Genomic DNA, 140,797 nt, shown 5'->3' on the forward strand with positions numbered 1-140,797 from the left:
GCTTGAATAAAATCACAACACACAACATCTACGCCTTGCAGAATCACAACCCATTATCCAGCTAAGCTGTTTCTTTCGGACAGTTGCAGCAATAAGTTCAATGCGTTTGTAACTAAAATACATATTTAAGTACCGCGCCGGCATGGCGCGTTTTTGTGCACGTGCTAAGAAAATTTGTACAAAGGCCGTTTTCATTCCTACACATTTCACCTATTGAGAACATTCGCCATAGCCTTCCTCCTATTTTCGCTCAATTTGATCTCGGTGGCATTTATAGTTCTTCCAGGGCAGCAGGCTAAATTGTGCGTTGTTCGAAAGACACACTCATAGCGCTCCCAATTACTTACATCTGGATATTAATACGAACGCATTATATGGATCATGAAGCGGGAAATGCGACGGCATCCCCGGAGATGGTACAAGTAGTCACGTGGTCACAGCTGATCAACGGGAGCCGCGCGCCACGGGGGCCGCCGGTTTCTATGAAGCACCACCTAATGGCGCTCACCTCCGCGCATCCGGGGCAGCGGCGGCGCCAGCCGTGCGGGGAACAGGAAAAAAAAGAACCAGAAAGCTCGCCTTAGCGCATAGCGTTCGCCGCAAGCGTTTCCTCGTAAAGATTATGGTTGCGTAAGCTGCAGTTGCCGGGACGCGGCAACTGTCTGGACAGTCTATACAGGGTGTCCCAAATATCATGCATATATATTTTAGAATATGCGAATGACACATAGCTGGACAGAAGCAAGGTAATGTTGTTTGCCGTTGCTTGGAGACACTGACATTATATTTTACATTCCGCCTAATGACATAATTAGTAATAATTAATCAACTTCTCAAATATTATGGTCAGTTGAAAAGTGTCAATTAGAAAGTTGTCGAGCAACATGAGCAACTCGCGATATAGTTTTCTGCTGCTCAATACGCGCTACATCAAAATGTTTTTTCGAGCCTGAAAGAAGCCCGCGAATACACGAAATATCTCGAGGCACTTTTGAATGCCGGCCGGTGTACCCATCTTTTGCAGATGATAGGCGACTTTAATGCAGTTGGCAATATTTCTTAATTTGTTGTGTAACTGATGAAGAGAAATGTTTTATATTTTATGATCAATATTAAAACAATGTTTGACTTGAGTTTAACGATGGAATAACGCGATGGAGACAGTGTTGTGATATGTACCAGTGCAGAGTGTTTAATAAAGAGCTTGACAAGGCACGTGGAATGGCCGGACTTTGAGTGCTCGAAGTCGTTTGTGTGCTTGCGGTCATCGCGCCGAACCCTATGAGCCGGGCACTGCAGCTGAGACCCTCTGTCACGCTTCCCCCTGTACACTCTACACCTCGCTAGCGTGTCCAGATCAGCGCGTCCAGGGAACGTGCGCAAAAAGTAAGCAAGAAAAAAGACAAGGGCGCACATATGGTGACCCACGTTATACTGCGCGCGGTTGTGAGGCTCGTTTATCGGACACAATAATTTGAGGCAGGAATGGCAGCGCTTAAACGCTTTTTAAAGACTTGCATTGGAAGCCGTCTTTATTTGTGAAAAAGAACAGATATCGTTGTTGTCAAGGTTGCTGTCAATCGCACCAGTTAATTCAGCGTTAGTGTTCGTGCTTAACCGTCTTGTACGTGCACGCGTTCTTCCGGATTTGTTCCTGCATTTTTTATTGCGCGCATGCGTGACAAGGCGACATTTACGTAAACATCTTTCCGCTCTCAAACAGTTGCAAGTAGTAGCATTTGTCGTTGTCTTCCCTTCTGGGATGCGTTGTCTTTGTGCTGCGCGAATTTTGCTCATCGCAAAACTCAGTCATAACGCTACGGAGCGCTGGCATAAGTAATTTATTTCAAAGGCCGCATTATCCCACATACTGTGAATGTCGCCTACACATGACCCATAACGTGGCCCTTACTTTCACAAAACCCCAACAAGGTTCCTCGTTTACTTAACCGAACATAGCGGGAAAAAGTACAACAAACATCGCATAACACATGAAAGCAGAGAAAAACAATGAATCGGGAAATAATTTCAGCGCTCGCAATCAGAGCAGGAACGCGAGTGATTCGTCACACTTACATGCCCCCCATTTTCATGAAAATTTAATTTGGCTTCTTGCGCAGTTGTAGAGTTGTTTTACGACTGTCAAAGATATTGCGGATAACAGCAGCATCGCACTCTGGAACGCTCGAATAAGTAATTATCTATGAAGCCTGTAATCAACCTTGGTATGAATAAACATTCATCATACGTCACTCACAACATGCTTTCTACTTCAACGGTAAATGAAGAACGTGTTTGGCGTGCCTAGCATAATTGCCCAAAGAGACCGGGCAGACACGTTCCGTCTAAGAGATAAAGAATTGGTAGAAAACGAGTATTCAGTAGTCATTTTCAAAGCATGTATTATTATACACACTTCAACCTTTCGGTACATGTCCCCCATGGAATGCCCCACATTCTTTGACTATAACATCGCTGCCATTTCTGGTTCTCTCAGTGCAGTGGTGATCGAATGTTTGTAAATATTTCATATAACGCTTCTAAGCAGGCCGGAAACAATCTTTACTTCGATCTTCTTTTAAAACGATTTACTTCGATGCAAACGATCCTCTTTACTTCATCCTGTATGAAGCTCTGTTCGATTGCTCTTAAGGCGTTGACAATTTTTTAAATTTCTTTTCTTTCAATACCTACATTCGCCCGTGGGCATTACAGTAGGGGGGACTACGAGCACAAAGATCGTTATGGGTGCTAAAATAACAAAATGCTGCATTACCTTTAATTCCCTCTAATACTTTAAAATTTGCCTAAAATTTGCAAAATGATCTAGTTTTTTTTTATTGCTATAGCAATTATATGGACACTCAAAAGAGGATTGCTGCCGTTGGCGTCGCCGTCGCCGTCGTCGCGAGGTTAATTCCGTATGGCATCAATGGCGATGAAATCGTCGCCGCGTGCCGGACGCTGTATGTGCGAGTGAAAGGGGGCGAGGGTGCGCGCTTTCAAGGGGAGCGAACGCACGGCGGAGAACAAACGCGCGTTCGACGCCGTGCTCCCTGAAGGGCTGCAGAATTCCTTTCTAGAATTCCTCCTTTACAATCACCATATATATATATATATATATATATATATATAGAGAGAGAGAGAGAGAGAGCAAACGCGACATATTCCGTCGCGCGAAAGGCCGTGTGGGGACGGGAGGGAGAGAGGGAGGGTAGGCGACGTTTAGCTGCGGCACCAAATGCGTATTTATATAAAAATCTGCTTTTGAGTGTCCATATAATTGCTATCGCAATAAAACGTTGCGAGACAAGAAGGTGGTAAAGACTTCCGACGCTGCTCGACGAGTTTCCCATTCTGATCTCGTCGAAAACCTCCGAGCCACCCTCAGAGGCCCTGGCAACAGTCACCAACGCCGCGCGCGTTCGGTGCGAACGCGGGCAAAACGGCGACGGCGTCGACAACAGTTCTGCGCGTTTCTGGTGCTGCTGCGTGTCCAAGTTTATACAGCTGATAAAACTACTATCCTTACTCCGTATAGCTCTCTGCTAAGTTGCTATCGCAATTGATGCTTCGCCTTTCGCTTGAAATTGCGCCATGTTTTTCATAAAATTAGCAAAGAAGCATATAACGTGTTGAGCACTTCTATTCGCACTAACAGCTTTGCTGTTATATACATATATGAACATCGGTGCATACAGCAGATGGCGTATACATACAGCACTGACTAGGCCTAAGGTAGGTGTAAACTGGTCGCGAAGCTTCCATAGAAGCTCACATGTACAGAAGACGGTGCGGTGTTGAAAAGTTGTCGCAGTTTCACCTGAAAGGTGAAGCATCAATTGCGATAGCAAATTTGTAGAGAGATATACGGAGTAATGATATTAGCTTTATCAGCTGTATAAACTTGGACATGCAGCAGCACCGGCAACGCGCCGAACTTTTGTCGACGCCGTCGGCATTTTGCCCGCGTTCGCTCAAAATGCGTGCGGCGTTGGTGACTGTTGCCGGAGCCTCTGATATAAATAGGCACTTGGTGCCGCAGCTAAACGTCGCCTCCCTTCCCTCCCCCTTCCCCCCCTCCCCCACGGCCTCTCGCGCATCGGAAGAAGGCGCGTTTGCTCTACATATATGGTGATTGTAAAGGAGGAAAGAGACGCCTACTTCTGCAGCCCTTAAGGAAGCACGGCGCAGAACGCGCGTTTGTTCTCCGCCGTGCGTTCACTCCCCGTGAAAGAGCGCGTCCCTCGCGCCCTTTCACTCGCACATACAGCGTTCGGCGGCGCGCGGCCACGATTTCATCTCCATTGACGTCATACGGAACCTCACGGCGACGGCGACGGCGACGGCGACGGCGACGCCGACGGCAGAAATCTGCTTTTGAGTGTCCATATAATTGCTATCGCAATAAAACGTTACCATCACTGTGTAGAGGAGACAACTTTTGTCAAGCAAAATAAAGAAAAAAGTATGAGGTCACCTCTGGAAGAGGAATGAACGTCGTTAGTTTATGCTCCTTGGCCCGAGCGCTCAAAGTGGATTGTTGTGAGACATTTTGACCGTTATGCGAAGTGCCATTTTTCTTTCCAAAGCTTGTACATCTCCCCAGCTTCTGCGTTACGGCATCTTTGAACCTCCTTCTGAACGTTCCTTAAGAATGTGAGGGAATAAGACGGGTATATTGACAGCTACAGAAAGGTTGCAGAAGCCAGTTCATTTTTATTCGCTAGAAATATACACCCAATATGCACACAACGAAATATTCATACCGAAATGGACTAACAGCATAGTATCATGTGTACAAAGCCAATATACAACAATCTATGCGAAACATATTCATATATTCTTGAAGCACTGATGATTACCTGCAACGTTGTGTAATCATTTCATCATTTCAACGCTTATCCGAAAAGACCGCATCGCACCATATTGTAATTTAGAAAGCATTTTAACCTACGAGTTTTGCTGACTTTAGTAAGCACTAAATGTGTGTGAGAGAGAATGAACAAACGCCACACAGCGTTTATTGGCGTAGCGCTTTGCTTTCATCATCATGGTTGTACACAGCGCTTCAAATTCCACCCCGTTCAGACGCACAACACCGACGCGTCTGCGTCACACCTTCGATTGCACACAAAAGCCTTGTGCTAGCATAGACTAAATTAGAGCTGAGCTGCATGCGATGCCTTGAGGAAATAAGTAAAAAAATAAAATTGATGTCCAAAACCACTGCGCTCAAGTGAACTGCACCATTCTGCCCAATGCAAAAATCACCGCGCAAGCACTCCGTACAGATGGTTAACCAGCCAAGCTGAAACGTGCGGCCCCGATGTTTATCACTGGGTTAATCCCACCGGTACATTAAAGTCTTTCACAATTATTGGTTATGTCTTTGTGTTTCTTAATGGGCTTACAAACGCGTTCGGCTGCGATGGAGAAAACGACGTCACTGACAGTATGCCCGCAGTCCTCCGTTGTCGCATTGCCGCTTGCGATTCTTCAGAATTAAATTGCTTCAAAATTAAGCCTGTGAGTGAGTAAGACAATGAATGGCTTATACCCCATTAAGCAATGGCTCATACCCCCGTAAACGAGATCTCCCCATTACGACGACAGAAAAGTGAAATTCTAGGCTAGAATGATGAGCGGCAACGGAGCCAGCTGTAAAAGAAGACGACAACGAACGCGGGAGCAGTGGTACAAACGGGTTCGCGCGGTTGCGCCGAGGGGCGCCAACGAGCCAGCTTTGGAAGAAGACAACGACGCTTGAGCCATTGCTGATAATAATAGCATCTGCGTACAGGCAACAGACGGACGAATCGGCGGACAGACGGACGAATCGGTGCAGCTTCGCTGTAAAAGTTTTACATGGGCGTGCACAAATCTGCGATTTGTAACGGCAGAAACACAAGTTGGTAAGATCCGATAAAGGTAAAGCAATACATCTTCAATTTAAAAAAACAATGTCGCAGTTTCACCCGAAAGGCGAAGCATCAATTGTGATAGCAACTTAGTAGAGAGCTATACGGAGTAAGGATAGTAGTGGCCGATCCGACGCTAACTGCCCACACGAGGCCACAGAAGTACATGTTATCTTCGTGCTTGTAGATTTAGACGTTGTTGTGGCTTTGTTTATTGCACTTCATATGCCATCATTGTGGTACATTTCCGAGCAATGTATAATTTTCGAAGTGCAGATGACGCGGCGAACACGCACAATGGCTACTAATAACAGCGGTTCTGCTTGGCGAGGTGGCCAAATCGAAACGCGCCAAGCGTCTCAAGGCACTGGCTTGCCGGTGATAAATTCACAAGGGCGTTTTGTGTCACGTGTCATGACGTTCGTCCGTGGCGTAATAGCTTCAACATCGGGCTTCTCTTCCTGAGTTCCTGTGTTCGAATTCTGCCGTCGGACGACATTAATAATGCTTTTTATTAATAGTATGATTATTTATTTGCAAATATTGTATGAAACTGTGCACTAGGCTATACTTCGTTCTATGGCTACACCGCGTTGGACCCTCCGCTGTGCTGTGACTATGTGACAACCGAAGCTCTCCCTGTCAGCGCTCGTTAGTGTCGCAATGCTTCACTTCACCGCTCCTAGATGGCTACTATCACATCCATTACATCCATTGCCGGAAATGAGTCGTGAAACACGAGATAAAACACTTTCGTGTTAAAAAAACGTACATCTTCATTTGCTTAGGACGCTCAAATCACCTGAAGTGAGTTGTTGCTTTTCTTTGGTGTATCTTGAATAAAACGTAACTTTTTTTTTTTGGTACGTTTTTCGTTTCGTTGTTTCTCGCCTCCCCACGCACCGCGCTTCAGTCGTTCTCTGCTCCATCATGTATATGCAATGGTTATTGGAGCGCCTTTAATACTAACATTCGCGACCGATATAACTCTGGCTTGGTTGGATTCTGAGCGCATGCAGTCGGTGGCGTAGGGACGTGGGTTCCATATACCAAAAATAACATGGCCCTTGTCGTCAGCGGGCGCAGACGCGCGCTTAGAGAGCGGAAGGGCATGAGGTGATGGAGCAAATAAGAAACACAAGTGTATGCGAACCCAAAGAATAGTATATGTAAAATTAGCAACAAGTTTGACTGACGACTCAGACAAAGACAGATGCTTTACGCCTTCGCATGAGAGGGCAAATTAGGGATAACAAGCGGCAAGCGCATCGCTACAAGATTACCTCCGAGGCATCTTTTTCACTGCAGACTTGAGTTGTCAATTACAATCTTTTAAGCAACGTTATTAGCCATTAGCTCCCAATTAGGAGCAAGGCCCGAGTTTGGGCTAGTTCAGGCCCGTGATTTATTGTAGCCCACTACAGCAAAACACACACACACACACACACACACACACACACACACACACACACACACACACGCGCACGCGCACGCACGCGCACGCGCACGCACACGCACACGCACGCACACGCACACGCACACGCACACGGAAAACCACAGGTAACCACTCGAGCTTTATTACATCGCCTATATGTGCAGTACACAATTTCCTGTAGAAAATGTTTGCGAATTTCGCGGAGCTATACTAAATTCTCTATTTGATTTTTTTTAACTGTATTGTATGAGAACGGGTTCTTCATTTATGTGCTTGAGACGATAGTGACGTCACCTCCTCTGAACTGTCATTTGGAGGGCTGTATGCCTCCATTCCTTCCCAATTCCAAGTGCAACATTTGCCTTCGGTAGCATTGTTGACAAGTACGCAGAAGAATTCTTCCTTACACGTGATATTTTTTGAAGGATTGCACTGGAAAAAACAAACATAAATAGAAGGTGTGGTTAGCCTACAGTCTATTCTTGTTTCGATGCCATTCGCTCATAAATATTTCGTATATATTTTCGGCTATTCTACAGCGTAATGGAATTTATTTATTCGTTCACTGCTTAATTGCACGTATTGAAAGGCTGCAGCACAGCTGATGTCTCGACGCCTCTGTTCGGCTGAGCGACGCGCTGAACGAAGATGACGCGCACAGTGATGATGATTATATACAGGTAAAGAAGATGAAGGATCACTGTTGTGCTCACACTAATTTCAGTTTACTGATTGAGTATTTATTAATTTCGATAATTCCAATTAAACTGATTGACATTTATTACCTTCTACCTTGATCGCCTTCCAAAAAGCACACTAATTCCCTATAACATAAAATAAAATACGGCTCTAACATCGGTTAGTTTCATTGCATAATTTCAACCCATCTGTTTAACCGCCGGCTTCTTGGCCAATCCCCCGTGGTGGGTATGCGCCACGGCATAGGAAGCAAGCAAGCAAGCAAGCAATTTCCCCCTCGCGTGGAAGCGACCAGCGTGGTCGCTGTTTATAGCGGTGCGGTGCGCCGTAGGAATGGTTTTAGGCGCGAAACGTGGACGATTTCTGTGCCATGGTAGCGGCCATCGGAAGACTTGACAGCGGGAGTGACGCGGTATAGTTCACTGACGAAGTTTGCTCGACAACAGTCAAGGGCCCAGAAAACGTCATTGAAACTTTTCACACAGGCCAGGAACTCGAGTTGGTGTCTACAATAATACCTCATCTCCGGGACTGAACAGAACGATGCGGTGAAATGCATCGCAGTGAGTCTTCCGGCCCTGTTGACTTGCTGCGGTGTTGAGGCGGGCGCGATGGCGACACGCAGCAAGGCGGGATATTAAGGGCCCATTCACACTTGCGACTAGGCGAGGTCGCGCGACCAAGTTCGTCGCAAGTAGTCGCAAATGGTCGCTTTTCTCGAAATGCGACCGTTTTGGGCCAGTCGCTCACTGCTCGATTTTGCAGTTGCGCGACCGCAGTCGCAGAACAGCTGAACCAATCAGATGCGAAGGAACAGGACGTCCGTATACGCTGACGCTTATTTTACGCGGCGATGACATTTCAAGCAGACGTGAACGACATATCGTGAGACATTTCGGTTTAGCGACTCGTCGGTCGCATTTGTCAGTGTGAACATCCTTCGTCTTGAGTAGCTTTTTGGTCGCCAGTCGCAATCGGTCGCGCGACCTCGCCTAGTCGCAAGTGTGAATGGGCCCTAACTTCTCACTCAGTGACGCCGACCAGTTCACGGGGACATAAAAAAAGGAGACGTCGAGGAGATAGGTCGTTTGGCACCCGTAAACAAGAAAGAACGCTGAGTAGCCAGTAGTGCACTGTGCAGCTGTATTGTCGGCAAAAGTCACGAATGGCAGTGTGGTATCCCTGTTGGTGTGGTCAGCGTTAATGTACATAGATATAATGTCAGAGAGAGTTCGATGAAAGCGCTCTGCGAGGCCATTAGTTAGAGGATGGTACCTGGTAGTCCTCTTATGGATGGTGTTAAATGTGCGAAGGACGTGCTCGAGTAGCTTAGACAGAAACGCCTTGCCACGGTCACTCAAAAGGACACGTGGCACTCCGTGTCGTAGAAAGATGGCGTCCAAGAAGAAAGTCGCAATGTCCTCCGCGGGTCCTGAAGGTAGCACAGCTGTTTCGGCGTATCGTAATCGAGTTAATCGTAATCGATCCTTAAATTCCGGGAAATGCTGGGGATCACTTGGTAGTGCTTATCCTAGCCCAAATACGTGGCCAATAACTTGCGATAGCCAATCAATAGTTGGTCGATACTCGATCAATAATCAAGAAACTCTGGAAAATGCTGAGGATGAATTGGTAATGCTTAACCTATACGTGGCCAATACCTTGCGATAGCCAATCCATAGCCAATCAATAGCTCAACAATAATCGACCAATAATCAATAAATTCCGAAAAATGCTGGGGATGACTTGGTAGGGCTTAGCCTAGCCAAAATACGTGGTCAATACCTTGTGACAGCCAATCAATAGCTAATCGATAATCGATCAATAATCAAGAAATTCCGGAAAATGCTGGGGATGACTTGGTAGTGCTTAGCCTAGCCCAAATACGTGGCCAATACCTTGCGATAGCCAATCAATAGCCAATCAATAAGTAATCGATAATTGATCAATAATCAATAAATCCCGGAAAATCATTAACCCGTAAGGCCAGCACCGGCTAGAAGCTGATCAGCTCCGCTGTTTCTTTAGCCTTGCGCCACTAGTGCAAGCTACGCAATTTTTATTTAATGCGACGGCATTACATTCCCCATTACGCGAAAATCCGGCTTTGTATAGTCGGCGGCGTGACCGAATGATGATGCCAAAAATGGCCTACGGCAAAAGAGTAAAACCACATCAAAAAGTACTCGAATTAAAGTCAAATTTCTCAAGGAGGTTGCTATAACTATCGCCTTTTACAAGAAAATTAGGTAATTTTCGGTCTGGGTGGGAATCGAACACGGGCCTCCGGAGTACGAGACAGGCGCGCTTCCCCGCCGCCACGGCAGCTCCACGGTTCTGGTTCACTAAATGTGCGGTGAATGAATGCGTTATTGCTCACGTCACGTCGCAGTCATCTTGCTGGCTAAACGTCTGGCCTAGTGCATGCGTCTTTGGGCACGTGACGGTGAAGCCAATGGGTAGGAGGTGACGCCAGGTCATAAGTGTATAAAATGAGTGTATAAAATAAAAAAGACATTAATGTTGAATTGAGTGACGCTGAGCGGTCCTTCGAGTTATGAACTCCTCGCGCGCAAGCAAGCGCGTTGAGACGCTTGACGCGTTTTGATTTAGCCTTACCGAGGCGTAGTTAAAGCGCCGGCGATAGCTTGCGCGGAAAAGGACGCGCAGAAAAAAACATAATTTCACCCAAGTGACTATAATGCTTTCGCATTCCCTGACTTAAGCAGTCCTAAGTGTTTCTGCCGTTTTTTTTTTTTTTTTTTTCAGTTTTGAGTCCGCTTTCGCTCTTCCCCAGAGCGAGGTAACCAACCTTCATGTGCACGTGGGGACCTCTTATGGGCTTATTTTCTGACAGCCCGTCAGATTACTATTGGTCCCTGGTCTGGAACAGAGCTGATCCGACTGCGAGCAGCTTTTCCTTGAGGCCTCTCCACACAGGACTTCGTGCGGCGACGTCCTAGTGGAAGTTTGGAGCTCAATGTTATTAGAAAAAAAGAGTGCTTTGAAAATGTTCCTCTCAGCCGGATTTTCCTGGCCGTAGTGTTTTGTTACGAGAACCCGCCGGCTGCGGCCACATTTCAATGGGGGCGGAATAAAAAAAAAAAAACACACACACACAATGTATTGATTTCCGACCTTTTTTGAAGATAGATGTCTCATACGCAGTCAAACAAAACTGTGTAAAAAGTCATGTTCGCTCGGGGCTGGGACGGGTTTTAGCCAGCGAGGTAGTCGCTTATATTGTTGACAAATTCGACAACTAAGAAAGCTGGCGCCTCTTCGCGCTGAGAGGCTGATTTCGGCTCACACTGATTTCGAACGAACTAAATTGGCCGTGAAATCTACCGTTTCTGTCATAAATGTTGTCTGTCGGTTTTATTGTAGATGGCTGCGACATTCATGTCCTTGTTTTTGTTGGCCTAACACGAAAATCAATACCATGCAATGCAAATATTCGTAATTTGGTTTTGTCAGGATACATGCGGCTGTCACGAAGGGTCGTATGTGCAGAGAGGCTCACCGCGAGGAGAGATTTCCTGGCAACAGTAAATAAACGTCCTTTTAAGGTGATGCAAGCGGCGGGTTAGGCATTAATAACTGAGCGCATTTAGTTCCTTTCCAACTCGTTCAAAAGCACAATTGCTGCGACGTGCTAACAGTCTCCGGCATTTTCTTCTGTTTTTTTCCCTCTGATGGAGAAAATGTATAAATAGAGTTCAGTGTGCTTGCCATCACACTCTTTATGAAGGCCGGACCTCGGTCGAAACGTCTAATTTACTTCTTTCAATTTATTAAATACTGGATCCGAAGAATTCCCCTCTGTAATGCATATGCGCTTGATGGTAATAAAATGAAATGAAATTATACTACTTCCTTCATATATATATATATATATATATATATATATGCATACAAGATGAAGGGTTTCGCGCCAGACCCGGAGGTATATTCAAAAAAAGAAAAAAAAGACGAACGTTTATGGCATATTTACTGACTGACGTTTCGGCCGGAGGACCGGCCTTCGTCGGTGTGATTCACTCCGACGAAGGCCGGTCCTCCGGCCAAAACGTCAGTCAGTAAATATGCCATAAACGTTCGTCTTTTTTTTTTCTCCTTTTTCGAATATATATATATATATATATATATATATATATATATATAGGGCATTTTGTATTCCTCAAACGCTTTTTTTTATTATCTCTGACAGATAGCGTTGTTCTACTTTTTCAAGTGCATTTATAGAACAGGCGGAAATTGTGTACGCCGAAAATTATCTTGTCCAACTGCATATTTCAATGTATTCACTGACAAATTAACACATTCATATTACGCAACATATGGCGAATATGAAATTGAAGCCCAGCCCCGTAGGGATGTCATGTTTTCTTAGCACACATCGTAAAGCTAGCCGCTCTTTCGAAATATCTGTCCTCGAAATATCGAGAATATGCTACAAAATGATACATCAGCCTTTCACCTACCATCCTCAAAATGGTGTGTTATCAAGAACACGAACACATTCTTCAGCTGATCTGGAAGAGGAATATCTTGAAAGTGGCGCTTGTCTAAATATTTTGGCGGAATAGACATGAATTCTCTACAGCTCGGCTTCAATATTGGCAACTGCAAGATGTATACTGAAATGAATAATTAGCCAGGTGATTATTATATATTTAAAATTAGCCACTTGGAAAGGGCGACTTATCATGGAAGTAATGTCCTTCTAAAACCAAATTTCGCACTGTGCAAAAACAATTTTCTTAAAATTTGAACCCAATCTAGAATCGTGAAAACCTCTATGGGGTATGGTGTTATTTCGATTAGTCGAAGTTCATTTTCAGGTGAAGATATTTGCTTAGTTTCAGTAAAAGAAGTGAATTCAGTATAGACTGAGCTGACTTACCGTCTCATTAGAACAATTGGCGTGAACGTCTGGCTGTTTAGTTGTGCTCGTGCTGGACGAGGAGTCTGGTTGGCCGAATACAATAAATCTGCATGATTTCAGAGGTGTATATATTCAATCAGTTATATAAACCAATAGTATGCTACAGCGACACTAGTTGATCATGCAGCTGAAATACTACCGCATAGACCTTGCCATTTATTGTATGAAACTTGTTGCGAACAGTCCTACGTTTCTCCGTATTCACGTCTAAGCGCCGAGTCGCATTTTAGTCATCAGTATCAGCCTATTTTTATGCCCACTGCAGGATAAAGGCCCCTCCCTGCGATCTCCAATTACTCTGCGCTAGCTGATTCCAATTTCCACCGGCAAAATTCGTAATTTCTTCACCGCACCTAGATTTCAGCCATCCTCGACTGCGCTTCCCTTCGCTTGGTACTTATTCTGTAACTCTAATGGTCTACCGGTAAAGCAACTCTAAAGGTCCATACCGGTATACCAACTGTCGGAGGCTAGAACAAATTCTCTACCCAGGTATTTATAATATCGTTACGCGGGGACTGAGCAAACTACGAAGTTGCTCGACATTGCGACAGAGACGGCAACATTTAAGGGATAGTTCCGCGGGTATCCCTTGAACCATCTCGCCTTTAAAATCTGGCCTAGCCTCAACTACTTTATATTGCATGCAAATGTATCTCTCATCTTCCTATCGTCTCTGTCAAACTTTATTGAAGGTGGTGGGAAAACACACTGAACTCTGCACCGGACGTCGATTCGGACGCCCCTCTACAATATGAAAATATACGGTGTCCGCATCAGCCCATGTCACTTGCGCAAAGAGTTTTCAAACCTGAGGACTCCTAGCACTTTGTGCGGTTCCGGTAGCACGAACTCCTTGGCCTGACTGGTAGATTGATGACGTGATGACGTGATGACCCACGCCATCGTGATGACCCACAACTGATGGGAACCTACCATGTCGTTAGGGATTGTGGTTACCTACATCAAAGCCATGTACTGCAACGGTATTGTTTCGCAAGCACGAAGATATGATCATGTGCTTAGAGCCACTTAAAAAAAAAATGTGCGCCATTCCACAGCAGCAGCTGGATGCAGCGAAGCAGTTTAGCACACGACATAGAGGCGACATAGAATTTAGATCAAAGGTCTGAGCAAATTTTATTTCTCTTGAGCGGCGGCGGCCGTCATCCCGAAGAAAGACACACGAACACACGCTTTTATTTATTTTTTTCTCAATTGTTGGACATTTCAATATCATTATTTCTCAAGTTGCGCCGCACTGTATGTTTATCGGTCTTCCCAGTGAACAATTTTCCGCTGCTTCTTTTTCTTATTCAAGTGCATTCAATGTTAGGTGCTAACACAAACATGACAATACGCCGTGCCTTTTTAACAGCGGAGCTGTTTAAGCTGACTGTCAGTTCGTGTGTCGCGAACAAAACCTCGCTGAGCGATGACGTCACCTGCGTTGCCTAGGAACATCTGTGCCAGCGGTGCATGGCTTCGCAAGACTCCGCGCCACTTCGCTAGGCCTTTGCCAAGCTCCGCCCACATGCCTAGACACTACGCGAAGCTGCATCTGCCTCCGCAAGTCGTGACGTCACCACGCCGCACCTGCGTCTCGCTCCGCCAAGCTCCGCCTACCTGCGTAGATATTGTGCGCCGCCGCGTCTGCTTCGTGAGTCCTGACGTCACCGCGCCGCACCTGCGCTTCGTTTCGCCAAGCTGAAACCGAGCAAAAGCGATTGAGCGCCCAGATACTTCAATGACCGAGTGTTCGTTGCTCCTTGGGCTTGCGCAAAACATGGCCGAGTATCGAAGCTTAACTACAGTGCCTTGAATATAAGTATATTCTAGGCACTGTAGCATAACCTCGCGAAAATTGGCCGAGCAAACTTAAGCTAGGTAGGATCGGCAGCTTCGCTGTTTGCCCAATCTTCGCACCACAAGTGTGAATGTGCCCCTAATTTTTTTAAGTGCGCAAGCATTTCTATAGTTACCCAACGAGAAAACTGTCCGTCCGTCCTTCGCGTAAGGCAATCTCTTTCAAGATAGAGCCAGCAGCCATGTTTTACCACTAAAGTTGCTCACATTTTGTCTTAAATGCTTTACAAAGTTATTCCTCGGAATTTTGAGAATGACAGCCCACAAACAAACGTTGTGAAACAAAACACCGGCAGCGCATGCCTTTTATGTTAAATCTTCTTAAACTAAATACTAAAAGTGCGAAACAAAAAAATTGACAGTCACTTTAGCATACGCCAAAGAGGGTGAAGGCGAAACGCTGCGCGCTCAAGAGACACTCATTAAATTACTTGGCATTCTCATTCAAATTCATTGTTACTTCTCATTACTTGTTTTTTCCGACCAAAGGCCGCGCGGTCGGGTGTCTAAATTGACGCTACCTTAATTAACCTCACTATAATTCACATGAAAGGTCGTGGGTTCGACTTCCACCAATGTCGTGAGTTCGAGCACCCTAATTAAATCTGTAATAATTAACTGTAATTACCTACGTCTTAAAGTCAAAGATGGCCGGGTGCGACTCCCACATAAGCTCGAGGGTTCGACTCCCACCGAAGGTCGTGGGTTCTAGTGGCTTAACTCGATCTTAATTAACATGGGGACGACGATGACCCGCACACCATCACAATTGTTGCGTGAGTGTTTTCATATAAGTAATATACGATGCTGGGTCGGTGCAGTAAATGAATTATTACACCGAGTCGTCATCGTGTACGATTTCGCTTCAACAACACGGTTTTCACTCAAGGACGTTGAAGGTCGATTGAATGATGAGCCATATAAGGCTTTCGGCTTAATAATAGCAGATCGGCCCACTCAAGCGGCCGCGTTTCTACCAGAAAGCGCACCTTCGTGCATAGCGTTCACCGCCAGCGTTTCCCGGTAAACATCACGGTTGCATAAGCTACAGTTGCCGGGAAGCGCTAGAAGCAGTCAAGGATTTTAGGGGCGAAGCTCCTTAGGGTGTGGGTCTGTCCCTCCTCTGTAGTAGTAGTCGTCGTAGTAGGTAGCCACGTCTACTTTTATGAGAAAAAAAAATTCCGAGAGTTGTGGCCGTAGCGGAATCGAACCAGGGACCCCTCGCTTCTGAACGCGTGGCGCTAACCACTACGCCACGAAGCGCACATGGACAGACGCACCTAGATGGCAATAAATACCCAACATTAACGAAAGACTGCGCGTTTCTAACGCGTTTGTGCTAGCGCGTTACGGCCCGTGCAAGAAGCTGGTGTAAAACGCTGTGGTCTCTCCGCCTTACCCCCGTATTCATAAACGCTGATGGCGTCGGCAAACGCGGTGCACGTTCCGGCATGTGTAAACGGCTGCGTAACACGCTGTGGCCTCTTCCCCTTAGAGTACTGCACGTTTCTAACGCGTTTGTGCTAGCGTCCCCTTAAGCGGGAGATGGTGCAATTATAATGAAGGGCGCTGTTATAAAATAGGAATGACGTCACATATGGCGCGTGTCATTGGTGGAAGTCAATCGTTCGATTTAGTGCGGCGAGACTGGGCGAATTACACGGAAGATTCACGGTTTACCGATGATTCCCTCCGGAGCTTCGCCCACTCATCATCATTCACCCCGTGGATATGCGGTGTTTTTTTGAATGCTATCGCGTTCCACTATTTTGGCCAGCTGTGGAGGAAGGCGACGATGAACGCGCGAGCAGTGGCACGAGCGCGAGGGGAAGTATGGGAACGCTGGTATGATCAGCGGCCTTGCATGGAGCCAGCTGTGGAAGACGACGACGACTAATGCGCGAGCAGTGGCACGAGCGCGTCTTTGTAACTAGGTGTCGTGTGCAGTCAGGCACGCACTAGGCACACCTTTAGTAAGCCAGAACTGGGGAGCAGCCGTGGCTTCGGATCGGAACATCATCAGCGCACCTGGCGCCGCCACCTGCACTAGTTTGCTTGGTTCATCAGTTCACGTTGCGCCTCCTTCCACAGCACTTCGTGCCGCCGCAGCTGTCGCATTTACCGTAATGGCACGAAGACGACCGCAGCCGCTGAGCAGTCCTAGGATTACCAGCAGTGTAGAGTGTGAGCACTCAACACCACGTGGTCACTACGAAATGCTTACGTGTCTTTCAGCTAACTCCCTGAGGAGATTCTACGTAGTTTCTTTTTGACGTGCTTCTTATCGTTTCCTTTCCATTTCAATGAACTTGCCAGTGTCTAGCATCAACAAGTTCATAGACCGAAACTTCATGACATTAGCCGGGCAGCGCGCTCGGGCGATCATCTCAGTGCGAGCTTGATGCTTGTCAACGAACGTCGCAGCCCCGACGCCATAGGAAGAAGTGCTCGCGGAAGTGCTTGCTGCACACCCGAGTCGTAGCTGATATCGCAGTTGCTTGCCGGTACTAAGTTCCGCGCAACTTCTTGTCGTGCGGGTACGCGTGAAGGCTGACACCAGGCTCGTTGACTACGTCCGTCCGCACTGCGGCACGGAGCCGTAGCCTACCATGTTGGACGCCTTCAAATGCAGCCACTACCTATTAAGGTGCTTTCAAGTGTTCTCAAGCAGACACCCGAAGCGAGAGAACCTCCCCACTTAATCAGAACCTGAGCGCAGGTGGGACTTTAAACTTTCGTTCTCAGCTCGCTTTGGCGCTTCCGAAGCAGCCGACGCTGCCGCTGTGTCCACGTGATCCCTCATACACGTCACGCCGACGGCGGCGCCAGATTTTCCAGTGGTAGAGCTCGCCCCCAATATCGGATGACTAAGGTCCCTGTCAGGGACCTTACGGACGACTGTTCACCGTGCCCCCTTGTGTGGGCGGCCGGCCGGGAGCAGCCAGCAAGTCACGCGCGCCGCGCGGTGCACTTCTTATTCATTGGGCAACAATCAGCAAGCGTCCATACATGGCTTCCCGCTACGATCGCAAAGATACGTACACAGATCGGCACACTGTGACCGGCCGTTTTAGGGGCGAAGCTCCATAGGGTCGATACTTGTCTCCCGTCGCGCCGTTGTAGCCACGCTAGTACTCGCCGCTCCCGCTAGAGGCGCAGCTGTGCTCTCGTTTGATTTGAATGGCGCCCACTAGTTAGCGCTTTCTCTTTCGCTGGTCGACACTCAATGCTCTTCGGTACTGCTACCCTGCTACTATGAACACCGAAGAAGACTCGTTTGCGGCGCTCGCTCCACTCACTCTTGGCGCGCTTCCTTTCTCTTTCGCCGGTCGACACTCAATGCGCTTCGATACTGCTACCCTGCTACTATGACCACCGAAGAATACAAGGCGGCGGCGGAGCGGAGGGCTCGCAAAGCGGCTGCAGCACGCGCTCGCCGTCAAGACCCTGCGGTAAGAGCTCGCGATGCGGAAGGGGCGCGGGCTCGTCGACAAGCGGACCCGGAGCTGAGGGCCCGCGAGGCCGAACTGACCTTGGACATGTATCTACTAAGGCGCCCGCGAACGCAGATCCACGCGCACACACGCACGTGCTACAAGCGCGGAAGGACAAAGTGCAGGTAGAGAGCCGCTGCACCAACGTCAACAACCTATACCTATACTGACCAACGCTAAGGGAGACCATCGCTTCCATCTCAAGCACAGCAACGAAGACAAGGGTATGCTCAGCGAGTTTCGACGCCTCGAGCACCACAGGTTGTCGACGCTTACGCAACGGTTGCTTCGAGCCTTGCGAGAAGACGTCAGCCACTCGACCGAGTTTACCCTCGTCCTACTCAACACCCGATCTCTCCGTGTCCATGCAAAAGACATCGAGAGAGATCCCATACTGACCGCGGCGGACGTACTCTGCTTCACGGAGACGTGGAACTCTGGAAACGTGTACATCAATGGATTCGTTCCAATCGTCTGCACCGAAGAAGCAGAGCGTCCAGCCGGCGGTGTTGGAATCTACGTCAAGCTGCCAGATACAGCGGAGGATCTCCACCTACCGCTCACCAACCCGAGCCGCAACGGGGAGCACGCCGCCGTGAAGCTCTCCAACGGGATCGTCGTCATGACTATGTACCTGGCACTAACCTGTCCAAGGGAAACATCGTCACGTACATCGAGAAGGCGATGCTGCAATATGAAAGTGAATACAAACACAGCCCCTTCGTGCTCACCGGAGACTTTAACGTGGACATCATGAACTACGACTGGCTAGTCCGACACATGATGTCCCGCTACGATCTCTGGTGCATTTCATATGAATACAAACGTCCCACCACCATCAGGAGAACTTGTATAGACATCGCCTTCTCGAACTTTATGCTACATCCAATTCACGATCCCCTGGCTTTGTACTTTACGGACCACAATGCCGTTATACTCAAAGGGAAACGTTCTCCTGAGCTTAACGTCATATATGTCAAAAACAGAATCGTGAGAACCCCCTCCTTGTGGTCCGTAGAGCTCTTGAACAAAATCATCATCTACCCCATGTGTAAATAATGAAACATTGTGTATATACTGTATCAATATGTAAATAACAAAACATTGTGTATATACTGTATATATAATCACACCACACCCCCGTGTTTCTGTGACACATCTTTGTATGATGATCGAGTGGGCAAAATCTACGGAGGATTCACGGTTTACCACATTACCTCCGGAGCTTCGCCAACTCATCGTCATTCACTTCGTGGATATAGCGGTCGCTTTTTTTTGTGTTGGTGGGCTCTCTTCTGCTTGTTCACTCGAAGAAAAAGGACAATGTAGGAGCCGCCGACATTGTAAGAGGTGCAGAACAAGCAGACTTTCCGCCTAATCACATATGATCGCTTATTGTACTATGGCGCAACAGCCGCGCACAATTTAGCTCTTTTTTTCCTAACACAAAGTACAAGGCGCTGCTGACAGTGGTCGCTGCTTTTTATCGATCCAGGGGCTTTATCTTGTCCTACACAGGCCACCAATTTGCGACATGCTATTGCGATCTGCCTGAGCGGAGGACGCTGCTTGGTATCCAATTTAGTTGTAATTGTCGTAATATCAGCCATGTGACCCACGGCGAAACCCTTCGTTATTCCTTGCCTCTTCGAACGTCGTCTTTCCTTTACAAGCGACCTGACAGCAGCCACTTCTCGCCTCCAAAGGACACTTGGTTTACCTAAACGGCGATACTACCATTACATTTTTGGAAAATGCATCGTGCAGAACTGCGGTCCGGGCAAAGCCATGCTTTTGTCTAGAGTCCACTGTCGACCCGACATTGCATGCGCCAGGCTAGTGGTCCTCTGGGGCGCCCATGGACTCTTGGAAATGGTGAGTTATAATACATCGAACAGTCTCTCACAGTCACCAAGGGGTCACCCATGTATAGCGCTCGCACTTAAACTGCCGCTCTGTCGTCCCATGTAAGATGGATCTGCAGAATGGACGAAATCAATCTTTTGGGCCGTGTTTGCATGGATGCGACCGTGGGGCATTGCATGGTCTCCGCTGTTTCTCAGCAGTTGCTTGCATCCTCCTTAGCGAAAAGCAGGTGTTCACGCCCCTTTAAATTTGTTCACTTGCGCCGCACCGTCTGTTCAGCGTCTATAGTTTACTTTTGCTCGCCACCTAGTCGTCTCTGCTATGGTCACAGGGCAGGGCCTCATGGCCTTCCTTCATTACCCGGAGTTTGGCGCGCTCAGCTTTCCGCCGAGTAAATTGGACCAGTCCTGGAGACGGTGTAAAGAAAACTGGGCTGATCTCGAAGACAGTTTAATCAAAACTGGGCCAATCTCGGGCCTCCGCGTCTTGCCTTTTTGCTGGGCAGGCATGTCATCGCTGTGCTGCAGAACGCGGTGTAGAACACGAACACTCAAATGCCGGTTAGCGCTCAGCCAAATAACTCAAAACGTCTACGATGAGAAAATAGTCGCAGTTTCGCCCGAGAGGCGCAGCATCGATTGTGGTAGCAAATTAGCAGAGAGCCATACTAAGTAAGCATAGTACTTTTATCCGCCGTATCAACTTGTAAACATTCCCTTGCTAGCTAAATTAACATGCAGGGCGTCAGAGCGATCGATCAGCAAACATGAACACATCACACTCGATGACAAGTCGCACCCGCCGCTTTTAGGAGGTCATTCACACTCTGCCACCTCCGCCCTAGCACATGTCTTCAGTGTGTGCAGTATTGATTTTATGCGATACGCACAGATACAAAAATTGAAGCAACTGCTTAAAACCTTACAGATAGTTCAAGGCCCTCCAAATCCTCATTCCTCCATTCTTCTTATTCTACCCAGGCACTACGATAGTGACATCCACAAAAACAGCGTATGATATGATTAGGCCAGTCACGATACTAGTGAGTCCACCAGGCACTACTTGAAGAATTATTCAGCTATGAACTGCATTCGGAATTCGACTGAATTTTTGAAGCTTTATTCTCTGCTCATTGTGAACATTATCAACGTCCTGCCAAATGCTTCTCATAGACCATCTGTTTTATATAAGGATGAAAACGCGACCTACAACCACGTACATTAGCCAACATTATTGGCAAAATTTATTGAGTATAGCTTTCCTTTTAGGTGCTAATGACCTAACTTCAAACCCCTCATTTTGGGACATATATGTATTAATTCTTACATATGAGGCATTTTGAACGGCGTTATCTTCTACAAATTACAATTCACAATCTGCTCTGTCGGAGAAGATATTCATTAGTACATGCGCAATTACAAGAAAGCAAACTTTAATAGTGATGCAAGCTGTACGAGCGAAATGGCAGTCTGGAAACTAAGTGCTAAATCAGGACAGAAAATATATTCTGGAAGATTTTTTTTCCGTCGGCTGTCTTTCACGAATATTTAATCACAGAATAAGATGAAAGCGACACTTACATGGTGTGCACGACAACGAGAGCAAAGATGGCCAGAGTGTTGTACGAATGCATCCTTCTCCGCAGCGGTGTGTCTGCAAGTGACGCTTGATGGGAGCTAGGTAGGGACCCGTTTTTATAGCCCATGACTGTCAACACGTTCAGACTCGACCACGTGATACTTATGTTTGGTTATTGCTGCTTCTACAGGTATATGTCAAACTTTGCGTTGCAGTCATACCTGCGCCGTCAAACCTGAGAATAAATTCAAAGTACTCATTTGATCCTTTGTTCAGCATCTTCTGATTTGTGTGGAAGTCATCGGCCTCTAACAGGGGCTACGAGGCACCTGCGAGACGGAATTCTCTTCCCTGACATTCTTTTTTTTCTCGTTTAGTATACCCAGTCATTCATTCAGCGCAGATCAGGCTTAGATGAAAAATGCAATAAAGTTAATGTTGCTTTTTAGTAACACCATGGTAAATCTTATTTATATTGACAGGGCAGCAGCATTTTTTACATTGCGAACAACACGGAGGATTTCCGCTTGAACTCGTCCTTTTGGGTGCAGTACTTCTTTCTCATCGTTCACTTAATGCCAACCGCCTAAAAGAAAAAAAAAAGAAAATTCTTTAAAAGGTAAAGCAAGGTTTGGCCGCATCTAATGAATATTATTTGGCTACTTCAAACGTACATATTATCACTACTTGCTCCCTGAACTGGCCAGCCTACACGGCGTGATATTATTTCACAGATTTCATTATGGTCCACATTTCCTTACTAGAACATTGTCTTGATTGAGCAAGGCAGACTCTACGAAAAGAATACGGACTCATTGCACGTCAGATGGCGACGTCCCCCATCCTCAGAAAAAGGCAGAAATCAGTTCACTTGTTTTTTGTTTTGCTTTTGCATGTTTGTTTTTCGGGCGGATCGATAAACCGCAGTCCTATTTTCTGCTGTATATGAGCAGGGGTTCTGCCCTATCTATTTTTATTTATTTCATTTCATTTTATTTTTCATTTGTTTATTTTAACGCATCACGAGCTACACTTTCAAGAAATGTTAGTGCAGTGCATTTTAATCTTCGCGGAGGTAAAAGTTTTTTGAGCAATATTCTAGGGTACGGGCAAAACACGCTAGGATGCCTCCACGAGCCCTAAGTGTAGAGAAGCTGTCTCAGCATCGAGTGATGTGATCAACAGCTGTCACAATCCAGCGATTGCCGTTGGCGGTCAGAAAAAGAGGTCGGTACAATTTATACCGACGACCTCAAAGGGAGAGGTAGGACAAAGAAGGGATTTAGGGCCCCCAGCGGGAGCAAATGTGGGGCTTTCTGCGGTGTTCACAAGGTGCGCAAGAGGCGATATACTTGGCCCCTATGGAGGAGAGGCCATGACAAGACAACCGGCTTCGGATCCTGTCGTAAGTCTTGTGATATCAAAGAATCACGGGGACCCATTCGTTGCCATCGGGGTGATAAATGTAGCGGCATAGAGCGCCGTTGTGCACCTTGAATTGGTCAAGTTCTCGACGCAGATGGGCGTTTGGGGGGAGGAGGAATCGCTGAGGTGGTCAAGAATAGTGTGACAGTATAGGTCTGCATGCTGGTGCGCATTAAGGGTGTGATGGTAGTCAGCGCCTTGCCAGTCCAGTGTTGGTATTTGTAAAGAGGATCAGGATGGCTCGCCAGACGGGCTTTTTCGGGTAAGCATTGGTCGACGATGCGAAATCGAAAGCGGCAGAGAGCACCAGTGTCTTGTTGCTTCTTTCTAGACCGAGTCGTACTCCTGTGACCGAGTCATCCAGCGCCCAAGGTGACCCGATAAGTTCTTCAGCGAGGAGGGCCATCATAACGCGGGATGGTTTGTAACGACCGTAGTGCAGCGGCCGTGTAAATACGGGCTGAATTTTTGCATGTACCAAACAACAGCAAGGCATTCCTGCTCAATAATGGTGTAATGATTCGCTGCTGAGGACAGGCAACCACTGGTATAGGCAATCACTCGCTCACGAGGAATACGGTCATGTTGTAATATAACAGCGCTATAGTACGAGGACCGCTAGCGTAAGTGTGGACGACGGTAGCTGCAGCCATGTCAAAATATCATAGTACCGGCTCAGACACGAACGCTCGCTTTAGATCCTGGAAAGCTGCAAATCCTTTTCACATTCTGGGCCACGAAAGTTGAGGACTGCGGCAATCTTCGGGTCCCGCCGTATCATTCATCTACTAACTAAGCGTCCCAGAACCCTAACGGTCTTGCACTCGAAATGTCGTTTTCTTGTGTTCAGCTGCAGTCCAGCATCGCCTTGACAGGTAAGCACTTCATCAAGGCACTCGGGAGGTGTGAATGCTGTAGAAAATACAACTATGACGTCAAATTAGCACAGGAGGTCTTGCATTTGAAACCAAGTAGGACACTGTCTATCATGCGCTCGAATGTGGCAGGCGCATTCCAGTGTAAGAAAGGCATCACGCTGAAATCGAAGATGCCACCCGAGGTGGCAAATGCGCTTTCTCTTTGTCATACTCGTGCATTGGTATTTGCCAGTTGCCAGATCGAAGATCATGACTGGAGAAATACTCAGTGCCCTGCAGCGAGTCCAACGCATCAATTCGTGGCCGGGGATAAACGTCGTTGGGTGTGATTTTGTTGAGGGCGCGGTAGTGGACGCAAAAGCGTACCGAGCAGTCCTTTTATTGCGATAGCAATTATATGGACACTTCAACCGGATTTCCGGCGTCGTCGTCGCCGTCGCCGTGAGGTTCCGTATAGATAAAATCTTCGCTGCGCGCCATATGCCCGAGCGGAAGCGTGCGGGGACGCGCGCTATCACGGAGAGCGAACGCACTCAATCTCCCACGCGCAAGCAAGGAAGCGGGAAGCCAGCGCCGGAGAGAGCGGGGGGGGGGGGGGGGAGGGCACTTCTACTCTGCCAATAACCGCGCTCGTCGCTCGCCCGCACGGTCTCTTATCTCTCCCACGCGCAAGCAAGGAAGCGGGAAGCCAGCGCCGGGAGGGAGCGGGGGGAGGGGGGGGGGGCGCTCTTCTACTCTGCCAACAACCGCGCTCGTCGCTCGCCCGCACCGTCTCTTATCTCCACACGGCTCTGACCTTTATGCACTGTGCATTCGCCGCTCAGTTTCTGTTGAAGCGATGGACCGCACGTACCTTCGCCTGCTGCAGCATATGCGCTTGCTGCCAGCGATTTGACAGTCGTTGTCTGCAGTCATTCAGCGTGATCTATTCATGTTTGTTTGTGCGCGCTCACACCATGCTTGTTCATTCAGTTAGTAATAGTCGGGCCACATTTTCCAACGCACTGCTACACATGTAATGCTGCCCGGATCGGCCGTGCAGCGCTACAGGTGTGTCCCTTCGCACGCGCTGCCCACGGGGAGCGCTTCTCATCAACACCACCGTTTCACACGCGCCTTCTCGTGGTCATCGAGTCTGCCTTCATGTCGGTCTACTTACGCCGCAGCACACCTGCTTACTTAATCAGCTCATGTTTACTACAATTCATATTGCTACCAAAGCCGCTCACCTTACTTAGTATGACATTGCTGTGTTGCTATCGCATTCATTGCTTCGCCCTTAGGGCGAAACTGTGACATTTTTTTTTCTGTACAAGAACCACTGGCGTTTATAAGAATTGCCCCACCTATTGTAGTCGCTGACTCGATTGTAGTGTTCGAGCCAGTCTTCGACGTCTTTACCGCGTAAGCCTGCAAACACTTGGGGGTCACACTGACAGCTGCTGGATGGAAGATGGCTGTGCAGAGATGGCGGCGTCAGTTGTACAGGGTGGGTCTTGACTGGACATTGCAGCCAACGGTGGGGTGACGCGACTACCCGAGCCGAGCTTCAGGAAGAAATGGTGAAAGGACTTGGCGAACGAGGAGCAACCTCCACCACTTCTCAGGAACTTTTTTATTCTCGAAGACTCCGAGCCATGACGATAAAGAAATCGTGGCTCGTGGTGATGATATGCACAGATGAGGAAGATGAGATGCCAATATTCTGCTCACAATGTATATATATATATATATATATATATATATATATATATATATATATATATATATATATATTGTGATGTGGAAGTACGGCACCGTGTCTAGGCTGTTTGGGCGAAGAGCGAGGTAGAGGAAGAGGAAGTTGGCAGATAATAGAACAGCTGGCCCAGGAACGGGTGCTGTCTCTGTGTCTCTCATTCAGTTACAATGGCGCAGCCGACCAACGATCCTCTGCTGGACGACCTGCAGTCGGACACCGTGTTGCGGAGCGGACGCACACTACCGCGTGCCGCTGCTTCTACTACTCTAGCTTCTGCAACCGAGCTCATTACCGCTCCTGTTCAAGCCAGTACGCTGTCTGCAACCGTCAACACAGCTCAGGTCAGCGACTCAACTGCCGTGGATATGGAAACTACCTCGGCGCCAAGGGACGCCGTACACGCTCCCTTGGGCTTTGCTTCCCGTACCGCGCCGCAAGCGACCTCAGCTTCGACGCCAGAGTTCATAACTCCTACCTCGAATGTGGTTTCCAGCGACCCCGCCGTATTCACACAGGCAATCGCTGCTATGACCAGGTACTTCGAAGACGCCAACATCTCCGTCGTCGCAGCGTTGGCACGTACCGCGCTGCCTCCGCCATCTCTCACAGAAATTCCGGAATTTCGAGGGTTTCCCGATAACCCGACACTCTGGCTGCAAAACATCAATTCCCGGGCCAGTCGGCACTCTTGGCCTGGCGACGTCAAAATGTCGATTGCTGAGAGTCGACTTCGCGATTCCGCCAAAGCATGGCATCGGTACGATGGCTGCAATCACCAAACTTGGGCCGAATGGAGTGCAGCTTTAGTGCTTGCCTTCAGCCCGCTCTCATCCACGTACGATGACCAGTTCATGCGCATGCGGTCGCGCCGACAAGCTCCCACTGAAGGCGTCACCAATTACGTCTACGATAAGCTCCGACTCCTCAACGACTGTGGCCTCACATGGCCGTCTCCAGCTGCGCGCCAATACGTGATTGACGGACTGTGCGACTCTACTCATGCTGCCATCCTGTCTTCTCAGTCTCCTGAGATCACATCCCTCGTTTTTGCTCACAAGGCAGCGGAACTGCAGCAGTGTACTCGACGCCGTCTCACTTTCGGCGTGCCACAGGCCGGACAGTCAGCACCCCTCTCATCGCGCCGGGGTTGCTTTTCTTGCGAACTTCTTGGACACCACGCCAAAGAATTCCGCCAATCACCGCAGTCCCTAATTCAGTACCAGGCCTACCCAACTCCACTGTTACCAGTACATGTCGAAGGAATAGGCGACTTGTCCGCACTCATTGATACCGGCGCCGAGCGGACGGCACTACACCAGCGTCATGCTCCCGACAACATTTCCCCGTGGACGCAGCCTCCAATCCACGGACTAGGAGGTAGTGTGATGCCAGTGGGCATGCTCGACGTTTATGTCCGGACAACAGCAGGGACGAAGTTTCTCCCGGCCATTCCCGTCTTCGAGGACCTGCCTACTGACATGATTCTCGGATCAGATTTTCTACTGTCCGACGACATTCAACTCTCCATCGATCGCGGCCATGTGGAGCTCCGGCCTGCGTTAACTGAGACTACTGCGATGCCCCTGCCAACGCCGAGAGGTGAGCCGCTTCGTTCGCTTACATTAAATTCGATACTGGCTCGCCATGAAGCGGTGTTCGCTGACACTACCGCCGATCTCCCGGGCACAAAGATGTTCCTCCATCGAATACCGACAGGGAACCATTCTCCGATATGCCTACCATTGAGAAGATACGCTGAGAAGAAGCGCTCCGTGATCGCAGATCAAGTACGCGAAATGCTCGCCGCAAGCACAAATTCGCCCGGTGGGTTATCACGCTTCAAGAATATGATTTCGACGTGCGTCATCGTGCCGGGATCTTGAATAACATCGCCGATGCCTTATCACGCAATCCCTTCGAACGTTTGGAACGAAACAGGCAAAATCACATCTTTTTTGCCCAAGTAGACTTGCCCAAAGCGCAACAAGAGGACAAAGACTTCGCGACAATTATTGCCTCCATAACTGACACAAAAACAAACTCGACGTTTGCAATACGCAATGGTGTATTGTACCGTCGTTGGTGGCAAAAGGACCGCTCGGAAGAAAGTTACCTCCTGGCCGTTCCGAAATGTTTTCGCACAGAGATACTGCGAGCCATTCATGACACCCCCGAAGGAGGGCACATTGGTCAACGAGCCACGCTCCGCAAGCTACAAGAACGCTTCTGGTGGCCGAAGATGCAAAGCAATGTACGCTCCTATGTTGCTAGCTGCGAAGCGTGTCAACAGTTTAAGCGACTGCCGGGGCGCCAGCCTGGACTGTTAATACCTGTGGAGATACCCGAAGACATCTTTAATACGGTTGGCATCGACTACATAGGGCCACTACCCACCTCCACTGCTGGAAACCGCTACATCATTGTAGCTGTGGACTATCTGTCCAAATACGTGGAAGTGACTGCCGTACCATCCCTGGCATCCACTCATTTAGTCGATTTTCTGCAACACAGGTTTGAATGGAGACATGGCTTGCCAAAGAAATTGATATCAGATCGTGCCACAACATTTCGCAGTCGGGAACTACGAAAGTACCTTTCCGCGGCGGGAGTGCAGCATCATTATACATCCGCGTTTCATCCCCAGGCAAACGGCCTGACTGAGCGAACAAACCAGAGCATTCAGGCAAGGCTCGCTCCATATACAAAAGTAGGGCGGACAGGAGAGGCCGATTGGGACGTCCACCTTCCGGCAGCTGTCTATGCGGTCAATACAGCGCTGCAGACCTCTACTGGTGTGACGCCGTATGAAATCGTATATGGGAAGCTGCCCCAGCTGAAAGCGGTCCTCAGGCTAGATGCTCCCGTTAGCGTCACACGCCCTGACAGTCGCACAGTCGCCTGCCAGAAGATCAGAGCTGCGGCGAAAGAAAAAGCCACACAACTGCAAGAAAAACAGAAGCGCTATTATGACCGCCGCCTTCGACCTGCCCCTGCGTACAACATCGGAGACGAGGTGTGGGTGCAAAGAGGTGGCAACTGTCCAGGCAAGAAGCTACTAGCAAAGTTTGAGGGGCCCTTCACCATCACCGAGCGCGTAGGAGAGAATACATGGCGCGTTAGCACCTCGGATCCAAGCTTTGGACTTGACCGGCGGAAAAGAAATAACTTCGCCGTGCACGTCTCGCGCCTCAAGAAAAGACTACGCCGACTGGACTGAACTGTCGTTTCTTTTTTGTTTGCCAGGTCCGCAGCGTGGCCGAGTGTGATGTGGAAGTACAGCATCGTGTCTAGGCTGTTTGGGCGAAGAGCGAGGTAGAGGAAGAGGAAGTTGGCAGATAATAGAACAGCTGGCCCAGGAACGGGTGCTGTCTCTGTGTCTCTCATTCAGTCACAATATATATATATTCAATGAGAAGAAAGGGAACCGAGGGGCTCGAGTTTTAATAATCCTACATAAAAAGCCAACAAACGAATACGCCAAGGACAACATTGGAGAAATAATTTCTGTTACTAATTGAATTCAAGAAATGATAGAATAATGTAAATGAAAGTGGATGAAAAAACAACTTGCCGCAGGTGGGGAACGATCCCACGTCATCGCATTACGCATATGATGGTAAGAGTATCGCACGCGTAATGCGAAGACGGGGGATCGTTCCCCACCTGCGGCAAGTTGTTTTTTCACCCACTTTCATTTACATTATTCTATGATTTCTTGAATTCAATTAGTAAGTACAAGTAATTTCCGCAATGTTGTTCTTGGTGTCTTTGTTGGCTTCGTATATATATATATATATATATATATATATATATATATATATATATATATATGCATCGCGGTTTACCCAACCCATGGGGAGAGGCGAAAAAATAATGGTAGTTCAGAGCTAAATGCGAGTGAAATGCGGCAGAGATTACGTCGAACTACTCGAGGTCCCGGATCCATGATTTAAACCACGTTGACCACATTGCTGGAAAGTGCTGTTCAGGAGCTCACTTGACACAAGTCCGCCCTCTTCGAGGAGTGGTGTGTAACTGACGGTGGGGTCTGGAGCAGACCACGATGCATATATATATATATATATATATATATATATATATATATATATGTGTGTGTGTGTGTGTGTGTGCATCGCGGTCTGCTCCAGACCCCACCGTCAGTTGCACACACACACACACACACACACACACACACACACACACTATATATATATATATATATATATATATATATATATATGCATCGCGGTCTGCTCCAGACCCCACCGTCAGTTACACACCACTCCTCGAAGAGGGCGGACTTCTGTCAAGTGAGCTCCTGAACAGCACTTTCCAGCAATGTGGTCAACGTGGTTTAACTCATGGATCCGGGACCTCGAGTAGTTCGACGTAATCTCTGCCGCATTTCACTCGCATTTAGCTCTGAACTACCATTATTTTTTCGCCTCTCCCCATGGGTTGGGTAGCTGTGATGTGTGGTGCGCGACGGTGATATTTGTGGTGTGCGACAAGGTGCGTTGCATTTCAAACAAGAAGCAGACGACAAGGAGAGTGCGTGCCGCTCTACCGCGCCGCGCCGAAAACGACGACGCCGAAGACCGTCCGGCGCGTGAACACGCGGCGCAAGAAGAGAAATCAAAAGAAAAAAAGCCAATCCAATCACAGAGGAACACGGAGCCTCGAGCAGCCAATGATAAATCGACGAATCGACCAGAGCAGCAGAAAAAGGAGCTGTGCTGGCAGTAAGGGGAGGAGTTCCAGAAGCGACACCAGGACAAGGTCGGCCACCGGATCGGGAGCTGAAGACGGCTGTCGGGTTCCGGACCCGAGCCACCAGGACTTCACCTGGCCGGAGCCTCCTGCCAACCCGTTCCTGGGAGTCGCCACTCTTCCTGATCGTAAACAGCTGCCCGAGGCCGGCAAGCGACTGTGCCCGTGGGCAGGACGAGAGCTGTCGGGCTACGGGCCCGAGCTCTACGACCAGCTGCCCGGCCAGGACGCCGCCGCCGTCAACTCGTGCTGCCGAGCCGCCTGTCTTCTCCCACCGAGCCAGCGCTGCCACGCTCTGGTAGCCTTTACGACGTTCCGACACGAGTTTTGGTGAGACCAACACCGCTCATCTCGTCGTCTCGTCTCCGCTACTCCGCGTCGAGATTATAGCACGCGCACATGCCCGCTTCCTGCCCGAACTTGCCCGATATCATTAAGCGTTCTAGCTACATGTTTTCATTTTATCTTTGTGTGTTTGGTTTATAGTTTTCTTTTCGTTCTAGTTTTAATTATTAAAGGTTTGTGTGTTTCTCAACAAACGGCTTTGTCCTCGATTGGGTTCTGGGAGGCTCCGCCTCAGAGAACCGCCAGAAAACATTAACACAAAAGAACCTGCTCATCACAGTAGCCAAGCGGGAACGTCTATGGTCAACCGCTCTGCCTTTCCCTCTTTCATTTTCTGTTATTTTCTCTATGATGTTGCGCTTTTTGTCGGTGGCCTCCCTCATCTCTCCTATACGAAGTACGAAGTGGAAGAAACCTAGCTGGGCTGGTTTTTTTTACAGTATTACAGCAGGTGGTCCCAGAGTTTTGAAAAAAACATCTGTCAGGGGGACATCCTATGATTGCATAAATAGGCTTATTATACAAAAACAGGTCACGTGAGCAATAATAATCATAATAATAATTAGGTAAGTTGATCATCTATAGCAGGTAATTCGATGCATACTTTAATTGCAATGCTAATTATAGAAAAACATGAAAAATGATCGATAGCGTGGGAACAAACAGAATAACAACAATTATTAACAAGTATAATCAATCCGACATAGGAGACCAAACTCGCATTATTATCAATAATGTCAATTTCCTATACAAAAACAAAAGGTATACAGCAACAAAACATTGATAATTAATTAGGAAAATCAGATGAGTCGTTTAATTCCTGAATGAAATATTTCTTGGTTCGTGCGGTGAATGTATAAACGTTGTGTGATGATTTTGTTTCGAGAGGTAACAAATTCCATATTGCTATGCCAGACAAGAGGGCTGTGAAAGAAGATTATTGCGCAGGGAAAACCGGGGGCTGCTGTTGTTAGTAAAGTGTTCAGGGTCGATACATTCAATGCTGATGTCATGTGCGAAGAGTTTATATGTAATTATGGATAGTTTCTGACGGAATAATTGTCGTAACGGGAGAATGTTAAGTTTAGGAAACAGTGACCTGCAGGACGACTCAAATGGGGTAAAAGTCATTAGTCTTATAGCTTAGTTCTGAAGTCGCTACAGACGTTCAATATGGGTGAAATGCGTATTGGCCCATGCCAATACGCAGTACGAAAGATGGCTATGAATATAAGCCAAATACAAAAGATCGTACGTCAGATGGAAAATAAGTTCTTGTATTGATGATAATGTGGATGCCAAATGCAATCTTTTTTCACAAGTGATCGGGTGTGTCCATAAAATTTTAGTTCACTATCTAAGATGACACCGAGAAACCGCGCTTCGTTTGAAATATGTATGACGTGATCATCAATGTTAACAGAAGGTGGGACGTCGATTGAAATTCGCAGGGAATGGAACACCATAAATGTTGTTTTAGTGGAATTAATGTGCAGATGATTATTATGGCACCATAAATAAATACTATTTACGTCGGTGTTAAGGTTAGACTGGAGTGTGGCAATTGTTTTACTGGATGTAAGGATGGTCGTGTCATCAGCGTAAAGTATGCACTTGGTCTTAGCAAGAATAGTGGGTAGGCCATTAATGAACATCAAAAATAAAAGTGGGCCTAAAATTGATCCCTGTGGGACACCTACTTTAATTAGCTTTGATGATGAGAGATGGCCGTTGACCTGTACTATTTGAGACCGGTTACTCAAGTAGTCTTTTTACGTTACTTTAAGTAACGTTAAGAGACAGGAAGACAGCGGTGTGGATCAGAGAACAAACGGGGATAAACGATATTCTAGTTGACATTAAGCGGAAGAAATGGAGCTGGGCAGGCCATGTAATGCGTAGGATGGATAACCGGTGGACCATTAGGGTTACAGAATGGATACCAAGAGAAGGGAAGCGCAGTCGAGGACGGCAGAAAACCAGGTGGGATGATGAAGTTAGGAAATTCGCAGGCGCAAGTTGGAATACGCTAGCGCAAGACAGGGGTGATTGGAGATCGCAGGGACAGGCCTTCGTCGACCCTTTAGTGGACATAAATATAGGTTGGTGATGATGATGATGACTCAAGTAGTCTTTAATAAAGTTTAATGGAGGACCAGATATACCAAATGATTCGAGTTTAACAAGCAGTATGCGATGGTTTATGGCGTCGAAGGCCCTCGTCAGATCAATGAATACACAGCCCACAATTAGACCTCTGTCAATTGCTTGCTTAATTTCTTCAGTTATTGAAATAAGTGCCAGTTCAGTTGAATATCCTTTTCGAAAACCGAATTGCTGAGGAAAGAAAAGGTTATATTTCATTACGTAGCGCATGAATCGAGTGGGGAATAGCTTTTCAATCACTTTACCAAAGAAAGGAAGGATAAAAACTGGCCTGTAATTGACTACTGAAGTCTGATCACCTTTCTTGAAAACAGGAACTATTCTACCAGCTTTAAGACAGCTTGGAAACACCCCTGCCAAGAAGTTTGTTAATGATTAGCGCCAAAATTGACGATATTTTATGCGAAATTAGTTTTACTTTACATGGATCAATATGGTCTATTCCAGCGTTTGTAGTCTTCAAAGATGTGATGACCTGGTGAACTTCATCTGCAGTCGTCAAATGCAGATAAAAGGAATGACTACTAGAGCACTGCACGGGCTCGGGCTTACCCGAAAGCCCGGGCCCGGCCCGGCCCGTGGGCTGGGCCGGGTCGCCTAGGGCATATTTTTACGGGCTCGGGCCGGGCTGGGCACGGCATGCGCTTTTTGACCCGGGCCCGGAATGGGCTCGGGTTTCTTGACGTGGGCTCGGGCCGGTCTCGGACTTTCTGGTGGTGAGCATGTAACGTGCAGCGAGTTATCCTCGCTTGTCTCGACTCTGAAAAAAAAACATGTCTTTTTCGGTCTCGAGCCGGGCTCAGGCACGGCACGGGCCTAAGGTAAAGGGGTGGTGGGCCGGGCCGGGCGGGTAACGTAGATCACTTCCGGGCCCGGGCCGGGTCCAGGTCTTGCCATAAAACTTTTGGTCGGGCTCGGGCGGGCAGCTCAACATAAAAACGGGCCCGAGCCGGGCCCGGGCTGAAAAAATCGGCTTGTGCAGTGTTCGAATGACTACACCTAGGTATATCACGTATATGCGTATCCGTAGATGCGCAGAAATGCTCACTGAATGCGTCAGCTATTCTGAGAGGATCAGTAAACATTTCGTCGCCTTGCTTTATTTTTATTGTGGTTTCTGAGCAATCATTTTTGTTCAGAAAATCTTTTATGATTTTCCAGCAGCGCGTCGTGTTGCTTGTGTTTTTTAGAATAAGATCCTGGTAATAATTGCGCTTAGCACGCCTTAATAAAGAAGATAACATTGTAGAATATAACTGAAAGCGTGATTTTAATGTAGAGTTAGAGGGCTGCGACTTTAATTTCTTATGGAGGTTATTCTTTGTAATAATGGACCGTAACAGTGAGCTACTAATCCATAGATTTCTGGGTGAGCGAAACCACTTGGTCACAGTAGTGTAAGTGGTGCAGTTTTCTATGCACATAGCTATTGTTTCCGAAAAAGACGCAAAAGCCTTTTCTGCGCAATCCTCCTTAATAACCGATGTCTAATCTACTGCACGAATTCCCTGCACAAATTTGACGGAATCAAATCACCACTTTGTCAATGTATTATTACTCTTGATATTTTAAAGCCTAAGGTGAAAAAATAGGATTATGGTCTGTAATACAATGATCTACCACTCCTGCAATGTTATCAGATGAAATGTTTGAGATAATATGATCTATTAGTGTACTGGAGCCCAGTCAATCATTCCTAGTTGGAGCTGAAATATGCGAAGAAAAGCCAAAGCTGTATAAACAGTGCATATACTCTAAACATGACGGAATATCATGATTTGCCATGTTAATGTTAATATCACCACATGTGAGAACGTTCTTAATTTCTATTACCAAATTATTAAGAATGTTGCTTAGTTGACTGCAAAATTCTGAATACGAAGATGAAGGTGGCCTATAAATGGAAGCCACGATAGTGTCACGACTGTTCATTCGTATAATACTGTATCTTACAATTTGTATCTAACCCCAAATTACAGTGATATAGGTGAGGAGAATCAAGGTGGCTCGTGGGTTTGAACTTACGACGCTCTTCGTGTAGCACTTTCGTCTTTTGCGTGTTTGTGAAACAGAGTGAAAAGAAAGGGGGTAACTCACCGTCACGAAATGAAACATTTGCAATAACCCTTCGTTCTATGGATGGACATGTGTCAAATGTCGATGGGGGCGAAATGCAAAATCACCCATTTCCCGTGCATTGGGGGCAGATTAAAGATACCCTGGTGGTCAAAATTAATCCATAGTCCCCTACTATGGCGTGCCTGATAATCAAATCGTGGTTTTCGCACGTAAAACCCCAGAATTCATTAATGGACAGTTGTCAAGGGCCCACGTACGACACTAGTTACCTTCAAGTCTGTATCAGCTTGCAAAGGCGGAACTCAGATGAAACGTTTTCAAGTGGATAGGCTTTTATTCAATCTAAATATGTTTTTATTAGATTTGTCCTCCCGACCACAGATAAAAGCTAACTAATAGGTATTTAAATTTTCTTTATTCTTGAGACTTCCTGTTAATGTCCGCGTTGCTGTCTTTCGCAACCTCGTAGATTAAAAGGTCAGTTGTGACTAATAAATTATTATATTAAAACATAAACACACACGCAACGAAACTCCTAGACTATTTCCTAGTATTTCATCAATGCAATGTAGCACGTCTATACGGTAATGATGTGAAGAACAAGGCAGTTCCCAAAGAAAGAATCACGAATCACGACTCATTATTAGGCCCGAGCTTGCGTTGGGAAGAAAACAACCTTCAAAGCGCAGCGACGGTTGCTCACAAAGCCGTCCTTCGTCAGAAACTGTCCTACAGATCGGGACATGGGTTCATCAGACTTGAATGCTCGTACATTGCAGCGCAATCGCGCATGCTCGAATGTGATCGAGAATGTACGCCAGTATTCTCTTCACGCGCACTATCGGATTAGATAACAATATTTCGCTATTTGAATTCGTGACAGCGTACTGGACATTTTAAATACATGCCGACGCGTCTTGAGCCAAGCGATAACTTTGGAACAGCAGTTAGACGGTAAGAAAGCTCACCCAAAAAAGAAAAATAATGTAGCGTTAATTGTTTTACATATTAGCTGAAACAGCGGACGTTGTAGAAGGCGCCGCCAAGACTACACAGCGCCGATGTCATACCAAAAATACAACAGCTAAACACTTTCTGATTACTGGTATTTATTAAATCGGTATTTCGTATGTAAATGTAGTCTGCAGTCCAGGGGCTAGATGGGCATTGTGCCGGAGCTCATATTTCACGTGACTGTACGTATTTCAGCATTTATTGTCACAATATCACCGTATTTTCGTCTTTAGGCCTTAACATTACACAGCCAAAATGTATTCCGCATAGCACTCATCCTAATACTTCGGTACTTTTCGTTCTAATGCGCAAATCTGCGCTGCTGCATCTGTTACAAAGTGCTCAAACATTTATGCAATGCTTTTCCCCAGGCAGCATTTTTTCATCCTAATGACGCCAGGAAACCGATCCTGATGCCACCAACGCTCAGAAATGTAATCGGGATTGCACAGAATGTCCTTGCACACCTTGTGTAATGTACCGTAGTGCTGAGGTGTTTGATGCAGGAAATTTCTTGTTTAATTTTAAAGGCAGAAGTGCACAGTTGGGGTCACGCGTTTATGAACTGCATTTGCGTGAAGAAAACGTGTCCAGTAATTATCGCTTGCTTTATAAGAAGCATATACAACAGCATGAATATTCCGGCGGCATTTGTTTAACGGCATCAAATTTTAAACAATAGAGGAATGTAAATCTTGCTGACCTTATTGTTGTCATTCCAGCGTTCAGATGGTGACGTCTGGACACGTACGTAGTCATTTGAGCAGTTGTGTGCGTAATTACAAATCTACTTCTATTAACTTTTCAAAAATTTGACCTTCGGTGGCTAAAACAAATGAGTAGTTTGGAGCCTCTCTATTTTCTAGCTGAGCGAAGAACGGTTTGATAAACGTGCTCCTGTAAAGGTCTAATTACACGCACGCTTGCCGGAGGGTCAAAGCTCGCGCCCGCGCGCCTTGCGTTTGAGGCGGCTTGTGAGGAATGCCGGTTTCATTGATTTCAACGCTTGGCGCCCACTTAGGTCATTGTTTCCACTTTGGCAGACATTGTTTCGTATTTTTGTGACGCAGCCAGAGCACCTTTATTTGTGCGAAGAAATCTGTGCTCGCGCCGTGCTTCGACGCGTACGATCTGCCCTGTGCCATCTGCGCATACGTGAGGAGCGTGCGCGCGAGCCTTCACGCATAGGCAAGCGTCCGTGTAGTTTGGCCTTAAGAGCTCTACGAACAAATATTATGCTCTCTGAAGGCGTCTATAAGGTCGACGTCACCGCACTAAGCCTTTCGTGATGTTCCCGTAGTCATCAATGTCATGGCTCCTCGAGCAGGTTCTTTGCGGCCAGCCCACATTTGTTTTTTAGTGACTTTGTTTTTCCTATATATGGCAAGCAGTTTTAAAGTTGTAATGTCAGTATAGTAGTGAACGTCTGCAGCCGAAAGCTTACTGGACCGCAGAAGCAATCCAAGACGCAAATAACCCGCCGTGGTGGTCTACTGGCTATGATGTTGCGCTGCTAAGCACAAGCTGGCGGGATCACATCCCTTCCATGGTTACCGCATTTCGGTGGGAGCCAAATTTAAAAAAAATCTCCCGTGTCTCGTGCATTGGGGGCACGTTAAAGATCTCCCGGTGGTCGAAATTTCCGGAGTCCCCCTCCCCTCTGTGGCGTGCATATCATGGTTCTGGCACATAAGACCCCGGAATTGAATTTTTTAAGATGCAATGATGGTGCAGATTTAGCGCGTTACTAGCACAAATACAGCGTGCTGCCGCCTAAGGAAGGGAGATAACGAAGGTGAACAGCTAGGCAGCTCCTCACGGAACCGTGCCGACAGGAAGGGTTCCATCGTGACGAAATCTGGGGCGGCGATCTCAAGCGTTCTTTCTTTTTTTCGCGTCCGTTTCACTTTTAGCAAGAGATAAAGCGTCAGTTGCAGTGCCATTTGTTGTTGTCTCCGAGATTTAAATGGATTTAAATAAGCACTATATCCCAGTCGTCCCCGAGAGTAGATGTAAGCAGGGAAATGCTCCCTCGCTCACGCACACACAAACACACACACACACACACACACACACACACACACACACACACACACACACACACACACACACACACACACCACACACACACACACACACACACACACACACACACACACACACACACACACACACACACACACACACACACACACCCGCAAAAACGCATGCACACTTGCGCACACCCACAACACACGGATAGGACACATTTTAGCCCACATGCACATTTGCACGTGCCCACGCATGCACACACGCATATAAATGTAATCGCGCATGCACACGTGTATGCTCACTACACAAACGCGCGTATGCTCGCACACGCATACATGCACTCGTGGGCACGCTTATTCAAATACAGAGACGCATACACGCGCGCACACGCAAATGCAAGTACTTGTCATGGCAGCTCTTTATGTCTAGCAAGAAATCTAGCCCCGATTGTATAACTTAGTGCATTTCCAATATGTCTTACAAAGAATTCTAGCCCAGATTGTATAACTTAGTGCATTTCCAATATGTCTTGCAAATACGTCTAAGCCCGATTGTATACCTTCGTGCATTACCAAATCTGCAGCAGGCTTTCGCCTTCTTGTGTTATAATAATTTACCACCTGCCGAACGTTTAATTATATAGACGTGTGGGATACACATTATAACATGACGTATTTTTTTTATTAATCTTTAGTTATTGTCGACTAGTGTGAGTTCATGTGTCAAAACGAGTAAGCGCACAGTAGAAACAAGATAGTAATTTACCTTATTATGTAAAGGTCAACGCGTTAATTCACTGATACCGCCACCACAATAATTGCACTAACGTTTCAAATTACTACCGCGGGAGCTCTGGCAAAACCAATGTAATGCAGAAGCCTGTTTGAATGCAAATAAGACAAAAACGGCTACGGACAGCATCATATTTGTTGTTCTGTCCTCTGAGGGTGGTCTCATACAGCAATCGCCGTTTCATTTAATTCGCCACTATACTCCAGACCTTGGAGAGAAAAGCCCGTCCCAGTTTCGCTGTGGCCATAGTAATTGCATGCACCGCACTCTGGACACTACTCTCCCTCGGTGCACTGAAACAAGCACAAAGAATAGCAAGCATTTCCTCAACCCGCCCTGAAGCAGGGCGGGCCCACTATAAAATAAAAGGTGGCGTGGTCACTCTATGCTCACCGGTACTTCTATACTGTGCAACCAGCAGTAGTTGGTTGCACTATTTACAAATTAGTTGCTACGAAACTGAAATATTCAGTGATTCTCATATGATTCGCGACGTTTTAATAAATATGGAGCTCTAGCACGGGTGCAACTTCGGTTTCGGTGTTCCAATACCGATACCATAATTACGGAACCGCTGATGTCATCAAAATGACACTTCTCGCATTTGAAAACACAAGCTCTAGCAATTGACGGAAACCTAATTTCAGTAAAACACGTCAACATGTTTTTGAAAAATTGTTCCAGACATTAGAGAGCTTTAGAACACTTTTGGGGCCCCAAAGAGCGTTGCAGCTGTTAGCGTTGGGGCATGCAGGAGTGAAAGTTTTAGAATAGGACTTTGTGTTTGCGAATATCTGATGATGATGATTTATTGGCATCCCCTCTGAAACGGGGCGGTGACAAATAGTGACCTAGCCTGCTTGATTTGATCAGCTATACTTTACATGTTCTTTATATATAATTTTTGTATACCTTTCGTTAATGTTTTTCTTTTTTTACAAGATCTACTTTGTACCGCTACCTATAACTTTACGAGATCGGGTCATATCAATATCTTTTCTGCTATTTTTTTCACGAAAACTCTAATCGTATCTTGCTTGTCTCTACGGCTGATCGGTTGATGTTTCCTTTCACTTTAAACCCGAACGCTTATGGAAGTTGTACGTAACCTACCGTTCTCGCTGGGTGAATCTCTTCGCATTCGATTAGGATGTGTTGAGTGGTCTCCTGATCTTTGCTGCAGCATACATCCTTATCTAGTTCCAAATATTTGATCCTGTATTTTTTGGTCCTTAGGCAACCTGAACATGCCTCAAATAGCAAGGCACTGCCCTCTGTGTTATCGTACAGATTTTCACTTCTAATTTCTTTCTTGTCATTTTTGTAAATCTCCATGGTGCTTTTGCTTTCCATTCTTTGCGTCAATTCACTGTCTCGATTTCTCTCACTTTCTTTATGATGATTCCTGGTTGTCTATTTGCAGTTTCGTTTATCCTCTACTTGGCTGCCAACTTTCTTGACCTCTTCCTCGATTCTGTGTCCATGCTTTTGAGGTACAGATACTTGTGCACTTTAGCCACCCATTTATTTTCATTCATGTTCCTGAGTCTTTCTTGAAAACTAATTTTGCTCTGTGCTACTCAGACTTCAATAGAGGCCCAACCCATGTCACCCTGCACAGCCTCATTTGTGGTTTCATCGTGGGCTCCCAAAGCCGACCGGCCTACTCATCTTTGGTTAACTTCCAACCCCGTCAAGATATCCGATTTTAAGCATAGAATTTTAAGCACCATTACTCCTTTCCAGATTCCATGCACTACCTCATACTTATTGTGGCCCCACAGTGCTCTGTGTTTCATTATTTCTGCATTCCGCATCCCCTTTATTTTCAGATTATCTTGATGAGTGTTTGAGTCTTTCCTTCGTTTATGTATTCACCGAGGAACTTTTATTGCTTGACTATGGGTATGATTTATTGTTCAATTGACACCACGTAATTCGTAAGTGTCTTGCGCTTGCAGCGCGACTGCGGTGTCAAAGAAAAACTATTTTAAATATTAAAACAATCTATACCATTTTATGACAAGAGCAATTGTGACTTTCGTGTTTTTTTTTAAGTTAATTTACAATGTACATGTTATTCTATTAGCAGCAAGCGATTTGTTGCGCTTAATATTGAGTAAATAACTTTACGCGTTTTCACGTTAACAGGTGGCGTATTTTTTGTGTATGCTGGTAATTTTATTTCACTCTTTGCTGATTCTTTTTTTACACTGTTTACAGATTCCTTTTTTCTGCATGTACATGTATATTATTTCACTCTACTGATGCCTCCTTTTCTTTACTTTTCATATAATTATTTCTTTTACATGTACATGGATTGTTACCTTGCACTGTTTGCTGCCAAAACTGCTTAAAATATTAGGGTCAGGAATTCCGTCGAGCTGCTATTTCAGCCGCTTTTAATTCCTGTCCTTGCGTCTTTTTCACTGTTTCTTTGTATTTGTTTTTGTGTAACCACTATCATTCTATGAATATTGTATCATTGTATTTTAACATATCACTGTGTGAAAAAGAATGCTCAATAAATGAAATGAAATGAAAAATGAAAGCTCATCCATGTTAGGCCTATGAGCCATGAAATCTACAATCGAATTCGGAATCAGCGGCGTCTAATGAATCAATCTTCATTACACACGTTAGTTAAGAGAAAGCGATAACCGCAGTCACTTCTCCTAGCTAACGAACTGCATGCGTTACCACGAATCGAGCCCAGTTGGGTGCTCGGTTAGAGCCGTCGCTCCGATGGGTGCCGCAATGTTGTTCACGCAAAGCTTTTGGGGCAGCTTTTGGGGCTCGCGCTAAATCAGTGAAATAGCGTGCCCGACGCAAAACTCAAACGCAGTCTGCGTCTCGCGCATGCGCAGTGGTTTCGACGCTATTTCTTTTGGGCCCGAAACGTTTGCGGCCCCTATTTTAAAACTCTCTATTAAAAAAAAACTACGCTAAATAGCTTCGCAACTCAATAGGTTGCCACCTCAGCAAGACACCATAATTTTCTAATTTGCAACTAATGCAAGCCTTCAAAGCGGCAAATTATTTATTTATGTAAGGTCATCGTTGCTGAAGTCCTCGTTGTAAAATAAAACACTGATGTTTTGCAGAAGCTTGATAGGCCTTCAAACCAGAGCTCCAAGGTCGCAATTTTGTCTGCTAAAATTTTGGTATCGCGCTCTTGGAAATGTTTTTAAAATAAACCATTCGGTTCGTCCGTCGCTGGATAGGGAGTCGCTGTGAGAAGCCTTTGGCTCGGTGGTGGACTACAATAGGCTAACGTAGTCAGTGATGACCATGATGCGAATAGCAGCAACCAATCACATTGTCTGCACGTGCTGTCTGGTTATTACAATGCACCAGCAGGCTTTTGTCTGCATTTATTTATTTCAATGTACTGCTGCCCCTTTTGTTCAATAGCTGCTGGAAACGTGAACGTAAGAAATGCCAAGCAATATGATGATAATTGCTTGAAACGGGGCGGTGACAAATAGTGACATAACCTGCTTGATTTGATCAGCTATTCTGTACATGACTGTGCCAAATAATAGAAACCACTAACACCTTTCAGGCTTGAAATTAGCAACAATATTTGTTCGTGCCGAACGGGCCGTGTCGAATAAATGTGTTCGCCAACGACGCGATACATTGCGTAACTTTGGCGACATTTTTGCTCTTCATCGTTTTTCGTTTGCTAGCGCAGGTGTATCTGTATATGACGATTTTGCCGACATTCTCCCTGTATATAAATTTATTACAAAATTTACTAGTATATCTTACCAGGAAGACAGTATTATATGTGTTCCACCTGTGATGCTCTCGCTCGGGACGTAGTTGATAGCTGAACTAATAGCGATCTTTCTAAACGTGAGCCACACTGTGTTACTATGTTACTAATTTTGAAGGTCCTCGACTGTCGAAATGTTTGGACCGTGAAGTGGTCCGCTGTGTCATCAGCATATAAAACCGTCCGATTTATTTTAGGTTCGGCAATTTCATTAAAATTTCTGTCGCAATAATCACTCACCTGCCCGGAATTTAATAACTTGAAAACAATGCCATTCCAACAAAATCCTTCGTTGGCAGTCTCACTATGCCCTAATGACGCAAACCGGCAACCACCACCAACTGCAAAACGCAATTAAAGAGTGCCTAGGCAAGCAACTCCACGGATGCTTTATGAAAATGAGAAAGTACGCAATAACATTCGCATCAATACCATCGCCATTCGTCACCAAAGGTGTTCGCCTTTTTTTCATACGTTGAAAAGCACAATATATTAAGACGATATAGCAGTCTACACGCATCACTATAGAGTGTGCCATGTCATTGATCAAATTAGTGCCCAAACTCAAAGGGTGATCAGTAATTTAAGAGAACGACTATGACGATGTAAACAATTATGCTTTACTTCTTTGCCTCGAACAACAAGCATGGTTTAACAAGAAAAGTATCTTGTCCATCAATAGCTATTCGCGGTTGCGTCGCGGTAAATCCGCTCTGTGAGACCGCGAGAGCGTGATTCTCAGCAGTGAACCAGCCTTCCATCTCAATGACTGTGCTTGGGAAGAAGCGATTGCTGGACACTCTGACGGATAATCCCTTCATATTCGGAACATTTATCGGTAATACCTACTGTGCAATATGGCGGTTTACACAAGGCTGTAATCCGTGGCTTCACTACAAGTGGAACTACACCTTCATCAGGGGTGAGGAGTGTAACGGAAGGGTTGGTGCAGTGATATTGCACTTTGAGACGGTGGATTGTTGCTTAAACCCAAGAAAACGCCCTCATTACTGGGCAGTGTTTAAATGTCGAGCCTTCGATATCATCATATCATCCTGCATACCATCTCGACGGTGGAGTGCGACTTTGCTGCCTGTGACGAACATAGAGAAAACATGTCTTGGAATCTACCCTTCTCTGAATGTCCCTGAAAGCATCTCACGCGTCAACAAAACAGAATGTCAGGACTTCATAGTACAGAGACACATACGCAGTCAGTCATATTCGACGGTTTCATCGTTGGTCACATTTGGCCGTTTCATTGTTAGTTGAACAAACCACCGTGTTCACTAAATGTGAATCTGGCCTTTCTTCGCTTCTCAATGGGAACAGAAATTGCGGAATTCATGCTCTGTCCAAGGGACGACACTGACAACAAATAGTCAATGCCTGATCCGTAATAAGCAGATGATTATAATAATAATGTTCATAATGATGAAAATAATATTAAAGCACGCTCCGTGCTAGAATATTTATGCATCGGGATATCAAACGGAGTCGCTAAGTCGGCGATGACAATTGTAAAGTGTATGCTTTCACTAAACCAAACACGTACAATCGCCCTGCCTTCAGTGTACCTGTGCGTGTGTGTGTGCGTGTGTGGGTGTGTTGTGTGTGGGTGTACTCATGTAACCCATCAATTCCTTTGCCCCGTTTTACACCGGGCTGTGCACCATTCTGCTGTACATCTTCGGTAGCTTGGAAATACCACAAATGTTTCGCCTCAAATGGCACGCAATGTGCGAAGGGTTCTCCTAGAGCGGCGACGCACTTATCAGGAAAGGGGTTCACTAACCAGACAAAGTGAGATTGTACTTGTATAAACGCTGATGACGTTACTAAAAATACACAGAGAAGACGAACGCTTGTTGAGTGTGTGTGTTTTCTGTCCATTTGTCTGTGTTTTATGCATACATCCTTCATATAAATATATGCGCTTCTTGTGTGTACGTCGTTCATCTTGTCATATTTGTGTAACGTTACCAGCCAAATTAACCGTCTGGTTACGACAGAAGCAGGTTTACTGGATTTCAGTCCAGAATAAGGAACGTGGTCCTGTAACAAGTTCGCAAATTGTTTTATTGCATGATGAGCTGTACATTCGACATATTTTAAAGGAGTGACCCGATAAATTTTGTAGGAGTTGTAAGAGAGCTCCCTAAAGCACATGATTTTATATAAACTGATTGACCGTGTCCAAAGAAGAGATATTTGCGACAATCGTCCACCTTCAACAAACACAACAGAATAGAATGTCGAGCTCAAGTGGCGAAAGAATTGCAACCTTGCGGATAATATTCTCGACATTGACAGTGTCGATACGTTCGCGTTGGGAAGACCATCCGAGTGCGAATGTAGATAGTCCAACAAATATGCGCTAAAGAATTTGGAATCCACCATGCCCTATTTAATATGTATAGCTCTTTGAAAATATGAAAATGTTAGCATGAACGCATTGTCGCTTGTTTGTTTTTTCTCTCTCTCTGTGGCCATTTGTGTGACAAGTACAGCTGTTCAAGGGCTAACAGGCAACCCGTGGCACTGCCCGGCATCCGAACGCCGTGTTCAAAGCGTTCGAGTGGCGCGGCACGTAGTTGCACACAAGTGCTGCCCGGGGGTCTCCGCAGGCTGATTGGCAGAAAGGTCTGAAGAACAAGCCGCTCTTGAACGCCATTGTAATGCTGCGGCTGAGCCTCCGTGTTGCACGGATGATGGTGGGCTGCAGTGAAGACTTCCTGCAGTGCCCACGGCGCGAACAACATGGCGTCGAGAGTGGGGTCGTCAACAGCGGAACGAGTGAACTGCATGACCTGCGCGTGTTGAATTGATATCCGATAAGCCCTGTGTAGTCAAAGATGAAAACAGAATCAGGGCGAGTTTAACAGCTGAACTTAAGACATACGACAAAGGGAGACAAGACAAGGACCATACCTTGTCTCCACAACACTCGAGACGAGGTACACAGGCAGACAGAAGATAAAAGGGGCGCATTAGAATGGATACTGTTTCTTTCTGCGTCCTTGGTTTCGCTTTTAAGCTTGCCTTAGCCATGAGCCGACTAACTCAGATAAATAATCTTTAACCTCCGCACTGGGCGCTATTAGGCTGAACATAGTGAAGATTGTTGCAGTGCGGCTGAATGCGGTCGATGGAAAGGTTGCAAAGGCGTTATGCACTAAGGACGTTGTTGCCGGGCGTACTTTTATTATGCGCTAGCACACGGGGCAAGGACGTAGCTCTTCTCCTGGGAAAGTATTACAACTTTAACAAAAAATACACAACAGCAAATCACGGGCGCTATAGGTTTGAGCAGTAACATTTCAAAAATTTTTTATAAATTATTGAGTTTTACGCGCCAAATCCTCCATCTAATTTGAGGCACACCGTAGTGAGGGACTTCAAAATATTTTTACCGCTTAGGGTTTTTTGAGGTACAGATAATCGGAAATATATTTGCATTTCGAGGTCATAAATATTCGGCAGCCGCGTCCGGGATAAAACTCACAACTTCGAGCTGAGCAGTGCAACTCCATGTAGACACAGGGCTACCACTGTGGGTGTCGAGTAATATTCGACCGCCACAGCTTTCCTTGGTTGGACGAGCATGCATGTGTCTCGTATTTTTAAGCGAAGCTTTATAGGCTCACATGTGTCGGCGGTGGTGGTGGCGGTGTCACCCAGAAAAGTGGGCCGGTCCTGGCGATTGTGCAGAAAGCGTCCAAGCTCAATGGCACATACCAGGGGCAAAAAGAGAGTGAGAAAGAGACAGAGAGAAAGAAAGAGAGAAAGAAGCAGAGAGAGAGAAAGAAAGATAGATCGATAAAGAGAGAGAAAGAAACAGTGAGAGAGAGAGAGAGAAAAAGAAACAGAGAAACAGATAAAGAGAGAGAAAGAGAGAGAAAAACAGAGATAGAGAAAGGAAGGAAGAGAGAAAGAAAGAGAGATAGAGAAATGAAGAGAAAGAAAGAGAGAAGGAAAGATAGATATAGAGAGAAAGAAAACGAAGACAGAGAAAGAGAGAAAGGAAGAAAGAGAGATAGACAGAGAAAGAAGGAGAGAGAGAGTAAGAGAGAACGAAAGAGAGAGAGAAACAAAGAAAGAAAATCATCATGAAGGTCAGATACGCACGGCAAGCTTCGCTTACCCCATTTTCTTGACAGGGGAAGGGCTGGCGATTTTTTTTTTCTTTTTTGTTTCGCAATTGTTTAGTTTGCGTTATCTTTTTCAACATTTCACTTGGTAGTTTGCACTTTGCCCTGCACGTTTTCTAAATCGTCTTGTTTTAGTACACACGTGAGTTCAATACTAGACGCCATAAATAACTTTTTTTTTGTAATTCTCAAATTCAAACAAGGAAACTACGAACAAACTTCAAACACTGTGCAAGAAATTGGCAGCTAGCATTTCCTTTAACAGCAGAGCTGTTTAAGTCGACTGTCAGTCCTTAACGCCTTACCAAAATATTGGCTGTACATCTGCTTGTTTCGCTGAAAATGACGTCGAAAGACGATAGTCTTCTGCCGCACCTGATACGTAAAACCCTCTCTTCTCTCCCCTCCCACCCCTAACGCTCGTCCCCTCCCCTCTCACTCCTCCCATGATGGATGCAATGGAGGTTTTGCTGAATTCAATTCAAATTTCCCGCTTTCGCCCTGCTCTCGCGCCATCTGTTGGGTCATTTTATTACTGTTGGCTTAAAGCCGGCTACAGAGCCGCGGCTCAAGTCGGCTTGTTTTTAACGCGTAGCGTCTCTTCGACACAATTTTGACGCGTTAATTTTACTAACGTAAAAACCAGTGAAAAAATGTTCCAGAAGCCAGGGGAATTCATATTCACACGTATAGCTTCACTGGCTTTACTCAACAATAAAACAATAACAAAGCATAGACGTTTCGCCACCTATATCAAAGTGCATGCAACAGTAATCGTGGTCCTTTGCCGGATGTTTACGGCAAGATATAAGTTGATGTACTCTTTCATGGGACGCCATTTGTGTACTGACGATGCCACCCGCATAGGTGGCGAAACGTCTATGCTTTGTTATTGTTTTATTGTTGAGTAAATCCAGTGAAGCTATACGTGTGAATATGAATTCCCCTGGCTTCTGGAACATTTTTTCACGTATCCGATATCGTTACGGATGTGCTCTACTTGGCCCCTTGAGGGAATACATCGGCTACGCGACGAAAATTGTCCGTCAGGACTGCCACCTGCGTTTCAACTACAAGTGCCTCAATAGCAACGTGGTTCCCAAAAGCATGCACTGCCGGCCACTGGTCGACACACCCTACGGACGCAAGCTCGCAAGAGACTTCAGCAGGGGTTCCTTAAAGGCCCGAATTCAGGAGAACAAGCAGCTAATCATCCAGGCAAGACGTAAAGTTCATGCATCCGAGGCATATCTCCGCATGAAACTACGCGCTGCCGACTTCAGTGAGGTTCTCGAAGCAAGAGCGAGGGCGGAAACTCTTGAACGAGAGAAATGCACGCATGCCCATGACAAGAAACTGTCCGTTTTGCTACCCAGTCTTCCGCAACGACACACATGAGGCCACCAGCATACAGAACCTGTCTCGGAAACAGCTGTCTCGGGACCATGTGAGTGTTCTTTCAAGAGGGATGAACTTTGCTGTAGCACCGCGGGTGATTCCAAGACGTGACATTATCGTAGAAACGGAGGAATGCTTCCGTCACATGAAAGATACTGCGGCTGTAGCCCTTGCTCGTAGCCGCATTGTGAACATATTGGCTAATTCCAGAACGCCTCGTTCGAATTTTACTAGTAGTGAACGTGCTGCACTTGAGGATCTGAGGTCCGACCCTTCTGTCGTGGTCCTGGAAGCCGATAAGGGTAAAGGCATTGTTGTCATGGACCGTAAGGACTATAAATGAAAAATGCAAGAAATTTTGGATGATCCTTTGCACTTTGAAAAGATGCAGCACGATCCTACTTTAAGTACTGAAAGACAATTAGTGGACTACTTGCGTAGGCTAAAAACGAAAGGAATGGTGGACCAGTCGTTATACCGCCGTCTCTTCTCGTCTGACGGGGCAACGCCGAGAGCGTACGGACTGCCAAAAGTTCACAAAGATGGCTGCCCCCTGAGACCTATTGTATCTTTTGTTGGATCTCCGACACACAACTTGTCAAAGTTCTTAGTGGAAATTTTAAATCCTCTTGCGGAGGGAAACACGTTCACGGTTAAGAATTCCAAAGAATTCGTTACCGCGATACGTCAGCAGCAGCTGGGTGACGCGGATGTTATGGCGTCTTTTGATGTCACGTCTTTATTCACCAATGTGCCTATAAAACTGGCTACCGATGTAATCGAGAAACGCCTACAAGATGATTGTACTTTGACAAGTCGAACTTCGCTGACTGTAGATGATATCATGATTTTACTGAGGTTTTGCTTAAAGCAAACATATTTCACTTTTGGCGGAACTGTCTACCACCAAATAGAAGGTGTCCCGATGGGCAGCCCTGTGTCGGTAATCGTGGCAGATCTTTTGATGGAACACGTGGAAACTTTATGTCTGTCCACCTTGCCCTTCCCTGTAAAAATGTACTGCCGTTATGTAGATGACACTTTCGTCATTGTAGAAAAGCACAATCTGCAGGCTATAGGCATGATGCACTCAAAGTGGTCATCCTTCCATTCAATTCACTTGTGAAATGGAAGATGGTGACACTTTGGCGTTTCTAGATGTGCTGGTGCGTCGGAACGAGGGCGGTTCATTGGCGACATCCGTATACCGCAAACCTTGCGACAGTGGCAATGAGCTGAGTTTTGACGAGCACCACCCTGCGGAGCACAAATATGCTGTTGCCCGTACACTTCTGTCACGTTGCGACGCGCTGTCGTCGACACAGACCCTGAGGAAGCATGAAGAAACTAATGTTGCCACTGTCCTGAATAAACGGAGCTACCCTCAGCGGTTTGTCCATGACACGCGCCGCCGCATGCAAAGACCTCGCGAGAGCAGGGCTAATAATGAAAATTCTGTTGTCTGCATCCCGTATGTATGCGGCGTGTCAGAAGCTGTGCGTAGGGCCTTGCGACCTCTGGGCGTTAGGACTGTGTTTAAACCCATGCGCACACTGGCTAACGTGTTCCCAAAACCAAAGGCACCCCACCCCCTCCGACGAACAAAGCGGAGTTGTGTACAAAGTTAACTGTACGGACTGTGAAGCATGCTACATCGGTGAGACCGGGCGACGACGTCATACTCGCATCAAGGAACACGCCAGGGACGTCACCAAAGCCACACATTCAACACGTGCCAAGACGGAATTAGTCGACCACTGCCTGACGAAAGGACACGTGTTCGATTTCGATAATGTGACGACGCTGGCACGGGAACAACGATGGGGGACAAGGAAATTCATCGAATCATGTTTCATCCGTCATAATCAAAATGCATGCAACAGTAATCGTGGTCCTTTGCCGGATGTTTACGGCAAGATATAAGTTGATGTACTCTTTCATGGGACGCCATTTGTGTACTGACGATGCCACCCGCATAGGTGGCGAAACGTCTATGCTTTGTTATTGTTTTATTGTTGAGTAAAGCCAGTGAAGCTATACGTGTGAATGTAAAAACCAGTCCAATGTGCAGTCTTAATTAAATTAACACTGCGCATCACGGTTATGTACATATATTTTGCCTCAAATAGGCCTGAGATTTCCTTTGCGCTGTGTATAATGTTGGCGTGTATGACACCGTGCCACCAGTGCTAGAAGCTTGGTTGGTTTTGGCCGGACGGTTGAATCGAGTGACATAGAGACAGACAGACGAAGTTTTTCGGGTTTAGGTAGCCCAAGAAATACAAAGGCAGTACGTCTTTAAAAACATCGCTGAGTAATGAGTCACCGGGGTTGCCTAGCAACCACCTCGCGGAACGGTGTGTGCTTCGCCTCCTCTCCGTGCCGTGCACGTGTTGCCTTGACATGGGACGTTAAGGAGAGGAAAGGAGAGCACGCGCGCGGTGCGCGCTTTGCTCGGGAGAGAGAAAGAGAAAATGAGAGGGAGAAAGAAATTGTAGCAGCACAAACGAAGCAACGCGGTGAGCTGCTGCCGGCACCGTTCGCGTTTCCCCGCGTTCGCGCGCGGTGTCCGTGACTACAGCAGGCGCCTCTGGTGGCGGCTCGGCAGGTTTCGACCAGCCACGCCCCGGAAAGTGTATAGGCGCAGCTTGGCCATGACGTCACCGGGGAGATAAAGCTCGGAGCCGCCGCGACGGCGGCAGAGCTCTCAAGGTCCATCTAAATAAGCCGCGAAGCTTGGAACGAAAAGCTTGCCAAAACCTATCGCCAGAGATATCGATTAGTGGTGCACGATTGAAGCGCGACTAAGTGAGGGGGGGACAAACACTTAAACTAGGAAGCCAATGTGAAAAAACAATCTTCGAAAATTTTTCATCAATATACTGTCAGACAATAAAATATTCCGTTTCCAATATGTTTGCTGTACTAAAACAACAAATGTTAATTTTTTTCTGTTTCAAAATTTCTTAGTTCGTTCTTGGTGACCCTACCAACCAATGATTCTGGGGCAAGACTTGGCAAGGCTGTGCAAACCAGCTATTATGTCGTGCGGAAGGGTATTACTCGCTTGAACGCAGCGGTTTCCTCCGATTTTTTTTCCCTTGCGTGTTGGTTCAAAGTGTGGCGTGCGCTTCACTTCGTTTTGCATGGCCTAGCGCAGGGCATTCTTTGGCGAAAGGTGAGAGTGCAGGTTTTTTGTTAGCGTGCAAGTTCACGGCTGCGGCATCGGACCCGCTGTGTCTCGTCGTCACGATAAATGCGAAACGCTCCGCGAAGAAACGTCGTGCTCTGTTCGTTCACTCTCTGTAACACGGGCTCTCAGCGTCCGACGGAAAGCAAAATTAGTAAGTCAAATGGTTTCTAAATGATAATATAGGGCAATGTTGTCTTGTCTGATAACTGTTGGATATGAATACAAGGTGTCGCACGGAATTGCGAATGATTCTCTGAAAAGGTTTTCCATATGTTGCTATACATTAGGACTGTGTGCTGGCCATAGTACTTTTCATCCATTGAAACAAGTTCTGTTTGGTCAAATTTATTGGTTGCATTATTCTAGATGAATAAAAGTTAAGTTGCTTTTGAAACCTCTGTGGCACTGTCATTTATTTCCTTCCCATTCGCTCGCCTTCCTAAGGAACCTACTGGAGCAGTTGCCGTCAATAACAGCCTAATTACGTTCACATGAAGACATACGCCACTTTTACACTTTAATGACACGCGGATGCTTCAATTGAAGCGACTCGCAAGCTCGCCTCAGCCTCAAAAGAAAGATAGCTGCTGGCGTAGCGGTCGAAATGCCGGACGCTGAAGAAATTCAAACATTCGCGCCAAGCAGCATACTATCTTGACGTCACTTCCATTTCCGTTTGTGACGTCACTTTTTTTTGCTTGCTGTTAGTTGTCCCCCGATACGTAGATGGCGATGGTTGCAACGAGCCGCCATTTTCTTGGCATGTAGGCTTCTGTGGAAGCTACGCTACAGTAGCTACGCTACCAGTTTACCTTGGAACTCTCGTTGACTCTGTGGCGAGTACATGTAGCCGTGACATGGGACCACCCATAGCCTCCTATATACGTTCTGTGCCCACGCAATCACTCCGGGAGCGCCGTTCAATCTCCTTGCCTGACCTCCTCTCAGGTCGCCCTTCAGGGGCGCTGCTACCCCAGAGTAGTTCGCTAGCCGCCGTGCATAGTTAAAGGCGCGAAAAATTGCGTATGCGCGTCTCCATTAGTATCAAATCGAGACAATATCCATTTGCCTCGCCTACCGACGTTTCGCTGGTTTGCTCAGAGATCACCTTTCTGCAGTAGTCCCCGGCTGGGAAAAAAAAAAAAAAAACTTGCCTTCTGCCTTCGATTGACGCAGTGAGCTGCGGCAGGTTATTGAAGGACTGTGACTGTGGTGAGACTGTCGGTGCCGCATTGAGGAGCGTCTAGCAGCAATGCAAATGAGAGCCTTCTGGCCGAAAAGAAGACATCGTGGTCACGAGTGAGTTGTGCTAATTTAAGTTATTTGATAGGGCGCTTTGCGAGTTGATACCCAGTGGTATGGCGTATTGCTGTGGACCTGGATGTACCTCGTACAGTAAAAGAAAGGTTCCGGGCATCTCATTCTATGAAATTCTGAGCGATGAAGAACGTGGCTCAAAGTTGGAATGCGTCAGATACTTGCTGAGAGAGGTGCACTTTCGATTTGTTCTGACTAGAAAGCTCTCGTCTGACACCATTGAATCTTTTTTTTTTTTTTGGGTGGTTGAGGAGGTCAGCTGGAAGCAATGATCACACAGACGCACGAGCAGTTTTGTGCGGAATAGAAAAGTCTCTGAAGACAGGCATCGCGTCAACATCGAAAAGCAGCAACGTGATGGACACGGAAGATATCACATGCTCTTCGCTACGCCGGCAACTACGCCAGAACCATCCGAAAAATTTCCCAAAGAGGGAATAGCAGCGCTGTCCAACCACATTACCCGGCGCAAAGAAACGCTTCGTTCGCCAGAATGTGCAGCACTAGCGATTGTTAGCGGATACCTGTTCAGAACTGTTATTGAGCGGGTGTCTTGCAAAGGAACGCCTCAGTTTGTTGACAAAGCCCAAGCCCTCGGCGCCGTCAGATTCTCTGATTAGGCTTCAAGACAGCAGTGGTCTGTTGTATCCGTCAGACGAACTCAAAGTTCAGCTGAACTCTTTGCACAAGCACTGAACTCTTTGCACAAGTAAGTAGTGCTCGCTAAGCGAAGACGTTTTAAGCAGCCGCTGAGGGTGACTGCCGTGAATGCTGCTCAAGTGCTGTGAGAGCGTGAACTATTGAAGTGTTCAGTGCCTGAGAATCACGAGAAACTGTTTGAGATCATGGTGACAAAGTTCTTCCACCCTCTATTCACTAATGTTGCGCTGAAGATAACAGACAAGGAAGACATCACAAAAGTTTTTTCGCAGAAGCCGCTGTCACGAAAGCTCCACAAACTTTAAATCTAAATGATGGCAATAAAAGTGTTTTTTGTGCAGTTATTAGAGCCGATATTTTTTTCCACATTGACATACAAACAATATGTAATAATAAGCAGAAGAAAAAATAAAGCTTCAGAGATGAGAGCTGTGGTTTTCCATTATTCGTTTTTTTTTTCGTTTTTTTGCGGCAGAAGCAATTCGCAGCGGTCTGTACGTGTCTGTCAGCGGTAAACGCCAGCAGATGTTGTAAAACAATAGAATCAGCACTGATAAAAAAAAATAACGTGACATATAGTTATGCTACAGCGCACGCCGCGGTAGAGCGTCCTTTATTTCTATTCTGGGGTAACACCGCCAACTGGTGGTAAGTGACGGAACTAGGCGCGAAGACCGGTTTCCTGCGTTGTCGGCACCGATAGGCAGGCATGCAGTATATAGGAGGCTATGGACGACCAAAGAAGATCCGGAAACCCGAAGAAGCCGCTCATCTTGAAGCGCGTCGCGCGGCCAAGCGACAATCTGCGCGTCGGCGGCGAGCCGATTCGGAATACCGTGCCTAGCAGCACTCAGCATTTCCGAGCAAAACTTAGCCAAGCCTAGTAAAACCTGCAAGAAGCTAGGTCGATCACCAGCTACGCTGTTTACTCCAGCCTTGCACCACTAGTGCAAGCTGCCCACGTTTCTTTTTTTTTTTTTTTTTTTCTTTTGGGGGAAATTGCTGACTACATTATTCCTTCTAGATTATATGAATGTTTCTTCTTTGTTGCCTCAGTGTAATTCGCCCTACAAATAACAAGGTCCCGACGAATATTATTTTTAAAAGTAATTTTATTTTATAGGCTACTGAAGAAAGCAGGAAGAAAGCGCTACAATTTATCACAGGGCATGCTTGCCCTTCCCGTAAGAGAAAAAAAAAAAAAAGACATGATGAGTGGACATTTCGCAGCAGTGACTCCTGCTGCAATTTAAAAATGAGAACTGCGCCAAATCTATGCAAATCCAAATTATTCAACAATATATGGACATAAAAAGAATACCTGAAAGCAGAAGATGAACGCAATAATTTGAAGAAAACAACCAAATACCAAATGGCGTTGTATTCAGCTGTCAACAAGCTATATCGATTGCTATTGACTTTTACGTTAAAGAAATATCACGAAAATTTGCTGCACTTCTTTCTGCCGGAGAAGCGTTTCCGCAGAGGAAAATTGCTAACCGCCGAGAACGTGGAGTTACTCACATGGCTGCGCACGCATGCAGCCCCGGAATTCAGACATTCGTTTCTTGAGGTCTGGGTCATGGGCCAAGAAGAAGTGCATCTGTAGGCGGCCAACAGCCAGAATCCTAGGGTCGAGTATTCGAGGCTCGGTTTATCCGCTTCTGTGTTCATCAGGTGCACTGCGAGGTAGCTTGACGGCACCGCCAGAACAATCTGGTCGTAACTCACGGTGCCACTCAGCTGCTGCTGGACTAGCACGGTGGCGACGCTGTCTCCGAACGGCTCGGTTTTCACCGCTAAAACCACGTTGCGCTGAAAGTCGTCACCGTAGACTGCTCGGGAGACGCCGGCTGGCGGATAGGCGGCAGCGCGGCGGCCCTTCTTTCCGGTTCGATCCAATGAAAAAGTAAAAAAAAAAATCGGTACAGACAGCTAAGAATGATTACGTGTGAGAAGGCGAAAGCATTATAGTCCCATTGGTGAAACCTTTAGTCAGCCGGGTGGCTTACGCGTGCCGTGTGCAATTGCGCGTGCCCTAGGCACAACTTTAGTCAGCCAGACCCGTGAAGCCGCCGTGGCGTCGGAGAAGTGTGCTCGTTTGGCATCCCGGAGGCCCGGGTTCGATTCCCACCCAGATCGAAATGCAACAAATCATTGTTGAATTTAATTGTTGCATTGTTGTAAAGTCATTAAGTTATTTTGTTTACATTAACATTCCTTACAATTTCAACGTCAGTCCGAGCATTTTTGCAACCACGCAATCCAAGCGGTTTATCTTTTCCTATAAATTTGCCCGTTTCATTCCTGCGTTCTTGGCCTAAAGGAAACTGGCATGTGACAATGTGCCGTGAGCATGAGCATGTGTGATCATGTGAGCATGTGCTAGTTCACGTCGGCAAGATCTATGTATAAATGTGGTTGTGGCCTAATGCTTAGATCATCTGGCTGCTGTACTAGACGACTGAGGTTCGATCCCTTGCACCATCGGCCATGCAGTTCATTTCATTTAAGTATTCGCATGTCGTCATGCTCAGGAAGTAAATCTGCACGGCTTTACCTCGCAGGTGTGTAAATACTGCTCGTCGTGGAAACGTTCACATGTAGAATGGGCATTGGGAATGTTTGTCTTAATTATTGAGCGTATTTAAATAAACCATATTGACACAAGCTCACTGGCATGATAAGTGATTTTTTTTTCTGTATTAAACGAGTGATCACCGCCTTTAAATATGAAGGCGCTGTTTAATGGGCTCCTTGCCTAAGTTACGTAACATTGTCACACGAGGATTTAGCAGTAGCGTCACTCAAACTACTATTTTGTTGGGAACTCCTTTAACAGCTGGCTTCAGGGTTCCTAACAAGGCGGCCCTAATTATTGCAGAAATTTTCACGTCTGACTCTGACGTATTGTGTCTTTTATGAGGTGGCAAAGAGGTTAATTCTCTCCTATTAAGCATGGGTGCTTAGCAGGTGGTCAGATTGTGCAACCTCACTCACACTTATTAAAATCAAATTTCCCCACCACGTGATTTCTAATGCAACATGACATCCAGCGAAATTATGCATGCATTGTTTAAAGTCACAGACCACAATTAGGTTTGGCGTTTGTCAAACGTTATATGGATTTACATCAACTCCCATCGACTCCCAAGTCGCACAGTTCTTACTTATGTAACAGAAAAATTATGCTCGTCCTTGGTGTTTGCCCCTCATGTGCATGCAAATGGCTGAAACCCGCTGATTCTTTGTCCTGAATTGGCAATTGGCCGCTTACTGAAAACAATATACTGCGACCTTGGCCAGATATCTAAATCAACTTGCAGAGTGTTTCGTAGCTTCCTGCATTCGATCACAGTAAGAAGCTTTACTCGCAGCTGTGAAACCTCCATCATAAAGAATATTTATTCATGACCTCACTCCATATATATGTACTTTTTTAAGGCGAGCGCTCTAATTGACACTGCACTCTTCAGCACATCTGCTGGTGGCGCTGTTGGCTAACCACAAACAGGTAGAAATGTGCGCTGAGATGCGTTCAATGGCCAATTGGTAGGAGTTTTTTGACCAAGTAGACATCGAGCTAGGTCCATGCAAAATGTTTTGTTTGAAATACGAATTTTCTCCATCCGACTGTACAGAATTCTCATCCATCTGACTGTATAACGAAGGTTCAAAGGAAACCCGTGCAGGCTTCCGCAGAAAGGATCTTCAATAAATCTTGTATCGCTATGGAAGCCTGCGCTCAGATCTGGGGCCGCAGGTGACGGTGAACCTGGTGAGCTTTGGTGAGTATCAATGTCAATTGTTCAAGGAAGATATGAAAGCGCTAAAGAGGTTATTACCTGCCGTCATGCAACTTTATGCGCACAGAAGATCTCCATATTTACAAATATGAACGTCAGAGTCATATGCAGCAAAACTTACTTGCGTCTCAGCTCTTTCCGTCACCTGAGGGCTAGTACTGGGATCAAGTATAAAATAACTATAAAATGTTCTTCACCGCTCCATCCATCACCACAAATGCAAACAGTTTCAAAAATGCGCTTATGGCGCGTACGACCTGTGCTACACGAGAGCAGAAACAAGTGGAAGTCGCTGCACTTTCAAACTACGAGAAAGAAGCACAACTATTCACGTAACATGACTTTCAAGGTATTTGAATAATATATTGATTCTTTCATTTGTTTATCTATACTTTACGAGTAGGAATACTAATGAAAAAAATCGCTGCATATCCACAAAGGGAATGATGATGAGTGGGCCAAGCACCGAGGGATCATTCGGGTAACCGTGAATCCCCCGTACATTGCCCACTCGAACATGCAAATGAGTGACAACACATGTGTACAGTTTATACAATGTTGTTTTATTGGTCGTATATGATATTGTGGTGAGGATCTGTGACGACGTCAAATGGGCGGTCGTGCAAGAGCGGAACTTGCAAAGGGCCCATACCATGGCTAAGCATTCTTTTTTAGTTACAGTATAGTTGGTCTCTGCTTTGGTGAGTGTACGGCTTGCATAAGCAACAACGTATTCAGGATTCCTGGGTTTTCGTTGTGCTAGGATGGCGCCGAAACTTATTCCGCTGGAGTCTGTGTGTACATCCGTCGGAGTAGCAGAATCAAAGTGACTCAGAATAGGAGGCGAAGCGAGAAGACGTCGTAAAGTAGTGAACGCCTCGTCGCAGGCTGGAGACCGTGAGGACAGGTCGCCGCAGCAACCAGAAGCTGTGTCAGAGGGCGTATTATATACGCGAAGTTGCGAATAAAATGTCGAAAGTACAAACATAAGGCGACGAAATTGCGAAGTTCATTGCGATTTGTCCGTCTGGGAAAGTCAGTAACGGCACGGAATTTCGCGGGATCAGGTTATTTACCATGCTTAGACACGACGTGGCCAAAAATGGTTAACTTTCGAGCGGCAAAGTGGCATTTCATGAGATTCAGTTGAAGACCAGCGTTGGTAAGACACGTCAGAACGCACCTGAGGCGGTGAAGATGCGTCTTAAAATCCGGATCGAATGAGACAATATGGTCACGCAGTAGTGACGGTGAAGAAAACAGACGCAAAACTATGAATGACGAAACGGACATTTTATTGGGTGATGTGAATACACGTGTCATTATCGTCGAGCTAACACACACGTTTGCCATTTCAAGCCACGCAAAACGTTGTCCATCATTCGCTCGAATGTTTCGGGGGCATTACATAGGCCGAAAGGCATCACGTTAAACTCATAAAGTCCATCAGGGGTAACAAATGCAGTTTTGGGCTTGTCAGCGGCGGCCATGGGAACCTGCCATTACTCTGAACGCAAGTCGAGTGAAGAGAAGAATTCAGACCCCTGTAAACAGTCAAGGGCATCATCTATTCTCGGTAGAGGGTACGTGTCTTTGCAGGTGATCTTATTTAGGCGGTGAAAGTCAACACAGAGCGGATAGAGTCATCCTTCTTCTTAACAAGAACGACCGGCGAGGCACACGGACTGTGAGAGGGCTGAACAATGTGGTGGCGAAGCATGTCGTCGACATGCTCTTGGTCCAAGTTAACTTGGTCCAAATCTTGGTCCAAGTTAACTGGGACACCCGGTATAAGTTTCCAATATGAGGCTTACATATTCATTTCTTGTGTACTTGAGTGCTAGGATTATTTCATTTATGTAGCATTACTCAATCTCATCGTATACTGCAATACAGTGGTGCTCACTTGTTACACTGATGTCCCCGTTTGAGTGTTCTGTACTATTTTCACTTGAGTGATGCTTTTTGGTTTTATGGTTCTTTTAATCCCACCATTAAATTATTTGATGTATCCTAAAGGCAATATTTTTGATTTCGACATGATCCCATGTTTAGTTTTTATCACAGGATTGTTTTTGGTGGTATACGGAATTATTCCTTTTTGTGGTCTTTTCAAGGTTCTAGATTATTGGTAACATTGCTTGGATACCATGCAATTCAATCTCGCACTTTTCAGTCTACTTCTTGCAGTTGCTGTGATATCAATTTCTAAACAACCGCTGTACGTTCTTCTGATATCATTTGATCTTTACTATGCTAAATGAGAAACTTTGTCACCCTCCATGTTCTTGCTGTTCATCATTGTATGTGTACTTACGAATTTTGTTTATGTATGTTCTAGAAATTGCTGTTCAGCTCCTAGTTCATTCGAAATTCTTTCTGCGAAATTTAGTGACTGTTGATGTACTTTTTGATTTACGTTGCATTTCTCATACGTTTTGCTCAAACCTTGCATAAGTGTTTTACTTCTTCAATAAAGTATTGCTTTGTCGTAATGTTTGCATTAAAGGCGCTCTAAGCCCAGAAGCCTTGGCCTGGCCGCTTGTCAATACGCGCCCATCTTTTCTTAGCGGGATGTCATTCGCATTTTCGTTGTAAACATCGTTGCTGCATACCAAAGGTTGATGCATACCAATATTTTCGTGGACATGCTTATTTTCATGTGACTTGGTAGATTATGTGTCGGCCTCTATAGGCAAAAGTCCTTGGCACTGCACCGGCAGCTCTGTTGCAATAGACACCGACGCTTCGACTCATCTGAAATCCATGAAAACGAGCTTCAAATTATCTTAAACCTTTCAAGACCACTTCCAGACCAGCTTTATGATGACGTCTTAAAAGCGTTTAGAAATAATGTATAAATAGCCCCGGCAAAGGGATTATTTATGTCTTTCCCAATCCTATGTCAAGACCAGCTTTTCCAATACGTTTTGAAGACCTGTTCTGCACCATCTCAGAAAAATAATTAAGACGGACATTAGCAGACATATACGACCTTTTAACAATGAAGTTGTCTTACTCGTGTCTTCTGTAACCCGATTTTATCCTCTCGGATAAACGCTATAAAAACGTTATGTATCTCTTTTGTGCTATCTGGGTACACGCCATGTAAAGGTTGCTAACAAGAAAATTAGAAAATTACCATTCATGCGGCTTTGACAAAATTACATTGATAGTGCATGCTGCGCACTTATAGCCAATTTAACACAAGTGAAATTTAATGGCAGTGGGCATTTAAGCAAGCATGCGCGATATATAAGCCGGAAAGAGGACAAGGGCGTAAATGTGTTGGCCCACGGTATACTGCATGCGGTTGTGAGGCTCGTTTCTCGAAGACTACCATTCTGTGCAGTAGCGGCAACGCTTCTTATAGACTTGTATTGGAAGTCGTCTCTATCGAAAATCCCCGCCTCCATTCCACCCTTTGAAAGCGGATGTACAGTGAACCTGTTGCCGACGTCACACAAGCGCCGTCACCACAAGGCATTGCACCGTCGACATCAATGTAGCGTCCACGACCTCGTTCGCGCCTTTTCCGTTGGTACTTCGACGCCGCGTTGCACGTTTGCTGCGTCCATAGACTTGCGCGTCACCCGCGTTATGTAGTGAACGTCACGGTAATTTCTTACCAGTCTTGCCCTGATGTCGATTATGGTCGCAGCACACTCAGCGTGACCGATGCAACGGACAGAGCGCCCACTCATCAAGGACCGTTACATTGTGTGCACACGTTCGTCCCGCGTGTACGAAGGTGTGCCGGAGTGCAGCCCATATATCTTCATTCTATAGTGGACCCTCCGCCTGGCGCAAGTGCGTTATTCAACTAATTCAATTTCTCAGAGTAAACTGCGTCACAAAATTTCTAAAGTATGAGAGAGAGAGAGAGCAAGGAGAGGAAAGGCAGGGAGGTCAACCAGAAGAGTATGGCTTACACACAACCTGCAGACATGATAGCATCGAATAGTCATTTGAACTTACGATACAACATAATTCTGTTACGCGGAAATTTAAAGTACACTAGCTCTAGAGACAAAAATCTTTCTTTGTCGACGCGACGGTGTACACGCATGGAGGCGAAAAACTTGTCGGGGTAGCCATATACCGCTACGCTGTAGAAGAACAGAGACCAATGTATAAGTGTGCATCAATCGCACTTAACCTGCAGAGTTTGACTTCTTGTGCAGCCGTGTTTGACTTGCACGTGTTCTTCTTGCGATGTATATTTTTTTTGCGCGCATGCGTGACAAGATTATACAAATCTGAAACCCTTCCCACTATTAAAAAATTCTGAGTAGCACTTGCATTTGCCTTCCCTTCCTATCGGCGTCGTCCTTTGTTGCACTAATTTTCCTCATCAGAAATGCAAGACCAACTAGCCCAACAATTATTTCCTGTTGCCGTAGCAAAATGACATCATGATTGGCTTTATGAATGAGCCATAAAGCAATACACCGTACCGAGTTTAAAGGCAGCATGGAAGCATTGATGATGCGCAGCATACCTGCGTTGATCTGATGCAAATTCGGTCGGCCCCACAGACTGTTAGGGATAACGATTGTCGAGAAAAAATTACGGGTTCGTAGGGTAAATTTGAAAAGGAACACGGTTTGTGGGCGAATTGTACACCTGCAAACTTGCACAAGCCTTAATAGTAGAGCTTTATTGAAGAATTAAAATTGTGTCGAAGTATCCTAATACTTACATGACAAGTATACTATTGGATACGACGTTTGCTAGTATCCTATACCTACATCAAATACTGATAAACTCGGTATCTTGTATCTGTATCAAGTTGCATTTGCAAAGTTTCTTTGCGCATCCGTGAAGTAAGCTAGCCGAAGAAATGTTCTCGCATTAAAAAAAATAGCAGTTGTTAGTTGTCACGTGTGCCGTATCTTTCGTTCCGTTTGCGCTGTTTCACATATGAATGTTAATCAGTTAACTCACCAAATTCTTGATTTCGCTATGCGAAACGTACTTTATTCAGGGCCCTGAACAGTCACAGGGTAATCACCGTAAAGCGCCTATTAGTTGCGAATTTGCAATGTCACAAATCTAGCCTTCTCCTAGATGTGTTGGTGGCACACCTCGGGATTGGTTCACTCCTTTACCGCGTCTAGCGTTCTTTCCAGTAATGACGTCTCACATTAGCACAGCGAAACCACTTCAAAAGGAACCGCGTATCACTTTTCGATGGTCTATCGGCCAGCTCGCGAGCCCTTTTTCCGCCAACGTTTCGCGCTTCAGGCTGCAGATAGCCATTTTCGTTTCATCGAAGTTGTCCAACATCACGGTAAAGGAGTCGCTTTCCTGTTCCTTCGTACACCTCGTATCTGCACGCTACTGTGTTTGCCAGCTCGTTTACAGGATCGACGATCTTCAAAGATTGAAAGTGCTCAATTTTCTCCCCTTCCTACGACGCAGCTATATAGTAGTCACCCATACGTCATGCACACCATGAGGTTGATTTTGCGATGGCAAAATAACTGGTCTTGAAACGTACGTGCGACAATAAAACAGAAGGGCGTGGCATTTATTCTGGCATAACGCACTCCGCTGATACTCCCGCTGTTGTAATATTACAGCGGTATCACTGAAACTCGTCGTAGGAGTAGCATTTGCCAGTAGTATTGTTTCCAACAAATGCACAGAAACAGCCTTCAGGACATTTTCCGTTTGGTTCCCGCGTGCACTGAAATCACAAACAACGTGAAAGGCAAATTATTCCTGGTTAAACAGGGAGCGAAAATAGAGAACGAGTGTACAAATTCAATGAGGCACCCCGAAATCAGCATCTTTCCGCCAGTAGATGCTGCACGGGTGCACAGTTTCAGGTTGCAAGTAGTGATCTTTATGCTACAGTTTGAAGTGTTCTGTATCTTTATATTCTTTCACCACAGACGGTGGAAGAGAACATTTTTCTTTCCACAACACCAAAACGACCACATCCCAAAATTTTACATGTTCGACTGGGCGCTGAAAAAATGCACCTGAGGGAGGAAAGCTGGTGATCGGTGCTACACAGGGAGGGTGTGAAGGCAGCTTCTTGTGACGTCACGCACGCAAGGACAACCTTCGTGCGAAAAGTTCAGTCACTTTAGCATACGGCAAAGAGGATGCAGGCGAAAGGCTGCGCGCTCACGAGAAATTCATTAAATTACTTGACATTATTATTCGAATACGTTTGTACTTCCTATTGTTTTCTCCCACCAAAGGTCGTGGGTTCGAGTACCTTAATTATCTGAATTAAGGCAGAGTTAATGAAGGTTGACGATCGTGTGGTTCGCGCTATGTCGGTTTTCAGCTGAGCCAGCTTGTTTAAACGCTTCGTCAAGTGCCCTATCACTGGAGAATACGCTTATTGCAATATTTGTACAGGATGTTTCGGGGGGAGGGTGGGGGGGGGGGGGGGGCGGACGATCACTTACAAAAATTCTTAAAAGTTGCCTGTGGCAGAACGCACAATTTTTGTTATGAGCTGGCTTACTCGAAGAGGCAGACATTACTTGCACAGGACATTGAAATGCATTATCATACAATTAACAAAAATGGACTAATTAGGTTTTTAACTAATTACCTAATGGCCCATATTGCAATTTACACATTGTAGCCGTGGAGTTCGCAAGGCGGATCCACTTGAAACGAATTTTCGGAATGACACCAGTTTCGAGATATTTATTCGCGAACTTTGCGGAGAAATGCATTGGCGTTCCAGTTAGTTTCTTAACAACACGTCGCTTCATGTAATTTTATCGTAATATTCTTGCGCGTTCACGAGAATAAATATTTTACTTTAGGCCTTCACTCAGAAGAGTTCCTTACCTGTTGCCCGCACTTAGCTGAAGATCCTGTGTTATCGCTTCTTTCAAGTGGGCTGAAAAACGCATTTGGTTTGCCCAAGCATATAAACCTAGGAATGGAAAAAAGAACAGTTATGATACCGCAAAAGCACTTACAGAAGCCTGAGCTGTATTTTGCGTTTGCGGTTTTAACCAACGAGATATTTACTAAAATCACGCTACAGATTGTATTCTCCGCCAGCACAATCTTTATTTCAATAAAGTTGTTTCTTTCTCCTCTCTCTCTCCTTAGAGAAGTTATGGAGAGGCACACTGTGGCGGAAGCTGGGAAACTACTATTGCAGCAAATCGATATCGTCGTTCTCTTCTCATGCGCAGTCTATATATTGCCACGCGTGTCACTTCATGACTTTGGCGAGTACTCGATTCCAGCGAAATGGCGCTGTTATTTGGCTGTCATTCTCTAACAAGACATGCTTTCTTTAACGGAACATTCGTGAACGTTTGGTTTCTTTCTTCTTCTTTCACCGTTTTCCCCGGCTCTTCAATAAACAAAAGAAAATACTTCAAATTTATTGGTGGTCCTTTCAACGGCGAGAAGGATCCATTATGATCAGATGGTACACGTCTCGACTTGTTAAATACGTTATGAAACCGACGCGAGTGGCACCATCTCCTCTGTAACAAGCGATAAAGGACGTACCATCGTTAATAGCTCGCGAACTCAAGCAGTGATTTGGCTCGACCATATTCGAACACGCTCGCCTTTTAGGAGCGAAGCTCCTTATAGCGGCACCCGTTCCGTCTCCGTCGTAGTAGTAGTAGTGTGTAACCAGTCTGAGAAAAATGAGAAAAAAAATTCCGAAGTTGTGTCCGTAGCGCGGAATCGAACAAGGGACCCCTCGCTTCCGAGCGCGCGGCGTTAGCCCACTACGCCACGAAGCGCACATAGACACACACCACGATGGCAATAAATACCCAACGTTAACGAAAGACCGCGTTTCTAGCGCGTTTCTAACGCGTTTGTGCTAGCGCGTTACGGCCCCTGTAAGAAGCTGGTGTAAGACGCTGTGGCCTCTCCGCCTTACCTTCAACGCGTTTCGAACGCGCTGCCCAAGGCGGTGGCAAGTCAAGTTCAAGTCGAGGAGCGTTTATGAATACGGGGGTATACTCTCTCAGCAGTCATGTGATAGCGTCGGCAAACGCGGTGCACGTTCCGGCATGTGTAAATGGCTGCGTAAGACGCTGTGGCCGCTCCCCCTTACTAGAGAGTACTGCACGTTTCTAACGCGTTTGTGCTAGCGTCCCCTTAAGCGGGAGATCCGATGATTCCCTCCGGAGCTTCGCCCACTCATCATCATTCACCCCGTGGATATGCTGTGTTTTTTTTTATTTCGTTCTTCATTGCTGATGATGATAGTTTCTTGATGCGAACCACAAATTACAGCTGGCTTAAACAGCTTCGCTGTTAATATACCTCAAGCTTGTGGCGAAATGTGTTAAGGTTATTATCAGAGGCGAAATCATCGGGAAGATCATTCCACATGCGGATGGCGTGTGGAAGTGCGGATGTGTTAAAAACGTTCGTATTGCCAAAGATGCACGTGAAGCTGAGGTGATTATGTAGCCTGCGTGACGTGAAAAGGGAGCGTTCAAGGTGTAACAAGGCTATTTTATTCCTGTAGACGTACTTGTGAAACAGGCATAGGAGAGACATTTGACGGCGAATTGCCAATGGTTTAAGGGAATGATCAAGTTTAAGTTGAGTCACACTTGAATGATTGTCATAGTTCCTTGAAATGTAACTGGCGGCTCTGTTCTGAACTGCTTCAAGCATGTTAATTTGATAATGGACGGAAGGGGACCAAACTGATGAGGCATACTCAAGTTGTGGGCGGACGAAAGTTAGATACGATAATTTGCGAACGTTTGAGGGGCACTGACGGAGGTTACGCCGTAAGTACCCTAAAGTTTTTGAGGCTTTCGCGCACGCAACAGTGATGTGTTCAAACCAGCAGAGGCCTGGTGTAAGGTAAACGCCAAGATATTTATAACATGATGCCCGCGAAAGCTTGTCTCCCTTTATGTGGTAGGAAAAAATGGAAACGTCACGCTTACGTCCGAACGAAATAATTTTACATTTGTTAGTATTTAGGGTCATGAGCCAGGTGCTTCACCAGATAGAGATAGTGTTCAGATCGTCTTGAAGGATCAGGTGCTAGTCGGGACTGTTTATTGCTATATATATATATATATATATATATATATTCGCTAACACTGACCCAATGGTCCAGTATGTTTACTAGCTTGGGCCACTCCGGTATGTGCTCGTGGCCGTGGTGCCGTCGTGGTTGTTTCATTGCCGTCTTTACGTCTTCGTCATCCATATATCGTCGTGCCGTCAGCATTACGCCTTTTACGCCGACACTGTGGCACAAGTTGTCTCACAGCTTGGGCCACTAGGTATGTGCTTATGGTCATGATGTCCTACTGTTCGTTTAATTCGTAATTAGGCTCTTACGAAATGAGTTGTCGGTTGACCCCCCCCCCCCATTAAATTTTCTTTGAATACCAGATGTTGTATAGTATGTTGTAGGTGTGCAGCTCACGTCTGGGGTTGTTATGTGCCTTGTTGTGTAGATATAAACAGGCCTTATGTGCGTGTTTTCAGACTCCTTTGTGCACGTTCATCCGTTTACAGAATTGCAAATGTTAGCACTATTTGATTGTAGCCCGTACACAAACATTCTTGCGCTTTTGTTTTGATTGCCCTGCGAAAAAAAATGTAGCAGGAGCCCTAATGGTGCCAAGGTTTCCTTTCCTTTCATAATAATAATAAAAAGTTGGCCCATACCGGAAGCAGTGTTTGTCGCTTATAGTCGAAGCGACGGAAGTGTCGAATTACCGCCACTCACTCTAAATAAATGCGCCTTCAGCAGTAAGGTGTGTCACTACTTTGTTTGAATGCTATTCGCATTACCTTAGACAGTCATCGTGGGCTGGATTCCGCCGGAGTTCCTTTATTGGGAATATTGCGCACATTCAAGACCTTCTTAAGACGTGAGAAATGCCATTCGATACGGTTTGTGTGCTACCATAAGTGTGATCACGGCGCTTTTGTTATAATTGTTTATGATGCCTAACAGAAAACCGAGAAATGCAGTGGCTGTGGCGTAGTGGTTAATAATCTCGGCTTCAAACTGCATGATTGCTAATTAAACCCCAGGTCTACCTGTTCAAACAAGCTTTTAAGGCCTTATATGTCTGATTAGTCAGTCGACCTTGAGCGAAAACGCGTCGGCGACACGAAAGATACAAAAAGGCTACAAACCCTCGGCATTTGGTGGGAGTCGAACCACGGCCATTTGTGGGAGTGGAACCCATCACCTTTGGCGTTAATGAAGGCGAAGCTATTTCAGGCACAGTTAATTACAGTAGAGTTAAGGCACGCGAACCCACGACCTTGGCGGGGGTTGAACCCACAACCTTTGGTCGGAATCGAACCCTACACCTTTGGTGATAGTGGAAGCCACCACTTTGGTGGTAATTAAGGCAAGGTTAATTCAGGCACAGGTAATTAGGCACAGGTATAGTTAAGTCACTGGAACCCACGCGACTCGAACCAACGACCGTTGGTGGGAGTCGAACCCGACTTTTGGTAGTGATTAAGGCGAAGTGAATTAATTCACAGGTAATTATTATAGAGATAATTAAGGCACTTGAACCCATGACCTTGGGTGGGAGTGGAACCCTCGACCTTTGGTATTAAGAGCGATGACTAAGCGAAGTACACTAAGCGAATAAAGGGGGATGACTAAGCGAATTAAGAGGGATGACTAAGCGACGTACACTACACGAATCGAGAGGGATGTGTACGTCAGGTGTGCGTATTTAATCCACCAGCTGTCGGGCTTTCGCCTTCAAGTTCCCTAAGGGATAACGTAAGAGAGCCTGTCAATTTTTTATCTGCCTCTGTGTGTCCAGGGGTGGAGTTTGTGGGCACCACAAGGCGTCACCGAGGACGTGCGAGTAAGGAACAAACACACTTGCAAAAGTCTTTATTGGGAATGTTACCCATTGAGGTACCAGACTGCAAATTTATTTCCGCGGTGGTATCTTTTTTTTAGAAGGTAACTTCCAGAAAAGCTTTAGCGCTTTGGAGGTTGATGGTATTAAATTTGCTGCCTAGACCTATAATTTCCATGCTTATCTCTGATATATTCTCAGGCCCGTGTTCTTGCGCACTTTAATTTGCATAGTGTTTTCACCATTGAGTGTTTTACAATGCAAACAAAACAATAGTACTTCCATGGAATAGCAAAAACGACTGCATTAATTCATTGCTGTCCTGAAATGGGACAGCTGCGCAACAGAGAACGCGCAGCTTATGTAATTCAGTGCATCTATTCCCAGAACACCCAAAGTTGTCTCTAGCACTGCAGCGAAAGATCTTGTGAAGCATTTCTAAATTGCTTAGACACCGCACTGACCCCAGCAATGCGGCGTAAATATCTGGCATGAACGACGGTCACCACCTTATTTACTAGTAAAACATTAGGCAGAAACCATCCTAGATGATTATCAAAATCATTGCGAAGCATTCCTCGCTTGCTCATGTCACAAACCCCGAACAAACTCACGTCCTCCCATAGAAACGCATGCGCGGGGACCGCCACATGGGCAGGCCTTGACACCCTGATGACGTATGATCGGAATAAGAGGTGATCGCAGACGCTACGCGCCGCACCAAATGCGCCTTTAACAAAGCGCTTGTGAAAAAAAAATGAGAGTGGCTTGGGTATTCTTACGTGATCAGAATGAGGAAGCATTATGACTTCCCTAATTACACTGAAGAGGATAGAAAACTTAGATTCGTTCCGAGTGCACTGTTATTTTTATTTACCATAAGTTCTCTAATTCGTTACGTTCATCATACGTGACATCATAGATGTGTCTTTCACAACTCTACCTTAATCCACCTTGCTATAACTTGTACCAACCTAATCTACCTTAACCTAATTTATTCCATTTTATTCCACCGTAATTTACATTATACCAGCTTGCTTTAATTTCTACCAACATTATTCCACCCATTTTCAGTTTAATCCACATTAATCCACCATGCCCTAATTTGCGCCAACCTTAATAATCCACCCTAATTTACCTTAATTCACTTAAATCTACCTTAGTTCTCCTTAATCCACCTTGCTCTGATTTGTGCCACATTTATTCCACTTTAATTCACCTTAACCCACTTTATTTCATCTTAATCCACTATATTTCACCTTCCTTCACTTTACTTCACCTTAATTCACTTTACTCCGCCTTAAGTCGCCTTACTCTAACTCGTTCCTTCACTCACCTTCATCATCATCATCAGCCTATATTTATGTCCACTGCAGGACGAAGACCTCTCCCTGTGATCTCCAATTACCCCTGTCTTGCGCTAACTGATTCCAAGTAGCGCCAGCAAATTTCCTAACTTCACCACCCCATCTAATTTTCTGCCGTCCTCGACTGCGCTTCCCTTCTCCTGGTATTCATTCTGTAGGTCTAATGGTCCACCTATTATCCACCCTACGCATTACATGGCCTGCCCAGCTCCATTTTTTCCGCTTAATGTCAACTAGAATATCGGCTATCCCCGTTTGTTCTCTGATCCACACCGCTCTCTTCCTGTCTCTTAACGTTAGGAGTAACATTTTTCGATCCATCGCTTGTTTCATAAAAGGATTGTTTCACACAAAGCGTATGTTTTCGTTTAGGTTCCGGTACAAGGGGAGGTATATTATGCATTCTTAAAAAATTTTCACCCCTTCGGGCTTATCTTGACCCACAACAATAATCGTCAATTGCCTCGCCCACCTGACCCGCCGCGGTTGCTCAGTGGCTATGGTGTTGGACTGCTGAGCACGAGGTCGCGGGATCGAATCCCGGCCACGGCGGCCGCATTTCGATGGGGGCGAAATGCGAAAACACCCGTGTACTTAGATTTACGTGCACGTTAAAGAACCCCAGGGGGTCCAAATTTCCGGAGTCCCCCACTACGGCGTGCCTCATAATCAGAACTGGTTTTGGCACGTAAAACCCCATAATTTTTTTGCCTCGCCCACCTTTCCTTCTTATAACGCTGCGAGCGTGGTACTTTGAGGTGCCGAACGCGTTACGCGCGTTATGAGCGTGACATTGCATTCTCAACAGGAAAGCAGAGAGCGCAGAGTTTTCAAGAAAGGAAACGCAAGCGAGGCATCGTTGTGGGACCAGATAAGGCCCAAAGGGTAGAAACTTTTTTATTGCGTAAGCATTTCTACGCGTACCCAAAGAGAGAAACCGTCCGTCCGTCCGTCCATCCGTCCGACCCGTCACACAATCGCTTTCAAGATATAGTGCCCGCAGCAGCGAGCCGATTCATCTCCTTGCTGCCTCTCGCTTCAACGCGAGCTACGCGGAGAGCACACGAAACTGTCAGCACTCGCCGCCCTGAGCCCTTTTCGTAGATCGCTTTCAAGATTTGGGCCCACGAGTCTCTCTTCAATGTGGATTCAGCAGCGAGAACACCGTGCAAACGAGGCCGTTAGCAGTCGGCGCTCTCTTGTCACCGTCGCAGATCGTATTCCAGATACGGCCCTCGCGGCCGCGCCAGATGCAGCCGCCGCCCGAGTGCGGTTGATCACGGTTCATAATGGTTCGACTCGGATGGATAAAGCGCTAAAGAAAGATAACGGCCTATAATGATCGGAACGTCATCGGCGCACCTGGCACTGCGACGGCTGCCGCCTCCAGTTTAGTTTGCTGCGTCATCAATTCACCTTGCGCCCGTTGGCAGAACTTTGTGTGACCGCAGCGCTGTCGCTTGTACTAGTCGCATCAAGTTTCATAACATTGATAATGACACCGGGCTCCTTGGAGATGAGCAAGTGCCGCAAGGCTTTCGCACAGTTAGACAATTACCAGAGGGGTTCCTGCTAAAAGTTTTAGAGCGACGCTCTTAGGCACCCGTTCCTGTGGTGAGCGTCGGCGTAGGCGTCCTACCTCGTGACCGAGCGAACGAGCACAGCGAAAGATGAGAGCGACTGCGGAGCGCACCGGGGGATGAAAAAAGCGGGAATAGCGAAGCGAGTGCCAGGAGGAGGGTGCAGCGGAACCATGAGGTGGAAAGCGGAAGAGGGTATGGCGAAAGCGTGAGAAGTAAAGCGTAGTGCCGCCCATGACTGGCTTTGCGGCGACGATGGCTACGAGATGGTGCCAGAGTAACGCGCGTCGTCTGTATGGAAACAAAGCGCCGCATGAGCAGCTGCTTTGAATCAAGCCCAGATGTCATCCACGTGCTCCCTCTCATGATCTCCCGATTAGCGAGGCCTTCGCGCCACACTTCGCTCCATTTGCAACGTGCCGCCCGTGACAGATTGTCCGCACCAGCCAATATATCGCGAAATGAAAACACGTATAAAGCTGCGCTCCAATTTTGCATTACGGAGTATCGTAGTCGTTGGTAAATGTTTTAAACAATGTATTAAGGTGCAGGATCTGTGTAGTATTACTGCCAACACTGTGCAGGTTGTATTTTGCACGAATAGCCATGGCGTCTCACATACTCCCTGGCAGGCACCCACTTCGATCTAAATTCACGATGGTTGCTTGCTCTCCACCACGACGCGAAGAAATAAAAAGCGAAATCAGCCATCGCTTCGTCTCATCTCACGGTGAGGGCATGTCACTTTCATCATTGTTATTGAGGTCAGCTGTTTGTTTGAAGCGGTTAGGCCTACGCCGACGATGCCGAGTTGTAAAAATGGTTTGATTTTAACTTAGCATACGGCGCCACCACCTTAGCGCTAGTGATGCGTTAACGATTCGGTGCATTTTAAATCCTAATTGTGAACTGCATCATTGGCTTACTACTCTGCTCTTGTACGGTACGCGATGACGGTGACGAGCACACGCCAACCAGGCGCCAAGCAGACGACGTGGTTAAGGTGAGCATATCCAGAAGGGCGTATGCCCCTATTTTAGGGTAAGCAAACCTTAAGGAACTACTGAGAAAGAGTATACTGCAAGTCGAACGAAGCTCCAGCATTCAAGTAAACGCTGCTTCTAGGGTTAAAGCACAGAAACATTTGTCTCTGCGATGTATCACCGACGCCGGCGTCCGGCTGCGTGTTCGCGCTGACGGTATTGTCATTCAGCCGTTTCTCGGCCCCAACGTAGGCTGTAGGCTGTGTTTCGCTCTAAAAAAAGTTCCCTTGAGTGAAATATACTCTCTTATAATCAACGTTTAGCACAGCCAAGGCTCCGTGGTATGGGAATGTAGGTGCTTGCGTTAGGTAAATTTAATTCGCATGTTTCCTCGTACGCTATATTTGCATAGTGTTGCGCAACGATCCACGCTGCGGACCCTTCGGATACTATACTGCCATTGGCAGAATGCGATAAAACACGGACGAAACAGTCGGATGTGTTCGCCTTCCCCATTGGCGGGGACGCCGGTACCTTCCACGCAACTTCATGGAGCTTCTGATGTGGAATAGTTGAGTGCCGGGTGTTCCTTTTTATCCAGCTGCCATGGTAATATCTAAAACACCCTCCTTCATCTTGGCTACGACAACGCCTTTTCTTCCAACAAAACTCCAACCGTATACCTGGCGCAAGCACACTAGTTTTGAACCGTTTGCAAAATATCAAAATATCACCGCTAGCTATTGTAAACATCACATGCAAGCAATGTACCAATCACAGGCGCGAATGCAGTAGAATAGAGAGTGTAAGCGCGAGAGTGAGGAGGACGGCGCACAGAACAAGTGTCGATAAGGGACGCGCGCTTTCATTCGCACATACAGCGTACGGCGCGCGGGGACAATTTTAGCGCCATTGGGCTTTATACGTAACCTCGTGTGACGGCGAAGATGACGACGACGGTATAAATTCTCTTGGAGTGTCTATATAATTTATATCGCAATAAATCCATATCTTATGCAAGTTCTACAGCCTACATTGTCACTAGATATTGGATGGAAGGTTGTACAAGGAAGGTTGCACAATATATATATATATATATATATATATATAGTAGCGCTGAATTCACTAGTGTCTCTTTTCATGGTGTTCACTTGGCAGAGCTCGGAGCAGCGCAACGTCGACGGTCAGAGCAGTCACAGCTTCCACGCATGAGAGCCTTTGTTGAGCGAGAGCGCTCGACCCACTCGCGTTTAGAGACGGTAGCACATGTATATAGTATATATACTATAGTATTTATACTATATATATATATATATATATATATATATATATATCGCGGCAAAGAAGTAACAATTAGTAGGTGGGTTTCGGGATCAGTGAACTAGAGCATTGCACGGGCTCGGGCTTACCCGAAAGCCCGGGCCCAGCCCGGCCCGTGGGCCGGGCCGCGCCGGGTAGGGCAGTTTTTTCATCGGCTCGGGCCGGGCTCGGGCACGGCGTGTACTTTTTGACCCGGGCCGGGCTAGGGCTTTTTGGTGGTGTGCATGTAACGTGCAGCGAGTTATTCTCGGGCGTCTCAACTCTGAAAAATATGTATTTTTCGGTCTCGGGCCGGGTTCGGGCCAGTTTCGAGCCGTGCTGGGGCCGGGCTCGGGCCAAAGGTAAAGGGGTGGCGGGCCGGGCCGGGCGGGTAACGTAGAGTATTTCCGGGTCCGGGCCGGTCTCGCCATGAAAGTTTTGATGAGGCTCGGCCGCCCAACGTAAAAACGGGCCCGGGCCGGGTTCGGGCTCAAAAAATCGGCCCGTGCGTTGCTCTACAGTGAACATTCCTGCCTTATCACGCTCCGATAATTTTATTGGCAATATAAAATTGGCCGCAGCTCTATAAATTTATAGCAAACGACAAGCAAAGTACGACTGCGAATACCTCTGACGTTGTAGAATAACCACCAACGGAAACAAGCTCTAGATGTGTTTATACGTGCTACACAGGGTACACAGCAAAGAATGCCGTCCATAGCGAATACCAACATGCCTCTTTCTCCGGAAGACGCATAGGAAACTACATGACATCCTGCGATTGCACGGTCTCATGTCCAATGACATCCTGCGATTGCAGGATGTCATGTCATGGCTGGGTGGACCAATGTTTTGAAACGTTTAATGTAGCCTTGCAACTAAAAAATCAGCTGCAAATTGAGGTATAAAAATTTTGCACCAAAGGTATAACGAAATTGGAGGGACAAGCTGCCGATAAAGACGATGTACCAACAATGACGGCATCATGACTGTGGTATGAGGACAAATGCACGACGACGACTGTAGGATGACAATGCCGTGACGACGATGACACTACAACGATTGAATGACGACCGCATGTATACGATTGGATGGAGAATATAGAATGACCTCTATGGAACGACGCTAGGCATTATGACGACGAAAGCATGGCAACGTAGGATAACAATTCTGAAAGGGTCACAGCGGTATGACGACTACAGCGTGACCATGACGGTATGACGACGATAACGTAATGACGGCGCTATAGTGACAGTGGCCTGACTGCGACTTATAAGGACGGCATTATGATGATGTTGTGACAGCGGATACACGACATCAGCTGTATGACGAAGACGACGTCACAACGGCAGCATAATCGAATTGAATGACAGGAACACGATTGCGATGGAAGAAAAAAAAAAGGAAATGGCGCGGATGAAAATACGAATATGGTATTACGACGATGGTATAGGACGACGACGCGATGCCGATTCAGATATCATGGCGATAGCATTACAACCACTTAATCATTGCTGCATGACGGCTGTATGATGACGACGCTACGGGGACTACGGGATGATGAGACGGCAATATGACGATGAATGCATGGCAATGACTGTATGACGACGATGGCAGGACAACTGCTCTATGATCACGATTTAATGGCGACATCGTGAACATTCATTTGAATTTGTTTGCCAGAAAGATACAAAAATGGTGAAAATACATGAGAATCATCTGGATCCTTAGCACCAAGCTATATATATTGGTGCTAATAGCAATTTGCAATATCGGAGCCATGCATAAATAATAACAGAGATAAATATGTACACAATAGCAATTTCAACAGTTCATTTTTGAGTGTGTGTGTTTATGCAGGTAGCAGACATGTTGTATAGTAATCATATTTCAACATTATAGCAATTATATTTCAACATTATTACAGTTCTTTGTAATGATGTTTGAGCTAAACATAGAAGTATTTACTTTGTTTTACTTGAACAGGAAGACTGTTCCACAAAGTGCAACCAATGCTATGTAGAGCCGCCTTTTGCATTACACATTTTTTACAAGTATCGGCAAGAACTTGCCGTCTTCGTAGCCTCGTTTTGAAAACCGGGAGGAAATAAATGATGAACAGTCAATTGACCAATTGTTAGTTCTACAAGTATAAACCGTAATTGTAGTTTTGTAGTTTATAAGCAGGTTAAGCGGCATGATTCCATGTTTGTTAAAGAGTGGCGGTGTAGGGGCTGCATAATTTCACACAAAACGAATTGCTCCCTTCTGCCACACTACCAGTGGCTTTAAATATGAATCATACGTATGGCCCCATAACTCTATACCATTTGATAACCGACCATGAGAACGAGCAAAAATGATCGTTCTCAAACTCGGTTCATCGAAAAGCTGGCGACATTTAAATATCACAGAGCAAACACTGCTGAACTTTTTACATAACGACTCGATATGCATTTTCCTGCTTAAATTATGGTCTATAACAACACCTAGAAATGTTATACTATATACACGTTCAACGGGCTCTCCCTCTACCTGAAAGACACATGAGTCGAAGGCTGTCGCTTTGTGCAAAGAATGACTTGCCATATATTTTGTCTTTTTTTTACGTTTAGTAGCAGCTTATTCGCGTGAAAACAATCACTAATAAGCTTAATGTCTTCGTTAGCCATACGGAAAGCTTCGGTCCTTTGGTAGACACATGCGCGCAAATGAGAGCAGTGCCATCCGCGTACTTGACAGTGCTCAAATTGCGCAAGATCAACAGCGGATCGCTCACGTATAATACCAATAATATGGGTCTCAACAATGATCCTCGGGAGGTTCCGGTTGTGACCTCAGAAAAATCTGATTCAACATAAAGAAATCGTACCCTTTTTTGCCTATTGGTAAGATATCTTCTGAAAAAAATTCTAGGCAAGCAACACAGAAGCCGTAACGTTCTAGTTATGGTGGGGTCATGACCACAGGGAAGCTTTAAAATAGTTTTAGAGCGAAGATGTATACGACTAGGCTGAAACACTCGTGGTCCATATCGAAGCATTACATATCGAAACAAAATCACATTAACTGTTTACTAATCAAAGGTGCATGCGGTAACTGCGCCAACTCCCATTTCCCTGGAGGAAGGAAGGAAGGAAGTAAGGAAGCAAGGAAGGAAGGAAGGGAGGGAGGAAGGAAGGAAGGAAGGAAGGGAGGAAGGAAGGAAGGAAGGAAGGAAGGAAGGAAGGAAGGGAGGAAGGGAGGGAGGGAGGGAGGGAGGGAGGGGAGGGAGGGAGGGAAGGAAGGAAGGAAGGAAGGAAGGAAGGGAGGGAGAAAGGAAGGAAGGAAGTAAGGAAGCAAGGAAGGAAGGAAGGGAGGGAGGGAGGAAGGAAGTAAGGGAGGGAGGGAGGGAGGGAGGGAGGAAGGAAGGAAGGAAGGAAGGAAGGAAGGAAGGGAGGGAGGGAAGGAAGGAAGGAAGGAATCACGTGTGGCTCATACTGGGGCCGCACATTTCAGCTTCGCTTGTTTACCATCTGTGTGACTTGCATGGGTGGTTAATTTTTCGTAATTGTAGAGGGAAAGGGTGGCGCAAACAGTCTAGATGAACAGATACAAGGTGGCTGAAGTAAACTAGGAATGACAATTGCATTACCAGATCTTCCTTTATCCACCATGAAAAATCAGTGGATATGGCTCTGCGCTGAAAAAAAAAAATGGGGACGAGGTTTCCGTCTCGATCTCGGCGGCCTCATTCCGATCGCGCCGGAGGAGCGCGCGTTCACGTCGTATTGCATGAATGTTTAGAAATCCCAGGCGCTCAAAAATGAGCCCCCCCCCCCCCCCGCCCCCTCACGTTGTTTACAAAATTTTGTTACTAACCTTTACATAAACTTTTAAAGCAGCATTATTGTTTTGGTTATACCCCTAAAGCTTTCAGAGGAAACCGACTAGTGGAAATTAGGCGTCTAGTTGATTTTTGTTGCAGTAGTTCAATTTCCTCCTCTCCTATTTTATTGGTCAAGAAATTTACCACGAGACAACTTCAACTTTGAATAAACTGGTCATTCTAAATAAATTTTGCCGGCAAGAGCAAGAGTTGCCGAAAAGTGTGGAATTATTCTCGTAAATAGTCACTGCGCGTTATAATAAGAGAAAGCGGAAAGAACGGGCAGTGTTGTCTGGAGGGTTTGCCAAGGTAAACAGTTCAGTCGGGTAAATGTGCGCCGAGCTCGACCGCGCATTGAACTTTGGAAGACACGAAGATCGCCTACGAACACAAGGAAAAGGTAACATGTGAAATATGAATACTATAAAAAACAATGAAATGTAGTGACGCGTCTGCTAGCCACCCCTCAATTGTTTTTGTGCGTTCCCGAAGTGGCGCTTTGGAAGGTGATTTGACATTGTGTGAAATATGGTTCCAAGTTATGCTATCAGATTAAAATTCTTAGCTTCTGATCTGTTGTCGCAGGCTTTATGTGCAGACGCTTGGATTGCCGGAGTGGAGTAGTGGATTTTATAAGCTGTTGTTTCCACGTAATAAGCATTGTTGGTAGCCAGCACCTGTACTAGCTGTGTTCTTTTGCTTGTCCACGTCGCAAGAGGTGCAGTTGAAGATGGATCATTCAGTCTATTTGTCGTCTTAACCACTTAGGCAAGAAAGTGCGCGCACAGTTTGTTTAAGACACAGATCTATAGCTACTTCGATTTTAATGTTCTCGACACTGCACTGGAACTTAAATTGAAGCTTAACACTAATTGACAATGTTTCTTGTTCTGGGCTAGCGAACGTTTGCAACGTCAAAAGACGAGGGTCCACAAGACTACGACAATTATTTGATTTGTAAACATATACAGAGGAAAGAGTAAGCGAGAGGCAAGGCTGGCAACTGCCACCAGAAGGGGCACAACGCCTTCCTGACTACGACAAACACAGGCGCTAGCAAGAAACTGCTATATTACTGTTAATTGTTATAATATTTTCATTATTTGAAACGACATCGTCACAATTTACGTAGAATATTTTTTTCGTGGTTTCACTACTGAAGCAAGGTGTGAGTAAGGGCTAATTGGTATTTAATTACGATGTGCACAGTGCGGATGACTACTGTGTCAAAATCTCCAAAATCTGACCGAAATGTTTACTAAAATCAAACACATTCCTCATTAATTATTAACCTATGAAAACAGTCGAAGCAAACTTTTCATGCCTTCCAGAAAGTCATGCTTTCTTGAACACTCCAGTATACGACAGAGCACACACGATCGCATTGCTCAGAGGTCACGACTGACGTCTGTAGGCATCGATACGGAGGTTTCATTGCCACGTTTAGGCAGCCTACGAAGCAGACACGCGCATACCTTTATAAAGGACATCCAAACAGTGGTTGAGCTTGTACTTTGCCGATACATATACGCGTATATGTTTCAAAGGGAAGAAATATTACATATCGAAGCAAAATCACATTAACTGTTTACTAATCAAAGGTGCATGCGGTAACTGCGCCAACTGCGGCAATCACGTGAAAGTGACAACAGAATGTTAATGCAGCATGCGATACTTGCCACTCATAAATTGTAAAGCACGAGTAAATGATAACAAATGGAAACCACTCTATAGCCCATAAGTTATGACGCTCGCTTTCTCGCCGGGGGTTCGCGGGTTCGAATCCCGCCTCGGCACGAAAGTTTATTTTCTTTACTGCCTTGCGAGTTTCCTGATACGCACCACAAATTATGGCTGGCTTAAGCAGCTTCGCTGTTAAAATGCATTGTGGATGTCAACAACCTAACAATTTGTTATCCGTATTATAGTATTAGACAAATCTCAGAAGCTGGTCAGATGACGCCTCAGACACTGATAGTAAATTGCTTTTTTTAACATGCGCAATTCATGCTTTTGGTGTAAACGTGTATGTATATATGTTGCACTATTTTCCAGTAAAGTTGTAAATTCAATACTGTAGTTGTGCCTCTTGCCTGTATGGTTCGTATGGGCTCATTACAATAGTCGTTTTCATTGGCGATTGTGCATGGCACTGCCGCCGCCGACATCCATAGCAGCTATCCCCGGGGTTGAAAAAACATACCAAGCTCCCACGGGGATCGAGCCTAGGGCCGCTGCGCGGGAGTCAGCTACTCACCACTGAGCCACGCCAGCGCGTGCTAGCACGCTGCTGAAAAATGCCCTGCAAAGGCACCCTAGCGCGCAAGGAGACCCGCGATGTGACATGCGTACCACGTATGTCAGAGTTGCATATTATTACACCAGGTGACACGCTATGTAGCAGATGCACAGGTAGCGGTACAAGGTAGTTAGAGAAGGTTTGAGGAAGAAAAGCTGAAGGAGACGTATACACACAAGGACGCTAGAAAAATATATATTATATATCTTATTAAATCAAGCTGGGTAGGTGACGGTGTCACCGCCGCGTTTCAAAGGGGATGCGAATACATCATCATCAACTTCATGAACATCGTGGCGTGCCACTTGTCTTTCGAAGTTAAATTCGCGCCGCGTAGCGTCTATAGGTACTTCCCTTGCATTGCAGTTTGATGTTATAACACCACGTGGCATGCAACGTAGCAGTTGCATAGGTAGCGGTAAAAGGTAGATAGACAAGTCTTGAGGAAGAAAAAAAAAGATTATAGGGATGTATGAATACTACTGTAATGTATGGCATGCATGGTATACATGGCATGTATGGCATACCTGAATAATTCAAGCAGGCTATAGGTGACTGCCACCATTCTGTTTAAAAGTAATGCGAGTGAATCTTCATCATCATTACCATCATGTAGTGCCATTGGTCACTCGATGTGACATTCGAGCCGCGTAGCATCGGTACGTACAAACTTTGAATTGCAGTTGCGTAATATTCCACCGGGTGTCCCGTCATGTAGCATTTCTACATAGCCGTTGCATGCTGTAGGTAGCTGGACCTGGTAAACTCCAGCAGGCTAGGCGACTATTAGTCCCCCCCCCCCCCCTATTCGAAGGAGATGCCAATAAACCATCATCATCACCATCATCCGCATCATCGTACCATGCCGGGGGTCGAGGGGTGTTACATGGGCGCCACGTAGTCTGGATACCTGTGTTTACTCTACGAACCACTGCTGAAGAAGTTAACCGTAAGAGCTACGCCCGCGGCTGCAACCAGGCAACGTCGGGCTCAGTAGACCACTATGCCTAGAGCAGCACAAGCCGCAGCTTACATCGACGCCGAGCGGACAGTTGAGATCGTTCTCGTGAAAGTGGGGCGAAGAGACTTCGCCGCGAAGACGCTGTAGTGCCTGGTGCCGGAAATGGAGCTCCTATAGAGCCGCTCCTCGATCTTATGTTGTGGCCTGTGCTGCATGTGCCGCGCAGACCTGTGATTTTCGTCTTAACAGTCAGGAAAACATACTGGCTCTCATCATGAGGCGGCACAGGCTGAATGACGTAGGTAAGTTCGCGACGAATAAACACAACTATATATACGTATACTTGCTGCCATTGCTGTAGGCTAAGGACATGATTGATTCGTAGCCGTATAGCCGGACTGGGTGTGATAGTTTCGGTTCACATATTGCAATGAATGGAAAACGGTTAGAGTATGCATATTGACCAAAATTAGGCATCGGGGATCTAAGCTCTCTCCCATTTCACTGGATGATCGATGCTTCTCTGACCTCTCTGAGGAACGATTGGTGAATGTCAACCATGAGTCTACTCGAGAGTAGCTATATGACTGGCCTCAGCGCGCATAACACTTGCAGGCCACTTGTAGCGGTTCGACGTGGGATACTTTTCTGTTGTTAATGCTAATTCAATGCATTGACGTGGGTGCAATGGGTGCCTAGCCTTTAAAATAGGCGGCTATACGAGGGTGCGTTCCTACAACGTGACTAAGAAGCCCATAATGCATTTGTAGACATCGCAGGTTGTGAGAATGCGTTAATAATTTAGCGCTAACACAGAGCAACATTTAGATGTCGATCCACAAGGTTTTTCTCTGTTCTCTGCATTTCATATATCTCGAATGCAGAAGCTAGAAGCAGTTTCTTTTTTCTTGCAAGAGGCATGTAAAAATATTTTCGAAATAGCTAAAATGTTTTTATCTGCATAGTAAGATCACTTCAGTCAGGAAAAAAAGAGAGATAGGTTTCTGGAAACTCTTGTGATATGCATCAGTGCACGCAAATCGATTCATATAAGAAATGCATTGTTGTACTTTTGTAACGCCTCTCCAAGCCAAACATAAGCACGAAAAGAGTGTCAGAAAACATAGCTACCTCAACTCAATGAAATTCGCAACTTCCCTCAAGTATATTCATTGCCACCAGGGATTCATCCAAATACTATCGTGCCATACCTGATTTTCTTTGACGTATAGTTGTGGCAGTGGGTGGTCATACATTAAGCGCATTCACCTCCTAAAGCGCGAATATCACACCTTTACCTAGGCGCAAAGTACACCTAGTCAAAGGTATAAAACGGCATACTTGGCACGCCGCAAACATACGCCTCACTGCAACGAAAGATGATTTTTGAGGAATCGCTTCGTACAAGAATATGCGATGGGCATTTATTGCAGTGTGGATACTTCACGCAACGTAAGTAGCATTTATATGTCGGAAAATGTTTGCTACCTGTCTATTACGCACAAGTGATGTTTTACAACCCTGCTAGATTTCTGCTTCCGCATTCTTTGGCTTTGCGGAGCCAGTATTTTTGCGTAGAAAGCCTACCGCCGCTGTATATCCAATGACCCACCCCTGCGCGACCACCGCCTACGTCTGTTCTGTTTACACAGACGTAGACATGCAGAAGTAATGACATCTCTTCGAAAATATCACGCCGCTCAGGCTGGAAAATTTCGAGAGCAGGTAATGATAGTATTTGCAAGTTTGAAGCAGTCAAAACAATATTCATTAAGCGCTGCTAACCCTTGCTTTACCATTTAATGACTTCCTTTGTTTTAGGCTATTGGCACTTCTTAATATTGATGAGACAGAAGCACTGAACTCAAAAGGACAAGTTCAAGCATCCGTGTTGTTCGAAAAAAAATTTGATTCACTTTAGGTATAAATAAGTTTACTATGTTCTTAGTACAAAGCAACATTCAGATTATTACCTTCTTCGTTTAAGCTTTATCTGCGCGGAATAATACAGTACTGGTAGAAAACGAGAAGACATAAAAACTTCGCTGAAGAAAAAAATGACGTCTCGCAGATGTTTTGTAGGACATTCTTAAAACAGACGTCTATCACACAAATAAGAAGACGTCGAACAAAGGATCGACTATCAACTTTGAACCTCTGCCCACGTTGAACCGGTGCCGGTATGACTGCAATGCAGAGTTCGACATTCACCTGTAGTAGCAGCAAAAACCAAACATACGTATGACGTTGTTGGGACTCAAAGTGCTGCCAGCCATGGGCTATAAGAAAGGGCCCCGAACTAGATCCCATCAAGCTTCCCTGACAGACCCACCGCTGCAGAAAAAGATGCATTCGTGCAAGGCTCTGACCATATTTGCTCTCGTTGTACTGCACACCGCGTAAGTGACATTTTTTATCCTATTCTCCGTATAAACGTTTCTGAATTTCGATAGACGCAAGGACGTCTTCCTAGATATTTCACGTCTTCCGATATAGCACATAGTTTCCAGTCTGCGGTTCCACTTACTACACGGTTAAAGTTTGTTCTGTTGTAATTGCGCAAGTACTGATGCATGTATTTGCCGACTGAGCAGACTGTGAATTGCAATATGTACAAGACGGCGTCGTTGCAAAGGTCCGATGTTTCGGCAAAATGAGCTTATGCATACAAATTAGGTGTTTGAATTTTGATTATTAGCGCTAAAAAAGGAAAGATATACTCCATGCATTTTGCCAAGAATGTTAGCTAGTGTAGGCAGTTGTAGGTTAACTCTACATCATTATTAAATGCTACATCTATGAGAACCTTTCGCAGGCCGTCGAGAAAGTACACAATCATCTGAGAGCAAAGTTATAAAAATTCAATTTGAATTCTGAATGCAGTTTCAGCTGATGAACTTTCAAGTACTGTTTGGTGGACTTACTAGTATTTTGACTTGGCCTAATCACAACATACGCTGTTCGTTGTGGATTTCACTACTATATTGCCTGAGTGGAACAATCTAAGTACACTTAGGACAATAACATCCGGTGTGGGCAGCAGTCTGTTTACCAGCCTATGTTTAACCAATCTTATTGGCAAAGAAATAAATAAAAAGAAGCACTAAATAGGCAGGGGCTTCAAGATCTTACCAGACACACTGCAATGGCGGAGCGATAATTTGCGCATGCCTTTCACGACTATGTTTAAGGTTTAAAGCAGTTGTTTCAATTTGTCTGTCTGTGGCGACAACATAAAGTCACCGCTGCACACACCAAAGACATGTATACGGGGGCGGATGCAGCAAACTGCGAATTAGCTCCTAAAAGCTGGTGCTGTCAAACTTCGAACACTCCGTTGCGTGACTTTGTGATCATCAACCAAGTAAGGCAGCCTTTCGTAAGGCGTTTTGCGCATGTATGTATCCCAGGATGAAAATTATGTGGATTAAAGGTACTTAGTGCTCAGAAGTCCAATTTTCTCTATCCCTTCGCATGTAAGGCTAAATTGAAGATTGTAATTGAAACTTGGCATTGGGAAAATTGCAGTGAATTCTTCAGTTTCATGTTGCCAATCTGAGTTCCCAACAAATATGGCTTTTTTTGCAGAGGCTCAAGTCTATATGTATTTGATGGCTGGCGCACCTACCAAGGGCCCCCATTGAGTGGTTAGACGAACTAAACCTTTTGAGTAATCGTAGCCCAGAGACACGCACTCATGCATACAACAAACGATGTTGGTGGCTAAAGAGAAGCTCCCGAAAGTTATCTTTAGTAGTCCCTGCATGTTAAGAGCATTTATTCCTACTTTGTGACAACTCATCAGCCCTAAACGCCAATCGAGTTTTTGTAGGCTACATGAGGGCGACAGACTTGAGTGCCCGGCTTTAGAAACGCTGCACCTTCCTTAGTGCATTTGAAAGTGTGATCAAGACGCGTGGCATCTCTTTCTTTAACTCCATCATACCCCTCCTCGTCTGTAGAGGAGCAAACTGGACTAATTCTAGTTAACCTCAGTGCCTTTACTTCCTCGCTTCTCTCTATCCCTCTCTCCATTGCTACTTGACATGCGGCAATAACTTCCTTGGGAAACAAGTCCGCAACACTGAACCATTTCACGTACCGGTTCGGGGCAGTGAAAATTATCTTGGCCTTACTGTGCCACACATCTTTGAGGGAGCATTCATCGTGGCTACTTGAGCTTCCCCGCATGCTGCTGGTTCCCAGCCCTATGTGCAAGAGAGGTGAAAGACCCAGCACTAATGACTCGTAAGTTTCTTCCTCTACATGAAGCGGACACAGCTCACCAACCTTCAACACCTTATTATTTGATAACCCGAAGGAATGCGATAGGGTGATGTCACCGCGTGCCCCATCTTGTTCTGCGCGGTGATGTATCGGCAAGCCTGCTTCGGCAAGGACATTTAAGGCCAGACCGGCCCATTGTTAGATGAGAGAGTCACCACCAGTCAGCCAGTCTGTCTGGTGCGGTCTTACCGCTACCTGTACGCTAGTTTCTGCTATGCTGGGCTCTCAGTGCATTTAATTTATTTTGTTTATGCTGCTCGTAATATATGACAGTCTTCTAAGAAGCTGTTTCACGTATAAAGCTTTTTGTTTTCTCTTCGCTTGCTCCGAGAGTCCGTTACGCGTTCTCCAGCCCGAAGTCACAGCAGACTACGGCGGTGACACACTGCACGGTGCTATTGACTTGTCCGCATGCATGAACTTGCTCATGTTTTGTCAAGAATTGTAAAAAGATGGCAGATCCCACGCCCTGGGGTAAGCGACCTTAAGCGAAACAGAGTGCGGGGAGCCTACCAAGTAACGAAACGACCTTGAGAGCACCGAGGCGTAGGCGGCTGTTTCATGACCCACATGACACACATGTGGTGATACTCACGTCATGACCTATCATTTATGTTCGCCATACACTCTTGTCAAACTATGCCAGTTTTGGTACCTACCAAGTTAACGAAACCACCATGAAAGCACAAGGCGTAGGCAGCTGTTTCATGACCTGCATGACAGGCATGTCGCGACATTGATGTTATGACCTATTATTTATGTTCGTCATAACTCTTCGCATACTATGCCAGTTTTGGTACATACCAAATTAACGAAACGACCATGAGAGCGCCAAGACGTAGGCGGCTAGATAGATAGATAGATAGATAGATAGATAGATAGATAGATAGATAGATAGATAGATAGATAGATAGATAGATAGATAGATAGATAGATAGATAGATAGATAGATAGATAGATAGATAGATAGATAGATAGATAGATAGATAGATAGATAGATAGATAGATAGATAGATAGATAGATAGATAGATAGATAGATAGATAGATAGATACTCTGAAAGTGGCAAATGTTTGCGAAGAAATGCTTCGCATTCAAAAATAGGCTCCCTTGCCCATGACAGCACTAGGAATTTATAGGGGCGTTCGAATAGCGTAATTTTGTTAGTGCATTGAATACCAACATTCGCGGAAAACGACCAAAGATCTATCATAAAAAAGTAAAATGAAACGTTTCGCGACGTCTGTTCATCCACAAAAGGATTGTATACATATTTGATACATGCACACCAGATATGTTAAATTACAATCACATCTAGTGAAAGGTGACATTAAAGGTAATGAAAAGAGGAAGGGCACACCCCAGATGCATTTTGTAGAGTGTAGTACTCGAGGAAATAGAAAAGGGACAATACTACAGCACCGCACATAGTATATAAAGAATCTTGATATATTTAGGTGGGTAAAATAACTAATGGCTTTGTATAAATCGCGACAGTCGAATCCACAGGCTGCCTGAGATGATACAAGATTATCCAATGGCTGGTAACTATTGTACGCCTCAGTGACCTCCTGCATGTGCTAGCTCAGGAACTCGACCATCTGCGCAACAAGTGTGGTCCTGCCTGAACCAGAATTATTCAGACGAGTCGCCATTTCATCAGTCTTTCTCGCTGCAAACTGCGAGAACTGTTGTTTTCTCTTTTAGTGCTCGATTGAAACCATAAGGATTAACCTCGAAAATGCCGCACACATCCGGGCTTTGAGATGCCGGAAACGCGAACTGGCTGGTCGGACAGTTCCATGCTTGACACTTTTTTTATTTCTTGTACCCACATTTGAAGAACAATACGTGCCGCTTGATTAAGTTTTGCGCGTAGCCACTATCGTTGAGATTTTAGCGATGCTTTTTTTTTTCAAGAACCACAGACCTGAAAGCACCCGAAACACCTTGATATGAATAAGTGATTACAATTCTCTACAATTTCTTCTAGTTTGCGAATTGATTGCGCAGATGCAGGGAAATACTCATGTATATATCAAAGACAGAGTTCATTAGTAAGAATGTCTTTACACCCTAGTGCGTTTAGCTTCCTTGCCTGGACAGCAGTATAGACAAATCAGTAACTTTTGGTTGGCTTCATGTATTTACTTCATGACTAGTGGAGAGCGAACAGTGGCGTTTTATCTGCGGTGTCAGTTAGTGGGCACATTTACAGTGCACGACACAACTGCTACAACTCTACTTTGCTACTCTGCAGCAACGAAAGAAGCTAGCACTTGACACCTCGCTCAGTAATCTGCATTTTTTAAATAAAGCAAGACAGCAACTTGATGTTTTTGAACGATTAACAAGGGTAATTTCTACTAAATACCGCCACGTTCTGTCTTACGCGACCACAAGTGGCGAAGAGTCTTGCGCCGGCTAAGGGCAGGCAAATAAAAATCACAAATCATACACATTGTGCCCTGGGAAAGATTTGAAAAATCGATGAGCGTTGTAATGTGTTCGAAGACATCAAACATACATTGAAAAATGAATCGCAACAAAGGCACATTTACCGTTGCTGCCGCGCACTTAGATGGTGATGGCTTGCATGGTAACGACCACAGGGCTATTGTACAAGAAGTCATTCTGTTGAACCCTTTGTTTGCCTATTTTCAAATTTCAACAATACTGTCATCTTCAGTGTCCGTGTATCCTGGCCTATGTGTTTTACGGTTTCAGCAGCGTAATGGTAGCACGCTGATCTATGACGACCGAATTGGGAGCTTCAACCGAAATGGTGATTCTGCGGAGCACCAGAAACAATGTTTCGGCCGCGGGAAAAAACTGACATGGCCGAGTTCAAAACTGCAAGCGTCTCCTTCTAGGTCTATCCCCATTCAAGCACATCTCGCAACTAGTGAGGCTTAACAATCTGCTTGTGGGGCGTACCGACTACAGAACTAAATATTTCGAAGAATAGTTTATATATTAAGCGCCCATATAGGTTATTGAGTGCGTTAACCTTTTTGTGCCGAACCGGTAATCCTTATTATTTTTTAGGTTAAGGTTCGGTTCGGGTTCAATTCGACACCCTGGTTTCGACACACTCAAGTAGCCAGACTTCTGAGCGCATAGTGCGAGTCTACTTGACCAGACACATAACAATCGTTTGGAAGTTTATTTCTTTGGCAGGCGTGGCATCGCTTGATCTAACGCAAATATACGTAAAAAGTGAATGCGCATAAAAGTCACAGCTGCATTTCTCGTAAGAATGGAATCAGCAGTATTTCGAGGAAAATACGTACCATATTTTAGAAACACGGTAACGAAATTGCGTTATTGCAAAAAATAATAGCTTTGAGAATCAACTAATATAAACACAAATCTCGATAGAGAAAGCATGAGGGCTACAGCTTATGCTAACATTGAAAAAGAAAGCTTATCCCTAAATTGCATACTGCATGTGATTAAAATATGAAGCTGTAAGTATTAAAATATGACAAAATTCCCATCTCCTCCTCTACATACACTGCTATTAAATACTCTCCCTTATTAGCATAATAAACGTCCACACATTTAGGACAGCAGATAAAAACAGGTTGCTTAATTTTGTCTACGTGTGTATGACGTGGGAAATTCGTTCAGCACTTTTGTTCTTGTGTGAGTGTGACTTGTTCCACAGAAAAACGTCTAACCAATCGCGTGAGAAAGGGTGACTGGCATCGCACCTACATATTTCTTAGCACACCATACTTCGCAATTAATGCAACATTATACGGAGCCGCACAAAGCTAAGGTACCTGTAATGTTGGCTAACAAGCAAAGCTTCCGGTATACGTGCTTTTTAAAAGCTGAACCCAGCAATTATGGTTGTAAAATGAATGTATTGGGCAATCGGATAAAGAGCAGTATGATACAAGTTCCAGCTTTGAGATCGGTACTGAAATGCAGAATCTGTAGAAATAAATATGCCGTGAAGAACAAGCCGCCTCATCATCAGATCCGGTATAGAGAGCAATTCCCACTGACACCGAAAGTGAACGGATAATGCACTTTTTGTTTCTGCCTTTTCGCTAGAGTGTCAGTTTAAATGTAATTACCATGACAATTGATGCAGGTAGTGGGTGAACTACCGCAATGCTGCTTGTAACTACGAAGCCAGACTGTCCTATCCTCGCAAGATCACGCGGCTCAGGATCGTTCTACCCCGTGGCATGCAACACATAATTGGTTCCGCCATCGCAAATATCTGAAATAGACCTTCGCTATTCTTACTACCACTGCTGGTGTCGTTGACATGGGAGTCTTATTCTTCGTTAGGGCCGCTGACTTAAATACAAAGCGAGAGTCTCGGTGGCGCCCAAGCGACTTCCTCTTATTTCAGGTGGCCCGCAATGACAGCCTTGCATTTTACGTCACCACGATCCGTCCATGGGCTCATCCTACAACAGCAAACAATTTCTGTCAGCCCATGGACGGAAATATTACATTCACATGGAATGCTTGTTTCTGAGCCTGTTTCGAGATGCACTGGACCGGAAAACATCCTAGTCTCAAAGCTCAATTTCCGCTTTCCAAGCTGCATTGCGCAAGCGCTTCTACTGTGTTTTTGTCCTTGCTTGTACGGCAGCCGTTTCAAAGTACTACGGGCCACGATGTCTTGAGCTTGCTGTCTTCGCTGAATGACCCTTCAGGCACTTGCATGGTAGGCTCGTAAACTCCAGCAGTACATTATGGTTGTATACAGCTCTGGATGTAGTTCCATAGTAGTGCCCCTTAACGCTCCTAGATTACGTATGACGTCAAAAAGCCTCGATGATGTTACCTCTTTTATTTGACTGCTTAACGCCGCCAGCATGTAGCCTGAACAAAGGTACTGGCTTGCATATTTCATGCAGTCGTTAGCCGGTCCGCTTAAGGCTTCGGTGTCTAGGAAGCTCCGTTGCCAAGGGCTCTGTTTTGATTTATGACCAATACCTCTATCACCAGTATTGTGTTCGTCGATGACTACAAATCGCTGCTAATGATACCGAGATGTCTTCCAACGGGAGTCTGTGCACCATTGTCCTCTCCGACGCAGCGTGGACGAAGTGATATATTGAAATTTTCTACAAGGCTTAGCTTACTATAACATTAGCGGATATATGCAGGTTTCTCGTGAGGTACCTGTGTTTCTATATAATGTTAGTTTTGTAATGAAGAAGAGCACACGGACAAGGCCAGCCAGATCGGACTGTTCAATGCCGGCAGTGCAACCAGTAGGCCAGCCGGATCGCCAGTGCTTAGCACGAGTGGGAGCCGTTCGTGCAACCAGTTGTTCCTGCTCTGCGCACCTGCCTTTTCGATTACGAACAGACGCTACCATCTGAACTGTTCAGTACACCCCTTTACAATTTGATAAACAGGGACAAAATGTTACAGAAAGGCTGGTCGGCGTCTTGAGTGACAGGCTGCCTTTGCCAAAGATAGGCCGATCTATGGAAGCGTTGGCCAACCAGCCTGACGGAGTTTGTCCCTGTTTGTAGAACTTCTACTACATAGTCCGTTTCCATTTGTCGGCCACCCTTTCGACTTTAGATTTTCTGCGCTTCTATGTGGTGTACCAATCCCGCAAGCCTCTTTTGCATGCCTCCATCACTCCATTCCTGCGGCTGCCTTGCGTACTCCGCTCTTTTAATCGGGTTGGAGGGGGACTTTATGGTCCAGCTCTACGTGCTAGCACTCTATACCGCTGGGTTGTAGTTTACATTGATCACCTCCCACGATATGTCGGAACAACAGCGATACTCGCCACAGCTGCACCGCACAACGGTTCACTGTGTCACGCCCCTAGTCCTCCGTTGCGGGGCCCCTAACTTCATTGCTTGAGCTTCGTCATCTTGTCTGCTGTTGAGTGAATAGTCACCATTTACTTAAACTTCATTGGCTTTAGGATATTTGAACTTCGCCACGTACTATCTGCAGGTATTGTACAACATACGAGCTGTCTTGGCCAAACGCTCATCTATATTACCTCTGATCATTCCAATGAACACTGCCCTCCATGCGTTACATTTGCTCAGAAAATTTCCACGCATGCTCCTACATCATTCGCTCTTTTTTTTTTGCGCACGCCCATGAAATATCCCGCACCATAGATGTTTTCGTACTTGCTGCTCAGATTTTTTTCTGATTGCGTACCCACTTCTTAAGCCGCCTAAAAGGCTAAAAGTGCGACCAGCTCTTTCGGTTGCCTGCGGCCACGAGCCAGCAAAAACTTCGTGCAGACTGTCATCCTGTAAAAGTTTACTCCTCGCTTCTTGGTATCATGAGTCGTTTCACCTCACATATCTTTAAACAACCTCACAACTAGTAGTGGTAATTTCCTGACGTTTATCGAACTTCTGTTTATCTTTAGATCTCCACTCTCCCGGCAGCGTGAGCACCCATGTTGGCCATCTCTCAAACTGCAGCACAAATCCAGCTTATTACCATCTCCCTATGTTGCTTGGGTGCTTTGTCATTTTCTGTCAAAAAGTTAAACAAGACAGCTTCCGAAGCTGAAAACTTCAACAAGTACGCTACTGAGGCAACAGTCACCATGTACTTAAAGTTCATTGGCTTTAGGATATTTGAATTTCGCCGCTTACTACGTGCAGTTATTGTACAACATACGAGGTGCTACCCAAATGTTCCGGGAATTTGAAAAGCATGGTAAAACTGAGTGTGGTACACATTGCCGCCTCTAGATGTAGCCAGTAGTATGCCTCGTGTATCAGTGTGCTGAACAACTTGCATCTAAGAAGAAGTGTTGTTTTGTGAAGTTTTGTTTTGCAACGCAATGTTTCACTGATTTGGCGCATTCCTTAGCAACCAATTAATGTGTCAGACTTCAAGGGGGCAAAGGATTTGCATCAAGTTTTGTTTTATTGCGATAGCAATTATATGGACACTCCAAAGCAGATTTCTGCCGTCGGCGTCACCGTCGCCGTCGCCGTCGCCGTGAGGTTCCGTATGACGTCAATGGAGATGAAATCGTCGCCGCCCGCCGCGGAACGCTGTATGTGCGAGTGAAAGGGCGCGAAGGACGCGCGCTTTCACGGGGAGTGAACCCACGGCGGAGAACAAACGCGCGTTCTGCGCCGTGCTCCCTTAAGGGCTGCAGAAGTAGGCGTCTCTTTCCTCCTTTACAATCACCATATATGTAGAGCAAACGCGCCTTCTTCCGACGCGCGAAAGGCCTTGGGGGGAGGGGGGGGGGGAGGAGAGGTAGGGAAGGGAGGCGACGTTTAGCTGCGGCACCAAGTGCCTATTTATATCAGAGGCTCCGGCAACAGTCACCAACGCCGCACGCATTTTGTGCGAACGCGGGCAAAACGCCGACGGCGTCGACAACAGTTCTGCGTGTTGCCGGTGCTGCTGCATGTCCAAGCTTATACAGCTGATAAAGCTACTATCATTATTCCGTATAGCTCTCTACAAATTTGCTATCGCAATTGATGCTTCGCCGTTCAGGTGAAACTGCGACAACTTTTGAAACTTGGCAAAACTGCGGCAGGAACGCATGGTACGGTAGAGGAGGCTTTTGGAGTCGGCGCCACGAGCCGAAGTAGGACATTTTTATGGCATAAACGCTTCAAAGAGGGTGGAATGTGCGTTGATGAGGGTGAACGTTCTGGACGCTCGTCAATGAGCACAACCCCGGATATGATAGCGGACGGTTGTTAGGCTGTCGTTGGAAATCGCAGGCTAACTATAAAGGATGTCTGCGACATTGTAGGACAATCGTACGGCACAGTTCAGCGAATTTTGTCGGATGTTTTGAACATGAGGCGCATTTCTGCAAAATTCGTGCCAAGACTGCTCAGTGCACCGTGTTTCTCTCTGCAGGGAACTGAAGCAACAAGCCAGATACAATCCCAAATTCCTCTCCAGTGTAATAACCGGGGATGATGAGGCATGGGTTTATGGCTACGATCGATCTTGGAACCAAACAGCCGTCGTCGCAATGGAAGTCGCCAAATTCCCCGCGCCCGAAAAAGGGACGTCAAGTTCATGGCAATGTGAAGTCCATGCTCACTGTTTTTCTTTTTTTTTTTACCTACATAGAATTGTCCACAAGGAATTCGTACCTCTTGGACAAACCGTGAATACGAGCTTTATCATGATATTTTGAAGCAATTAAGCGACATAATTCGTCGCAAACGTCCGGAGAAGTGGAAGAACAACTGGATTCTTCATCACGACAACACGCCCGCTCTCATATCACTCATTTTTCGACAGTTCCTGACTTCCAAACACATGCAGTACACACCCTACTCACCTGACATCGCCCCTTGTGAACTTTTTTTGTTCCCAAAGTTGAAGTTGAGGCTAAAAGGACGTCGGTTTCACACTGTTGAAGAGATTCTGTCATAATCGAATGCGGTCCTCAACACACTGTCGCCTGGAGAGCTCCACGAACGCATGAAATCGTGGCAGAAACTCGAGGATCTGTGTATACATGCTCAAGGAGACTACTTTGAAGGAGACAGTACTGAGTAGGCGTTATGATGAACACTTTCTTTTGTACGACTGAATTCCTGGAACATTTGGGTAGCACCTCGTAGATATATGCTTTCGCACCACCGTGAAAGAAGATTGTTCTGAGACAGACAGATTTCCCTCATGTTGCCTACATCTAGAGGGTTTAATTTTAGAAGTATGAAAAAGAATTGGGAAGTATAGATACATTATATTGTCACCTAAATATAAAACCATTAAAAAAACGTGGGCAGCTTGCACTAGTGGTGAAAGGCTGCAGTAAACAGCGGAGCTGGTGATCGACCTAGCTTCTTCCAGGTTTTACCAGCCTTGGCTAAGTTTTGCTAGGAAATGATCAATGCTGCTAGGCACGGTATTCCGAATCGGCTCGCCGCCGACGCACAGATTCTCGCTTGGCTGCGCGATGCGCTTCAAGATGAACAGCGCCTTCTTCGGGTGTCCGCATCTTCTTTGGTCGTCCCATGTCAAGACTACATGTACTCGCCACAGAGTCAACGAGAATTCCGCCGCCGTCGCGGCGGCTCCGAGCTTTATCTTTTCGGTTACGTACGTCACGGCCAAGCTGCGCCTCCACACTTGCCGTGGCGCGGCTGGTCAAAATATGCAGAATCGTCACCAGAGGTGCCTGCTGCCTTCACCGACACCGCGCGCGTTCGGCGCGAGCACGGGGAAACGAGGAAGCGCAAACGGCATCGGCAGCAGCTCTACGCGTTGCCTCAATGGGGCTGCTACAACTTATTTCTCTCTCTCGCTCTCATTTTCTCTTTCTCTCTCCCAAGAATAGCACGCTGCGCACGCATGCTCTCTTTTAATCTCCTTAACGTCCCATGTCAAGGCAACAGCACCTAGACAAGAGGTGTTGGTCAAGGCAACATGTGCACGGCACGGAAAGGAGGCGAAGCACACGCCGCTCCGTGAGGTGGTTGCTAGGCAACGCACGTTGATGTCATCGTTCAGCCAGATTTTTTGTACACGCTGCACGGACTGACGGTCGGCTTAAACAGCGCCGCTGTTAAAATTCAGCAGAGACACTTAAGACCGCTTACGTGTGGGAATGCAAAAGCATTATAATAGCTTAGGTGAAATGTTTACGATTGATGTTTTCGACATGCATTAAAGTTCTTCCTTCTGAATCGGTGTGTGTGTTTGCGTTTACGCTGGCCACAGGCCAGAAACATTCAGACCATTTTGCTGCAGAACGATGAATTTTTGGGGGGTTCCCTTGCTTGTCGTCTGAGGCGTGCTTCCGTGGGCGACCATGTTTCACAGCTGCCGCTGAGGTAGACGCTTCGGAGTGCATCCCAGTAAACACAGCACCGATGAAATCTGAAGAGCTAGTGACGTGCGGGAGGCAGCGACGTGACGTGTGCAAAGAAGCACGCACTAGGCACACCTCATTTTATACAGTCATGATTCGGCGCCGAGAGTGAGAGAGCAAACATTTATTTGTACCATCGAGGTCGTTGCATTTGAGGTCGAGTGGGTGGTGTCCTCATTCCAGGACTCCACTGACCAAGGCTGCTCGACGAACGAGCTGGACGAGCGCTTCTTGCCCGCCAGGGTATCGCAGGTCAGCTGTACCTCCCACCGCTGAAATGACGTGCTAGGCATCTTTAAGTGCTGAGGTTTGCCCCCGCACCCCCACGAGATGTGAAAGAGTGTAGGGCGTGTGTCGCCGCACCAGGGGCAGATGCCGCGATATGTTAGTGGGTACATTTTGCTGTATCTGTGTAGGTTTGGGAATCTATTAGCCTGGATAAGTCTGAGAGCTACTGTCTCTTCAGTGCTAAGCTTTGTGTGAGTGAATCGCATCACTACACCAATGAAATCTGAAGAGCAAGTGACACGTGGGAAGCAGTAACGGAGAAAGTGACGGAGGCACTGACGTGACACGTGCAATGACGCACGCACTTGTCGTAACTTTAATCAACCGAAACCATGGAGCCACTGTTGCGTTAGGGAAGTGTGCTCGTCTGGCACGCCGGAGGCCCGGGTTTGATTCCTACCTAGACTGAAATGTGCCAAATTCTCTTTTCTATTCCATTAATTGACTTTGCTTACAGAAACCGGCTTGGAAAATTTGACGTCAATCCGAGCATTTTTTACGTGCTTTTACTTCTCGCTCCGTCGGCCATTTTCGTACCATCTTTCGGTCAGGTCGCCGACAACAACGCCGGATTTTCGCGTAATGGGGCATACATTGTTTTCGCATTAATGAAGGACGCAGGCAGTGGTAGTCTTCAACATATTTAAAAACGCTGCTTTAGGCAATCAAATTGTGGTTCTTAACGACTGCCATTTCACTACCGAAAAAAATTATTCTGTAATGCGTAATCGCATTTTTTTTTCTAGGATGATATGCTTCTGCGAGCCAAATCTTAGTTCTGGCGTCAGTGGAATAAGTGACGTTACTACGCCTTCACATAAATGCGGTCAAAACGTGAGTAACTGTTTTCAAAAATCTAGTCAGCTTGTTACCTGGACTGAGTGTTTTGGACACTCTCACATGTTGTCAAATTCGCCATCTCGTCATCTCTGATTGGCTCACAGGGAAGGTAAACCTTCGCTGATGGGCCCAAAAGGCCAAGGGACGCGGAATTTGGTGGTATTAACAACAGCACCGCAACTATAGCAGCTGTGGGAGCATTGTGACCGCTCTTGAAGTTCGTTAGACTGTCCATGTTCTGCAAGGCGTTTAAGGAATGCTGTAACTGAAATGCGATAGATGACATCGAAAAGTACACGCTTTCAGACTGCTGATAGTGATAACGAGGCAACTGATGGTGACGATTAATGATAGCCGGTCTAATGTAGGTTGGATGCAATAATGTTTTGCAAAATAGAACGAATCGTCATTTCTTTTTCTCTTGACATACAGAACTGGTGAGGGAAAGAAACAAGGGCGTTTCATTTATCAATTGATGAAGAATGAAAATCGCGGTTTTTGGGTGACAATCAAGAGCATTGCATTCTTCCTAGTCTTTTTACATACAAAGCATAGGTCAGATATGCGCAGCTAGGGATTGGGAAGCATATAAGTAAAATATGAAACACCGCTGTTCGAAATACTGGCATTAAGTGTAGCACCGGCTTAAAGGGGTCCCATTGTAGTTTGCATCGAACTCCACAAAATATTCTTAAACCAGGAACAAAGAGGCTGAAGAAAAGCAGCAAACGCAATAAAATTGAGTGTACCCCCCGAAAGTGTGGGAATCGTTGTTAGGCGAAGTTCTTTTTTATGTTTGCTCAACAATAGAGCTCTGATCACGCAAGCATGACAAAAAATAAATTTAAAATGTTCTTTAAACGCCATACGCAGCCTTCGTAATTTGTTCTGGGTCTACCCAGCCACCGCCGAGCAGCGCAGGTCAGCGCTGGAGGGACTTATTGTCGACTTTAATGAGGAGTGGATTGCTCCGCTAAACAACAATGCCACAATAATGGTGCATGGGTTCCTGTGGTACGCCCAGGAGGCCAGGGCTCTCCGTTATATCGGAGCATATTTTTCTGCTGGATCCCCACTGCCACCCTTCTTCCTTTCCCTAACCAACTCGTTTTCCCCCCGTTAAGCCGCCAGCCATTATTTTTGAAAAAGATAAGGAATTAATTATTTTATTCATTAATTCGCTAATTCCTACAAAAGTTATGCCTTATTTCAATGGTTTCATGAAGGTAAGGCGTATATGTGTAAATGCGACATAAATGTACTATACACCAATTCCATATAATACACGTGTCTCTTGGCCCCTTTGCACGGCAGGTCACTACCATCGCTCACAAGACACAGTTGCGTTACGTTACGCATTATAAGAAATGTCAGCTTTCGCAGTCTTCGAGGCCAACTGATCTAGCGCGATTTCACACGATTGTATGGCCGTTGTGTCCCTGCAGGAAGTAATGCGGCGAATGAAATCGTGCCTTCTATATACTCGAGACTGATCTTGTCCTTCGTGCTGTCATGGCGCTATGGTTACAAACGGCGTATGTCTCGTGAAATGCTGGGTGTAACGAGAATTAATAAACCTCTGCACGCCTCTGGTGAACACACGGGCAATCGCTTTACCAGTTCTAGGCGTGGACAGTGATTATGACTTAGGGTTAGAGGAGACGGGACGCTGACGGGTGATTATTCCATGAATCATAAGGTCAGCAACCACCAGTTTCAGATTTTCGTAGGCTTTGAGTTAAATTTCCAAATAAGAACAATGGCCTCGTCATGTCATGCCTGTTGAGTTGAAGCGAGGGATCACGGCCCAGGTAAGCGTATTGAAAGGAGCGCAGGGTGAAGAAACCTTTATTTGCTTTAGCATTGCCGACAATCCTATGTAGAGGGCGTTTACGGCGACGTTCACGTCCACACGCTTCACTTGCGCAACGCATGCGTCAATCGAACCGTCTTGGAGGTTGTACTCGTTATTTGCGTCAGGTAGTAGCGACGACTTCACCGGGCTGACTGCGAGCTGCGTGACAGTGTCGTTTACCCAGACGACTCAATACCTGCGCATACGACACGTGTAGTGTTTTAATGCGTACTATGTAGTGGGTATAATAGGCATGTGCTTGCTCGGCAAGCCATCGACCTCAAAGGGGAGAGAAGGGGCAAAGAGAGCTTTGGAATCTGCAACATAGCCGCACTACATGATGTCTTCCCCATGGTTTAGTGAGAAAGAGAGACCATGTAGTATTTCCCTTGCTTTTCGGCGTATCGCGCCATAGTTGAGACATGGCTTAAAACAGTACTGCAAATGGTCGCTGTCGATAACTTGCACCTGTGGTTAATCGCATAGATTTCGCTAAATAATACTGCTAAAGTTGACAGCGTGTATGTATTGGCTGATACATAAGATAGATTAGTTTATTCGTGATACAATATAGTTCGTAGGAGGTTGCTTGCTTCCGGCTATCTGGAATAATTTCAATAACGATTGAAAAACATGTAAAGTATAGGATGCCAAGCCAAAATATGCGTGTTGAAATTTTTGACCACTTAAAATATCTGTTGTAAATCTGCAGCTGGAAAAAAAGAAGGGCTACTATAAGCGAGTGAACCAGTATGGTTATTTCACGCTTCCAGTAGGCAAGTAGCATTGTTCAAGGACTTTGCGACCGGCTTAGTGACTCACTTACCGTGTCAATGTGAGAACATCGATGCATGTGTTGATGATGCATTTGTGCGCTCACTGTTTTTATCAACGGCAAGTGTAACTTTCTTGCTTTGGTTTCAGTGCACAACAGGTGACACTGGCGATAAATGCCCAGGAGACTGCAAATGCTTTTTTTACGGCCACAACACAACTGGATCTTGCGTGGATATAAGTGGCATTACTGATTTGCCAGATGGCGAAATGCCTAACTCACAAGATATAGAGGACGCAGCACCAATTAGCAGATCATAATAAATTGCTTTCTGGGATTCTCATACCGGTTTCAAGGGATGATCCCAGCAGTCAGCTTCCCGCTCCTTGTGAACAGACATTTCCAGCATTTTATGGGCAGGACTGATGTAGAAATGTGCCTTGGAGAAGTAAGTCTGCAAGTGAATATTTGACGAGTATTTAGCTGCAGATTAAGGAAACGATACATTATTTAGGCACGTCAATGGTCCCGCAAGTTGGAAGCCCAGTACTCCTCCTGTTCACTTTCCCTGTTTGCGCTTACTTTTCCCAAGTTTCTGTTTTATTTCTAATTGCGTACAAATTTGCTAGGCAATAAACTCTGCTGAACCTCACTAGCAATAGCATCTCTGCCCGTGCTGAGGCATATCACTGGGAGATATTCTCTACTCATTGTTGCTACAATACTTTTACACAGGCGGTATATAAGCTAAAAACTATGTGTCCCATAATGTGAAATTCAATGATACTTTGAAAGCGTAAAGTGAAAGTGAAAGAGCAATGAACCACTCAGTGATACAATGGACAACGCATTCGGGAAGACCCCTTTTATTGTCGTGGGAGAAGGTTTTATTGTAGTGGGAGAAGATTTTATTGATGAAATTGTAGAGTGTCCACCTCATATGCGGCAAGTCCTTGGTTCGATTCCTGGTGCAGCCGGAAGCCCATCAGTTTTTCATATCGGCAGATATGTACAATAAACGGGTGCTCGGTTGCTTATACGGCTTCTGATCTCGAAAGAGGGTCCTATAAAGATTTGCTAAGATCTCTGTGCGCCAATTCTCCCACCAAACTATTAGTGAAATAGACGAGCATCCGCAGCTGCGGTCTGAGGCAAGCGAGTGCTCTACGGTTACCGACCGGTAAAAAAACGCCGCAGTTTCGCCCGAAAGGCGAAGCATAGATTGCGATAGCAAATTAGTAGACGGCTCTACGAACTAAGGATAGTAGTTTTATCGGCCGTATAAACATGGAACTATTCAATACTAACTAAGTTAACATGCATGGTGTCAGCGCGCACAACCAAACATGAACACGTCCTACTCGTTGACCGCGAACACTCGCTCTCAAAACGCTGGCGTTAGGAAACGCGGCAGCGGCAGCGAGAAAAGTGACATTCGTGTTGTTTATCGCTTCAACGCAAACTCAGCGACGAGAACACCGCACGCGCAAAGGTATGAGGCGCCTCTAAATCGTTTTGAAGAGAAGGCACGTGCGGCCGCGCAGAGTACGCAGTTGGTGCCGGAGTAGAACGCCGCCCCCCCCCCCCCTTTCCCTTCTTCCGGCTTCCCTCCCTGCGCGCGCGAAATTGACCCGCGATCGCCGGTTCCCTATGCCCGTGGTCGCATAATACGCAGTTGCTGGCAGAGAACAACGCCCCCCTCCCTCCCTTCCTCCGCAGCACGTTTCCTGTCAGCTTCCCTCTCTTGCGCACGCCAGAGTGAGCCGCGATCGTCGGCTCCCCTCACGTGCTTTCACTTGCACATACAGCATACGGCGCGCGGCGACGGTGTTATCGCCTATGGACTATATACAGAACATTATGGTGAACGCGACGACAACGGCAAAAATGCGCTTAGTGTTCGTATAATTTCTATCGCAATACAAGGCACAACAACGCTCCGGGCCCGGTGCTTGACAACTATGGGAGTTTTAGACGCTTGGAAGTATACCCACTTGATGAAAAGTTGGCGATGTTGAACCGCCAGACTCCTTCTTTGACCCTGCAGCCTAGAGGTATAGCATGAACCCCGTATGCGGGAAGTACTGGGTTCGAACTCCGGTGCCACTGGAAATGTGCCACTTTTTCTAGTGGGTAGATGTGTTCTCCGGCCTGGTGCTCGGCTTTCTGTCAGGGTTTTCACATCTCTAAAGGGAGGCCCTACAGAGTCTGGGATGCCCTTGTCCAACCATATATGGCTATGTAGCAGAGCATCTAGTGGGCATTTAGTGGGGCTGCCACCGGGCGCCTACCGCTAAAATAGGCACAATCACGCACTCGGTCAGGTGCTCAGCCAGTACGGTGCTAAGCCAGTACTCCATTTTAAAAGCAAATACTGTTACAGTTGATGCAGGTAGTGGGTAAACTGCCACAATGCTGCATGTAACTACGAAGCCAGACTGTCCATCCTGGCAGGACAACGCGGCTCAGAATTCCTTTCCCCCGTGGCCCACGACACGTAATCTGTTCACCAATCGCAAAGATCTACCACAGACATTCGCTATTCTTACTACCGGGGCTGGAGTCGTTGACGTGCGATTCTTATACTCTTCGCTACAGCCGCTAACTTTAATACGCAGCTAGAGCTTCGATGGCACCCATGCGACTTCCTTTTATTTCAGGTGGCCCACGATAATCCCTGTGCACTTTAGCTCTCCACGATCCGTCCTCCGGCTCGTCCTAGAGCAAAAAAAAAAAGAAAAATTTCAGTCAATGGACGCAAATATTACGTTCGCACGAAGTAATGGTTTCTGAGCTTGTTTTGGGATTTCTGGGAGTTCGACTTTCCCCGGAATACATTGGACCGAAAAACATCGCTGTCTCAAAGCTCAATTTCTGTTATCCATGCTGCTTTGCGCAAGCGCTTCTGCTGTGCTTTTTTTTTTTTTTTTGCCCTTGCTTGTACGGCAGCCGTTTCAACCTACTATGGACCCTAATGCCATGTGCTGGCTGCCTTTACCGAACGACCCTTCAGGTCGTCTTGTATGGTACACTCCTCACGTCTAGCAGTATGGTATTACCGTCATATTAACTTGTAGCCTAAGCAAAGTTAAAGCTACTGGCGTGCATCTTGTATGTAGTCGTCCGTCAGTCCGTTTAAGGCTTCGGTATCGCGGAGGCTCCTTTGCAGCTTCGAAGGGCCACCGCGATGGCCATTTCTTCTGCTTCGTGAGTCATTTACTTGGACTCAAGAACAGCCATTAGAACTTTCTCGGCGGCCCTCGTCTCTAGGAAAGCAGCTACGGTTGCCAACAAAATCCTTTTCCAAGAAACGGGAGGAGACATCCTCACGCCCCCACACATCATATGGTTCCCGGCCCACATGGGCAACATTTCCGGACCTCCTGAGTGTAATCCGAAGGAGCGGGCTCACCAACTGGAGCGAGAACTCACATTCCGCGTCTGCGGTCCGTCCCCTCACTTCAAACCAGCCTGGAGGGATCCAGACAACAAAGACCCGCTTGTATCATACCACGAAATCGCTTCAAATCATAGGTTAGCGCGAAGAATTTTTCCTCCTCCTCACCAAAACCTCAAAAAAGCACAGGCCATCCCTTACAGACAAGGACATACATCACACCAACAACACTAAGCAGGATGAATCCTGACCTTCCTACTGAATGCCCACACTGCAGCCACGAATACAACAACTTCGAACACATGCTCTGGCTGTGCCTTGCCAACGCGGGTACGGGCTTTCCTGACCAGTCCTCCTGGGACTCAGCGCTCAGAAGCACAGAGCTCACCGCTCAGCTCAAGGCCGTCCAGAGGGTCCGGGCCGTCGCCGAAGGACTCTGTGTACCGGTCCCCGACCTGGGTGGAGCCACCGGATTGATTAGCGGGGCCTCCGGCCCCGCTTTAATTCTTTCTTCTCAAGACCTCAATAAAGCTCGTACTCACTTACTCACTCGGTATCGCGGAAGCTGCGTTTCCGAGCGCTCCATTTTGCTTTATGACCAATACCTCTATCACGGTAATTACAACGTCGACGGGCATTAATGGCTCCTGGTAATACCTGGACGTCTTTGAAAAGACGTCTGTGCGTCGTTGTGCGTTACCCCGCATCGTGGACGAAGTGGTATCTTAAAACCTTTGACAATGTTTAGCTTACTATAACATTAGTTTAAATATGCAGGTTTTTCTTGAAGTACATGTGCTTTTATATAATGTAAGCTGGATAAACAGGGACAGAATGTTACAGACAGGCTGGTCAGTGTCTTGAGTGACAGGCTGCCTTTGACAAAGATAGGTCGATCTATCGAAAGGTTGGCCACCCAGCTTGAGGGCGTTGGTCCCTGTTTGTACAACTTCCATTGTACAGTGCGTTTCCATTTTTCGGCCTCCATCTTGGCTCTAAATTTTCTGCGCTTCTGTGCTGTGCACTAACCCCATAAGCCTGTTTTGCATGTCTCTACCACTCCATTGCTGTGGCTGTCGTGGCCAGTCGGCACTTATTACCTGGTTGGAAGTGGCCTTTACTGGCCCACTCTACGTGCGAGCATTCCCAACCACTGTGTTTTAGTTTGCATTGATCACTTCTCACGATATGCCGAAACAACAGCGGTACCAATCGCAGCAGCACCGCACAACTGTACACTGTGTTACACCGCCTCCTACTACGTTCATGGCCCATAATTACTCCTCAGTGTTTGAGCTTCTTCGACTTGTCTGGTGTCGTAGAGCTTCTTCGATTAGAATGCGAGATTTAGCATCACGACTACACAGCACGCAGGCCAGTGACATGACTCATGAGGTCAAAGGAAGTCTTGGCAACACGCGCATCTATATTGCTTCTGATAATTTCAATGAACACTGCTGCCAGCATAAGATCGTGTCAGAAAACATCTACGCAGGCTTCTACGTGATTATCTCCCCTTTTTTGACGCACGACCAAGAAACATCCCGCATGATAGATGCTTTCCTACATGCTGCTCAGATTTTTGATTGCGAAGCACTTCTCAAGCCGCCTAACATGCCGTAAAAAAGTGCGACCAGCTCTTTCTGTTGCCTACGACCACAGGTTAATTGTGCCATCAAAAACGTCATGCAGACTCTCATCCTCAAAAGGTTTACTTCGCACTCCTTGGCACGATGAGTGGTTCCACCTCGTATATCTTAACCAGCTTCACAGCTACTAGGTTAGGATAGGAATAAACTTTATTTGTCCAGCGGTTAAGGCTGTTGGTGCCCGGGGCTAGGCTGCCAGGGGTCCATCGCCAGAGAAAAATCTACTAGGTGTACTTTCAAGTCGTTTACCTAACTTCTGTTTGCCTTCCGATCTCTACTCTCCCGGAAGCGTGAGTACACATGTAGGCAGTCTCTCAAGCTGCAGTATAAGTGCATCATCTTAAGATCTCCATACGTTGCCAGCGTGCTTTCGCCTTCTATATGGAAAAGTGAAACGAGACATATACGCCGAAGAAAAATCTGCATCGCTATCTGTACACCAAACTGTTAGTTCCTGCTGCCTACAAAATTAGGCTCAGGCTTGCGTTTACTCCCTTATTTTCCTGCTATCATGCAGAAAGAACGCCCCCAATTTCCTTTTTTTTTTGTGATGTCGTTTGAAAATCACACAGTAAACGAAGGCATCTGAGCAGAAAAATTAAACGCTGAGGAAGCTGCTCTTAACTAAACGCCTTCCATTGTTGCAAGGGGAAAGATACAAGGAGGTACTTCTGGAGTTTGCAGTACTAAAATACAAATTTTGTGTAATAAAATCACTGGTGTATGAGGGTTTTAATTTTAGATGAATTAAATAGAATTGTGAAGAATGAATCTGTAATGAAGAAGAAGAGCACAAAGACAAGGCCAGCCAGATCGTCTGTTCAATGCCTGCAGTGCAACCAGTGGGCCAGCCGGATCGCCAGTGCTTAGCGCGAGTGTGAGCCGTTCGGGCAACCAGCTATTCCTGCTCTGCGTCACCCGCCTTCTCGGTTACGAACAGACGCTACCATCTGGATTGTTCAGTACGCCCTTTTACAAATCCATTTGTGACTCTAGACTGTGACGTAGGATGGGACGTTGACACTATGCAACACTAGAACGCCTTCGCAGACTGGGTGACAGTGCCCACAGAAACAGTTGTTTTGTGTGTGTGTGTGTGTGTGTGTGTGTGTGTGTGTGTGTGTGTGTGTGTGTGTGTGTGTGTGTGTGTGTGTGTGTGTGTGTGTGTGTGTGTGTGTGTGTGTGTGTGTGTGTGTGTGTGTGTGTGTGTGTGTGTGTGTGTGTGTGTGTGTGTGTGTGTGTGTGTGTGTGTGTGTGTGTGTGTGTGTGTGTGTGTGTGTGTGTGTGTGTGTGTGTGTGTGTGTGTGTGTGTGTGTGTGTGTGTGTGTGTGTGTGTGTGTGTGTGTGTGTGTGTGTGTGTGTGTGTGTGTGTGTGTGTGTGTGTGTGTGTGTGTGTGTGTGTGTGTGTGTGTGTGTGTGTGTGTGTGTGTGTGTGTGTGTGTGTGTGTGTGTGTGTGTGTGTGTGTGTGTGTGTGTGTGTGTGTGTGTGTGTGTGTGTGTGTGTGTGTGTGTGTGTGTGTGTGTGTGTGTGTGTGTGTGGTGTGTGTGTGTGTGTGTGTGTGTGTGTGTGTGTGTGTGTGTGTGTGTGTGTGTGTGTGTGTGTGTGTGTGTGTGTGTGTGTGTGTGTGTGTGTGTGTGTGTGTGTGTGTGTGTGTGTGTGTGTGTGTGTGTGTGTGTGTGTGTGTGTGTGTGTGTGTGTGTGTGTGTGTGTGTGTGTGTGTGTGTGTGTGTGTGTGTGTGTGTGTGTGTGTGTGTGTGTGTGTGTGTGTGTGTGTGTGTGTGTGTGTGTGTGTGTGTGTGTGTGTGTGTGTGTGTGTGTGTGTGTGTGTGTGTGTGTGTGTGTGTGTGTGTGTGTGTGTGTGTGTGTGTGTGTGTGTGTGTGTGTGTGTGTGTGTGTGTGTGTGTGTGTGTGTGTGTGTGTGTGGTGTGTGTGTGTGTGTGTGTGTGTGTGTGTGTGTGTGTGTGTGTGTGTGTGGTGTGTGTGTGTGTGTGTGTGTGTGTGGTGTGTGTGTGTGTGTGTGTGTGTGTGTGTGTGTGTGTGTGTGTGTGTGTGTGTGTGTGTGTGTGGTGTGTGTGTGTGTGTGTGTGTGTGTGTGTGTGTGTGGTGTGTGTGTGTGTGTGTGTGTGTGTGTGTGTGTGTGTGTGTGTGTGTGTGTGTGTGTGTGTGTGATTTTCTGTAGCCCTCCTGGATAATCTCTGGTTAACCTCCCTGTCTTTCCATTACCTTTTCTCTCTCTCTCTACAAATGTATCAATTCTTAGCTGAAATATAACAACCTTTCAACAAATGGCATGCCGCCTGTGGTATCCTTTCATTTATTTAAGAACAAACACTGCTTTAGGAAAGCAATTGGTTTGACGCGATAACGTTACGGTTATTGTAACCAGCTTGGCGCACTACTACAAAGAATCCTCGTTGTAACTCTCATTGACGCAGGAAACACTTCGTTATAAGCAGTATTTTCTTCAAGGTAGAGAGTCCTTAGAACAGCCATTGCAAGGCGAGAAGTGCACGGCAATTGCATGTGAGCTCACTTCAAGTCAAGCCACGCTCATTTCTAGTGACCTGACAGTATTGTATTTGGACCTTGAAAAGACACAATAAAGTGCTCCACATTTTAATTATAACTGTTAAAAGAAATAATTTTAGTTGCTAGTAGTCCCCCCTTAGGTTTCTTCGTGAACAACATTAAGTTTTTTTCCCCATTTTGTTTCCAAGCAAGCAAAGCTCACATTTTTTACATAGAGGATATTCATAAAGTTATTCTGTCACAGTGTGTTGTTCCTTTTTGCCCTCATCTGCATTTGTGCTAACTTGAGTCCAGTGCCATTTCACTTTGAATAAAGTAAACAGCCATGATCTGTAGTCTTATACAGCGTGGGCGCACTGCGAGTCAATGTGAAAGCATGCGCAGATAGTGGACCGCAGGCTGCGCGGTATGACGAGTACCCATTTGTGGCCGTCAGTTGCGTAGTAGCGTTGGTGCAGAAGGTCGTCGCAAATTATAAAGTGAACAGCTTGGCGGCGGAGTAAGGAGGTCCGCTATCCAGGGGTCGTGGCGCTGCTCTGAAGCAATTATGTCGATGTTCAGAGGCTAGACGACGCGTGTTAGTGTTGACAGGCAACTAAGGTCGGCAGGCAGACGAGACCGGGACACAGGATCAGCATCCGAGTGCTTGAGACCAGATCCGTAGACGACGTTGATGTCGAAGTCTTGAAGTCGAAGAGCCCATCGGGCAAGGCGGCCACATTGGTCTTTCAAATTTCATAACCAACAAAGGGCGTTATGATCCGTGACGACGTCAAATAGGCGGTCGTACAAGTAAGGTCAGAACTTGCTAAGGGCCCATACGATGGCTAAGCATTCTTTTTTAGTCACAGTATAGTTGGCCTCTGCTTTGGTGAGTGCGGCTAGCATAAGCAACAACGTATTCAGGATGTCTGGGTTTTTGTTGTGCTAGGACGGCGCCGAGACTTATTCCGCTGTAGTCTGTGTGTACATCCGTCGGAGTTTCCGAATCGAAGTGACGCAGAATAGGAGGCGAAGCGAGAAGACGTCATAAAGTAGTGAACGCCTCGTCGCAGGCTTGAGACCGTGAGGACAGGTCGCCGGAGTACCCAGAAGCTGTGTCAGAGGGCGTATTACAGACGCGAAGTTGCGAATAAAACGTCGAAAGTACGAACATAAGGCGACGAAACTGCGAAGTCACTGAGATTTGTCGGTCTGGGAAAGTCAGTAACTCCACGTAATTTCGGGGGATCAGGTTTTTTACCGTGCTTAGACACGACGTGGCCAAAAATGGTTAACTTTCGAGCAGCAAAGTGGAATTTCTTGAGATTCACTTGGTGACCAGCGTTTGTAAGGCACGTTAAGAACGCACCTGAGGTGGTGAAGATGCGTCTTGAAATCCGGATCGAATACGACGATATGGTGACGTAGTAGTGACGGTAAAGAAAGCAGTCGCAAAACTGTGAATGACGAAACGGACTTTTATTGGGTGATGTGAATAGACGTGTCAATATCGTCGAGGTAGCCATTTCAAGCCACACAAAACGGTGAACATCATTCGCTCGAACGTTGCGGGGGCGTTGCAGAGGCCGAAAGCGCCACGTAAAACTCATAAAGTTCATCAGGGGTACCAAATGCTGTTTTGGGCTTGTCTGCGTCGGCCATGGGTACCTGCCTTGAGCGCCAGTCGAGTGAAGAGAAAATTCAGACCACAGTAAACAGTAAAGGGCATCATCTATTCTCGGTAGAGGGTAACGTCTTTGCGGGTGAACTTATTTAGGCGGCGAAAGTGAACACAGAAGCGGATAGAGTCATCCTTAATTCTTCTTAACAAGAACGACCGGAGAGGCACACAGACTGTGAGAGGGCTGAACAGTGTGGTGGCGAAGCATGTCGTCGACATGCTCTTCGTCCAAGTTAACTTGGTCCAAATCTTGGTCCGAGTTAACTGGGACACCGGGTATAAGTTTCCAATATGATGCGTACAAATTTATTTCTTGTGTACTTCAGTGCTAGGATTATTTTATTTATGTAGCATTACTCAATCTCATCGTATACTGCATTACAGTGGTGCTCACTTGTTACACTGACTTCCCCATTTGAGTGTTGTGTACTATTTTCATTGGAGTGGTGCTTTTTGGTTTTATGGTTCTTTTTAATCCCACCAATAAATTATTTGACGTATCCTAAAGGCAATATTTTTGATTTCGACATGTTCCCATTGTTTAGTTTTTATCACAGGATTGTTTTTTGGTGGTATACGGAATTATTCATCTTTGTGTTCTTTTCAATGTTCTAGATTATTGGTAACATTGCTTGGATACCATGCGATTCAATCGCATTTTTCAGTCTACTTCTTGCAGTTGCTGTGATATCAATTTCTAAACAACCGTATTACGTTCATCTGATAGCATTTGACCGTTACTGTGCTAAATAAGAAACTTCATCACACTCCATGTTCTTGCTGTTCATCATTGTATGTGTGCTTACGAATTTTGTTTATGTATTTTCTAGAAATTGCTGGTCAGCTCCTAGCTCATTAGAAATTGATTCGGCGAAATTTAGTCATTGTTGATGTACTTTTTTCGATTTACGTTGCATTTCTGATACATTTTGCTCAAACGTTGCATAAATGTTACTTCAATAAAGTGTTGCTTTGTCGTAATGTTCTCATTAAGTGCGCTCTAAGCCCAGAAGCCTTGGCATGGCCGCTTGTCAATACACGCCCATCTTTTCTTAGCGGGATTTCATTCCCATTTTGGTTGTAAACATCGTAGCTGCATACCGAAGGCGGTATACTGGATTCAATTTCGTGGACATGTTCATTTTCATGTGACTTGGTAGATGATGCGTCGGCCTCTATAGGCAAAAATGCTTGGCACTGCACCGGGAGCTCTGTTGCACTAGACACCGACGCTTCGACTCATCTCTAATCCGTGAAAACGAGCTTCAAATTATCTTAAATCTTTCAAGACCACTTCTAGACCAGCTTCATGATAACGTCTTAAAAGCGTTTAGAAATTATATATAAATAGCCCCGGCAAAGGGATTATTTATGTCTTTCCCAATCCCATTTCAAGACCAGCTTTTCAAATACGTTTTCAAGACCTTTTGTACACTACCTCAGAAAAATAATTAAGCCGGACATTATCAGACATATGCGACCTTTTAACAAGGAATTTGTCTTACTCATGTCTTCAGTAAACCGATATTATCCTCTCGAATAAACGCTATAAAAACGTTATTTATCTCTTTTGTGCTATCTGGGTACACGCCATGTAAAGGTTGCTAACAAGAAAATTAGAAAATTACCATTCCTACGGCGTTGCCAAAATTACATTAATAGTGTATGCTGCGCATTTGCAGCCAATTTAACACAACTGAAATTTAATGGTAGTGGGCATTTAAGCAAGCATGCGCAATATATAAGCAAGAAAGAGGACAAGGGCGTAAATGTGTTGGCCCACGGTATATTGCATGCGGTTGGGAGGCTCGTTTCTCGAAGACTACCATTCTGGGCAGTAGCGGCAACGCTTCTTGTAGACTTGTATTGGAAGCAGTCTCTGCCTAAAATTCCCGCCTCCATTCCACCCTGTGAAAGTGGACGTAGAGCGGATCTGTTGCCGACGTTACACAAGCGCCGTCGCCGCAAGATGTCGCACCGTCGAGATCAATGTAGCGTCCACGACCTCGTTCGCGCCTTTTCCGTTGGTGCTTCGACGCCGCGTTGCACGTTCGCGCCGTCCATACACTTGCGCGTAACCCTCGTTATGAAGTGAACATCACGGTAATTTTTCACCAGTTTCGCCCTGATGTCGATTATGGTCGCACCACACTCAGTGCAACCGATGCAACGGACAGAACACCCACTCATCAAGGACAGTTACATTGTGTGCACACGTTCGTCCCGAGCGCACGCAGGTGTGTCGGAGTGCAGCACATATCTTCATTCTAGTGGACCCTCCGCCTGGCGGAAGTGCGCTATTCAGCCAATGCAATTTCTCAATGTAAACTGCGTCACAAAATTTCTAAAGTACGGCTTACACACATACAACCTGCAGACATGATAGCATCGGATATTGATTTGAACGTACGAGACGACATAATTCTGTTACGTGGAAATTTGAAGTCACACTAGCTCTAGAGACGAAAATTTTTCTTTGTCGACGCGACGGTGTACACGCATGGACGCAGAAAATTTGCCGGGGTAGCCATATACAGCTTCGCTGTAGAAGAACAGAGACCAATGCATAAGTGTGCCATCAATCGCACTTAACTCAGAGTTTGACTTCTTGTGCAGCCGTCTTTGACTTGCACGTGTTCTTCTTGCGATGTGAATTTTTCTTGTGCGCATGCGTGACAAGATGATATAAGTGTGAAGCCCTTCCCACAATGAAAAAATTGTGAGTAGCGCTTGCATTTGTCTTCCCTTCCTGTCGGCGTCGTCTTTTTGTTGCGCTAATTTTCCTCATCAGCAATGCAAGATCCAACTAGCCCAACAATCAATTCCTCTTCCCTTAGCAAAATGACATGGTGATTGGCTTTATGAGTGAACCATAAAGCAATTCACCGTCCCGAGTTTAAAGGCAGCATGGAAGCATTGATGATGCACAGGATACCTGCGTTGATCTGATGCAAGTTCGGTCGGTCCCACAGACTGTTAGGGATAACGATTGTCGAGAAAAAAATTACGGGTTCGTAGGGTAAATTTGAAAGGAACGAGGTTTGCGGGCAAATTGTACACCTGCAAATTTTCACAAGCCCCTAATAGTAGAGTTTTATTGAAGAATTAAAAATGTGTCGAAGTATCCTAATACACACACAAGTATTGTATTTGATACCATTAGTTTGCTAGTATCTTATACCTTCATCAAATACTGATAAACTCGGTATCTTGTATCGGTATCACGCTACTTTGCAAAGTATCTTTGACCAGCCGTGAAGTAAGCTAGCCGAAGAAATGCGCTCGCATTTAAAAAAAATATCAGTTGTCAGTCGTCACGTGTGCCGTATCTTTCGTTCCGTTTGAGCTATTTCACATATGAATGTTAATCAGTTAACTCACCAAATTGTCGATTTCACTATACGGAACTTACTTTATTCAGGGCCCTGAACAGTCACAGAGTAATCACCGTAAAGCGCCTATTAGTTGCGAATTTGCAATGTTACAAATCTAGCCTTAGCGCCTAGATGTGAGGGGGGAACACCTCGGGATTTGTTCACTATTTTACCGCGTCTAGCGTTCTGTCCAGTAATGATGTCTCACATTAGCACAGCGAAAGCGCTTCAAAAGGAACCACGTATGTCACTTTTCGATGGTCTATCGGCCAACTCGCGAGCCCTTTTTCCGCCAACGTTTCGCGCTTCAGGCTGCAGATAGCAATTTTCGTTTCATCGAAGTTGCCCAACATCACGCTAAAGGAGTCGCTTTCCAGTCCCTTCGTACACCTCGTATAGCTGCACGCTACTGTGTTTGCCAGCTCGTTTACAGGATCGGCAATCTTCAAAGATTGAAAGTGCTCAATTTTCTCCCCTTCCTACGACGCAGCTATATAGCAGCCACCCATACGTCATACACACCATGAGGTTGCTTTTGCGATGGCAAAATAAATGGTCTTGAAACGTACGTGCGACAATAAAACAGAAGGGCGTGGCATTTATTGTGGCATAACGCACTCCGCTGATACTCCCGTTGTTGTAATATTACCGCGGTATCAATGAAACTCGTCGTAGGAGTAGCATTTGCCAGTAGTATTGTTTCCAACAAATGCACAGAAACAGCCATCAGGACATTTTGCGTTTGCTTCCCGCGTGCACTGAAATCACAAACAGCGTGAAAGGCAAATTAGTCTTGGTTAAGCAGGGAGCGAAAATAGAGAACGAGTGTACAAATTCAATGATGAGCATGATTCAATGAGCATCTTCCCGTCAGTAGATGCTGCACGGGTGCACCGTTTCAGGTTGCAAGTGGTGATCTTTATGCTACAGTTTGAAGGGTTCTGCATCTTTATATTCTTTCACCACAGACGCTGGAAGAGAACATTATTCTTTCCACAGCACCAAAACGACCACATCCCGAAATTTTACATGTTAGACTGGGCGCTGAAAAAATACACCTGAGGGAGGAAAGCTGGTGATCGGTGCTACACAGGGAGGGTGTGAAGGCAGCTTCTTGTGACGTCACGCACGCAAGGACAACCTTTGTGCGAAAAGTTCAGTCACTTTAGCATACGGCAAAGAGGATGCAGGCGAAAGGCTGCGCGCTCACGAGAAATTCATTAAATTACTTGACATTATTATTCGAATACGTTTTTACTTCCTATTGTTTTCTCCCACCAAAGGTCGTGGGTTTGAGTACCTTAATTATCTGAATTAAGGCAGAGTTAATGAAGGTTGACGATCGTGTGGTTCGCGCTATGTCGGTTTTCAGCTGAGCCAGCTTGTTTAAGGGGGGACGTGGCTTTGAAAATCAACTTCCTGATTTCTTCATGGATTTTGATGAAAATTGGCACAAATGTTTAGAATGTCTCCCTGATACTTCCATAAAAGTTTCAGAGTGATACCTTGAGAACATTTTATTGAGCAGAATTTTTCTCTCTTGAACTTTCTGGAGGGCCTGGAGAGCTTAAAGAACATGATGGAGGGCTCGTTGAGTATTGACTGCATAGCTCAATGCGTGCTGAAGGTCGTGACAGTCTTACTTTTTTTTTTTCGCAACACAAATTTTTTAGATAGTCATTTTTCAAGTTGCCTTCGCACGAAGCACACTTTCGGGGTGAACGAATAGCCACGCCATAAATTTATAAAATGTCAAGATAAAAATGCGAGACTGTCTCGACCTGCACTGTAGTCCAAGGAACGTGACAAAAAAAAACAGAATCAAAATAGGCTAAACAGTAACGAAGAAATCAGCTCCAGAAACTGAGCAGAAAGGCGAAAAAACAGTTTTGAGAAAACGGCTCTCAAAGTTGCACCTTCTCTTCAGTTCTCTAAAACGCACCAAAGTTGTAATCTTTGATGTGTTTTGTGACGTGGGGCTTCTTGGACATGTGGCCTCTGGTCTGCTGAGCCTTCGTTCTGCCTTTTTCATGTTTGTATGGCATTCTTTACTGCTGCTCTACAAAGAGCATGGTGCCTGGGTTTCAAACCAAGTGAGGTGCAGAACTATGTGGGCGTAATATATATATATATTATATATATTAATATATAATAAAATATACAGTAGTTCTAGCGTTGTATCTGCAGACTGCCTCATTGATAGCAGCCTATAGTGCAGTCAGTGAGGCATTGTTTTCTTTTGGTAGAATCGACCATGTTACTGAATGAAGGCTCTCAGCAGCCTTCTGAATCATCTTCCATTGACAATGGCTATGGAGGTTAGGAGAGCCACTGATAGATAGGCAACAATGCAGCTGCTAGGTGCTTTCCAGCCTGTACTTTTTGTATCATGCCTCACTTCTACAGCCAGGTGGCTGTGCCAGCCCAAGTGGCCTAGTGAACAGAGCTCATGATGAGGTTCTCTTTATGAAGGGGTGGTATGATAGGTATTATTACTAGATATCGTGGCATTACGATAACAGAGTCGGCGCGCGATGTGCTAAGTCGCGGGTCGATCCGAGGTGCCGATGTGCGAAATGCCTGGTCGCGGGTCCGCGGAATAGACGCTCGACGAGCTTAGTCGCGCAGTCCGAGGTGCCGATGCGCGAAATGCCTGGTCGCGGGTCCAAACGCTCGGTAAGCTCAATCGCGCAGTCCGAGGTGCCGACGCGCGAAATGCCTAGCCGCGGGTCCGAGGAATAGACGCTCGAGGTGTCGACACTCCATGAGCGATGTGCCGACACGCGAAATGCCTAGCCGCGGGCTCGAGGAGTCGACGCTCGATTAGCTTAGTCGCACAGTCCGAGGTGCCGACGCGCGAAATGCCTAGCCGCGGCCTCGAGGAGTCGACGCTCGCGGTGCCAACGCGCGAAGTGCGTAGCCGCGGGTCCGAGGAGTCGACACTTGTTGAGCGATGTGCCGACGCGCGAAATGGGTAGCCGCGGGCTCGAGAAGTCGACGCTCGATTTGCTTAGTCGCGCAGTCGGAGGCGCCAACGCACGAAATGCTTAGGCAAGGATCCGAGAAGTCCGCGCGCGATGTGCTTCATCGCCGAGTCGGAGACGCCTACGCGCGAGAGGCTTAGCCGCGTGTCCGAGCATTCCGTGCCCGAAGCTCGGTCGCGAAGTCCGCGTCACCGATGCTCGGAATGCTTAGCCGCGGGTCTGAGACGTCCACAAAAAGCGGGATCGGCCACACTACTGCTATGTCCACGTAGCGCTCGCTTTAACGCTCGTCGAAATTACGGAAACTGTCCGGAGCTCGCGAGGACACCGCAACAAGCGGAGCAGACGACGCCATCACGGAGCGAGCACCGAACCAATGGCGAACCGCGCTGGAGTCACGTGGCGGGCGCGGCCAATCGGTGGCTCCGGCACGACCTTCAATCATTTGCTTTTATTGCGATAGCAATTATATGGACACTCCAAAGCAGATTTCTGCCGTCGGCGTCGCCGTCGCCGTCGCCGTCGCCGTCGCCGTGAGGTTCCGTATGACGTCAATGGAGATGAAATCGTCGCCGCGCGCCGCCGAACGCTGTATGTGCAAGTGAAAGGGCGCGAGGGACGCGTGCTTTCACGGGGAGTGAACGCACGGCGGAGAACAAACGCGCGTTCTGTGCCGTGCTCCCTTAAGGGCTGCAGAAGTAGGCGTCTCTTTCCTCCTTTACAATCACCATATATGTAGAGCAAACGCGCCTTCTTCTGACGCACGAAAGGCCGTGGGAAGGGGGGGGGGGGGCAGGGAAGGGAGGCGACGTTTAGCTGCGGCACCAAGTGCCTATTTATATCAGAGGCTCCGGCAACAGTCACCAACGCCGCACGCATTTTGTGCGAACGCGGGCAAAACGCCGACGGCGTCGACAACAGTGCTGTGTGTTGCCGGTTCTGCTGCATGTCCAAGTTTGAACAGCGGATAAAACTACTATCCTTACTCCGTATAGCTCTCTACTAAGTTGCTATCGCAATTGATGCTTCGCCTTTCGGGTGAAACTGCGAGAACTTTTTATTGCGATAGCAATTATATGGACACTCAAAAGCAGATTTCTGCCGTCGGCGTCGCCGTCGCCGTCGCCGTGAGGTTCCGTATGACGTCATTTGGAGATGAAATCGTCGCGCGCCGAACGCTGTATGTGCGAGTGAAAGAGCGCGAGGGGCGCGTCTTTCACGAGGAGTGAACGCACGGCGGAGAACAAACGCGCGTTCTGCGCCGTGCTCGCTTAAGGGCTGCAGAAGTAGGCGTCTGTGTTCTCCTTCACAATCACCATATATGTAGAGCAAACGCGCCTTCTTCAGACGCGCGAGAGGCCGTGGGGGAGGGGGAGGGAAGGGAGGCGACGTTTAGCTGCGGCACCAAGTGCCTATTTATATCAGAGGCTCCAGCAACAGTCACCAACGCCGCACGCATTTTGAGCGAACGCGGGCAAAACGCCGATGGCGTCGACAACAGTTCTGCGTGTTGTTGCTACCAAAGCCGCTCACCTTACTTCGTATGACATTGCTGTGTTGCTATCGCATTCATTGCTTCGCCCTTAGGGCGAAACTGAGAAATTTTATTTGTGTGCTTGTTTCTGTATGGAGGAGATAGCTGAAGCGGCAGATTTGAAGACGGAGAAATGCGCTTTCCAACGAGACCAAGATGGCGGCGCTCGGCTGCGCCGTTCCGAAGATATCGTGGCTTGAAAAACGCCGTTTTTTCGCGATTTCCACGGAATTTTTCGGCACTTTGGCTGATACAACAATTTTTTTAGAGCACTTCTACTTGGTTTTCAGTGATGATATTTCGGAATCAGATAGAATAAGAGTTACAGAAACTGAAAATGTGATTTTCAAAAAATCGATTTTTTAGCCATTTTTCGCGATGCGAAAGCCGCGTCCCCCCTTAAACGCTTCGTCAAGTGCCCTATCACTGGAGAATACGCTTATTGCAATATTTGTACAGGATGTTTCGGGAGGAGGGGGGGGGGGGGGGGGCGGACGATCACTTACAAAAATTCTTAAAAGTTGCCTGTGGCAGAACGCACAATTTTCGTTCATGAGCTGGCTTACTCGAAGAGGCAGACATTACTTGCACAGGACATTGAAATGCATTATCATATAATTAACAAAAATGGACTAATTAGGTTTTTAACTAATTGCCTAATGGCCCATATTGCAATTAACACATTGTAGCCGTGGAGTTCGCAAGGCGGATCTACTTGAAACGAATTCTCGGAATGACACCAGTTTCGAGATATTAATTCCCGAACTTTGCGGAGAAATGCATTGGCGTTCCAGTTAGTTTCTTAACAGCACGTCGCTTCATGTAATTTTATCGTAATATTCTTGCGCGTTCACGAGAATAAATATTTTACTTTAGGCCTTCACTCCGAAGAGTTCCTTACCTGTTGCCCGCACTTAGCTGAAGATCCTGTGTTATCGCTTCTTTCAAGTGGGCTGAAAAACGCATTTGGTTTGCCCAAGCATATAAACCTAGGAATGGAAAAAAGAACAGTTATGATACCGCAAAAGCACTTACAGAAACCTGAGCTGTATTTTGCGTTTGCGGTTTTAACCAACGAGATATTTACTAAAATCACGCTACAGATTGCATTCTCCGCAAGCACAACCTTTATTTCAATAAAGTTGTTTCTTTCTCCTCTCTCTCTCTCTCCTCTCTCTCCTTAGAGAAGTTATGGAGAGGCACACTGTGGCGGAAGCTGGGAAACTACTATTGCAGCAAATCGATATCGTCGTTCTCTTCTCATGCGCAGTCTATATATTGCCACGCGTGTCACTTCATGACTTTGGCCAGTACTCGATTTCAGCGAAATGGCGCTGTTATTGGGCTATCGTTCTCTAACAAGACATGCTTTCTTTAACGGAACATTCGTGAACGTTTGGTTTCTTTCTTTTTCTTTCACCGTTTTCCCCGGCTCTTCAATAAACAAAAGAAAATACTTCAAATTTATTGGTGGTCCTTTCAACGGCGAGAAGGATCCATTATGATCAAATGGTACACGTCTCGACTTGTTAAATACGTTATGAAACCGACGCGAGTGGCACCATCTCCTCTGTAACAAGCGATAAAGGACGTACCAACGTAAATAGCTCGCGAACTCAAGCAGTGATTTGGCTCGACCATATTCGAACACGCTCGCCTTTTTCTTTCAAGAAATCGCATAAATGTGTGCGTCACATTTCTTTCTGTGCAAATGCCCGCCAAATCAAGACTTCAGATTGATTGATTGGTTGATTGATTGATTGATTGATAATAATCAACAGCACGAAGCAACACTAAAGCTATGAGAGATGCTGCAGTGGCGGACACCACAATATTCAACCACCACAGGTTAGTACAATGCGGTTAGTAATCTTAAGATAGTATCTGCGTCTCCAACCGCTTTCCCCGGCTCCTCAATAAAAAAAAGAAAACCTGCAAATTTTTTTTCGGTGGGCCGAATCCAACCCGCATCACACAGGTTCCTTAGCACATCAGCCGCATGCTTTCCCGAGCTGCGCCACTAATATTTTTGTGTTTATTCCGCTGCTCCACTATTACGCTGGCTACACCCGGCTCTTAGAAGAACCCTTACTTGTACTTGGGTGACTGGGTTTGTGCCTCTCTTCAAAAAAAAAAAAAAAAAAAAAGAAAAGCTCCACAAAACTCATCTCACGGCGACGGTCGACGGTACTGTGTTAGCTTTCAATCAGTATAGCCACACAGCGTATGGCCACCGTCGAAACGAGTTATGTATGAGGCGTGTACTGCAGGGGGATATAAATGAACTCAATATGGACTGTCTTCAATGAACCTCTCGGCAACTTTGGTTACTGAGTATGTGCCACTAAGTGTGCGGGAAAAAACGAGGGAACAGTTCTCAGCGTTCGCAAGCATCGGTGTGCCAATTTCGTGACGGAGGCCACGCGCGGACTTGTCGGGAAAGCCACTACATGGCACTGCACGTCCGAAAGATCCACTAATGAGGCAGTGCAGGATGACATGGGTTGGCCATCTTTTGAAGTCACAGATGCGCAGAGCAAAATTAATCTTAAAGAAGACTCAGAAAGAAGGATGAAAATAAATGGGCGGCAAGAGCGTATACCAATATCTGTAGCTGAAAAAGCATGGGCACAAAATGGAGTATGAGGTCAGAAACATTGGCAACCGTGGCACAGGGTAATGAAAAGTGTAAATAGACAACCAGGAGTAATCCAAAAATGAAGTGAGAGAAACGGAGACAGTAAATTGGATGCCAGAATGGAAACAAAAAGGACCATAGATATTTACAAGTATGGGGAGAAAGAAATTAGAAGGAAAAAATCTGCACAATAACACAAGGGCAGTGCTTTCCTATTTCAGGCTCGAGCTGGTTGCCCAAAGACAAAGGCATACGGGTACCTAATTTCGCAACCAGATTAGGCATGTGCCTGCGGCAGCCAAAATGTGGAGACCATTCATCACACCCTAACTGCATGCGAATGTATTCAGCCATTGAGACTCGTGTGTAACGTACACCTTCAAGAAGCGCTAGGATTTAAAGTCGACGGAAGCATCAAGCGGCCAGCAGTAGAGATAAGCAAGAAACGGTTAGAGTACTGGTGGGGGAAAAAAACAGGCAAGAGATTGATACGACCGGATCCGTTACGTGCAAAATTTAGTTCTCATGATCAGGGTGCCCGTGAGTAAGTAACCTAGATAAACATACTCCTGCCAAGGCTCTAGAGGGTGACTGCGCGATAATGAATTCTTGATTCTTTGCCAAGCTATTGAACAACACCTTTGTCCTCTGCATATTACTCTTCAACCCTACTCTTACGATTTCTCGATATAAGATCCTCATTCATTTCTTGCAATTCATCCCCAGTGTTAATGAACAGGACATTGTGATCATCTCAAATACCAGGATAACAAATATTGTGCAAGGAGTGAAGCAGAGCACGGCTGTAGGTCACGAGTGCGAAATCACGAGGATGGTTCGCTGATGCTTGACACCGAAGTATTTCTGATCTACATGGATGAGGTAAAAGCTGTAGTCGGAAAGAACCAGTGCTATAACGCAGCATTTTTTGCTCGGCATCCGCCAAGCTGCGCCGTCACTAAGCTCTCTCACTCTACGGTTTGCTTAGGCGAGCGCATGGCATCTATCCGGGAGAGTGCGTCAGCAGCCTCATTGTCCTTATCCCTTAATGTACCTTATGTCGGTAGTAAATGCGGACACGTAGACCGATTGACGAAGCTCCAGAGCAATATACTTCGCGGAGTTGGTTCGAAACACGCAGACAAGAGGCTTGTGGTCCATGAGAACATGAAACTTTTGATCTTTCGAGAAATTTTGGAAGTGTTGGATGGTGGTGTAGATGACGAGGACCTCGTGGCCAGAAACGCTGTAGCGTATCTCAGCATATTGAAGCTTTCGAGAGAAACATCATAGAGGGTGTCACTCGATGTCAGCGAATTGCAATGAAAGTACAGCGTGGATGGCCACATTTGAAGTATCCACTATGATTGAAGTCGAAACGTCATATCTGAGATGAGTGAGAAGCACCGCGCCTGAGACGGATTGTTTTGCGGCGATGAAGGCGGCCGTTGATGAGTAGACGGTTGGGCTACAGTGCACGCCTAAAACACACACGTCGGGCGGTCGCTATCCGTTGTATCGCTACAATTCCGGCTTGCTAATCCCACTTCCAATTTTAGCTGATTTTTAACGTGCACAACAGCGTTTTTACACTTCTCCCCTATCGAAATGCGACGGCCATGGCCGGGAATCGTACCCGCCAACTTATGTCTGCACCAACATGCCGTAACCACTGCGCCACCACGGCAGGTATGAAGACTTCTTTTCCTGTCGTTCATCCTCTACACCAATCTCTTTGGCATGCGCAGAAAGAAGTATTTAGCCTAAAGCCAAACTTATAGAATAATAGAAGAGTCTACTCATTGCTTTTCACTTAGTGGGTCTTAATAATTATTCCGTTTCAAGCAACTGCGTTTTTTTTTTTCTTTTGCAAAAGAGAAATCAACTGTCACGGGTTTTGTGCGTTAGAAATACCGACGTTAAGTTTTTATGTTTCTTCGTTGCAGTGACGCTTCGATTCTCTATATTTAGCGCCTCTGGATTTCTAAACTCTTAGAAATTTATTATTCTAGTAAGGCCGTCTCCTCAAATCTACCGTAAGGTAAGTGAATTATTCCTACTTGAGCAATCAGTTATCTGCATCGATTACTTCGGTTTACCTTGAAAAACACATAGCAGTATGGAGCGTTTCATGTATATCAATCGCACGCACTTTGTCATAGTCGTAAAACATTTCTATGAAGCAGAGAAATATTTGACAGCATTCTCACTTCATGTTCACTCTGATATATGTTGGCACCATCGACGGTCCTATAAGTAAGCCCCTCAAAATGAACTCCGCGACGCGGCATCACTATGTTGCGCTGTGCTGATTTTGAGAGGGGTGACCTCAGGAATGTGCACACGTAAGTTCTGTCACATTATATTTTGCAATTTCTTCATCCTATATCACGCGTAGAACCCACACAGAGAGCATCGCATCTGAGTCTAAGTCAGTATACCTTTGGGCACCGTGACGTAGTTTATTGAGAAATCGGTTCCACCTCGGGTGAATCAAAAAGTCTAACCACTGTAGTTGTTCACATTTTCGTAAAATATAAACCGCTTCACCCTTAATACGTTCCCTTCTAATTTCGGTTACAAACCCCCAAGAAGCACTAAACAGGCCTTCTTTACTTTGGGAATCCCCTAAAAAAGCCCTCGTCTTGGAAATAAACTGTCTTGGTTTCCTGGACATATGAAGAGGAGCGGCAACTACTTACATTCCCTGCAGAATGATCATGGCCAGAAGAGTATATCGGGCGGTGCCTAAAGCAGACATCTCAAACAACTTCTTTGTGTAGTCTGCTATTAAACGCAAGCTAATTCGGCGAACTTATATAGCAGAGAACGAGCTAAGACGCGATCGAATATGAAAATTGCATTCATATGCAGCGCTGCAGGCGGTCTCCAACGCTGGATTGTTCACGAGACATGGGCGTGAAAGCGTTTCCAATTTTACGTAAAAGTATTTCATTCTTTTCTTCATTTCCAACACATCTTGCTTAAAAGCGAATATTAATTCAATCAACCTTTAGCGTCCAATTCACTTGTCTAGAGAGCGTTGTGCGTAGCACGAAGAATTATGTATTTCTACAGGTGCCGGTTTCGGAGCCAATGATATTGAGAAAGCGCCGGGTTATATACGCACAACCTGTAATGACGCCAGCACTACAGGTACAGACTGCAATCTTTTTGAGGGTGAACACGGGAGCGCGTGGCTTTCTATATCACCAGCGCCGTCAGACGGCAGCCACAATATCTGCGCGCATGCTCGGTGAGGGTAGGCACCTTTCGTGTGCATTACGTCAGTGTAGCGCGCGTGTGTCGTCTGCTAGCAGTTTTTCCCCTCAATAGAAACCAAATTATGACAGAAACCACGATTTTGATGCTTTTAATTCTGAACGTTGTGCTTCTTATGCTTGGCGTTATTGTAATTACTTCAACTTTTCACTTTGTTTAGTTTTTCTTCTGCCGTGTTCTTATCGTACAACGAACAGGCAAGGGAACACAAACATCCGAACATTTATTTGGTGCAAGTTCAACAAAAGATTGATAAGTTTAGAAGTAGTATTAGTAAGCAGGAATAATTTTTTTTTGATGATGTTACTATTTTGTCATACAACCCTTTGCGGAAACAGCTGCTGCCATCCTAGAGGGCAGTGACGGGTACCGCGCTGGCACAAAGTCATGATGCGCTCGAAGGTCCTCCAATTCTTGTCGAACGGCTGCCCACAGCTCGTCCCCAGTCGTCGTGTGGACAGGTTTTCGCACCATGGCTGCTGTGACGTACCCCCATATATTTTCGCAGATGTTCATGTCAGCGCCTTTGGCCGGCCAGGAAGCATGCTGATTCTGCGATTTTCTATATGTTCCTTGAGAACTTTGGCGTGTGAACCGGCGCCAGGTCATGTTGAAACATAAAGTCGGCATCAGGAAAGACGCTGTGGGCGTAGGGCAACAACACATTGTCCAAATATTCTGTGCAGTATCGCTGCGATGTAAGGGCACCTTCTATGCGATGCAGAGGCCCGAGACCATGCCTTGACACTGCGCCGCACACGTTCACGCAGTTTCGGCCACTCGCGGCGACTCCCTGCACATTGGCTGGCTCGTAACTGCATGGAAATCGTATTTTTGACCATCCTTTGCAAAATGAAACGTGCATTAAGAAATGTTTCTTACCATGCGCCTCTGGTTCGCCAAACTCGCATCCGTTGGTCTTGGCGAGTTGTAAAAGTCGACTCATCCGGGAAGATCACTCGGCCCCAGTCATCTGCCATCAATGAGGCTTGTGCTTCGGCAAACTGGAGACGTGACTTCTTGTTCGAAGCAGTGACGACTGGCTTTCGTGCAGCTACAGAAATTCGCAGTCCAGCACTTCAGAGGCGTCGCCGGACCGTAGCAAGGGAAGCGTCCACATCTAGCTACTCCCACACTTTCCTCGCGGACTGGAACGGGTTCTCGACGACAGCAGCTACCATAAGCGCGTCTTCATCCTCCGCCGTTGCCTTTGGTCGACGCCTGTGTGGGGCATCACAGAGTCGGCCTTCCTTGCTGAATGCCTGAATAATCCTGTTGACGGTCTTTAGCGGCCTGTGCTCGAGAGCACCGATGGAGCGCTGTGAATATCCCTTGAGCGAATATTGTACGATTTTCCACCTCTCTTCTTCGGGAACGCGGGCCATGCTGAAATTCAGGCGCGGCTCTGACAGTTGCGGTAATGTGCAAAAATATACGCTCCTCAAAGACGAAAGCCGCTTTTTAAGTACGCCCACAAGTGTCATGAGCATGCGTGGCCTGGCTACAGATCAACAACGATCTTGAAAACGCCCACAAAACATTACAGATATTTTCAAGTTTATTGATGCATCGTGGGGAGCGTAATGAGAAGTTCTACATCGTCACCAATCCCGAACAGTACGGCTACCTCATTGCGGTACGCGCGCAGCAGACAACACGCACTTGCTTGCGTGACGCATGCGCGCGGCGGGAGAATTTGCGCACGCCGGACACACTGCGCATGAGCAATGCTTCTCGTTGCCGCCGCTGAACCGCGCTGTGAGCTCAGAAGGCCTAAAGTCCCTATATAAGAAAAGTACCGCCATCTACTCTTTCCTCCGCCGCCTCCTCTCCTAAAGCCCTTGCTTTTTTCTTTACTTTTAGCTTGCGAAAGTCAATTCGAAGGTGGCGCACCGAGAAAGTCCACGTTGAAGCTTTCAGGCCGGGCGCGCGCCGCCGCCGCCGCCGGCGACTGCGGCTGCGCAGAGGACTTTCAACATGGCTCTGAGGCGGAAAAAAAAAAAGAAAATATAAAGAAGAGAAAAGCGCGCGCTATCATGGTCCAATCGGAGATACGGGAGAGAGAGAGAAGCGGCGTTTATCAAAGGATGGCGGTACTTTTCTTACATAGGGACTTTAAGAAGGCCTAAGAAGGCCACGCGTTCCCGTGTTCACCCTCAAAAAGATTGCGACTGTACATCTTTAATGTCGTAGCTGCATTAAATATTCTGAGGACACCTGAGCACTTCTTATAATTTGTGAATATGCGAAATCATAATTGTGCAATTGAACGCAGATGAGCGGTCCTTCGAGTTTTGCGCTGCTAGTAATAGACAGTTTTAGCAGAGCGCTGCCCAGATTTCTCGCTCTGAGATACTGCAGGGAAATGCGTAGATTGCGCATTTCATAAGCGCGTCCTTGCCGAGACGCGAGCGACGCGCTATCAACTCGGCTGCAAAATGACGAAGAGGCCAAGCAGACACGCTGTCACGCTCCGCTCAGTCGGCTTTGTAGCGGAGCGAGGGATGCGGTCTTCGTTCCGCCGCTGGTATGAGCGTTGTGCGCAAGCGCAATAGCGTTCCCGCTAAGCGGTTGTGTATCATTTGCTAGCATGTGCCGGTCTGAGAGGAACGCGGACAGCTAGCAAAGTAAGTACACCTAGTAGCGAAGCTTCCATAGAAGCATACGTTCAAAACATGGCTGCTTATCGGTGGTACATAAAGTCCCTATATAAGAAAAGTACCGCCATCCTTTGATAAACGCCGCTTCTCTCTCTCCCGTATCTCCGATTGGAGGATGATAGCGAGCGCTTTTCACTTCTTTATATTTTCTTTTTTTCCGCCTCAGAGCCATGTTGAAAGTCCTCTGCGCAGCCGCAGTCGCCGGCGGGCGCGCGCCCGGCCTGAAAGCTTCAACGTGGACTTTCTAGGTGCGCCACCGTCGACTTGGCTTTCGCAAGCAAAATGTAAAGAAAAAGCAAGCGCTTTAGGAGAGGAGCCGGCGGAGGAAAGAGTAGATGGCGGTACTTTTCTTATATAGGGACTTCAGTGGTACATGGGGCTTAGCGCCATCTGTGTGAGGAGGGCATTCTTCCGGTGTAAGAAAAAATAATTTGACGTCATATCCGGTAGAAAAAGAAGTGACGTCATTTTGTTCTCATAGGCGCGAAATTTGTTTTCGGAGGCCTGCCATTAGAGCTCTTTATTCAAATGCCCTGCCATTCCACCTGATGGGCGTTCCGAGCTTTCAGCGCGGAAAGCGATGCAGGAAAAGGTCAGCCATACGCGGGTTTCGAAATCGCATCGCTGCAGAGAACATACTTTCTTTGGAGGCCGACGAACGCTTTGGACGTAGATTGCGTAGAGTGCTCGTCCTTTCGTCGGACGCCAAGCCCGTCGGCCAGCGCTGTCGCACGAAAACAACTAAAGTAAACAAGTATCTGACGGTCGCAACTGACTGTACTTTTGACTGCACAGGTTAAGAAACAATATAACTACCCGCGTCAGCTAATTCAGACAAACGTCGACATGCAAAACAACACAACAAGTGAGGGGGGCGTATTGTAACAGGTGAACTTTACAAGCGCGCCTTTCCACGCACTCAAAGAGCTGCATTGCATTGCAAGTGATAGCGGCGTCAACGTCCGCCGCTATCGATGGGCGCTGAAAAAAAAGTACTTATTGATAATTATCAAGTAAAATAGAGTTGTATCTTCTTTTTTCACCAAGAGTATATAAAATGGATTAGCAATTTTATTTGCGTTGAATGAATCTAACTGCGCCTCGCTTTAATTAAAAAACGCTTTTTTTCTTCCCCGTTGTTTATTCCCTTCAAACATTGTCGCGCTTCAATCGCTGCTCCCATAACCACCCTTGCTGATGTCGGTGACCATTGGTTTTGAATCGCTCTTCGTCCGAAGCTTCGCGACCTATGTGGATCGGCCTTGCAGCAAGCGCTCAGCTAAAGGTGGATACACACGCGAGGGCAAAATCCCGCCTGCTCCGCGGGCCAAACAATCACGTGATCACTTGAATCCGGCGCAGCCGAGTCAGGTCCCATTCCCACAGTCGGAGCGCCGTTTGCGGAATCCGCGTGCCTACTCTCGACTCCAGCGCTTAATTAGCAGCTGCGCGTTTCATATTCCATAGTACTGTGAATCCCTCAACAAGAGCCAAAAATTTTACCATGTTACATAACTATTTAACAAAAAAATATGTACCTCAAGCTTGTGGCGAAATGTGTTAAGGTTATTATCAGAGGCGATATCATCGGGAAGATCATTCCACATGCGGATTGCTTGTGGAAGTGCGGATGTGTTAAAAGCGTTCGTATTGCCAAAGATGCGCGTGAAGCTGAGGTGATTATGTAGCCTGCGTGACGTGAAAAGGGGGCGTTCAAGGTGTAACGAGGCTATTTTATTGCTGTAGACGTACTTGTGAAACAGGCATAGGAGAGACATTTGACGGCGAATGGCCAATGGTTTAAGGAAATGATCAAGTTTAAGTTAAGTCACACTTGAATGATTGTCATAGTTCCTTGAAATGTAACGGGCGGCTCTGTTCTGAACGGCTTCAAGCATGTTAATTTGATAATGAGTGGAAGGGGACCAAACAGATGAGGCATACTCAAGTTGTGGGCGGACGAAAGTTAGATACGATAATTTGCGAACGTTTGAGGGGCAAGGACGGAGGTTACGTCGTAAATACCCTAAAGTTTTTGAGGCTTTCGCGCACGCAGCAGTGATGTGTTCAAACCAGGAGAGGCCTGGTGTAAGGTAAACGCCAAGACATTAATAATATGATGCCCGCGAAAGCTTGTCTCCCTTTATGTGGTAGGAAAAAATGGAAACGTCACGCTTACGTCCGAACGTAATAATTTTACATTTGTTAGTATTTAGGGTCATGAGCCAGGTGCTACACCAGATAGCGATAGTGTTCAGATCGTCTTGAAGGATCAGGTGCTCGTCGGGACTGTTTATTGCTATATATATATATATATATATATATATATATATATATATATATATATATTCTCTAACACCGACCCAACGGCTCAGTATGTCTACTAGCTTGGGCCACTCCGGTATGTGCTCGTGGCCGTAGTGCCGTCGTGGTTGTTTCATTGCCGTCCTTGCGTCTTCGGCATCCGTCTATCGTCGTGCCGTCAGCATTACGCCTTTTACGCCGACACTGTGGCACAAGTTGTCTCACAGCTTGGACCACTAGGTATGTGCTTATGGTCATGATGTCCTACTGTTCGTTTAATTCGTAATTAGGCTCTTACGAAATGAGTTGTCGGTTGACCCCCCCCCCCCCCCCATTAAATTTGCTTTGAATACCAGATGTTGTATAGTATGTTGAAGGTGTGCAGCTCACGTCTGGGGTTGTCATGTGCCTTGTTGTGTAGATATAAACAGGCCTTATGTGCGTGTTTTCAGACTCCTTTGTGCACGTTCACCCGTTTACAGAACATTACAAATGTTAGCACTATTTGATTGTAGCCCGTACACAAACATTCTTGCGCTTTTGTTTTGATTGCCCTGCGAAAAGAAATGTAGCAGGAGCCCTAATGGTGCCAAGGTTTCCTTTCCTTTCATAATAATAATAATAAAAAGTGGGCCCATACCGGAAGCAGTGTTTGTCGCTTAAAGTCGAAGCGACGGAAGTGTCGAATTACCGCCACTCACTCTAAATAAATGCGCCTTCAGCACTAAGGTGTGTCACTACTTTGTTTGAATGCTTTTCGCATTACCTTAGACAGTCATCGTGGCTGGATTCCGGCGGAGTTCCTTTATTGGGAATCTTGCGCACATTCTAGACCGTCTTAAGACGCGAGAAATGCCATTCGATACGGTTTGTGTGCTACCATAAGTGTGATCACGGCGCTTTTGTTATAATTGTTTATGATGCCTAACAGAAAACCGAGAAATGCAGTGGCTGTGGCGTAGTGGCTAATAATCTCGGCTTCAAACTGCATGATTGCTAATTAAACCCCAGGTCTACCTGTTCAAACAAGCTTTTAAGGCCTTACATGTCTGATTAGTCAGCGAAAACGCGTCGGCGACACGACAGATACAAAAAGGCTACTAACCCTCGGCCTTTGGTGGGAGTAGAACCCATGACCTTTAGCGTTAATGAAGGCGAAGCTATTTCAGGCACAGTTAATTACGATAGAGTTAAGGCACGCGAACCCACGACCTTGGCGGGGGTTGAACCCACAACCTTTGGTCGGAATCGAACCCTAGACCTTGGGTGGTAATGGAAGCCACCACCTTTAGCGTTAATTAAGGCTAGGTTAATTGAGGCACAGTTAATTAGGATATAGTTAAGGCACTGGAACCCACGATCTTTAGTGCGAGTGGAACCCACGACCGTTGGTGGGAGTCGAACCCGACTTTTGGTAGTGTTAAGGCGAAGTGAATTAATTCACAGGTAATTATTATACAGTTAATTAAGGCACTTGAACCCATGACCTTGGGTGGGAGTGGAACCCTCAACCTTTGGTATTAAGAGCGATGACTAAGCGAAGTACAGTAAGCGAATAAAGGGGGATGACTAAGCGAATTAAGAGGGATGACTAAGTTACGTAGACTACGCGAATTGAGAGCGATGTGTACGTCAGGTGTCCGTCTTTAATCCACCAGCAGTCGGGCTTTCGCCTTCAAGTTCCCTAAGGGATAACGTAAGAGAGCCTGTCAATTTTTTATCTGCCTCTGTGTGTTCAGGGGGGAGGGGGGGGGGGGAGCCTGTGGGCACCACAAGGCGTCACCGAGGACGTGAGAGTAAGGAACAATCACGCTTGTAAAAGTTTTTATTGCAAATGTTACCGATTGAGGTACCTGGCTGCAGATTTATTTCCGCGGTGGTATCTTTTTTTAGAAGGTAACTTCTAGAAAAGCTTTAGCGCTTTGGAGGTTGATGGTATTAAATTTGCTGCCTGGGCCTATAATTTCCATGCTTTTCTCTGATATATTCTCGGGCCCGTGTTCTTGCGCACTTTAATTTGCATAGTGTTTTCACCACTGAGTGTTTAACAATGCAAACAGAACAATAGTACTTCCATGGAATAGCAAAAACGGCTGCATTAAATCATTGCTGTCCTGAAATGGGACAGCTGCGCAACAGAGAACGCAGAGCTTATGTAATTTGGTGCATCTATTCCCAGAACGCTCAATGTTGTCTCTAATACTGCAGTGAGAGATCCTGCTAAGCATTTATAAATTGCCTAGACACCCCACTGACCCCAGCATTGCGGCGTAAATATCTGGCATGAACGACGGTCACCACCTTATTTACTAGTAAAAGATTAGGCAGAAACCATCCTGGATGATTATCTAAATCATTGCGAAGCATTCCTCGCTTGCACATGTCACAAAGCCCGAACAAACTCACGTCCTCTCGTAGAAACGCACGCGCGGGAACCGCCACATGCGCAGGCCTCGACACCTTGATGACGTATGATCGGAATAAGAGGCGATCGCAGACGCTACGCGCCGCGCCAAATGCGCCTTTAACAAAGTGCTTGTGAAAAAAATGACAGTGGTTTAGGTGTTCTTACGTGATTAGAATGAGGAAGACTTATGACTTCCCTAATTACACTGAAGAGGATATAAAACTTAGATTCGTTTCGAGTGTACTGTTTTTTATTTATTTACCATAAGTTCTGTAATTGGTTACGTCCATGATACGTGACGTCATAAATTGTCACGTGTCGTTCACGACTCTACCTTAATCCACCTTGCTCTAACTTGTACCAGCCTAATCCACGCTAACATAATTTACTCTATTTTATTCCACAGACTCTAGAGGCTGACTGGCGATCCTGAATTATTATTACCTTGCCAGGCTATTGAACATTGTTTGTCTTCTGCATAATAATCTTCAACCCCACTCTTACACTTTCTCGGTTAAGATCCTGAATCATTTGTTGTAATTATTTTCTACTATAGCTGCTATTCTTGCTCACCTACCTTATAGGAAGCGAAACCATTAACTTAATCTAGGCACCTCACCGAAAAAACCACAGGGGTTGCCTTTTCATACATGTAGAATTTTCAATTTTTTTATGATTTAATAAAAGTCTTGCTCTCTCTCTCTCTCTCTCTCTATTGTAGCTGAATAGGACAATGTCATCTGCCAACCGAAGGTTGCTCAGATATTCGCCATTGATCCTCACTCCTAAGCCTTCCCAGTCTAAAAGCTTCAATACTTCTTCTAAGCATGCAGTGAATAGCATTGGAGAGATTGTGTATTCTTGCTTGACCCCTTTCTTTATAGGTATATTCCTGCTTTTCTTGTGGAGAACCAAGGTTGCTGTGCCATCGTTGTAGATATTTGCCAAGATATTCACGTATGCCTCCTGTACTCCTTGATCTATGACTGCTGGTATCTCTACTGAACCAAATGCTTTTTCATAATTTATGAAAGTCATATAGAGAGGTTGATTGTACTCCGCAGATTTCTCTATTGACTGATTGATGACGATGCCTATGATCCTATCGTAGAATATCCCTTCCTGAAGCCAGCCTGTTCTCTTGGTTGACTGAAGTCATTCACTTTACTTTACTCTAATTCAGCTTATTCCCCTTCTATTCAATTTAATTCCTTTTAATTCAGTATAATTACCTATAATTAGTAGTAATTAATGCTGTTATACTATTTACTATCTTCTGTATTACTGTTGACGTCATACAAGACGCTGATAACGTCACATTGACGCACACACTAGGCCACACCTTTAGTCAGCCAGAACCCTGGAGCCGCCGTAGCTCCAGGGTTCCCACCTAGACTCAAGTTTACCCAATTTTCATTTCAAAGCCATGAATGTACTTTGTTTCCAGGAAGCTCTCTGAGAAATTGAACGTCAATCCGAGCTTCTTTTCACGTGGGAAGGCCTCTTTGCGTCATCGGCCATTTTATGTAACTTCGCTAGGTTGCGCGGATTTTCTGCCTCATGGGACATATAATTCGTTAGCAATCATATGCGTCTGCTTCTCGCAAGTGGTGGTCCTCCAATCGGCCCCGCTTCGTCTCTGCAGCCTGTTCAGCGACCGTTCTCGTGTAGTGCCGCTGTACTTCGACCGCGCGTCTCTTTCCTTGTTGCTCGCGCTCCACGGTCGCACGTATCTCTTCGGCATGTGGCTTCGTCTCCTGGGTCGCCGCTTCGATGTGCATCGCATACCTTTGTAGTCTCTGCAGAGCCTTGGCACTCTTACGCTCCTCTTTCGACAAATAGTTTCGAGGGCCCGTTGTTGTATCTGCATGTATAGGCCTACGCACAACATAGCACCTAGAGCAACCGAGTCACGTCTGTTCGTCGCGAGAGAGAGCAAGATAAGCAGTGTGAAGAGGAATTGGGGTGCTATTTTCTGCAACATTTTAGGGGGCATGACTCTGTGCCTTAGGGAAGGGGAACACAAAGAAGAAAAAAAGAGACAGAAGGTCGCGGCGTTCACAGAGCCCTTTGCTATCAGCTGTTTCCAGGCGGTGCATTCACAAGTTACACGACAGCGCCTCGTCCTCCAGAACGTGAGAAGGTGCCTGAAGGTGGAGCTGTTGTGCCGGTCGCGTAACAGCAGTTGCGTTGCCGAGACCGCAAGCAGTCCCAGTCGTCCAAGTAACGCGTAGAGAGAAGCCCTCAATTTGGAGAAGGCGGGACAGAAACAAAGAAGGTGCTCGACTGTTTCAGCCTCACCGCATGCCGAGCAGGCTGACGGTGGAGCCGGGCCTTTGCTGTACCTCCAGGCTGCCATTCAAGAGCAGCCGATCCGGATGCGCTGCAGGAGAGACCACTCCTTCCTTGTGAGCTCGTGATCAAGAAGGGGACAGGGGGGTCGACCGCTGGCGCCGCACTGATCCGGGTGGGGCGCCATAAGGTGCCGCTGCAAAGTGCGCCTTGCATAGTTCAAGGCAGTTACAGCGGTGCTGTCGGGTACCGTAGTGCGGTGTGCTGCCTTTTTCAAGTCATCGATCTTCTCGTTGCCCTGGACGCCGGCGTGAGAGGGGAGCCACTGCCGCGACAGCTTCAAGCCACTCGAAACAAGGGCGCGATGCATTTCCCCCGATAGAGCGACGCAAAGGCCGGCGGTCTCCCATCGACGACGAGCCAAGAGCGCCGCTCGCGAGTTGGAGAGAATCACGACCACCAAATCCGGAGGTCCTCCGATAGCAGGTGCGACAGGAGGTCCGACAGCAGCCAGATGCCAGCCAGCCATCTCAGCAGCAGTGAACGGCAGACGGCCAACCCGCGAAAGACGGCACACTCCCGAGCGCTGAAGCGCAAGGATCGCGCGCAGGAATTTTGTGGCAGATCCAGATTCCGGATGAACTGAGCCGTTCGTGTAGATGTAGAGATGTGCGTCCAGCCGGTCCTTCAACAGGAACGCCGACGCCTGGGTACAGGGCGCAGAATGGGGACCACCTTTTCGTGAGGCTCTCCAGCGTAGAAGACGCCTCCATAGGCTGATGGTGAAGAGGAAGTGGCGGGATGGCTAGCGTGGGAGGACGGCCGACAACCTCATCGTACAACCGACAATAATAGCAGTCATAATGGCAACCATCTGGCCTCTGGCAATACCAAAGCAATGCAGAAGCTCGTCCGAATGCAGATAAGACAAAAACAACTACGGCAAGCATCACTTTATTGCTCTGTCCTATTTGGAGCGGCCTCAGCAAGCGCCGTTTCATTTAACTCGCCACTGAACTCCAGGCCACGGAGAGAGAAGCAGGTCCCAGTTTTGTTGTGGCCATAGAATCCGCACGCACAACACTCTGGACAATCCTCTCCCTTGGTGCACTGAAACCAGCACAAAGAATATCAAAATATGCATTCCCTCAACCCATCCTGAAGCCACCATAGCCCACTGTAAAATATAAGAGGGCGTAGTCATTCTATACTTCGATCTACAGTGCAACCAGCCGTAGTCGGTTGCCCTATTTACATATTAGTTGCTCCGCAACTGAAATATTGCGCGATTCTCGTATGATTAGAGACGTTCTAATTAGAAAGGAGCTCTATCTTGGGTGCAGCTAAGATTTCAGTGCTCCAGTACACGCAATAGCCAGCAATACTGTAATTGTGGAAGCGCTGATGTCGGCGAAATTACATTTCTGACATTTCAGAACACAAGTTCTAGCAATTGATGGTATCCTTATCTTTTGCTCCGCACAAAATTGTTCGAGACATAAAAAAAACTATGAAATGTAGCTTCACAACTCAATAGGTCGCCACTTCAACAAGACACCATAATTTTGTCATTTCCAACTAATATACAAGTCGTCAAAGGGGCACATTCTTTGTTTCTATTATGTGAGCCTTGCAGAAGTCCTCCTTGTAAAATAAAACATTGATATTTTGCAGAAGCTTGAAAGCTCTTCATAACAAAGCTCCTAGGTCCTAATTTATTGTGCAAAATTTTTGGTATTACGTTCTTGAAAAACTTTTCAAAATAAAACATTAGATTTAAATATAACTGCCATCAAATTACCATTGCCTAAAGTTGTACACTTCTCAATGTAAGAAAGTTTTTCAATAGTTTTATTCACTTCTTTATCTGATCATTTTTTTTTGATCTACTTATATCGTATATGAAAATTATACCTAGGTTAGAATAACAGGCTCGACAAGTTGATGAACCTTCATGGTGCGTGTAGCCGTGCTACACAGAAGAAAACGTAAGGCATACTCTTGCGGACAAAAAACAATAATATTGTCAGCATATACAAAATCCTGAGACTCCAAGCTTTGTGATGCACAGTAGGAATAGTCCTACCGTCTTGTTCTTTTTTTATTTTTTATTCTTGGGCGTTCGTATAGTATATTCTAGCAGAAAGATATTACGTGACAGTCTGCGCATCTTTTCTATCTTCTTAAACACCGTCTTTGTATCCGTAGCGCTACCACACCACACTTCACGGTTCCATTTAAACATTCGCATCTGATAGGTTAGCGTCTGCTGTCGTGTTAATGCCCTTTTTGATTTTCTAGTGAGCATTGCGTCCCATACCAATTTTCGTACCTAAATCTAACTTAATGCATAATGATCATCTCAACAAACTAATTGGTTCGGTATACCAAAATAAATTTACGCGCAGACCAGGACAGTTAGTGGAGGAGTGCAAAAAATTCACTAAGTACAATTATCATTGATCATTCAATTTTTGTTCAAATTTTCATAATTATCCAATCGCCCTATTCTTACTTCACATCCTCAAAAGTACACGAGGTGCAGCGGCAGCGCTCGCAAGACACTCCGCTCTAAAACATGTTTTCAATAAACTTCCTTTATCTTTACATGCGTGTGAACGCGTGAGTGCGTGCGTGAGGGCGTGCGCGTGTGTGCGTGTGTGTGTGTGTGTGTGTGTGTGTGTGTGTGTGTGTGTGTGTGTGTGTGTGTGTGTGTGTGTGTGTGTGTGTGTGTGTGTGTGTGTGTGTGTGTGTGTGTGAACGATAATTTATTGCTCTGCTTCCGCCTAATTTCGGGCACCAGTGGTGCATAGAGGTTACTAAAGCCCATATTTTAATCACGGAGACTACAACGAATCAGATTGCATTTATAACATTATCTCTTACTTAAAGCGAAACCGACGCGAGAAAGTTCACCGACGATTACGATACTCCCTATACTCCCTACGATACGCGCCTGTAAGAGCTATGCGGCCAAATAGTTTGCAATTATACAACCTCTGAAAGCGTAAATGATGCTGAAGAAGATTGCCGGCAACGTCGGCCTGACCACGCCCCGGCTTTTGTGATATTGTCATCACTGGTATGGACCCGTGAGCTTGTTTCGTGCCGCCACTCCGATTTCAATTTTTATTGGCGTTGTTTTAGAGCGCAGCTGTTAAAGCGCACGTTCCTGCGTTGAGGATCGGCGTCCCTCGGCGTAACCGAGCATAGGAGCACAGCGAAGAATGAAACAGTAAACGCGGAGCGCAGCGGGGGATGAAAGGCGGCGAGAGCGGAGAGAGCGCGAGGATGGAAGTGGAGGGTGCAGCGGCAGCATGAGGAGGAAAGCGGAGAAGGAGAGTATCGCGAAGCGATGAGGAGGAAAGCGGAGTGTCGCACAACACGTGCTCCACGGCGGCGACCGGGCATGCGGGAGCGCGTCCACCGATACCATATATGAGACAAAGCGTGGGCTTCGGGTCTACAGTGCATGCGCTACTTCACCTGCGCCACCGACCCTAGAAAGTACGCTCCGCGCGAGCTACGCGTTGCCGGGTTCACACTTTCTTTCTAAACAATGAGAGAAGCAACCGCTCGAAATTGTTCGCCTGGCGCTGCTGCCCGAGCAGAGGATCACCGCCACCGCCGAGAGAACCATGTTATTCAGAATCATATTCTTCGCGACAACATATCGCGAATTAAGAACACCTAAATATCACCGCTCAAAATTCGCATTAGGGAGTATCGTTATTCGGCGGTGAATTTTTTTCCGTAGCCAAGGAGTTTGAAGCTTTGATGGCAATATAGCAGCGAACCTGTGCCGCCAAAAGCTTGCTTGGCCGCAGAAGCGATGCAAGCAGATTTAGCATGAGCATGTGCACATTTAGCGTGTCACTTTACCATGTGCAGATAACCAAGATGAACTGTTTCATCTTCTCACGGGGCCGTGCTGATGGCGATGGGGCCATCGTGACGAATACCAGGGTGGTGAAATTAAGGCCACAGGTACTTTCTTTTAGCGTCGGTTTAGTTTTTCGAAAGAGATAATGCTATAAATGCAGTGTCATTGTTTCAAGTCTCGTGGATTTTATGTGGAGTTCAAATTAACTCTATATTCTATTTGTCCCCTAGAGTAGGTGTAAACAGGGAAATTCTCACTCACTCACTCACACACACACACACACACACACACACACACACACGCACGCAACGCCGTGGTGACTTAGCGGCTATGTTGTTGCGCTGCTGAGTCCGAGATCGGGTGATCAAATCCCGGCCGTGGCGGCCGCATTTTGATGGGGGCGAAATGCAAAAACGCCCGTGTCCCGTGCACTGGGAGCACATTAAAGATCTCCTGGCGTTCAAAAATAGTGCGGAGTCCTCCCCTATGGCGTGCCTCATAATCAAATCGTGTTTTTGGCACGCAAAATCCCAGAATACGTTCACACACACCGAGAGAGAGATACGACACTTCTTCGCCCACACACACATTTACACGCGCCCATGCATGCACGCACGAAAATGTAGGCACGCACCTACACATAAATGCACGCATACACAAACGCGCGTATGCTCGCACACGCATACACACACTCACGCGTACGCAAACACAAATACGGAGACACAAACCCGCTCGAACATGTAAATGCAAGTACACAGACACGCATTTGCACTCTCTCTCCCTCCCTGCTACCTCTCAAAAACCTTTGCGTGCAAACAGACTGAATGACAATCGCTCTGCCATTACCATACCAACGCAATCTGTAAGAAATCCCTTTATAGTTTAAATTTCGTGCTACCTCAAGTCAATGTGCGCTCTGCCGGAAGGGTGCAAAGCGACTTGCTCCTGTCGTGTGACTTCACCATCCATCCCTGTGAGAACCCCTGCTTTAACGCAGCACAAATGTTCCAACTCAGTGCTATAAATGCTTATGTACTTAGAAGGGACTGCCCTCCCGACGCATTCAAGTGAAACTTGTTGATACTCGGCCGATATTTTGAAATGTAACTTTCAGAAAATTTTGCCCATTCAGTGATGCTTGCAGATTGCCGTGAAGTTCCACGGAATGGCGAAGGAGCAATGTCCAGAATTCCTGGGTATGCATAATCTTAGCTCACAATTGTCCGTTAAAGGGTAGCTGAAGCACTGCAGCTGGAGCACTTTTAGAAAAAAGTGTTGTTATAGGTGTTCACCCTCTCAATAGAAAAGCCCAAGTGTAACAGGGCCCAAGTCACGAAAGTCGCTTTCATTTAGCACAAAACATGCCGTGGGAGAAATCGTGGGTGGATTAACGGACTCTGATGCCGAAGACGATCGTGACGCCATAGTGGGTATCGGCGAGGCGCATGATTCCTATAGAGTGCTTAAGTGACCTTCGTGTTGACGTCATCCAACAAAACGCCTGTTATAGCATTGGCTTTAATTTAGCAACTGTACACGTGTCCCAAGATATTTGTCCTCCAATGACCAGTCCTCCATATGAATATAGGTATCTCTTTTACATTAAGAAGATATTTCCTCAGCTTTATGATATTCCTTGCGCACCATACTTTGGTTGCACCATTAAAAACTTCTAAATTTCAATACCTATGCCATCTGCGTGCAGTGGCTACCACACTGAAGGAGCCTGCAACGTATTTGCCACGTATATTTGGCGCTTACTCATGTAATTGTGCAGAGCGTCTAAATGAGGCCAAATCAGTTCTGCTTGAATTCGCAACATGGAGGAATTTCATGAAACGAGAGAACAACACGTACTTACAATCCCGGGTTCTCATTTGCCAAAAGCGCCATCTGATTATAAGGAATGCTTTAGTGGTGCACTATTGATTAGTTTTGATCTTTCAGTTCTTTACCATGCACCTAAATGTGAATGCAGGGGTGTTCTCGCACTTCTCCTCCAATAGAAATGCGGCCACCGCAGCAGGATTGCAGCCGCAGTTTCAGGCTCAACAGGGCAATAGCGCTCAACGACGCAATAGCCACGGAGCTTCCGCGGTGGGTATAGCAATCCTATGTTTCTTTGTGCGATTCTCAGGAAATCACAAATTCCTTTTTCTCACAGCATGCAAACCTAATCAGACGCATGTGATATGTGTATTTCGTAAAAAACTCACCGCTTGTCCACATTCTTCTGTATCCTCTGTTCCATCACTTCGACCACGTAAGTTGGATAAACCATTAGAATTTGGAAAGCATGTAAACCTACAACAACAAATATGTAAACTATACACTGTACGCTAAAATCACTTAAAAACAAGAAACAATAAACTAGAAATTAATTAATTAATTGTGGGGTTTTACGTGTCAAAACCAGTTTTGATTATGAGGCACGCCGTAGTGGGGGACTCCGGAAATTTGGACCACCTGGGGTTCTTTAACGTGCACCTAAATCTAAGTACACGGGTGTTTTCGCATTTCGCCCCCATCGAAATGCGGCCGCCGTGGCCGGGATTCGATCCCGCGACCTCGTGCTCAGCAGCCCAACACCATAGCCACTGAGCAACCGCGGCGGGTAAACTAGAAAGGAAACTACACACTGTGCAATTAGTGATGGAATGTGTAGGTTTCAAAGGTCTAGAAATTGGATTAGAGAGAACTCCCACGGCTTATATTCCAGCATGAATAAGAAGAGGAGGTCGAGTTGGGCATGCCATATTGCTACGTGTAGCTGATGCCAAGGCTATTCACAATGTATTTACATGGAAGCCAGTGGAGGCCAAGATGGCGGCGCTAAATCAAGCGGGAACACGTCGTCTTCCTCTTCAGTGCAGCCCCACTGTGGCGGCTGTTCCGTATCATCACCCCCGGCAGTAGAAGCACCACCCCGGTGCTTAAGCTACACAGCCGCGGTAAAAGGTGTGTGATATGGCTTAAGTCTCGCCACGTGAACGATGTCACTGGCAGCTGACGATGACGCCGAGAGATCGGCGGTGATGATTTCATACGTGACATCGGTCACTTGTCGCACCACACGGTATGGGCCAGTGTAGCGCGAAAGCAGCTTTTCGGAAAGGCCCACACGGCGGATGGGTGACCATAGAAGCACCAGAGAACCCGGGGAAAAGTGCACGTCGCGATGGTGACAATCATACAGGCGTCTCTGATGCTCCTGTGACGCCTCCAGACAGGTGCGGGCGAGCTGTGCGCGTGGTCAGCGCGTGCTATCGCGTCGTGTGGGTGCGGGCTCGTAACAATATGTGTGTAACAGACACGAGGAACTACTGTATTAATGTGTATAACTACGGCAGGTATAGTTCCATACAGTAACGGCGTCACTGCCAAAGTAGGAGGGACCTAGTCAGGGCGGTTGAGTATGAGAGGTGGTGATGAGGTTAGGATATTTTCAGGCACAGGATGTATGACATTGTCCGTTGCAGGGCAGGGATAGCTTGGGGTCGCTCTGAGAAGTTTTTTACCCGGTGGTGGGCCACAATAGACTAACGTTGGCTGTGATGACCATAATGTGGGAAGCAGCAACAAACGATATTGTTGGACTCGGCTGTCTCGTTATTACAATGCATGCATCGAGCAGTCTCTTCTCTGCATTTATTTATAATGATATACTCCTACCCTTTTGTTCAATACATGTTGGAAACCTGAACGTGAGAATTGGCAATCAACATTCCAGCCAAATAATTGAAACCACCAACGCCATTTTACGCTTAAAACTAGGACCGATTTTTTGTTCGTGCCGAGCAGGCCGTGTCGAACAAACGTGTTCGAGAACTCCCTGTTATGTTGCGTAATTTTGCCGAAGTATTTATAGTTTCCCATTTTTCGTTTGCTAGCCCAGGTGGACTTGTGTATGCCCTGCTGCGTCTGAAAAATTCTCCCTCTATTTAATCTTATCAAAATTTACTGATATTTATTACCAAAATTGAGTTTATATTATTTTTCACCCTCACGACACAGTTGAAAGTTAAAATAATAGCGGTGTTTCTAAACGTGAGCCACTGCCATCTAAACCTGCACAAGTTTTAAAGGTCCTCGGTTGTACCAATATTCGGACGTGAAGTGATGTGCTGTGTCATGTGTATATGAAACCATCCTAGATATTTAAATTCAAAAATTTCATTTAAATTTCTGTCAAAGTAATCACTCGCCATTCCGGATTTTAAAACATTGTGCTAACTGCTGTAACTTTTACAGCTTCATATTAAAGCGTCGCCATTACTTACCTTCCCGGCAACAGGACCATGATAAGAAGTAGCAAACAACGAAAGCTTGAAAAAAGCGCCATTCCAAAAGTCCTCCGTTTGCAGTCTCGCTATGCCCCAAAGACGCCAGTCAGCAACTAGCACCAACTGCGAAACCGCACAGAGTGCGTAGGCAAACGCTCCACGTATGCTACATCAAAATGAAAAAGTACGCAATGACATGCACATCAACACCGTCGCCAATCGTCATCAAAGGTCTTCGCGTTTCTTCATATGTTGAAGAGCACACTATGATAAAAACATATAGCAATCTACGCGCATCACTTCAGAATCCGTCATGTGATTTATCATATTAGTCCCCAAACTCAAGGGTGATCAATAACCTAAAACACAATTGAGGTTTTACGTGCCAAAAGCACGTTCTGATTATGAGGCACAGGGTAATCAGTAACCTGAGGGAGCGTCCATAACGATGCAGACAACAACACTTTTCCTCTTTGCCTCGCATAACAAGCATGGCTCAACAAGAAAAGTATCTTGTCCTATCAAAGCTATTCGCGGTTACGCCGCGGTCAATCCGCTATGCGAGTCCGCGAAAGCCTGATTCTCTGCAGTGAACCAGCGTTCCATTGTCATCACTGCGCTTGTAAAGAAGCAACTGCTAGTCACTCTGCCGCAGAACCCCTTCACATCTGAACATTTACGTGTACTACCTGCTATGCTGTATGGCTGTTTACACAAAAGACAATCCATGGCTCACCACAAGTGGCACTATACCTTGTTCAGGGGTGAGGGGTGTAATGGGAGGGTTGGTGCAGGGATGAGACGATGGATGTTCTTTAGGCCTAAGAAACGCCTCATTACTGGGAAGCGATTAAACTGTCGAGCTTCGATATCGTCAAATAATCCTGCATACTATCTGGACGGTGCAGGGTGACCTTGCTGCTGTGACGAAGATAGAGGAAAACATTTCTTAGAATCGCCCTTCTGCGGATGCCCCTGAAAGCATCTTACGCGTCAACAAACCAGAATGTCAAGATTTCATAGTACGTAAACACACACGCAGTCGGTCACATTTGACTGTTTAACTGAAACGAACCACCGTGCTCACTAAATGTTTATCTGGCCTTCCTTCGTTTCTTCGTGGGGACCGAACTCGCGGAATTTATGCTCTGTCATTGTGACGGCACTGACATTAGATAGCCCAAGCTGATCGTAAATGCAGATGAGGGTTATTATAATGATCATCATGATGTTAGGAATGATATAGCACAATCGTTTACAATATTTCTGTATCCTGATGGCAGACGAGTCGCTAAGTCGGCGATGACAATTGTGAATTTGTATGCTATCAATGAACCAAAAATGCAGAGTCTTCAGTGTACCTGGTGGTGTGTGTGTGTGTGTGTGTGTGTGTGTGTGTGTGTGTTGTGTGTGTGTGTGTGGGGTGTGTGTGCGTGTGCGTTGTGTGTGTGCGTGTGTGTGTGGTGTGTGTGCGTGCGTGCGTGCGTGCGGGTTTCGTGCGTGCGGT

The 140,797-nt window shown here is 46.2% G+C and overlaps 1 protein-coding gene and 2 long non-coding RNA genes across 5 annotated transcripts; 1 reads left to right on the forward strand and 2 right to left on the reverse strand.

Annotated features, from left to right (window-relative positions):
• Positions 1-7,475: 7,475 nt before the first annotated feature.
• Positions 7,476-21,881, reverse strand: LOC125944565 (evasin P1126-like). The gene is made up of 3 exons (XM_049665063.1): positions 21,810-21,881; positions 12,962-13,049; positions 7,476-7,788 (listed from the first exon to the last, which is right to left on the reverse strand). Exons 1-3 carry the CDS (start codon positions 21,860-21,862, stop codon positions 7,618-7,620), a joined length of 312 nt encoding a protein of 103 aa, XP_049521020.1. The 5' UTR covers positions 21,863-21,881; the 3' UTR covers positions 7,476-7,617.
• A 40,977-nt stretch (positions 21,882-62,858) lies between these two features.
• LOC125944567 (uncharacterized) lies at positions 62,859-121,031 on the reverse strand. Of its 3 annotated transcripts, none has more exons than XR_007466279.1 (3): positions 120,882-121,031; positions 64,177-64,264; positions 62,859-63,046 (listed from the first exon to the last, which is right to left on the reverse strand). It is a non-coding gene; the product is annotated as an uncharacterized LOC125944567 (long non-coding RNA). The 3 variants fall into 3 exon arrangements; XR_007466278.1 differs by lacking the exon at positions 64,177-64,264 and adding an exon at positions 116,443-116,530; XR_007466280.1 differs by lacking the exons at positions 62,859-63,046; positions 64,177-64,264 and adding exons at positions 111,739-111,781; positions 116,443-116,530.
• Positions 82,716-98,753, forward strand: LOC125944566 (uncharacterized). The gene is made up of 3 exons (XR_007466277.1): positions 82,716-82,936; positions 95,687-95,774; positions 98,560-98,753. It is a non-coding gene; the product is annotated as an uncharacterized LOC125944566 (long non-coding RNA).
• Positions 121,032-140,797: the final 19,766 nt, after the last annotated feature.

The sequence above is a fragment of the Dermacentor silvarum genome, chromosome 3 (genome assembly GCF_013339745.2).
Source record: "Dermacentor silvarum isolate Dsil-2018 chromosome 3, BIME_Dsil_1.4, whole genome shotgun sequence".
Taxonomy (NCBI): domain Eukaryota; kingdom Metazoa; phylum Arthropoda; class Arachnida; order Ixodida; family Ixodidae; genus Dermacentor; species Dermacentor silvarum.

Excerpts from the sequence above, each read along its gene's own strand:
- LOC125944565 (XM_049665063.1), bottom strand. The coding sequence starts at position 21,862 with ATGCATTCGTACAACACTCTGGCCATCTTTGCTCTCGTTGTCGTGCAC. Across the intron at positions 13,050-21,809 it reads CTCGTTGTCGTGCACACCAT|ATTTATTGTATTCGGCCAAC; the intron begins GTAAGTGTCGCT and ends GAAATCATGCAG. Across the intron at positions 7,789-12,961 it reads CCAATTGTTCTAATGAGACG|TGCAATCCTTCAAAAAATAT; the intron begins GTAAGTCAGCTC and ends TGTTTTTTCCAG.